This window comes from Ruditapes philippinarum, unplaced genomic scaffold (genome assembly GCF_026571515.1).
Source record: "Ruditapes philippinarum isolate M1 unplaced genomic scaffold, ASM2657151v2 ctg626_1_1_1_1, whole genome shotgun sequence".
Taxonomy (NCBI): domain Eukaryota; kingdom Metazoa; phylum Mollusca; class Bivalvia; order Venerida; family Veneridae; genus Ruditapes; species Ruditapes philippinarum.
This window is the reverse complement of record NW_026861189.1, coordinates 139,526-260,616: the sequence shown is the minus strand read 5'-3', so window position 1 is coordinate 260,616 and position 121,091 is coordinate 139,526. Positions and strand designations below refer to the sequence as shown.

The following is a 121,091-nucleotide window of genomic DNA, read 5'->3' as shown; positions in this document are numbered from 1 at the left end:
TGTAGTGTTTATTAGTACCTTTACAAAATTTTAAAATTACAAAAATTTCAAACGGGGTTTTTAGATGATTAAATTTTTGCGTTTACTAATTAAAGGGGAAAGTGTTATGATTCTTTAAAAAATGAAATTTTATTGCTAACTAAAAATCGGGCCTTTTTAATGTAAATTGTTAATTGGGAAAAAGTTAAAACCCCTTTTCATGCCCTGAAACCTTGGGTTCTATTACCAGTCCCCCAGATGGGACCAAAATCAAAAAAGGCCCCTCCCATACAAAACCCAAAAGGCTGTTTGGGAAAAATGAGTCTGGGCTTAATGAGAGAAACAACCAACCCCAAAGCCATCCTCCCCTGTAATTTATTTTACGACAGTATATGATTGTAAAAGCTCGACTGTGCTAAATATTTTAAATGTCGCAAATTCAAGCTGCTGTACTTCACCATCTTTCTTTTAAACTAGAATATGGAAAATGTTTCCGTTGCAGTATTTAATCTGGATGGAAAATTTCATTGTAAATCTAATAGGGGTTGCAAATTTCAAGATGGACAATGGATTCTTTTATAAATTGGTTTAGAAAAAAATATAATTAATTCTTTTGGAAGATGACCAATTTCCGTTAGTTGGGATAAGAGTTTTGTTTCTTCCGTTGTAATTTGTTAAGAATATTGCGGCCATCTTTTTCATCTGTTTCAAATGCATTGCCATTGGACGGGATCATACCGTTTCCTTTTGTTGAAAACATCCGGTGTCGAATGGAACTAAGGCTATTCATATTCATGTTGTTTATACTAGTACATGTATACCATTTGTATGGGAACAGTTTATGCTTTTGAAATATACAATATGTGCAAAAGGTTGTGTGTATACTAGTTCAAAATAATCAGAAAAAATGGGTATTATTCCCAAAAAAGGAGCATGGACATAATCAAAATTACAAAAAACAGTGATTGATATATTGCATCGTTTATAAGGGTATATTAAATTATACAAACCCATGCTGACAGAAAGTGGCTCACATAAACATACCAACAACAAAAGTCGTGACTTTCCCAAAAAAAGAAAAAATTTTAATAACGATAAAAATTATAAAAAATTTAAAAAACGTGCTAGTTCGCGGTATTTTATAGAAACCCTAAATGGGGGGGACCCGTTAAATGTTTCTAGTATCAATTTGCGCCTCATACCCCATATAATAAAAAGATCATTTCATCCCCATCAATAAAAAAATAAATTTCATTATAAAATTTATAAAAAAAAGCACTGAATTATAAAAACATGAAATAGTCCCCGAATGTCAAGATTATTGGAGTGAGTCTTATAAAAATTCGAATGATTTTAAGCCTTTTAAAACCACGGAAAGCCTGTCTGTCATGCCAATTGCTGAATGTAAAATGCCAATTGCTTAAGGATACATGCGAAATGACAATTGCTAAATGATACATGCGAAATGCCAATTGCTAAATGTTACATGGGAAATGTCAATTGCTAAATGTTACATGGGAAATGTCAATTGCTAAATGTTACATGCGAAATGCCAATTGCTAAAATGTTACATGCGAAATGCTAATTGCTAAATCAGGGCTGGGAATCAAAACTGCGTCGTATCCTACAAAATGTAAACAAACGCCGCCATCTTGGAACGAAAAACGTATGTTTTGGTTTATAACTTTTTTGTTGGAAATGACTGAAACCAAGATATATGTATTAACACGCTTCACTATTTTCCGCTTCGTTCGGTATATGTGTTGCTTGCACAACTATTTTGTAAAACAAAAGTTATAGCGAACTTGCAACTCGAAGCGGGGCAGAATTTTTTATGAAAATGTGTGGATACGACGCAGTTCATATTGCTTTATCTATCGTTTTTTCCTTCAAATCAAAAATATATTCGTTTTCAGAGTTCACCATAAACTTCAAAACATAATTTTGCATCATTTACTAAACCCTCACCAAAAAGAGATGTTTATTTTCCCAAGAAAATAATGCTTTTTACGAAATGATACGACGCAGTTTGAAAATAAAATATGATACGACGCAGTTGTATTTTCATTGCTGGCTGCATATTGGTTTAAACTATTTAAATTATGTGCTAGGTTATGCTAATAATGTCCAACAACATTTCTTGTTTACAACTTAAGTCAAAAGCAGAGGTCACTCATTTGGTTCCATAAAAGTGGAAATGTAATACAATTCTATTAAGGCTGCATTTTTCGGTCGCATTTTAGTACCTATCATAAGCATCTACAAATTCCGAAAAGCTGTATCAAATGCAATATATAATTGAAACACGTGATCGCACACCCATATGACAACGTGTTCCAGTGTTGCCTTAGCATGCTTCTAAAAGTGTTCCCGTGAGTTTCGAAATGGGAGTGATTAACTATTTTGATACAAAATTTCCAATATTCCAGTGTAAACCTCTCCTGGACCCTGTATTAATCAAGAAATGACCCTTTTTTTTTTAAAAAAAAAGGAGAGAGAAAAATTAACAGATTTTAGAAAAGGTCCCTTGCTATCGGAAGAGAGCTAAATGTAATGCGCAAAATTGCATGTCTACCTTTGTTACTTGTAATTAGCAATAATTTTCCGTCAATTCCGTTATTTACTTACGTCTTTTACGTAACGATTTTATTGTATTCATTTTCGTAAATAATCGGTGAGAAACAGATGAGCAACTGAAACTTTTTAAATTTTTTAAAATTATTATTATAAATGGTTAAGCTACAATATAGTTTTGCAAGTAGGTTATGCGTTCCGTTTTAGTCATTTTATTGTTCAGGCGCTGCTGAACTTTACCGCTGATTTTGTCGTATCGCCATTTCTTTATCGCCGATGAGGAAAGGTCTACGGAAATGTATTTTCTAATATTTGCACTGAATTAATTAAGTATAATTCTTCTCCATTAAAAAAACTTTAAATTTTCAAAATCGAGTTACATAAGATACAACTACAAATTATTTTGTAAAGAAGGTGTCCGTTTTGCAAAGGTATTTTACGCTGTGCACCGATAAATTTTGTGATACAGATATAGGCAGACATGATCTTTCAACAGTATTGAAGAAGTTTTCACAATATTGAACAGACAATTTAGGTTTCAGATTAGCGCATCGAATTTTCAACAGACCCTAGAGAAATGGCATATTAACATACCTTCATACTAAAGTGTGTATTTTTATTTGATAGTGAATTGCCTGAAAAACTTAACAAACCATCAGGGACTTTTATTCTTTTCGTGTGGAAAACCTATCAAGCTAGTTTTTAAAAAATGTCGATCGTTCTCTGCGTCCCTAGTAAAGCTAATGTGTAGAGACAAACCACAAAAAAGCAGTCATTACCCAGAACATGCAGAACCACAGTTAACTTAGAGCGTAGGTAGCCAAAATGAATTAAAGTTAATAGATTTCTACATTTTTTGCGAAAAAAATTAGGGATAATATTGAAACATATCACAAGAACTTATTTCAGATATTATGATCAATTAGGGTAACCTGTTCATGTTTTAACTGAAAAGTAGCTTCCGCAATGTAAACTTTCAAATTAAATGTTATATTGGACATGACACAATGTAATTCTAAATAATCAAAAGCAACATTGCTTTACACTGCAAATGATCTGGGTTTTTTTTTCTATCTATCGCAAGTGATTATTCCATAAAATAGAAATCTATTGCCAAAATTATACCTGTTGAAAAAGACTGCTAAAAATACAACTGCGTCGTATCATATTTTTTTTTCAAACTGCGTCGTATCATTTTGTAAAAATCATTATTTTCTTAGAAAATAAACATCTCTTTTAAATGAAATTTTAGTAAATGAGGCAAAATTAAATTTCGAAGTTTATGGTGAACTCTGAAACAAATATATATTTGATTTGAAGGAAAAAGGTAAATAAAGCAATATGAACTGCGTCGTATCCACACATTTTCATAAAAATTCTGCCCCCGCTTCGAGTTGCAAGTTCGCTATAACTTTTGTTTTAACAAAATAGTTGTGCAAGCAACATATACCGAACGAAGCGGAAAATAGTGTAGCGTGTTAATACATATATCTGGTTTTCAGTCATTTCCAACAAAAAAAGTTATAAACCAAAACATACGTTTTTCGTTCCAAGATGGCGGCGTTTGTTTACATTTTGTAGGATACGACGCAGTTTTGATTCCCAGCCCTGTAAATGATACAAGCGAAATGACAATTGCTAAATGTTACATGCGAAATGTCAATTGCTAAATGATACATGCGAAATGACAATTGCTAAATGATACATGCGAAATGACAATTGCTAAATGATACATGCGAAATGACAATTGCTAAATGATACATGCGAAATTTATATTACTGAATGATTGTAGCTGCACAAAGAAGAACCTTTGTTACTTAGTTCTAAATTTTAATTGCAAAATGTTTTTATAAATGTATAGTAAAACATTTCAAGGCGAATATTTATTTTCATTTACAATCGGAAAAGATTTTTGTGCTGTGTGTACAGTTATGTTAAAGAAGAAAAGTTGACTTATACAGTATACATGTGTGTGTTTGACTTTTATTACTTCAGATTAATATTTATCTTATATGATATTTATCTTATATGATATATTAATGGTCCAGTAATGGTGTCTTGACCTTCTTTTCATTAAAGGCCCATTGTGCCTCAGAAATACTTTTATTTTTATGTCTCAAAAGCTTCTCAATTTTATGTACTTTTAAAGGAGCCTAAATGTTACTTATTGGCCAGTAACCTTAATTAACCATCTTTTTCATTAGATGCTTTTTGGCAATACATACAGTTATAGTGAATTAATATGTTTACGGAAGTCAAACTTTGGTTACGTGTTGCTATTTTGATGGCAAATTATTTCACATTTATCGCTACTTTTTCCAGGTAACAAGCATCTGACATTCTCTAAAACCAATAATAAAAACATTAAAAAAATATGTTTGCCCTTTCTAAAGAAGTAAAAGGTGTGTTTATGGGTAAAATGGTGTTGTTACAAAATGGAAGCTGAATAAGTTCATTCAAGATATTCATCAGGTTAGTAATATATCACACTTATTCAATCTCCCACTCTTTAAAACCCTTAAACTGGTGGAACCAAACGTTATGTCTGCCTGGCCAGGCCCTACATTGTTGGTTGTTAAATTTTGCATGTTGATAAAGAATGATAAAGAAATTCTTTGAAGTGTATAAAGATATATGAGCCGCGCCATGACAAAACCAACATTAATGGGTTAGCGACCAGCATGGATCCAGACCAGTCTGATCAGGATCCATGCTGTTCGCTTACAGACCCTATAACAAGTAAAGAAACTGATACCGAACAGCATGGATCCTGATCAGACTGCGCGGACGCGCAGGCTGGTCTGGATCCATGCTGGTCGCAAACCCATTATGTTGGTTTTGTCATGACGCGGCTCATATGTTTACATATTTCCTTAAAGCCACATTATGCCTCATAAACGATTACATTTTTACTACTTTAAAAAGGGCAAACATGACTATTATAACGTTTAATTAATAATTTTAGACCATTTAGTTGCTTGTTACCTGAGGAAAGTACCTCTAATTATGAAATTATTTGTCATAAAAAAAAGGAAAATGTAAACAAGTATTACTTTGCCTTCAATCACTAAAACTGTACTAATTGCGAAAAAGCTATGGAAGAAACAAATTTTTCAAATTATTGGCCAATGAGTAACTATTTTGAAACTATAACTGTATACCGAAAATAAAAAGCTTTGAGAAGAAATAAAAGATAAAACATTTTTAGGCATAATGGGCCTAAGATTGCAGAAACAACACAATCTCATTGTTTATAAATTTTATTAGAAATATTTTATTAGATATAGCTTTATATGTACATTTTAAACTTTGAATTGACTGCTCCAAATTCAAAACGGACCAAATCCATGACTCAAAATGAACAGGTAAAAGGTAAAATGAACAGGTAAAAGGTAAAATGAACAGGTAAAAGGTAAAATGAACAGCTAAAAGGTTATCACGGACTCGGTTGAGTCGGTATAGAGTCGGTTGAGTCCGTATCTCGGGACATCTGTACTATCTAAAGTTATCATGTAAACTTTGATTAATTTATGTTATAATGATTATTTTTACATAATGATATGTTAACTCCTGGTTGAACTCCTGATTGCGAATTATCAGTCAGATAATTTATTTAATTACCACAGTAATTATCACAGATTTAAGTCTACTTGGTGTAATAAACAGATCGAAATATGTTATTATAGCAATAGTAAATATTTAGCAAGGTAGTGAATCACGTATGAATTCATTCACACTGATTAAAATTGAGTTCAAGGTCATGCAATACGCTTTTACAGCGTTTCAATTCATGTGCCGGGTAAAATTGGTTTTAAATATTTTTAAAATGTGTTGAGAAATAATTTCTAATATTTAAAGGATAACTCCTTTTGTCTTCACACGAAATGTTTCACAACTATGTCAACAATTCTTTATGGACGAATATAACAGTTGAATGCTATGACCAATGTTGCAAAATTGCTAATGGTAAAAAGTACTGTATAGATTACCGACCTGGAGCTATCTCGGCAGAGCCTCCGGTAAGAGGCGTTTTCTCGTCTATATGTTTGCTGACACCATTGCACTGTTTAACATCCGTATCTTTTCCTACAGACTCCTGAGAGATACTACCCCCGAGCAGTCTTTCACGGTCACTGCAGAATACAAAATATCAGGCAAATATTAAACATTTTGCTGCTATGCAACGGGTCAAACATCACAACCACCGCCCCCTTCCCTCACTCCACTGCATCTACTTCAAAATTAGGGCTATTCATTGCTTCACTATTATTAAAAAATAAAATTTCAAAATCTATATAAATTTAATTAAAGCAAATTTGCGATTTTACATGATCAAATTTTGTTGTCATTTCTATTAAGTGGTTTCTTTTTCCGGAAAGCTCGTGTAAAGTGTTGTTTAGATGCTATAAAAAGTTGTCTCGTACTTCATCAAAGTGCCGCTATTTGTTTCTGGGCATTTGGAATAATTAATCCAGTAACTTTTTGGTTTTTAAGAGTGGATACGTGCAAGGGGGCAAGTAATTAGAGTTGTTGCAAAAATCTGCTATTTTCATCTTTTACACAACCATTATCAATTAGCCGTTTATGTTAATTCGTTTTCCTGACACGCCCCTTACGTATCTAATTACCCAACTTTATGTTAATTTGTAGATGATTAAGTGAAAGTTCTTATAAAGATGTTAAGAAAATGCCATAAAAGAAATATACGAGTGAGAAAATAAATGTACTCACGACATGGTTATTACAGTGTCTTTACTTGTTCACATACTACTAATGATAGATAATTTTACTACTGTTTACTTTTATATATACCACATGTATATGTACCCAAGATAAACTTTTTAAAAGTTAAAATATCGTACACTTACCATGTTAACGTTACTCATAATTACAAGCGTTATCTAAAAAGGGTTCTTTAAATAAACAAAAAAGTCAGGCCAGGAACAATGGCATTCGCTTTTATACAATACTTTTTTTTTCAAACAGTGCTTATCTTTAAGGTAAACGCCGTAAAGCTGGTATTGCACGATCATGTGTATATTTTGACGTGACGTCTTTTACCTTATACAAACATAGCGATGGTAAAGGCACATGCTTTTTTATTGTTTTCATTCTTTAGAAAGGATAAGCAGGGGTTTAAAATATATATAATATATTAAATAGAGTAAAACGGAATAAACATCAATATTTAAAATGTTTTGGGCTCGATTGGATTGAACTTATTTATGGACAGTTGTGGTAAATGCCAGCTACCATTCACGCATCATTGACGATTTTTTTCATTTAGAAACTCCCGTGTATACTGTATGTGTTCGTATAGCTGTCGTTATGAAAATTTCAACAAGACACATTTGCGTTCGTGCAATTCCTCTAGAAGCGGCGTATGGTCTCTAAGTAAAAAAATGCGTGCGCCCTAACTTGGAACTAAATAAACTTGAATTTTGAAAGAAGTTAGAACTTATCGACAGGCAAGACGTCAAAAGACAAGTTGAAAGGGCAGGCATCATATATCCTTAAGGTGATTATACAATATTTTAGTAGGAACCACAACAACAAAAATGTCAAATAGAAGAAACTGAAATACCACAGGCATAAAGAAAAGTAATTTCGGGCAGAAAGATCTTCAAGGGTCGGAAATATAAATTTTACGGCTCCCAAAAAGGCGCAAACAACACAACAGTGACGGTAAAATTTAGAAAAACGAAGTCTCTAAAAATGGTCAAAACAGCAAAATTGAAAATCCTGCAGGCTCGGTTGGATTGATCCTGTTTATGGAAGGTAGTGGTTAGCGCAATCTACCATCCAGACATATGATTGGGTAAGATAGATCTTTACTAATTGTTACACCTTAATATATTTTGCAGCCTCGGTGGATTTTAGTTGTTTACCTTGTAAATTATAAGGGAATGCTACAGGATGTTTTTTTGCGGCTGATACTAAGGACTTCACATTTATCTGGGTTAAATTCCATGGACCAATCAGATCCCCAGTTTTCAAGACTGTTGAGATATTTTTGGAGGGTCTGTGCATCTTGGGTCGATTTGATTGTTAGGTATACTATTGTATCGTCTGCAAATAGTCTAACCTTGCCCTTAAAACTATCAGGGAGGTCATTTATGTAAGATAAAGAAATAGCAAGGTCCCATCCCAGGACAGAGCCTTGCGGGACACAAGAAAGAACTGGTAGGTTGTCAGAGTTTTGACCATCGACAACGACCTGTTGGTGCGACCATATAAAAATAACCTTGTCCTATTGATGACCTCTGAGCTAACACCTAGTCTGTGTAGTTTAAGGAGAAGCTTGTGATGGTCGACATTATCAATGCTTTCCTGAAGTCCATGACAATGACATCGGACTGTTGGCCTTGCTCTTAATTGTCATGAATTTCCTGGGTGAAACTGATAAGCTGGGTTTCACAGCTATGTTTTGACCTGAAACCATGTTGGAATTGCTGAAAATATCATGCTTATCGTAGAAAGACTTGATATTGGAGACAATTATATGCTCCATTAGTTTTGAGGCAATTAATGCAGGTTAATGATATAGGCCTATAGTTACTAGGCTTATATTTTAAACTGAGTGTGCATATTGTCCCGCGGGTAATGAAATGAAATGTAAAAAAAAGTATGACTAATGAGTAATAATGACAAAACTGAGTACTCTGTGAATAGTTTTCAATACATAAGAAGTAATGTTAACGAAGTGAATACTGGTAAAATGAGTAGTGCTTTGGACATGGTATGAATATCTATATATAGTGCTCAGTGGCCCTGGGTTATGCTCGCAGTTTGATCGTATATTGTTGACTTTGTTATGTCCATGGAATAAGTATTGATTATTTAAAGTATTACTAATGCTCAGTTAGTTATGCTCACAATATGAGTCTTGCCAGGTACGTATATTAACATATATATACCTGGTCTTGCTCAGTGAGTGATGTTCATATAGAACGAGTATACTGCTGAGTATATAAATGTTATGTCAAATTGTTTTCTTTTGATAAAGGCATCTCATAATTATGACACATTTATACATAACATATTGTAAATATACATGAATATTGCAATGTTTTTGTCTTTATTCAATTTCTTTCCAACCAGAAAGGCCATTTACGGAAAAAGGCTGCGGTACGGAATTTATTACTTCCAAAACAATAACAACAAAGATGGCGGTGGAAATCGAGTCGGCCGAGTAAATATCTTATTTATTCAAAAAATGCAATATATTAGCATTAATGTTTTAACAGAATTCTATAAGCTTGATCTATTAAGTTATTAGGTGTAAAGGATGTGGTTGTATTACATGTGTAAAGAGTACTGCAACCCGATAGCAAAATTGTAACATAATTTCGCGACATTCGCAAGTCTGTTATAAAATATAGTTTCTGAAATATTCTCTTCGTTTGCGATCTTTTAAACTGCAATCTGCTACTTTAATATGAAAAGTTTGGCTATATCCTGGAATAGACCCCGGGGTCTAAACCAGGAGTATATATAAGGTTCATTCCGTTTTCTTTAGTGTAATATGAAAAAGGCAAAGCCTCAAAGCGAGCTCGATGTACTTTTAACGTGAAATAGTATGAAATAACCGCTCATTTTTATTTCAAATGCAGTGACGAGTGCGTGTGACGTCACAAGTACTGTGTTAAATATGGCTCCGCCCCTGTCGTTAACAGGGCTCTAGCAACTGGGCGATTTGGGCGACTTAGTCGCCTAAAGTTTCATAACTTCGCCGAGTTTAAACATCAAAGCGAAAACGACTTCGCCGTGCTTTTTTTACTTACCACATGTACATATAAATATCATACAGCGCATGTTAATTAAGTTAATCATCGCCTCCAGGCATAAATCACACTGAATCAGTGACGCACAGTTACTGCCGATAATTGACATCAATTAACACATTTTCAAAGTGACATGATATGCAGATACATCGGACATTATAGCCATTTAATTCGCCGATGTAAACATCACATTTTTCAAGCATAATTTTACGACACCTGCCACTATTTTATCAGCGAGTGTGAAAAGATTACACCCGGAATTGCACAGTAATTACACGCAACCTCACACAGACCGTGTAAATTTACTTGCATATAAATTAAAACACACAGAAGCACAAGTAAATATTTTGATACCTATAAAAGAACTTAAAAAACATTGACCCACATTAGACCAATTTTTGACAAGTCAAATAAACAGTAGTAAACTTCGTCTTCAAAAAGATGCATCAGCATTGGAAAATTTTGCCGTAAATTACAAATTAAAACAAATGGTTTACAATGCCTGATACAATTGCAGATGAATAACAATCTAAAAATAATCATAAAATATTTAACTTGATATGATCAAAATCAACAACAACTAGAATTGCGAGTATTTCTGCAGGAAATAAACAAATTCTCAATTGTCACATATTTTTGCGATGCCGATTTTTACGATGAAAAAAAATAAAGTAACCAAAAGGAAAATTTGTTTTGATAAAAATGTGTCCAATAGTATTTTAAATGTAGTTTATTGATTAAAATTACTTAAGGTATTGTTTACATCAGTCTAGATTGAGGAATTTGCCAGTATGTGTTGTACAATGAATATTTTCTTAATGGAGGGGGGAGGGGTGTGGAGTGAATCAGGAAGAAAACAGTATATAATGGTCTGATGATACAAGGTTTTAGAAATTATATTTCAAATATCACTATCAATAAATAGGTAAAACTCCTTTTTATAGATCAAATCAATGTGCTAAGCACTTTTTCACTTCTCCTTATGTCGTCAAACTTCTCCCTGATAGGAGCTGAGGGAGAAGTCACTTCTCCCTAAAATTTTAGTCTAGCTAGAGCCCTGGTTAAATGAATAACGAGTTTTGAAAACGTTGATAAAACATGTTTATTTTATTTCACTCTATAATTTTTCAAGCGAAATAAAGATTATTTAAAGTGAAATAAATGTAAAACTTAAAACGTTTGCGACATTAAAATAGCATATATGATTTGTTTGTTTTGCACGTGCTGTTTGGCGCTACATGTGACGTCACGTAAACAATACTTTAAACGTCTGTACAGCATTAACGACTGAATAAAAGATATTGGTGTTCGGATTCATTTTCTTAGTTAGACCATTTTCTTTCATTCTAGATAGTTTTCACAACAAAATTCGACAAAAAATTTGTTTTATTTATCAGATTTCAAACAAAATGGCGCCTTCAATTTTCATTTTATCATTCGATATTTTATACACAGCTTCCGTTATTCTGGTTCCCTGTCCAATTATGGTTCCCATAGACGTGCGCGGGTGACCAGTCTACACATCCGTTTTCAGTCAGAATTCCTCAGTTTTTGTCGTTATCATTAAATTCGAAAGGTTGCGATGTGTCCAATTCGGTACTTCGGACGAAAGTTTTCAAAACCATCACTTAGCAGGTACTCGCGTTACCGTAAAGCTCGCTTTGCGAGCAGGCCCTTCGGGATAGCTCGTCGAGCTCGCTATCACAGTACAGATAACGAGGAATATGCAAAATCCTCGGAGGATCGAGGAATCCACTCGCAACTCCGCGAGAGTATTTGTCCATAAAAACGAGTGACTCTGCGTGAGAAACGTGTGATGAGAGTGACTCTGAGACGAAAATAAGAGCGCGTGACTCCGTGTCTCCATGTCGTGTCTAGCTGGTGTAAATAAATGCAAGTGCAATCTCATTTTACATTTCATTTTAGATTACGATTCGAAAATAAAGATGATTTTTACCGTTGTTGTTTTCAATTTACCATGAAACAGTTGAAAGGTACATTTGATTAGAAAAAACACTACCGTAAGCGTCATCAAGTTTATTTTTATCCCAATTAATTCGGTCAGTAGCAATAACCACAGGAACCTGAAATTCTATCAAAAACAAAAAACGATAAAAAAAACAAACATATAATAACGGCCCAACTTTTTTGTATACTTCTTTATGAAATAAGAATAATTCAGATTATATAAACTTCATTAATCTTTAAATGTCTCCAGTCCTATTAAATCACTGCGACAGTTCCTAAAGAAAACAAATGTTTTTGTCATTATGACACGGGAATTGCGGGAAATCATCGGTTATTCTTTCCTTTTGATATTAATGAATCAAGTTGTCTACTTTCGTTTTCACTTGTGATACTTTACATGAACGAAGAATATTTGACAACATTTTTGTGTCGCCTCTACGGAGTAGTGGCAACATATAGGGATCACTTCTCCGTCGTCTGTCTGTCTGTCTGTCTGCCCGTCCGTCCATCACAAAACTTGTCCGGACTACTGTTCATAAACTACTGGTGCAATTTCATCCAAACTTTACAGGAATGATCAGTACCAAGTCTAGTTTTGCATATTGTCAGCATTTTCCGGTTCAGTGATTTTTGTCAGAGTTATGGCCCTTTAATAATTTTTAATTTTAAAGTTTGTCCGGACTACTTCTCTTATACCACTAATGCAATTTCAATGAAACTTTACAGGATTGATCTGTAGCTCAAGTCCTTGCGCATATTGCACGGGTTTTCCGGTTGAATGATTTTTGGCCGAGTTATGGCCCTTTGACAAAAAGGTGTTTTTTTCTGTCGTTGCCAGATACACAAAAGCTTGTCCGGACTACTCCTCATAAACTACTGGTGCAATTTCATCCAAACTTTACAGGAATGATCAGTACCAAGTCTAGTTGTGCATATTGTCAGCATTTTCCGGTTCAATGATTTTTGTCAGAGTTATGGCCCTTTGATAATTTTTATTTTTAAAGTTTGTCCGGACTACTTCTCTTATACCACTAATGCAATTTCAATGAAACTTTACAGGATTGATCTGTAGCTCAAGTCCTTGCACATATTGCACGGGTTTTCCGGTTGAATGATTTTTGACCGAGTTATGGCCCTTTGATAAAAAGGTGTTTTTTTCTGTGTGTTGCCAGATACGCAAAAGCTTGTCCGGACTACTCCTCATAAACTACTGGTGCAATTTTATCCAAACTTTACAGGAATGATCAGTACCAAGTCTAGTTGTGCACTGTCCGTCTGTCTGTCTGTCTGTCACAAAATTTGTCCCAACATGAAATTGGCCATCATGAGGCGACACATGTGATTACTGAACGCTCTTGTTATTTTGAATGAATAATACATGCATTCAAGGATTTTAGTTTAGAGGTAAAGCATAAAAATATATTAATAAAATGAATAAATATAGCATACCATTACTCAGAGTCACTCTTTTTGGCTCGGAGATTCACGGAGTCCCGCGGACTTAATTGTCACTCGTTATCGACGCGGAGTCACTCTTTTGTGTACGAGAAATTTATAATCCACTCGGAGTCACGCTTTTTGAGATTACTTGATACTCGCAGAAATTTGCATATTCCTCGTTATCTGTACTGTATATACAAGTTTTACTTCTGAAATATACATAGGGGTCATTCCAGGAGATTGCCAAAAATTTAAATTTTGGGCAAAAATTATCTTGTTTGTGTGTACTAAATTACATAAGGCCTAAAAAAAAAATTGATGTGTTTCTGGTGGCGAGGCGAAAAAAAGTAGGGTCGGTAGGTCGGAAAATCGCCAGCAGTGACACTTCGGCTGCTTGTTGTGCCGCCATATTAGCCGGTGAGCGTTAATACGTAATTGGAACCCGAATCGTCTGTGCCTCACATCGTTGTTGACTCGCAATACTAAAACCCGTCTTCGGTACGGTCGGTACGGGCGCCATTTTTTTTTTTTGTACATCGATAAAAAACTTTGGGTCGGCGCTAAAAAATAGGGTCGGTCGGGCCACCAGAAACACAACATTTTTTTTGTTAGGCCTAAAAATTTAAGATTTGTAGAAATTTTGCTCTCAGTCTCATTCAAAATTTATCTGGTCCAGAAAATTTCTTTGTTTAACAGAGTTTTTTCAATATTTTTTAAACGTTGCTCAATATTAGCAAAGTCCTCCAGCTGCAAATCCTAATTTTTTCCTCCTTAAAGTCTAAAAATTCCCCCACATTTTGAAAATTTCTTTCCGAAAATTTTAAACCGATGTATCAGACTATCACAGATATATAAACAACGGATAGGAAACTCCAAAAATAGACAAGAGTCCGATTCAGACCCACAATCCTTGGCGCGCTTCGGTGATAATCGGGCATTCCCGCTAGTCTCCGATTTTCACGCTATCGTTAAACTTCGGCGATATCCGTGAATTATTGCTTCCATTGCCGACATGGATTTTCATCGGAGAAATATTTGTGTGGAAAAGTGTGTTTTGTATGTTTTAGAATAAATAACTATTGCTTCTTATATAAGTAAAAAATGTTTAGTCATTTTTGTTGATGTACATCCGGGAAGTCAATATGGCGTTTTTTTTGGCTACTTTTACCCAGGATGCATAAAATCTCGCGACATATAACAACTTGCGGGAACACAATGCCGCCGATACTGATTTTAACTGTGTGACGTCACAGTCTCTTCTCCATCTTAAATTTAGCTCCATGAGACTATGGATGCTGATTTTGAGATATTGTGATTGACGATATTAACCGAGTATAATTTACCCAATTTAAAGACATTGGCTGGTTCAAGAAAAGTTTTTTAAAAAATCGCTGTCACTATGTTTTATCCTATAAAAACAATGAAATATTACAATAAATTAGAAAAGAAAAGACTTCCTGATTGGTCTTGAGTTATGGTTTACCGCCAATCTTAGATCACTAAATGTCATGTGGCAAAGTGACAAATTAATATAAAATATTAATAATTCAGACTTTGTAATAGTATTACGATTATGTTTCAGTGTTGTGCGTTTGATTGAACAGTACCTGAAAGAAAACAATCTTCTAAAAACACTTACAGTGTTACAGGTAAACTTTCAAGTTTTCAATATTTAAACATGTGTCCTGTAAATGAAATTATCAATAACAGATAAAAAAAAATAAAGATAAAATATATATATTTTTAATATTTTTAAGATTTATTTTATAATAAGAAAATAGTGGGACAAAAAGGGATATTGTAGCTTGAAAAGATAATTGTATCATAACTAAATATTAAATCATGAAAATGTACTGTATATAGATACGTTTTTAATAAAATGACCCATTGATATCTACACATATCTTATATACTTATTTTGAAATAGTTGTTTTGTTTATTGTTCATCTCTGTAAGGAACTTGATACATTGTTATCAAATATTATTAATGGCAGGAATATAAGAAAGTGCAACTTTCCATTTGACATCATTTATTTATGTTATTGCTAAAAAGTGGACATAAATAAATAATGAGTTAAAAGTAAACATTAATAAAAGATGTAAACAAACATTCCATAAGTAACATAACTCATTTTTAAAACCGAATTTAATAATGTTGTGCTTGTTTTACTTGTAGGAAGAAAGTGGTATATCTCTCAACACAGTAGACTCTGTAGATGGATTTATCTCAGATATTACCAGTGGTCACTGGGACACTGTTCTTCAGGCCATTCAATCACTCAAACTGCCAGACCAGAAACTAATTGATCTTTATGAGCAGGTAAAAACAAATGTTAAATATAATTACAAAGTTCTGTCTGATTAGGCAATTTGATGGAAGCTAATTTTACCTACATGTAAGATTTTAACCTTCCATATTTGACTACTTGTCAGCATTGCTTTTAAAAGATTCCCTTCAATAAGGGGTTTTTAGATATTGAGCTACCAACAGTTTAGTATCTAGTCAAACTTTATGAAAGTGCACACAGGCGACGCTCTATATTTTGTCTAATACAAGTTCAAAAGGTTGATCACAGCCAGTTCAAGCAGGTTAAGTGTTTTATGTTGCAACATTTAACAGATTAGATTGATATTTAAAAGTTTATATACATTTTTATTTAGTCTATGTGCCTTCAGAAATATCAGAAATACTAGACTTGTTTTTGAGAATAGAAATTTAGATTTTGAGAAAAACAAACAGTATTCTTAAGTCAGGTGGCCTTTAAATACAGGTATATTTATTTACAATAATTGTGCAAAAAATGAAATGTTGGCATTTAGTGATGTTTTGTCATATTTTCTTTACTTTGACATGATTATTCAATCTTGACAAGTTTTTCAGCAGTATTTTGTTTTTAACTTGTAACTAAAATTTTGTAATTATAATAAATAATAATTACAGGGTTATATAATTATAATAATAATATAATCAAACATCATTGTTAAAGCTGTATATGTTTTACGATTAGTTATTGTAATCGTTTCATGGACTAAGTGACCACTTTGTTCAATATTGATGAAAATTTTGATAGAAGACTTTCTTGTGTTGCTATGTTGTTTACTTCTCTGTTCTTATTTTATTTAGAAAATTATGTATACTGCACATTGAATACATTTTGTATTATTTTCATCTTTATCTGATAGTGCTGGGGTAGGTAAACTAATTTATATTATTGAAACATTCACCTTTATTTGTTCCAGATTGTGTTAGAGTTGATAGAGCTTCGGGAACTGGGAGCGGCCAGGTCACTTTTACGTCAGACAGATCCAATGATTATGTTAAAACACAACCAGGCTGATAGATATATACATTTAGAGAACATGCTTGCCAGGTCCTACTTTGACCCCAGAGAGGTGAGGTTCTTTTGTTACCAACAAAGTACTAAAATAGTAATCAAGTTGCTAGTATAGAAAATTGATCACTGACTTGATCTATAATAATCTTAAAGGGATAGAGAAAATGTTTGTCATAATCTGCTACAAGTATAAAGTTGCTTGTATTCAGTATTTTTCATAATATGCAATGTAAATTTCTAACAGAGACCTTGTGTCTGTTCGATACTTGAAATACATTACGGTACCCTTCAGTACGCCATTTGCCACTCTGGAAATTTTTGACCACTTAGACCCAAATGGTTGGATAGCTTGATAGATAAGAGTTGGGGAATTGTATTTGAGAGGTTCATATATAAATAACAATATGACTGCAGATATCTCACTTTTTATACGCCCGTTTGAAAAACGGGACGTATTATGGGAACGCCCCTGGCGGGCGGGCGGGCGGGCGGCGTCCAATTTTGTCCGGAGCATATCTCCTACATGTATGGAGGGATTTTAATGAAACTTCATATAAATGTTCACCACTATGAGGAGCAGTGTCACGCACATGAACCAGGTCTCTAGGTCAAAGGTCAAGGTCACACTTAGAGCTCATTGAAAAATGCTTGTCCGGAGCAAAACTTCCACATGTATAGAGGGATTTCAATATTACTTGGCACAAATGTTCACCATTGTGAGGCGGAGTGTCGTGTGCAAGATTCAGGTCCTTGCGGCCAAGGTCAAGGTCACACATAGAGGTCAAAGTTCAGATAAAAATATGAAGATGTGTATATGGACCATTTTGTCATCATTTATTGAGGGATTGTAACACAAATGGTCATTATCAAGACTATGGCTGTGATACATATAATTTAGGTCAATATATACAAGGTCAAGGTCACTAAAGATGATGAAATATCCAGATTTTGTAAATAGAATTTAATCAAAGGGAGACAACAAAGTTATTACTTTGTTCATAAATGACTTACACAATTACTCCCCTTGATCTACTTTCACTTTCAATTCTAAAAATAGAATTTAATCAAAGGGCATAAAATAATCCTCTTTCTTGGACTTGAGTATGTTCTAAAGAATGTAACATTTATTTACACATGTTTCATTCATTGGTCAAGATTCTTAACTGTGATAACTATGGTGTTCTGTAGACTTGGTATTTGTTCATAAAGATCATACAGTAATTACCTTATCAAATGTAAATACTTTCTCATAGAAATTTAATTATATTTTAATTTTCAAGTAAATATCAGTTCAGCTCATTCAAAGATTAAGAATTGTAATGAAATGTATTTCCCTAGAATAAAATCTTAAATCAGAATTTTTTAGTTATTAAATTACATGTACTTTTTATACGCCCGTTTAAAAAAAGATAAAAATATGAAGATGTGTATAGGGACGATTTAATCATCATTTATTGAGGGATTGTAACACAAATGGTCATTATAATGACTACGGCTGTGACACATGTACTTTAGGTCAATATATGCAAGGTCAAGGTCACTAAAGATGGTGAAATATCCAGATTTTGTCTGGAGCATATCTCCTACATGTATGGAAGAATTTTTATAATACTTTATGGAAATGTTCACCACCATGATATGTATTGCTCCATGCATGATCCAGGTCTCCAGGTCAAAGGTCAAGGTTCCACTTAGAGCTCATTGAAAAACGCTTGTCCGGAGCAAAACTTCTACATTCATAGGGGGTTTTCAATATAACTTGGCACAAATGTTCACCATTGTGAGGCTGAGTGCCGTGCATAAAATTCAGGTCCCTGCGACCAAGGTCAAGGTCACACATTCTGTGCATATCTTCCCTATTGATTTGTTTTAAGGTTCATTTAACAACACAGTGCCAAGAATAAAAACTTGCTTGCTAGATAACACTTATCCATAATGCCCCCATCTCCAATTCAGATCCCTGCGACCAAAGTCAAGGCTACACATAGAGGTCAAAGTTCAGATAAAAATTTGAAGATGGTTATAGGGACCATTTAGTCATCATTTATTGATGGATTGTAGCACAAATGGTAACTATCATGACTACAGGTGTTACACATTTAATTTAGGTTAATATTTGCAAGGTCAAGGTCACTGGAGATGATTAAATATCCAGATGTTGTCCGGAGCATATTTTCTACATGCATGGAGGAATTTTAATGTTACTTTTATAGAATTGTTCACCACCATGAGACGTAGTGCCCTGCACATAAACCAAGTCTCTAGGTCAAAGGTGAAGGTCACAGTTAGAGCTCATAGAAAAACACTTGTCTGGAGCAAAACTTCTACATGCATAGAGGGATTTCAATATAATTTGGCACAAATGTTCATCATTGTGAGGCTGAGTGCCGTGCATAAAATTCAGGTCCCTGCGACCAAGGTCAAGGTCACACATTCTGTGCATATCTTCCCTATTGATTTGTTTTAAGGTTCATTTAACAACACAGTGCCAAGAATAAAAACTTGCTTGCTAGATAACACTTATCCATAATGCCCCCATCTCCATATAAAGCTTTTTCGTAAACGGGCGTATTTTGTGACTATGGCACCCTTGTTGAAAATGTTGGCCTGTGATGGAACTTAGGTCTGTGTCAGATCATGTTCATCTCAGACCTGTTTAGAAATTTTAGGACAAAAATTCATTAAGAGACTATGTCATGACAAAGAACTTACCAATTTAAATAGTAGGAGATAAGCAGGATGATTTAATAAATAGAGCTATGGAAAGGTTTTGTTAAGGTTACGGATCAGAGACCATATCAGGTTGTACATTTTTCTTGCCCTGTTGACATTTGCTTTTAATTTATCTACATGATCATTAAGTTTTTACAAAGATTAAAATTATTGTTGTAAATTGTTCTAGGCCTACCCTGAAGGACAGACAAAGGAGAAAAGACGAACAGCTATAGCTCTTGCCCTGTCAGGAGAGGTAAATGTTGTACCACCTTCCCGTTTGTTGGCCTTGCTAGGTCAGGCACTAAAGTGGCAACAACATCAAGGTCTCTTACCCCCAGGTAAGCTAAAAATTATAATAGATAATGCATAATATAATCAGACAAGACTTGCTGAACTATTCAAGAACAATTCAACAAACATTATTTGTAAGGACATTTAAATGGTCACTGTCATTGGAAAACATTTCCAGAATTTTATGTCATTGCTTTTGCCTACGTTTTATTTTGTCATGCCAGTTTTCTTTGTTATGCATAGATTTATTTTGTCATGTCTTATAATGCAGAGATGTTGTTTGTTTTGGTTTTTTTTGGGTTTTTTTTTTGTTTTGTTTTTTTAAATACACATCATACTTAAATAGTTAAAAGCAGGACATTGTTGATGTTTACATAGGCTGACCACTTTGCTCAGTAGGGAGAGCATTAGATTTGTAAACTAGGGTCGACAAGTTTGATCCTCAGGCATGGTGAAATTTGTTTGTGACAATATATATTGAATCTAATGGTGAGATTAATGATTTTATTACTGGTTAGTTATCATAGAAAACCGAATAGATGGATCAAATGCTGAGATAGAACCATTAATTGTGTAAAATTTTAACATAAAAAGAAAACAACATAAAATAACCAAACTACATGTAACTGCTTGCTTACGTGATAACACTTCAACACTTTCATAGACTCATTTATGAATGTAGGATATGATATTGAGTTCTTTTAAAGTCTAGTGATTTTTCTCACTTATTTTGGAAGATGCTTTAGCATCTTGATTTTGGGAAAAATTATTGCTAAAATTTTCAATTTGGGAAGAAAAAAGGTAGTGTAACTGCAGATTTTTGGAAAAACTGCATGATTTCAAAGAAAAATTATATTTTGAAGAGGCCATTCATAGCCCTTAATTTTATATTAAGGTGAAAAGTTCATGAAGTACTGTATTTTAACAGGAACAACTATTGATGTGTTCCGAGGAAAGGCAGCGGTCAAAGAACAAGAAGAAGAAAAATACCCTACACAGCTTAACAAAACTATTAAGGTGTGTTTCCAGTGTAATTTTTGGTCAAATGTTTCTCTCTTTTTTCAAGCATTAGTGAAACATAAAGTATTACAATGTTTGAGTAAATGGAGGCAGACAATGGCTAAGTTAATGTAGTTCTGTTTTATCCATCATGTTGTCTTTTATTATAATGTGACAAAGGAATATTTTCTGAATATAGTAAATAGCCTTTGAGATATTACTCCATTCTAAGGTTATTGTCCTCTATTTTTTTACTTTTTGAGAATAGATATTTAAATAGAATATTTTGTATTTTGAGAATGAATATTTCAATGGAATGTTTTCTATTTTGGCAATAAATATTACACTGTTGAAAAATTAATGATTTTTTTTTAAATGAATATTTCATCATTAAAAGATTATTGTCTATTTTGAAATATTGTCAGATTAAAAGATTATATTCATAATAATTGATATATACTATATTAGTATAAATTATATTATTAAAAGATAATTGTCAATTTTGAAATTTGACAATACATACATTTAATTCTTAGAAATATCTCTTGTATTTATTTATAGTTTGGTCAGAAAGCTCACATTGAGTGCGCCAAGTTCTCACCAGACGGTCAGTATCTGGTTACTGGCTCAGTTGATGGGTTCGTAGAGGTGTGGAATTTTACCACGGGAAAAATTAGAAAAGATTTACGGTACCAGGCACAGGTAAATTAGTTTTTGAGATTTTGTGCAGTGTAAATTTTAATTACTGGTAAAAAAAATAAAATCATTTCATCTTTAGAGTTTGTCTTTCAATCTATAAATGGGAACAAAAATTCTATGTCACTCAGTTTCAAACAAAGTGATATGGTTTTTATCTAACCAATATAGTTGAGTGTTTAATGCATCACAATAGTAATCTAAGTACCGTTGCCCGCAAGGGCTCAAACACCATCTGGGGCAAGCCATTGTTTCCCTGACCAAGAAACTTTACACTTATCTACTGGTACTGGTTGGTTTCAGGAACAGATTTTAGAATCTGTCAAAATGCTTATAGCTTTTTAGAGCTTTTTACACAATCAAACTTAAATAAATTATGTACAGACTAAATATTGTATCCAGTTCAAAAGCATAAGGTAAATTTGCTATATAAATTTGCGATTTTTTATTATACAGGATAATTTTATGATGATGGACGATGCTGTATTATGTATGTGTTTTAGCCGAGATTCTGAAATGTTAGCGACCGGGGACCAAGGCGGTAAAATTAAGGTAAGTTGAGAGGAGTAGATTTAGATTTATACAGGTATTTGATTTACTGTTTTACTCGGTTTAGTTTATAAGATAGTTGTATGTCAGGAGTAAGACGTATTTTTATAAAAATTGTACAGGGTATATGAATTTGTTTTGATGTAGACTTCACAAAAGATTTCAAAATGTCTGAAAAGTCTAATTGATGTAATCTGATCTGAAAATTTATCTTTTTTAATAGATTATTTTGCTTTGAAAAATTTAATTATTTTTTGAAGACAAAATTTTTTTTCAAAATGACACTTCATCCCATTCAGGAAATCAATTATTATTATAAACTTGTCTGAGATAATCAGCAGCAGCAGAAAATGTATACAATAAAAAACGAAGACAGGCCTTTTTGTAAAAGTCAATCCCATTTAATCTGGTAAAATCACTGTAGTACTGTATAAGTGGTTAAATTAACTACAAGTAAATATTGGCGAATTTTGCGACTTGACAAAAATCTTTAAATTTCCCTCTAGCTTAAACATCTATCAACCTGTCATTATTTTCTACCATTCACTTACAATATTATTTCCTCACACGAAATGACTGGAATTTCAAATTTGCAAACTTTTTGAGATGCGGAAATATCCATTTAAACAGTATTTGATTGCTCAAGAAAAGGAAATATTGTTGCAGAATTGTCTATGATATAGAGTAGATAGTAGTAGACTTTTATTCATATTATACATTTTAATGTTTTTCCTCGCGCAGGTTTGGAAGATATTGACTGGACAGTGTCTACGCAAGTTTGAAAGAGCTCATGCTAAAGGAGTTACATGTGCAAATTTCTCTAAAGATAATGGCCAACTTCTGAGTGCCTCATTTGACCAAACTATCAGGTAATTGCAGTTCTTAGAGCACTTTATACAACATTCAACCTTATCTTGCTGAAATCGTATCATGAACTTGTCCAAGATTTTTAAATCATTGTGTTTATAGGCCTTTTGATCTCAGTGAAGCTCCTTTCAGTTATGATATTATAATGGTACTGAAAATTTTAAGTGTTTTGTCATCCCATTTCTGCTGCTGTATTTTTCAATGTAAAGAACAGGCACATAAATGTAAAAAAATATATATTTTTGCTACAGATGTTGAGAATGTCCATATTTGGCATTTATTTGCAATGTTTTATTTTACAGAGTGCATGGCCTAAAGTCAGGAAAAACTTTAAAAGAGTTCACAGGTCATGGGTCTTTTGTAAATGACGCTGTGTTCACACAAGATGCACACCATGTGATCAGGTATGTCACTAATGTAAAATCATTGTTCGTGGGGCACTAATTTTCATGGTTGTCTTGGAAAGGTAAATTTTCATTGATCAATCCATGAATTTAATATCCAATGAAATTTTGTTTTGTCTGTTGTAAGGTTTATTTGCACCACATTATTAACATTTTACTGTTAGGAAAAATAAACAGTAGATGGATTTAAGTACCCACAAAAATGTTCTTTTGTGACATAACCACAAACATTTCATGTCCATGAAACTAAGCAAATTCACAGTATATGATGTTCTATCATTTAATTGTTGGAGAAATTCTGGTTTAGATTAACTGTTAGACTGCCCGATGACTACAGAATCTACCGATGTGACCAGTGCAAACCAAGCTGGCATAATTGTGCCATCTGATCATGGTCTGCACTGTTTCGTTTTTCAGTCAGTACATATTCTGAAATTTTCCCTAGAAATATAACTGTTTAGTTTAGTCTGGACAAGTACATTTAGGGTATTTAGCAAATAAGTAGGTTCAGGATTTTAGCAGCATGCCTCCAGATTCATGCTAATTTTCATCAAATAAAAACATATTTAAAGAAGAAATAGTATGAAGTGAACAAAAGAATATACTTTACACATTGCAAACCGCACTTTTAATACAAGTCATTTACCAAAAATGTGTCAAAATATGCAAACAATGTCCTTACTGCTTTAGTCAAAATCAGTCATTAATTGCACATAACATTTCACAATGTTTTCTTTTATACACTTATAGTGCCAGTTCAGATGGAACTATAAAAGTATGGAATTTCAAAACACAAGAATGCCAGTCAACATTTAAATCATTTGGTGGTCAGGCTGGCACAGATATTACAGTGAACAGTATACACCCACTACCTAGAAATGCTGAACAATTTGTGGTGTGTAACCGTAGTAACACGGTGGTTATCATCAATATGCAGGGCCAGGTATATTTTTATTATTTATGTAACTGAACTTAATATATAAAGGTGTTTTAAAGGAACTCCACCGAGGTTTGAAAAACTTAATATAAAATTTGATTTTTTTTACATAGATTAAATGGGACACTTAAAAAAGAAAAGTTTGTAAATGATAGTTAAGAAATATACTTAAGAATAAATTTAGAATTGTATTTTTATCCTATTCTAAGCCAATTTGACTTAAAAGTGTTGCATTTTCATTCATTTTTCACAAGTAAAATAATATTTGAGAAAAACTAGAAATGTGTCCATAGGACACGGGTGCCCCCACCGCGCCACTGTTCTGTCAATCTTTTTACTAAGTCAAGGGAAATAAATCTACAAATACTGGATAAATCCACAAGCAAAACCCCAGGTGCAAATCTAAAATATGCTGAGCAACCTGCCCATAAGGTTTAATAACTATGTCAAATCCTTTTTGAGAAACTAAGTGAAGGGCAATTACTCTAAAAATACTTAATAAATCCAAACGGAAATACCTGGTGCACAACTGCACATGCTGATCAATATTCCTGTAAAGTTTCATGACTCTAGGTCAAATACTTTTTGAGTTACGAGCGACACATGTTGAAAATTGCCAAATTTTACAAACTCAAGGGCAATAACTCTGGAAATACTAAAAATATCCAGACGAAAATACCCAGGTGCACAACTACACATGCTGATCAACATTCCTGTAAAGTTTCATGACTCTAGGTCAAATACTTTTTGAGTTACGTGCGACACAAAAGTGAACGGAAGGACGGACGGAAGGACGGACGGACAAGGGTAAATCTAAATGCCCGCCACTAACGTGGGGGCACAAAAAAAGTGGAAGCGAATGATTGAAAATTTTGCACACAAAATATTGGTTTAGACCTACATCAAATGGAATAAAAATTATTTCAAGTTTTGTCATGTCAAATAAAACCTCTGTGGACTGAGTGGAGTCCCTTTAATGTTTTGATGGTGAAATTTTTAAATGCCAGGCAGTAATTGACAACAAGGAAATCCTATATTATACTGGTGCATCTTATATCATGTTAAGTATTTTGATATTCTGATAAAACAGCAATGCACTGCAACACCTACAAAAATGTGAGTGACCTATGTTTATAATTGGAACGTTTTTGTCCAAAGTCCTAATATGGTAGCTTCCTTTTGAAAGGCTTTTTTATGAAAATCATCAATATTGTGAAGAATGTTATTAATATTAATAGTTTTGTGTTGAAGAATGAAAATATTGTTATTTACATGGCATTAGAATCAAACAGTGTAATTATACAAACATTATAAACTTACAAATTTTATTCTCATTTAAACACTAGAAGTTATAATGAATAGCCTATGCCATGAGTATAAAACTATGCACAAGTTGCCCTTCACCACTGTGGGTTCGAATTCCGACAGAGACTTTGAATTCTTTCATGTGAGGAAGCTATACAGCTTGCTGATGGAACATCGGTGGTTTTACTTGGGTACCCGTTTGTACTTGAAATAATGCACAGAAGGGTATCGGAGGTCTTCCTCCATCAGTAATGCTGGAAAGTCGACATTTGATCTATACCGTGTTGGTGGGAAGTATAACCCAATCAAAAAAAATATAATTAAGCTATGCCAATCTGAACTCAAGGATACATTGTGTGTATACTGTCAGCTGCTTAATTTACCACTGCCTTAATTCAGAATCCCTCCCATTGCAGGTCCTTTTTTAGTGAAGTTACTGAAAATGCATTATTATTATATAAAGTTGAAATTGTAAAATGTTGAATGAAAGAATAGTGCAAATTTGGGCAGTTAGGTTTTAGGACAAATATGTTATTATATGTACATTTGTATAATGTAGTCAGAAGGACTGGTAAATTTAGTATCATATTTGGAAATCAGTTTTATAAAACGTTAAATAGTTTCTTTGGCTTCCATTGCAGATTGTAAGAAGTTTCTCAAGTGGTAAGAGAGAAGGTGGAGATTTTATATGTTGTACAATATCACCGCGTGGAGAGTGGATCTATTGTGTGGGAGAAGATATGGTTTTATATTGCTTCAGTATTTCTACTGGTAAACTGGAGAGAACTCTCACTGTAAGTATATTATATGAGCCGCGTCATGACAAAACAAACATTATGGGTTTGCTACCAGCATGGATCCAGACCAGCCTGGGCATCTGCGCAGTCTGATCAGGATCCATGCTGTTCGCTTACAAATCCTATAACAAGTAGAGAAACTGATAGGGAACAGCATGGATCCTGATCAGACTGCATGGATGCGCAGGCTGGTCTGGATCCATGCTGGTGGCAAACCCACTTTGTTGGTTTTGTTGTGAAGCGGCTCTTATATGTTGGTTTAGTGTTTCCACTGTATTGCAGGAGAACACATGCTTTGTGCATAGAAAACAATGAATAATAAAAAAAAATTTGTAAAATTATGAAAATATATGCGGTTTACTTTAACGTAAATTCAATGAGGTTAACTGACCTAAATATACATGAGGACAACTTAAACCAAGAAATATATGAGGTTAACTTAAATCTAGAAAAAATATATGAGGTTTACTTTAACCAACATATATATGAGGTTAACTTAAACCTAGAAAATATAAGAGGTTAACTTAAATCTAGAAAATATAAATGAGGTTAACTTAAACCTAGAAAATATAAATGAGGTTAACTTAATCCTAGAAAACATTAATCAGGTTAACTTAAACCTAGAAAATTTAAATGAGGTTAACTTAAACCTAGAAAATATAAATGAGGTTAACTTAAACCTAGAAAATATAAATTGGGTTAACTTAAACCTAGCAAATAAATGAGGTTAACTTTAACATAGAATATGCATGAGATTAAATTAAACCAAGAAAATACTGGAGGTTAATTTAAAGCTAGAAAATATGTGAGGTTAACTTTGAATGTAGATAATTACTCCATGTCTTTATCTTAAATGCAAAGATGCTTGATATATACTATTACTTGTTTACTGGATTCAAATGATTAAGATCATTAGATGTTTTTAATACAACACTTTTTGTCTGTATTTTCAGGTTCACGAGAAAGATGTTATAGGTATAAGCCATCATCCACATCAAAATCTCCTGGCTACATACAGTGAGGATGGTTTACTGAAACTCTGGAAGCCCTGATTTATGTATCTGATCCTCACATGTACATCACAAGACATTCATAGACTTTTTCATTTCTTATAAACGTTCACGTTGATCATGTAAAATAGCAGCAACAGTTGTCTGTGTCAATTTTTAACCAGGTTTTCCGAAGTTAACCAGGTTTTCCGAAGGAAAAAACTGGTTATTAGATTGAGGTATGTCGGCGGGCGGGCGGGCGGGCGGGCGTAAACAATTTCTTCTGTGCGCAACTCCTCCTACATTTCTCAACGGATTTTGACCAAACTTTCACAGAAGCTTTGTCATCAAGTGCCCTGGCGCATATTGTCGGGGTTTTGCGATAAGATAATATTTGACCTAATTATGGCCCTTTGTTTTTTTTTTCCTTATATAAAATATATAGTGAACAATTTCTTCTGTGCGCAACTCCTCCTACATTTCTCAACGGATTTTGACCAAACTTTCTCAGAAGCTTTGTCATCAAGTGCCCTGACACATATTGCCAGGGTTTTGCAATTGGTATATATTTGACCTAATTATGGCCCTTTGTTTTTTTTCCTTATATAGAATATATAGTGAACAATTTCTTCTGTGCGCAACTCCTCCTACATTTCTCAACGGATTTTGACCAAAACTTTCTTAGAAGCTTTGTTATCAAGTGCCTGGCACATATTGTCGGGGTTTTGTGATTGGATAATATTTGACCGAATTATGGCCCTTTGTATATTTTTTCCTTATACAGAATATATAGAGAACAATTTCTTCTGTGCTCAACTCCTCCTACATTTCTCAACGGATTTTGACCAAACTTTCTTAGAAGCTTTGTTTTCAAGTGCCTGGCACATATTGTCGGGGTTTTGTGATTGGATAATATTTGACCGAATTATGGCCCTTTGTATATTTTTTCCTTATACAGAATATATAGTGAACAATTTCTACAGTGCGCAACTTCTCCTACATTTCTCAATGGATTTTGACCAAACTTTCACAAAAGCTTTGTCATCAAGTGCCCTGGCGCTCACTAAATTCCCATGTTTCTTCCAAGACATCATTCAAGTATTTTTTTAAAATTGTGAACATACTTTTCTTGATATCGCACAAAACACCACACGCCAATATTGTTGACAAAAGAAAATGACAAGAGACGCAAAAATGCAAAAATTAAGCAAAAATAAAGTACTGTTTACCTTTCTAAAACATTTGGGAAAAAAAGGCGAATAGACAACATAAAATTTCTCAATCATTTTTGTTTGAGGAATATTAAAAAAGCCATAATTTCTCCTAAAAGTTCAATTAAAAACAAATGCCCCTTCATGACAAAGCTTCTGTGAAATATTTTGCTGAAAACCTGGTTGCATCGCATTGCGATGTTCCTTGTTACTTTTTATTTTGCTTCCAGAAAATATTTCAGTGGAGTACATGTATATAGTTACATGTGTGTTCTTTCCTTTAAGTCCTTTGATCACATGTGCTTACTCTATGTAAGTTAAGAGTCATAAGAAAGATTTAATGATCATTTATTGACTAATATCTTGGATTTTTTGAAGTGTGTTGATCTGTAACTCTTTGAATTTGTCTCAGAGGCGATTCAGTCAATGTTACTGATGCAAATAACAGATATTTTTTTTAACTTTTCCAAATAAAAAGGCCATAGTTATCACTTTTTTATACCAACATCAGGGAGTCTTACATGGGTCTTACAGATATTTTTGTGCAACTTTAGAGATTTCAGTGACAAGTGGTGTAAAACTTGCTTCACTTAACACAGTCTATAGTGACCTACTTTTAGAAGACTTATTTTTAGCTCGACTATTTGAAGAATAGGGAGAGGTACTGTACTTGTCCTGACGTCACCTTCACAGTTTGGTATCTCCAAAACAATTGAAGGGAATGGGTTGAAACATCACACATTTGCTCTCTCTCTCTCTGTGATTATATAACATGTATCTACACAGGTCCTGTAAGTCTGAGTTAAAAGTTACACTTTTTACAGAGTTATGCCCCATTTCGTACTGTCAATCACTAAGAATAGCACTGTCCTAAGGACAGCTGTTGTTTAAGCCATTCTACAGCATAAAGAGAATAGTACAGCTTCATATTGAGTATACATGTATGGAGAAAACAACTAATTTTGTTGCAAAACATTGTAGTCGGATTTATGTTTATATGCAAATACTGTGACTTGGGGAAATTTATGTTGATGAAATACTTTTTGATTAAAAAAAATGAACTACAAATGTATTTTTATCTGTAACAATAGGTTTAGCTTGTTGTACTGATATAAACTTATATTCTCGAACTGTTAATGATCGTTTAATCATTGCTAAGCCATAATTACAAATTTATAACACTTCTAAAATGCTTACTTTGGTTAAAATTGAATACAAAATATATTGTCCACTTCAGCCATGTATATAACTGATATAAACATCATGACTATCCAATGAAAATCATGTTTACAAATGTGCATTGTAATAAATCTTTTAATATGTCATTACGGTCATTAAAGTGTTCATAAATTATTTGTTTGTTGCTTTAACATTCTTTACCATGAGGAGCACAGAATATATCATATGAAATATGATATATCATATGAAATATGATATATTTGACCAGTTATGTGACAAAACGATGGTTTATTGACAGATTAAAAAACCATTATTGTTGTTTAAAGGCCCATTTTGCCTTAGAGATGCGGTCATTTATAAAAATTTTTACAAACTGTTAATTTTTGGAAATTTGTTAGTTTAAAAAAATTACTCATTTGCCACATAGATTGGCTAATGTTTGTTTCTTTTGCTCTGTATGGAAGTCCTACTTTCTCCACATTTTGCTACCTTTACAACATACTATTGCACATTCAGTCTACTTCCTTCAGTTGTTAAATTTCTAGCCTGCTCTCATTCATTATTTAACACATGTTTGAGATTTCTAAAGCATTAAAAAAATGTGGTTTTTTTTCTGAGGCATAATGTGCCTTTAACACGTACGTATAGCCTATTACTTCAACTTATTGGTAATAAAGGACCCTCATTTGAATAATGATAGGGCATTGAGTGAATTGTATTTGCAGGAATGACAATTTCTAGTTTTTAAGATGATTGGGAATCAAAGTTTGAACCTATTTTGTAATGTTATTTAACGGTTTGCTATTGGGATTTAGCTGTGCAGTCTATAAAAACACTTATTCACTTGGTTAACGCATGCGCATGTGGAATTATTTTCTTCTCTGCTTTTGCAATTATAAATAAATGCAATATATTTTGGCATTGTATTTTACTATAATCTGTTCAATATAAAACAGACTCAAACTAAGCAGTGCAATCCAATCCATGATCTCCACATGGGTGTTTCTGGAAAAGGATACGAAAAAATTTATATGCAAGTATATTACAATGTAACTAAATGGTATAACGTGAAAAGATATTTAAGAAAAAAACTTCTTGTATTACATTTAAGGCAACAAAATGAAATTACACTCGAGTACTGGAGTAACAGTTTTATAAACCGAAACTCTGACTTTCAATTAGTACACAATAATCTGGTTACTCGTTGGGCGTCCCTATCTGACTGTATAATAAATCATAAACCTGCCTTGCTTAGAATATTTTTACATTATAAGAACTTCAACACCATGTGAGTGACAGGTAGGAAAGCCGAATACAATGTTCAGCAATTTGTTACATCTTTTCAAAGTAACATATCAAATAATCAAAATATGATGGCTAAAAAACAAATCTCAAATAGTTGCCATAATTTCTATTATGTACTATTGTACCGTATATTACTATTCAGTATTGCACCGTATATAAGATCTACTATTGTACCATATATTAGATCTACTATTGTACCGTATATTAGATCTACTACTGTACCGTATATTATATCTACTATTGTACCGTATAGTACTATTGTACCGTATAGTACTATTATACCGTGCTTTACTATTGTACCGTATGTTACATGCACTATTGTACAGAATATTACTATTGTACCGTATATTACTATTATATCGTATATTACTATTGTACCGTATATTACTATTGTACTGTATATTACTATTGTACCGTATATTACTATTGTACGGTATATTACACGTACTATTGTACAGAATATTACTATTGTACCGTATATTACTATTGTACCGTATATAACTATTATACCGTATATTACTATTTAACTTACCGCAAGGATAAATGCTCTGTATTCGTCAACGGAGATAAGGGTATCAGCTGAAAGTTGTTATTTGAAATAAGTTGATTTTTTTGTATTTTACATGCTGAAATAATTTTTTCCAATGTCATTGAAATCTTAATTGAATAATGACCATAATCATATTTTATTCATTCCATCTCGTTCATGTCGTTTGCAATGCAGGTTGCGATAAGTATCCTTATTGCAGAAGATAGCTTTATTTTAAAAGTAAAACAAGTTTGGTAGTAAAAACAGTAGCCAGCCCATCTGTACTTCAGTACTTTGATTCTTAAAGTCTGATATATGATCAATTTTAAAGGAAGGCAATGAACATAGTTTTGAGAAGCTGTAAAATGTATCTGTAGAATAGTATGCGATGCAAAATGCAAAACCTGAAAAATATTAAATGTGAATTTGCTCTTGAATATAATCGGAAAAGAGATGTTATTTTTTTATTTATCAAGCGAATCTTTGTAACCAAAATGATCATCTAAAAATGGCGCCGCCCCTGATGTCCATTTTAAATTGTCAGCAGAATAAAATGAATGAATGACGGACCTATAAAAATAATTATTCAGCGTTTTATAGGAACTGTTGATTTCTGACCAATTTGTCTTTACATTTTATTTGCATGCCATACTTTATCCAGCTTATTCCGTCCAATTATATTTGGCCACGGACGTCATTTCCTCCTATATCTAACCGAAAATTTAAAAAAAATGTCTTCCGTATCGAAATGCAAGGGATGTATTTTTTTCCGGTTAAACTTTTCAAAAACCAGCTTTAAGATCGTTTTCGTTTAGTTTGACTATTATTTATTCAAAGGCTCATTATGCCTAGGAAATGCTTTTATTTTTATTCCTCAAAGGCTTTTTAACTTTGGTGAACTTTATAGAATTTAAAAATTTTACGCATTGGCCAATAACCGGAACCATCTTTTTCATCTGTTGCTTTTTGGCAATAAGTATACTTTTAGTGAATAATTATGTATTTTGTATGGAAGTCAAAATACTACTTTGTTTAGATTTTGCTACATTAACGACGAAGTATTTCCATTTTATCGTTACTTTCTTCATGTAATAAGCATCCAACTTTCTCCAAAAACCATTATAAGAATTATAAACCTCATGCTTGTCCTTTCCAAAAAAGTAAAGAATGTTTAAGGCATAATGTGCCTTTAAAATCATTGAGTACATTATTTTCAAAATTAAGCGCTTACAAATGAAAATGATAGCCGTTAAGATATCATAACGACAACCCACCGTTTGTGTCAATAACTACCATGTTTCCCTCGATGTCAGCTGTATCAATCATGCCATTTCCATTTAAATCAATATTGTTAAAGAATTCTTCGGTGTGGTGGTGTTTATCCCCGTATCGTGTTGTCCAGCCATGAATAAACTCGTTCTTTACTATTATACCATCATTATCTGTATGAAATAATTCATTCACCACACAATGCCAAAAAAATCAATAAAAAGTATATTTTACAAGAAAGTGGCCCCTAGAAATCAAGTTCTCATTTTCATACAAATTATGAAATCATCTCAGTGTGTCCAAAATTTTACAACAACAAGTACAGGTGTTATCTATGGTGGCTGATAACCTTTATCGTTATCGCTTTTGCACCAAACGGCGCGTTGTCGCACTGATGTCTTGTCCTGTTCCTAGCGAGGCACGCCAAACGGCGCGTTGTCTACGGGGCGTTGTCGCAATATTGCCCTGTCGCCTGGCTAATATTTATACAAATACAATCCTTCGATTTTAGCGTAGCACCAATGTGACGTCGCGACGACACGCCGCATGGCAACGCGCACTTTGGCATGCATCGTTAGCGACAGGACAACAAGAATATAGTCGGACAACGCGCGGTTTTGCGGTATGTCGTGCTGTCGCTAGCGACAACACGACGCTCGAATGTTGTCCAAATCAACCGCCATAGTTAGTGACTCTTAACAAAACTTTCTTATGAGTCCATTAAGTACTTTATTTTGACCATTGACAAATGTTTACGCATTTTTTTGGACATACTGCATCAAATAAAAAGTTAATACATGGGTATAAAAACGCCTGTTTTTCTTGTTCTTGCATTTTTTACATATCTTAGAGTCTTTATCAATGTGTTTTCTAATTTTATTTTTCAAGTATGATCGCCATATTGATATTTCAAACAATGAAATCATAGCGGAAACACTCTGTACTAAAAGTAGGTGATTCAAATCTATCGAAAAAAGGTATTCCAAATTATTCAGCATATAAGATTGTTATGTTTTATTATTTTTTATTTTGCGCAAGCCCAATGTCAAAGACATGAGCAGCTTCGGGTTGAGTTTTACGTCACACCGACACACATGGCGACGTTCCAGCTTAACTGATGGAGGAAGACCTCAGGTGCATTATTTCAGGCATGAACGGGCACCTTAGTAAAACCACCGACGTTCCGTCAGCTAGCTGGATAGCTTCCTCACATGACAGAATCCAAAGTCCCTGTTGGGATTCGAACCCACAGCGATGGGGGGCAAGTGATAGCTTGGTTTAATAACAAAATTATAGTCTTTACCTATTTATTAACGAACATATAATCTTCAAGGACCGAGCAGAAAGCTCTACAAACGAAGGTGTCGAACACCGTACTTACTACTGTCAAATCTACCAAGGAATTCACTTTGTAGTTCTGCCTCCGATATAAAACCGTCCCGATCTACGTCCGTATCTACGATCACCATTTCGACGATTGTCGCCAAATCATTATGTGTTACTCTGAAAAATCAGAACAGTACGGCATAATTTTTTTAATATACTAAAGAAGCTGTGTAAGAACATGCAAAATTTTCAGGTTAACCTTGGAGATAAACAAATGTGGTATTTTTTTTAAAACCAACCAGCTAGTCCTTGATAAAGAATTCGGTCGGCTAATCCGCACAGAATTAAAGCTACACGTGCGCACATGATAGATATGCGAGTACTAGTATTAAAAAAAGTGGCTTGGTTTGCCGTGTTCATTTACAAATAAAGAACTTATTTGAAAGGTTACATAGTGATTGTTTTTCAAAAATAATTACTATGGAATTTTGGAAAGATTACATTAAATTTATCTTCATTTGGGTACTCGTATTTTACTTTTTTGATTACAGTCACTCACAGGATAATGCCTCTTAATTTATTTCACTTACCCGAAAACACAGGCAATCAAAGAAACGCAGAGTGCTAACGACTTCATGATTCTATAAACAAACAAAAACATGTCAATAAATGATTTATAAGGACGAACTACTTTTAGCTCGATAGAAAATATAATGAGGATCATCATATTCACTCCGGCGTGCAGACTTCTGATTTAAGATTTTGTGCAGTAATATTTTTATACTTAACTTCTTTATAGCTGCATGCCTCCAGATGAGCCAAAATATTTCAAGAAAATAAAACTTGAGAAAAACATACTAAAAATTTAAGAAAAGTAAATAGATTCATGATTTAAGTAATAATTTACATATTATGTGCAATTAGTGACTGATTTTGTTGTATACAATACCATATTTTTCTACAATGTTACTAAAATTTTTGCATATTTTGTTTTATAACAATTTGAAAATTTTCACGAAAATTAACACGAATCTAGAGGCATGCAGCTTTATTAAAGTATCTACTTCAAACTTTTATCACCCACGTCGTATATGATAAGGTTTGTAAAAAGTTTAGCACCCATATTTTCAGAAGGTTCCTTGGTGCTAAAGAATTTTCCTTGAAATGTTGTTTTACTCCTACTCCTGTATTTTTGTATATATTACATCGCGACTCATATCAAATGAGACAAGGTTCATAACTCTCGTAACAATTATTTCCATATTAATATCCCCTTGGAACTTATATTTTTTACTCTGTATTCCTGAAGTAATGTACATTAAACTCCAAATATATGTCCATTATCATCACCCACATCATATGTGACATGGTTCATAACTCTTGCACCAATATTTCCAAAATTATTTCCACTTTGAACTTTGAATGTTAGTAAATGTTGCTACATTTTGCTTCTTTATCTCTTAAGGCTTACCTTTACCTGATTGTAGATCTATTCTGATAATTACTTTATTCTTCAAACTTCAAATATAAGTTTTCCTATCAACACCCACAACATTTAGACTGAATTCAATTCAATTCGCTGTATTTTCATAAATAATTAAAGAAAAAACAATAATAAAAAATAGTAAAAATGAAATAAAATAAAAAAAAATAAAATAAAAAAATAGAATAATAAAAAATAAAAATAAAAAAAATTAAAAGAAAAGAGAACAAAAAGGCTTTATTGACTTTTGGAACAACTCAACAACATGAAGTGGCCTACCTGAAAAACTGTACACTGTGAAATAATGGAGAGCAAAGGAACACAACTTTATATAATCTGTCGCGTGCCCTTTTGTGTCAGCTAGGAGCACGCTTTGTAATCTATGTTTAAAACATCTGCTTATTTCCCAAAATAACCAAGATATTATGCGCAATCCTGATATTGCTTTATATAAGTAGGTGCATGACGAAGGTTGCAAGATTGACATTGAGAGTCCTGATATAGGTTATTCTTTACATAGAAGAGATCAATAAGTATGCACATCTTGCTTTTTGACCCATTTATGATTTGCCAAAAAGAGAGGGGACAGGAAAGAACATAGACTTTTTTTAAAAAAGATTAATTTCAATTATATTTAATCCTGCACCCATATTTCTTTCTAATATAATAAATCATCAGAATAAATGAATGTAAAGTAACGAGCCACTGCTATCAGTGTTGGTAATATGTCTATTAAAAGGCCAATAAGCCTTAAAATGGCAATGTTTTTATTTAAAAAGATTCATTTTGGTGTCTTTTTAAATACTGTAGTTAACATGGTTTTGAGGGGTAGGAGGGAGGGTGGGGGTAGGGTTTAGTGACCAATCAACGAGCCGAACACCTATGAACGTATTCGGCAGACAACCGTATGATAAATGTCCAATGGCCTTCCGTTATCCGGGGTTTAACCATCGTGACTGTAAAGTATACGAGCAAAAGACGTGCGATATAATATCGGTTGTCGAAGGCATGTTCTCCATCTTTCCTGCCGTTCTTTACCCCCTTCTTTTGCTGGGCCTTTTCCATGCTTTCTGGGTTTAGTTCTTGCCCATTTCCCCTCTGCCATGGTTTCTTTCTCCCCTTTCTTTGCTGGCTGTTTTGGAAGGCATATTACAGTTTGAAGTCAAAGGTTTCGACAAAGGATTGTAAATGAAAATAAAAAACTTTACGAACCGTTGACGTGTGTGAAAGCGCAGAACTCTGAATGAGGGTATGTGTCGGTTTGTGTTATTCAGTTTCTTTATTCTCGCAATCGGCTGTCCATGCAGACGAGTCCTACAGAGGAGGCAATTTCAGACATCGTAACCCCACCATAAACCTAGTCGGAGTGTAATGTGACGCAGGCTTTACGTCTTAACTAAAGTAACCGGGAAGAGCCGATATATTGCAAACGCTCATTGGTGAAAAAATATCAAAATAAACAGTTTCCAATTACGGAATTCCATAAACGACAGCCTACTGCTCACTGCCTACTGCTAACTGGACAGCCTGCTGCTCAATGCCTACTGCTAACTGCTTCTAAGTCTATGTATGGATCAAATAGAAGTATTCCGAATGTACACACATGTGCGCCCGCCATTTTGTTGAAAAAATCTGATGGGAAAACAATGGTAAGTAAATTAACAAGAGCTGTCGGTAGGACAGCATGCTCGACTATTCTTAGTGCTTGATAGTAAAAAAAATGCCTGATACAGTTACCTCCTCCTGTTTACAGGTTGGGGTCATGATGGTGAACAAGTGTGCAAAGTTTCAAAGCCATATGTCAATGGACTTTGAAAATATTTGAACTATTACAAAAACTTTAACGTAAATTCTAAGTCGAAAAAGGGGCATAATTCTGTCAAATTGCTTAATAGAGTTACCTCCTGCTGTCTACAGGTTGGGGTCATGATGTTGAACAAGTGTGCAAAGTTTCAAAGCCATATGTCTATGGACTTTGAAAATATTTGAACTATTACAAAAACTTTAACGTAAATTCTAAGTCGAAAAAAGGGGCCTAATTCTGTTAAAATGCTTAATAGAGTTACCTCCTGCTGTCTACAGGTTGGGGTCATGATGTTGAACAAGTGTGCAAAGTTTCAAAGCCATATGTCTATGGACTTTGAAAATATTTGAACTATTACAAAAACTTTAACGTAAATTCTAAGTCGAAAAAGGGGCATAATTCTGTCAAAATACTTGATAGAGTTACCTCCTCCTGTCTACAGGTTGGGGTCATGATGGTGAACAAGTGTGCAAAGTTTCAAAGCCATATGTCAATGGACTTTGAAAATATTTGAACTATTACAAAAACTTTAACGTAAATTCTAAGTCGAAAAAGGGGCATAATTCTGTCAAAATACTTGATAGAGTTACCTCCTGCTGTCTACAGGTTGGGGTCATGATGGTGAACAAGTGTGCAAAGTTTCAAAGCCATATGTCAATGGACTTTGAAAATATTTGAACTATTACAAAAACTTTAACATAAGTGGTTACGCCGACGCCGACGCCGACGCTCAAGTGACTGCAATAGCTCTACTTATTCTTATCGAATAGTCGAGCTAAAAAGGATTATTTTATGATTAAGCCTAATAATTTGTAATTTTGAATTCATTGCAATGACTTGTGTACGTCCCACCATTGCACACTGCTTTGATTATGTTATGAAATGGTTCCATGTGCCTCTTGCACAGGTGATTGATAAATTGTCAAATATAGGACTCATTTTAGGGAATCTGTGTTCAACAATCAACATGGACGGGCGTCAGCCTACTATTCCTCGGTTGGGAGGCGGAGATCTGGACCATTATGTCAACACTCCCTTATTTTATTTAGAATTTCATAGTTTATTAAACTTTCATTTGACAATGTAATCCATTTCTAGAAGAATATCTGTAATATACTGGTGCAATCACTGGTGAAATTTAGGCTAAACATTCTCTCATAATCAAAAATGTGTGAGTTCATTTACGAGATCATTTTGGTTCAGTTTTCATTGGCTGTTAGTTATAGCTTATAAATGTGTAATTCCTTATTAGATATTATGTTATGCATTTTTGTTAAGTTGATTGCACTCTTGATAAGATATGTGCTTTGAAGGTTAATTATAGACTTAATTTTATTCTAGTGCAGATGATGATAAATCTGACAGAAACATTTCAATGGAGGAACAGCTTATACTTTCATTGACATCACAGACAAGTAACAGAACCAATACAGCTGTATGAGAATATTGAAATTACAATGGAAGAGGAAAAGGACTACTCTGAAAGCATGAACAAAAACAAACTTGGCTGTTTATTGTTTCAAAAACGTTCAATATTTCAATGACATAAAGAGTGCAAACATGAAATTAAGTGATAAATTACAGTTTGGATCACCTTATTTTACTTTTATGAAAAGCCATCGTTATTCTCTTGTTGAAATTCAATTGTGCTATTGAAAAACTCTAAATAATAGATTCTTAACTATTTGAATTTACTTAAAAATTTCTAATAGACAAAATGATCATGATAATGATACAATATATTTTGACGTGTTTGTTTAAAATCCATCTTTTATATAATTTTTATAATCATCTTATTAACAAACACACTTAAAAGTGAACTTTTAGGTTGATTATTTTTTCTATTTCTTTTTGCAATTACATACCGCAAGTAAAGCCAATGAGCAAATCTGCCTTCGTATTTGCCAGAATCATCCAATGAAAGTCATTACTATTTGTATCAGGGTTCTAGAGGTTTGACAACTAAGGTAAACAGTTCTAAGACATCGTGATAGTGTAGAGCTTCTATGGTATAATATGAAGCATTTTTAAGTTACCTTTCTTACAACGTGTATATCACTTTATACTGCAGAGTATATTTAAATTAATATAATCTCATAACAATCATATAATTCATAACATAACTTTTAATTATAATTCTGCTTTTATATTAATTACTTACCCCGAAACTTTACAAATATTTTATATAGATTTTGATTTTTTACAAGCGTGTCATAATTTGTATTTTTTAATAACGGTGTATACAAGAAAATATTAGCTTACTGGTCTCATTATTGCGACAAAACATACTTTTTATGTGGTGTTATAATCAATAAGTGTATTTTGTTTTTCGTTTTAATTGTAAATAAGAAATTTCTTTCAAAATAGAATATCATAATTTTCTTGTAATTTTGTTTATGTTTAGCTCCCCGGAAAACAAAATTATGACAAAATAAATTAAAATTGGTTATATATATGTTAACCATAAAGCAAAGTTTGTTTGTTGAATGTTGTAACATGACCAAGTAGGAAAAAACAATTTTCAACATTGTCCACATTTAAATAGTGTCTTAGTCCATCAATTTTAAAAGCATGGGATCGCAAAACGTATGTATTAGGAAGATGAAAATTACGTTAAATTATAAGTTCCATAAGAAATACATCTGAAGCTCCAATATCTGGCAAGTTTACTGATTTTTTTTCTTCAAAAAAGTTAAACTAAACACTCTTATCTTAAAGGCAATGAAATAAAAAGACGGCCGTACAGCAATAAATTGGTTAATCTGTTTTTGGCCCGGTAGTTTTTATGCCTTTATCATAAATTATAAAAATCAGAAAGTAACACAGGCAACACTGCAAAAACTAAGAAATTACATGCGGAAAGCATTACATTGACTCCAATTTAGGATACCGCAGTTCATCATATCGTTAAACAAATACTAACATTCCTTTGTATTAAAAATAATGCCCACGTAACTCAAAGATCTTTCAATGATTTTATTATGCATCGACTTTCCAATTACAAATGAATAACACAATAATTGACATGTAAGTCAACATGCTTCTGTCGAATATTTTTTTAAAACCAACTAAAGTAACATTTTCTTGAGCTTTGTAGAATTTTCCAGTACCGTCCATGAACAGGCTCAATCAAACCGAGCCTGCAACATTTTCAATTTTGCCGTGTTGGGCTTTCTTTAGGGATTCTGTATTTATCTATTTTTAGGTATAATTGTACGGTCTACAATCACCAGAACAAGTATTACCTTTTTAGCTCACCTGTCACAAAGTGACAGGGTGAGCTTTTGTGATCACTTTTCGTCCGGCGTCCGTCGTCCGTCCGTCGTCCGTCCGTCCGTAAACTTTTACTTTAAATGACATCTCCTCATAAACCACAAGGCCAATTTCATCCAAACTTCACAGGAATGTTCCTTTGGTGGTCACCTTTAAAAATTGTTCAAAGAATTTAATTCCATGCAGAACTCTGGTTGCCATGGCAACCGAAAGAAAAAACTTTAAATATCTTCTTTTAAAAAACCATAAGAGCTAGAGCTTAGATATTTGGCATGAAACATCTTCTAGTGAGTGTCTACCAAGTTTGTTCAAATAAAAGCCCTGGGGTCAAAATTGGCCCGGCCCCGGGGGGTCATTGATTTTCCCTATATGCATATAGTGAAAACTTAAAAAATCTTCTTTTAAAGAACTCAAAGAGCTATGGCTAAGATATTGAGCATCAAACATGTTCTAATAGGTGTCTATCAAGTTTGTTCAAAGAAAAGCCCTGGGGTCAAAATTGGCCCCGCCCCAGGGGGTCATTGATTTTCCCTATATGCATATAGTAAAAACTTTAAAAATCTTCTTTTAAAGAACCAAAAGAGTTAGAGCTAAGATATTTAGCATGAAACATGTCCTAATAAGTGTCTACCAAGTTTGTTCAAATAAAAGCCCTGGGGTCAAAATTGACCCCGCCCGGGGGGGTCATTGATTTTTCCCTATATATGCATATAGTAAAAACTTAAAAATCTTCTTTTAAAGAACTCAAAGAGCTATGGTTAAGATATTTAGCATCAAACATGTTCTAATAGGTGTCTACCAAGTTTGTTCAAATAAAAGCCCTGGGGTCAAAATTGGCCCCGCCCCGGGGGTCATTGATTTTCCTTATATGTGTATAGCAAAAACTTAAAAAATCTTTTTTGAAAAAAACCCAAATAGCTAGAGTTAAGATATTAAGCATGAAACATCTTTTAGTGAGTGTCTACAAAGTTTGTTCAAATAAAAGACCTGGGGTCAAAATTGGCCCTGCCCCGGGGTCATTGATTTTCCTTATATGTGTATAGCAAAAACTTAAAATCTTCTTTGAAAAAACCCAAATAGCTAGAGTTTAGATATTAAGCATGAAACATAATATTATTCTAGTAAGTGTCTACAAAGTTTGTTCAAATAAAAACCCTGGGGTCATAACTGGCCCGGCCCCAGGCGTGTCATTGTTTTTAAACTATATGTGTATAGTAAAAACTTTAAAAAAATCATCTTTTAAATAGCCCAATGAGCTAGAGCTTAGATGTTTAGCATGAAACATTTTCTTATGGGTGTCTACCAAGTTTGTGCAAATAAAAGCCCTTTGGTTAAATTGGCCTAGCAATGTTTTGGGGGGGGGGGGGTTGGGGCGGCCTATATACAGGTGAGCGACCTCAGGGCCATTATGGCCCTCTTGTTTAGATAGAACTAAACGGTCCATGTATGGTTTGAACTATGAAGTGTGTATACTTTCACAGTACGTGAATAAACTACTGGTAATCTGAAACGTGACTGGTATATAATTATATTTTTGTCTGAAAATCTATATATCTATGTTTTGGGCACCATTATCTATATTATTTTTGAACAAAACATTATGGCATTATTTTCAAAATGCGAACATAAAACTGACCGTTGTAAAACAACGACGTTCATGACATTACAAAGCCTCCGTTTAAAATAAGGTAGGGTTAGTATCATTTAACGAACAAATATAATAATATACATGTTAAAAGGTAGATGTATCTAAATGACTGTGTTTTACAAGCTTGAACAAGGATATACATGTATAAATAATTAAGCAAGCAGTTATATTTGGTAAATCAAAATTACCGAACAAGATTTAATGACAGAAAAATCTTGAAATGTTTTGTTTGATAACATTTTTGTAATAGAAAGAGCATCGAAACGCGAGGCTATCTGATTTGTACGAGGGGGCGTAGCCCACGAGTATTAATCAGATTGCCGAGTGTTTCGATGCTCTTTCTCTTTTGTATCATAGTCAAACATTATATCACGTTCCCTGTTGTCACAATATGAAACCCCGGAAAAAAGTAACCAATGAACGAGCATCAGAATAACATATTCCTGTCGTTTTCCCTTTATCTGCCGTCACAATAAGTAAACCACAGAAAAAAATGAGCCAATCAAAGGACATGCTCTGGAGTGCGGATAACTAATACCTGCACTCCAGTTAACGCACTGTGCATGTATATGTATACGATTTAACTGTGACACATTTTCAACCTGAGTAGAACCACCGACGTACCGTAAGCTAGCTGGATAGCTTCCTCACATGAAAAAATCTAAAGTCCCTGTCGGGATTCTAACCCACAGCAGTGAGGGCAAGTGGTTTGAAGTCAACGACCTTAACCACTCGGCCACGGACGCCTCTACGGCCTCATCGCAACATATAAACACATTGGAAGAAGTACGTAAAAAGCCAACATTAATCGGGTATTTGACAGATGTAACAGTTGGCATTTATCAATGAACAGTAAGCAATAAACAGTTGCTGTAAGCATTAAGCAGCTGAAAGTAAGCAGTTGACAGTAGGCACTTGACAGTAAGCAGTTGATAGTAGGCAGTTGACAGTAAACAGTAGACTGTCGTTTATGGAATTCCGTATCCAATCGAAAGGTTACCGGTAGACAAAAGCCCCTCAATTGTATTAAAATGATTCTAAATATAAAAGTACCAAGGGTGAAATTTACAAGTATGATGGCTGAACTGACTCGAAGCGAAAGGTGAAAACACGAAAATACAACTAAGTGGTGACTTTGTCGTATTATCGCGTTTTCGCCCCGCAGATTGTACGACAAGGCTCAAATCAGCCACCATAAACAACGACCATTTTGTATGTTACTTTAAAATATGTATATTGACAAATGATTTCATATTTTGATAAAGTCAAACAAGTAAATTGCACATATTTCGAATATTTTTCCTCAGTAAGTGAATTTCCGCTGTATGTATGTATGTGAGTATGTATGTATGTATGTATGTATGTACCATATCGTTCCAGCTTTACTAGTGGAGGAAGACCTCAGGTGCCCCTCCGTGCATTATTCAGGCACAAACAGGCACCTGAGTAGAACCACCGACGTTCCGTAAGCTAGATGGATAGCTCCCTCACATGAAAGAATCCAAAGTTCCTGTCGGGATACGAACCCACAGCGGTGAGGGGCAAGTGGTTTAGAGTCAGCGACGTTAACCACTCGGCCACGGACGCCCGATTTTGAATTTAGTAAATCACTGTTTGATGCTAAATATGTATGCAAATCAATTTTGATTAAAAGTCACTACAACAGGCTTACCTTATAAAAAACCGTATAACCAATGAACATTCAGTGTTTGCAACACGTGATGTTCCTTTGAACCAGTACGTCTTATCGATTCAACCTCGTTTTCATTTAAAGAGTCCAAAACGGTTATATCAATTACATATCGTAACCAATATAGCCTCGTTTTTATTTCAAAAGTCCAAAAAGTTTAAAGCATATCATAACTAAAATATCCTCGATTTAATTCTCAGCTTCCAAAATAAATCTATATCAAATGCATAGCGTTCTCCATCTATCCTCGGTTTCAGTTTTGAGAATCCAATTATCCATATATAAAATCTTTGTACTTGAAGTTAAAAAATGTTTTGACAAAAAAGAAAAAATAATGATAAAAAATTGTGGTGTGAATAAATAGGATCATTATACATAGTTGGGAACAAAACTGTACTCAGCTGTAAAACCTATATCAGCTCGTTCAATATAATTTTAACATTAACTGTGTACTCGTCCAATAAAATCCAGTACTGTACTCAACACAATATAATAATTTTGCCGTTAGTTATCATGTGCATATGTTGACAGTTACATTAATTATAAAATGTTTCAAATACGGTCATAAATATTGTAATGTATAAAATTCAGTAAACTACATATTGAAACGATTCGCATGTGATTAAATTTTGATGTAGACTCATTTTCAAAGCTTTAAAGCGATTTTTGCCTAGCTGGTGTGTGCGTGCCTGCGTGTGTGTTTTGGTTCGTATTTCCCAAGTTCAATGTAACTATTAGACAGACATTCATTGAAGTGCGACATACTATATTAAATTTGCTATAATGAAAAAAGATAGAAAATTTAGAAAAGACCGAATAGAAATTTAGCAGTTGTTCGTTGTATTCCAATGTATGGGTGTAATTCAAACTGTATTTTATGGAATGCCGGTAGGAACATGCCACTTTGCTCATTCCATATAGTATTTCTTTTTTTTAATATTGGTAAAAATAGTTAAAATTTTATCTAAACAATAAGAGTCAAATGACCTACAACATTATTTCTTGACTTATGTAATGTAACACTGCGTTTCCTATATATTTACCATATAGGCAATGCTGTTATAAATATATTTACCCATTTTTTTGGATACAAGATATAGCTTTGTTACATATACTCTGGTGAAGTACATGTTGTTTTTTAAATACATATAAGAGCATTTATACTTGATTTTACCTTGATAGCCTTTGCTCCATTAGAATGGGGAATGTTTAATACGCTGATATACATTGTATTATGTAAATGGATATATCGGTAATAATATGAGAAAAATGCAATGGCTGAACTGTGCTCTGGTAAAGCCATAGTGGTTTTTACCCGTGTTCCGCCAAGTAAACTACATACACCCAACCACACAGAAAAATAAATAATAAACACGGGAGGGGACAAAAACAAATGCAATATAAGAAGACGTATTTTAATATAAAAAAAAACTCTTTTTTTTTGAATATTTTCGTTGAATATAACTCAAAGCATTTTGATGAGACTCCAACTAAGCTGTGCAATCCAATCCATGATCTCCACAAGGATGTTTCTGGAAAAACAAATATTTATACAGCATGGAAAAGAAATGCTTTAATTAAAAAGAGCTGGTCGCATAGATTTGACGTAAAAGCTGTTGTTTTTTTTTATTTTCAATAACGCGAATTCACGATTATGAAACGTCCCTAATGGTCTTTCGTAACTTAGATTTCAACTACTTAACAAGTTTAAGATATATACATTTGTATCTATTATATACTTATAAATGTAATATTGAGAAATATAGATGAAATAAAATGCGTAATTCGTTTTCCGTATATACACTGTAAAAATATTTGTACTACTATGAGGCATATTTTCCGTATTTTCACTGGTACGTGTATCTTGCCGGACTACTTTCTTCTAAATTAATTCATTACATAAAATTATAAGGACATTCTTTCAAATCATAAGATTAAAAAAGTAAAAAATATGTAATATACAGAAAATTCAAGATTTTTTCCATTAATACGGTTTTTCTTTTTATCTTGTGGTATGAAAATTATCATATTTCACTCGTTGCTACTGTCACTCATGAACTTTTTATTTTCATACCACTCGATGACAATAAACCCTGTATCAATACAAAAAAATAAATGAATATCCTTTATGTGTCATTACCGCCATGATAAATGCCTTGTATTCCTCAACAGAAACCATGCCATCAGCTGCAAGATGATATTTGAAAACAAGTTAAAATTATTTTAGATTTTACACGTTGCAATCAAGTTTCTGAGTCATTGATAACTTAATAAAAAATGACCTATTTTCCTTAATTCTTTTTTATTGGAGATAAAGCACACAGCCATAAAATTTCTATTCATATGATTAAATAATTTTTAATTTACCATGGGATATAAGCATCGTGTTCTACAGACAGACAGACAGACGGACGGACGGACGAACGGACAGACAGACAGAAAATTTTATTTACGTAAACAGTATAGTTTATATATACACACACATATACTTGTCAAGTGATCGAATAAATACACAGATAGACAGACGGACAGATAGATAAATAAATATTTCTTAGATAAGTGAAATAAATAAATAGATGGAAATTTTAAATAAATAAACATTTTTTAAAGAAATAAATAGTTTTCTAAATAAATTAAAACAGGGGTTTTCAAATATTTCTACTTGGTAGACCCTTATGAAAATTAAGTAAATTAATTAATTAATTAATAAATTAATTAATAAATATTTTTAAATTAATACACAAATTCAGTATATGATGAATCAACAACTTTCATTTTCTTGTTTAAAAGACACAAGTACAATTTACAGTAAAGATTTTCTTAACATAAATGTGTTATTTATGATTTTCGCAAGATTTAAGTTTATTCAAATTTATTATAGTTTGTCTGTGTTATTACCTATAAGCTTATTGAAACACTCTCGAATCCGTTCCTGGAACTAACCAGTGCTTAGCAAGGAGTGTAAAGTTTTTGCTAGAAGAAACAACGGCTTGCCCTTCGCTGACGGGGTTTGAACCCACGTGGTCAGCAATCCTTAATAGTCCGGGACATTAACGTACCATTCGGCCACACCGCCGCAACATTTCGCAACAATGTGTGGAACCACATTTCAAGAGTTATCTAAACTTGATTACATAGCAAAATATACATTGACATTACTTTACAAAATATACATTGACATTACGTTACAAAATATACATTGACATTACGTTACATAATATACATTGACATTAAGTTACAAAACATACATTGACATTACGTTACAAAATATACATTGACATTACGTTACATAATATACATTGACATTAAGTTACAAAACATACATTGACATTACGTTACAAAACATACATTGACATTACATTACAAAATATACTTTGACATTACGTTACAAAATATATACATTGAGATATTTCAACAGTCTTACCGTCTGTATCTGTAAGGACCTTATTTCCCTCGATGTCAGATAAATCAATCATGCCATTTCCGTTTAAATCGATATTGTCAAAAAAAATGTCGGTGTGGTGATGTTTATCACCGTATCTTGTTGTCCAGCCATGGATAAACTCGTTCTTAAGTATTATACCATCATTATCTGAAATTTAAAAAAAAAATCAGTAGAGTTGATAGATGCAAGATATCAAAATTCAACATTTTTACGAAAGCGTCCTCGCCCAAGGTAACAAAGTAAAGTGACCCACAGAAATGTATAAATCTTTTAAAGAATATTGACTCCCGGGTCTTAATTTTATGACCCCCCCCCCCCTCCACGGTCAAAGTATTATGATCCCCCGCACAAAAAAAGGTTATCCCTTCTATAAAAGGAAATCTTGAACATTTTCTTTTGAGATTCAATCATGGCTTGTTTTCAAGTCCAATATTTATCTTTATCTCGTATGCAGAATGATCTACCGACGAACTTTCATTTAGTTTGGACTGTAATGGTTGAATTAGCAATCAATATGATATACTTTGAAAAACAGTATATGATTACAAAAAATCCAAAATTCTGACAAAAAATACTAACTAGCGTCAAATCTATTTTGAAATTCATTAGCTAGTTCAGCCTCCGATATGAAACCGTCCATATCTACGTCGGTGTCTGCAATCACCATATTGACGATCGTAGCCAAATCATTGTGTGTCACTCTGAGGAACCAGAACAAAAGGTGCATGAAGATCTTACGTATATTAAGCTACCACTCATGAGCTTATTTGTGCCATGCCGTATTTTACTCCTTCAAACACGACACTTTGTCGTTATTTCGTTTTTTCGCCTTTCGCTCTGCAGGGCGCGAGACGAAATCACAAAAATAGAAAAAAGTCATCACTTTGTCGTACTTTCTTTTGTGCTTTTTCACTTTTTTTTCATTGCCTTTCCTTCCTCGGGGAACCAGTCAAAGACACGTAATTACGACTATGTAACCTCTTTGTCGCACTTTCGTTCTGCGGGTCGCCAGGCGAATTCATGTATTCTACACAAAATGTCGTATTTTTGTGTTTTGTTTTGTGGCCCGCGGAGCGAAAATACGACATGGCACAAATCAGCCAGCATATTAGCGAAATACCACGAGCCTGGTGTTTACAACATTTGAACTGTACATTTTTATCTAAATAGTAAAGCAGCATAATCATATGCATCCAGATTCATCTTACTTTTCATTATAATTTTGAAAATGTTTTCAAAAGTAAAATATTGTGAAGTGAACAAAGATAATAATTTACACATTGCAGATTACAAATCCGAATCATTAATTACTCGTATAGTGTATAGATTGTAAAAGTTATTTATATTTCTGATTCTTTATGATCTTAACATTATTTAGTTCACTTACCCGAACACACAGCCAACCAAAGATAAGCAGAGTGCTAACACCTTCATGATTCTATTTAACAAACAAATCAATTAACGAATTATTGCATGGACAAAATATTGTTGTTGTTGTTACCTTGCATGTAAAATAAGAGAAATCAAAGTTTGGTATAATGGTCTTCACCAGCTAGATTTGATTAAATGATAATGTTTCTTTCTGAAATATTTTAAAGAATATTGGAAATGTTATGGTCGCCATTTCCTAGATACACGTGTATTTTGAAGCAAATTATCCATTATAATGCTACTTGTAAAAATTTTTGAAGGGCGTTCGAGATATCAATTGTAAAAACTGCACGATATATACAGCTTTCATTTTCTATAAATTTTTAACAATCAGTACATGTATATACGTGACAGTTCTAGTTTTGGCACGAAGAAAAAAGTATACCAATGAATTTTCAGCATTTACACCACGTAATATTCTAATATAAATCATTACTGGATAAATTTAGCCTTGTTCTCGTGTCCTGAGTCCGAAAAAACCCATATCAAATCCATAACACACCCTATATAGCCTCGTTTTCATTTCCAAACCCAAAAACATTTTTATCAAATGCATATCATACATCATCTTGATTTGAGCCGCGTCACGACAAAACCAACATATTGGATTTGCGACCAGCATGGATACAGACCGGCCTGCGCATCCGTGCAGTCTGATCAGGATCCATGCTGTTCGCTTACAAACACTTTAACAAGTAGAGAAACTGAAAGCGAGCAGCACGTACGGATCCTGATCAGACTGCGCGAATGCGCAGGCTGGTCTGGATCCATGCTGGTCGCAAACCCATTATGTTGATTTTGCAGTGACGCAGCTCATTTAAAAATCCATATCAAATTCTTATTTTAAATGAAGTAAATTCTGTCAAAAAAATGCTCGTATGAAATAAAGAAGTCATTAAAACATGATTGAGAACACTACTGATTATATTGCACTCGTACATGACTGCAAAAACCTATATCAGACTCGACTAGCACCTCGTCCAATTTGTTTTGACAGTCCAATATGATTCATTATTGTACTGAACAATGTAAAATAACTTCATAAAAAATTACTTTACAATAAGTGCCATATATATTACCAGCAGATCTATTTATAGTACATATTAATAAAAAGCATAATTGCTGAATGAAATCATGCAGTCCTCTTATAGTTATATAAAAAAAAACAACAGGAAAAATATCTATCTAGTTTCTTTTATATACAAACAAATAATGTGTTTTTTTCTCCTCTTTTTTTGTATCATTATTTATAAGATTCAAGATTCAAAATATTTCCTTTGGTAACGTAAAATGACGTTTCTTGCTACAAAAATACATATATACAATGATACAATATAACACAATTTTATAGACAATTATGTTAACATAAAAATATTGTACATATATTGTCAAAAAAGAGAAAATGGATGCTAGAAAACAATGAAGAAATTGTATATTTATGACTTACTAAATCTAGAGTCTTTCAAATTAAAGACCCTGCTAAATCACTGCCAAAATAAGTACATGAAGTGACCTACCTGGAGCAGTTTGAATAGTGTCAAGACACAGATTGCTGAACGGAGTCTATATATATCAGACGGTGCCCTCCAGTGTCATCTAGGAACACGCTTTGTAATCTATGTAATTAGGTCTCGGTTAAAACATCTGCTGACTTCCCAAAATCAACAAAGATTTTATGCACAATCCTCATATTGTTTTATATAAGTTTAAACTTGAAGTTTAAGGGTGAAGGCTGACACTAGATTTCCGTTAAAGGTTATTCTTTCTATAGTAAAAATGAATAAGTACTTACAGCCGGCTGCCAGTGTTGTTTCTGACCCCTTTATAATTTGCAATAGATCAATCAATAAATTAACACAGTTGATTTCATAAAAGTAGCTCAGTTTCAATATAATTTGTTCTTGTATACGTTATTTTTTAAGAATTAACCAGAGTCACGGACTTTTAATTTAACATTCACAATTTTTGCTTTAAACTTATGACTTTGTCGCGGACACAAAATCAGTTTCTGCCAACTTACCTTCAATAACTTTTAAACTTCTATGATTTTGAGGAAAGACATGCAGGTCAGAGCCCCGCATCCTCCACTTTAATAGTCAATGACTGTTACACTTTTATAAAATATACTCTAACGTGTGTTAATTTAAGGTTGTTGACTTCAAACCCTTGCCCCTCACCTCTGTGGGTTCGAATCCCGACAGGGACTTTGGATTCTTTCATGTGAGGAAGCTATCCAGCTAGCTTACGGAACGTCGGTGGTTCTACTCAGGTACCCTTTCGTGCCTGAAATAATGCACGGAAGGGCACCTGAGGTCTTCCTCCATCAGTAAAACTGGAACGTCGCCATACGACCTATATACTGTATCGATGTGACGTAAACCCCAAAACAAACAAACAAACAAACTAACGTGTGTTTACAGTCTAAAATCCGCCATTATTCCGTATCGCACGATTTCACCTCGCTTTAAAAGTATCGCACCGCTATACGTTCAACCCCCTGATTAAAGTCTGTGTCGGAATACATAAAGTCTTAAACAGTAAAAAAAAAAGATATGATAGACGTACCCGGCGTTTAATGAATCGCACACATGCCAATTTATAATATATTCCCCTCATTCCTTTTTGTTTCTTGAAATAGTGCAGACTGTTAATTAAACCGATAGCATTGTTTTATAATAACTTACTAACATTAAAGTGAACTGGTCTCTTATAGGAAATTAGAAATACATCGTACAATAAATAATTACACATAACACCAAACAATGAAAGAATTATATGGATGTTGTTATGGTGTTAGAAATGTACCTGAGATACATCACGGATACATGTTCCAATAAATAAAACGATATCATATGATATATCAGTCAATAAAATCACGGATGTAATATAAATCCGTGATAAAATATTCAAGAGCAAAATATTAATATTCATCATAATAATGTTCATACTTTGTTTTTAATCAATATTTGAAATACTTATGGAAAAACATGTATTATATTATTGTGCCCAATGTAGACCGATTCACCTTGAATGAAGAGGTTTTTTTATTTGTTTATTGTTATTATTACTGTTAAACATTTAGCCGCCTTGAATAACTGCAAATGACGTCACCATGGTACGTCAAGTAACAGGATATGCACGAACATACAATATAAGTTTTGCGGAGTGGCAAAAGCGGCACGGGTTTTGTGATAAACTAATATTGAACACTAACATTTTTGTCCAGCTTGCTTTTTGCAATATAATTACAGTAAGTATGTAAATTGCACATTTACAGCTAGGGGTACGCTTAAACCTAAAAATGTTTACAGACACAAGCCAGGTAAAGTAGGACAACTATAATCACGAACTTGGCAGAATTAAATTGATAAAGCACCTAAATTTTGAACATCAAGGACATACGAGCTCCTACTTTAAAATGACTTAGATTTAACATTAAGATATGATTTTTTTTAGAGATATCAAAACAAAATAATTAGCTCTTTATAGTGCTATTAAAGTAAAGTTGCACATCTCACACTCAATATTTCCCCCCAACACACACATTATTTACAACAACGAGATACACGTATGGTAGAGACCAAAGAAAACATGAAAAATTCTGATCAAGAGATCAGGAGTTAGAATAGTTGGATGTTTTATAAGGTAATAATTATTTTCTTTAAATGACAGCTGACACACAAATGCAACATGTCTACATCAATCCACAGTATATAAACTCAATCACTGTACCCTTTCTTGCGAGCCTATACAATTCAATATGTACCCTGTCTTGCGAATATTCCGACCCAAAAAAATCCATGTTACAAGCGGTTTGACACAAAGGGACCCGACACAGTGTTATAGGATAGTGTAAAAAAGTAATTCTAGAGAAAAAAAAACTTTATATATTATATATACAATATATATATTTTTTGGCTTGCAGCCACGGCTGCAAGCCATTTCATCTGGAAAACTTGTTCCGGTTAGGTGGTTTCCTGCTTACATCTGTTGGTGCATGATTGAACAGGAAACCAGCTGCAATCGTGCCAATCGCAACTTTTCGGCCTTTTCCGCCAGTCTTCGGATTAATGATAATAGCCGTTTTAGTTCCGATTGCAATCGTGACAATTCGGGGGATTCCGTCATACTGCGGAGTAATATTACGGAAATCTAAGCTAATTTAGTTACTTTGGTAATCCCAGTTTGTGTATATAAATAGGATTTCTATTTTTACTTGGTTTATCGGTTTAAACCGTAATAAATTATAAACGAAATTGTTCCGTTTCATTTGTTTTTCAAGACGCAAAAGTTAGTTTCTTTTATAATTGTTTTTTGTCTGTATAGAGAATGGTGACTGTAGTATTATTCAGTCTTCAAAGGGTGGTCCTGCTTACCAAATCTCGCATGATCGAGTTATATTTAGATCTATTGAACGCAATTCAACTTCTTGGTGAGGTAATCTAAAATAGCCAATGCATATCATTAACCTTGCCACTATCATAGTTGATACATGCTTATTAATTGGTACCACGTAACGAAGTATTTTAGTGCATTTACTTGTCTATAAATCAAAGGAATGATTTCGCTGCGAAAAAGGGGAAATGAGATGTGCACACTTGTTTTCCTTCAGTATCACGTTAATATTTTTACGATTGATCATTTTCTTTATTAGTTTTATACAATAGAGAATAGATCTAAATCGTTTTGACAAAAACATATTCGGTTTTCAAAAAAAAAACCCAAAAAAACCAACTAAATAATCCCTTTATTACCCCTTTACATATGATATACAAATACCGTAATTCAAAAAAAAAAATGTGATAATAAATTGAACCCCCCCCCCCCCCCAAAAAAAAGAACAATTTTAAAGGGTTGGGATGAAGGCACAACTGTGCAAGCCTTTCCTTTTAAAAGGAAACTTTATTTAAAAATTACTTTTTTACACTATCCCAACACTGTGCTGGGTCCCTGTGGTTTGACATAAATAATAAATTTATATACTTGAAATAAATAAATAAATAAATAAATAAATAAATAAATAAATAAATAAATGAATTGACGAACGAACGAACGGACGAACGAACAAATGAATGAACCAACAAACAAACAAATACACAAATAAATTAATTAATAAATAAATAGATAAATTATATAATTTTTATTAAATATTATGGAAAGGAAGCGTATTTAGTACCTTTATGCCTTAAAATATAATGGTTCTGCCAGACCTTAATCTAATCTACATCGTGAGGATGCATGCATATGTTTAATCCATGCGTTCATTAACTCTGTTTAACATGTGAAATGACATTTTGCTGTTGACATTTACTGGTATTCAAGGTCTCTTTAAGTAGTCTAAACATTGAATTCCTCTTTTTCACAGATTTAACGATCCCAAAAGGAGTAGATTTTCAACCATGTCATCAAATGACAATATTGTAGTGAGTATAATACAGTTAATAGTAATATGCATGGACTGTTTATCAGGCTATCTGATTATTTTGTATTATAGATCTAAATTAACACAAATTTGATTTATAAATGAATGTTTATCTGATAAGGAAAGCTTGTTATTTGTCATAATTTAGAAATGTTCACTATTTGTTGTCCAACGGGGGACGTGATGGTATAAAGCTCAGAGTCAAATTCTACGTAATCCATTAAAAAATACAGGACAAATTTCAATATTGGGTGGTAGTACCTGTATGTCACAGATCAGAACTGTAGATTATTTAGATTAGGTAGTATATAAACGACAGGATAGCTCTGTCTGTAGAGCCATCATACAGTATCCTTGGGGTCCCAGGTTTGAGTCCCAGTCAGACTGGAGATTTTTCTCATGTTGTCATGATGTGACATTTGGTATCCAACTGGGGACCGTGATGGCAATCCAATTTCATATTGTTCTCTGTACCCATTAGAAATTCAAGGACAAATTTCAATATCTATCTATCTTCCATTCAAATTAATGTCAAACTACTCATGGGTACGGAGATATGACTCTAGACTAGTCACTTAAGTGGGATAGTATATCACAGATCAGAACTGTTCACTATTTAGGGGAGATAGTGTGTAAGCAGCAGGATAACTCTTGTCGCTAGAGCCGTGGTATGGTATTCCAAGGATCCCGGGACTGAGTCCCAGTCAGGCTGCACATTGTTTCTCACCGTGACATTTTCACCATCAGACACGAGCCAGGCTGTTCACAAATGACATATGCACTTGGTTTCTGATAAGCAGCCAGTAGTATAGAGCCAGTCTAGCCTGCATATCTGTGCAGCCTTACAAGACACTTTAAACTTTCATCTTGATATCAACAAAATTCATATGTACAGTTAAAACAAATCCATTAATTAGAAATTCAGCAGGTTAAGTGTTAAAAAGACAGCTTGCAAAAGTTATGTTAGACCCCAACTTGCTTATTGTAGCATAGTTTGGCACCCATGGCAAAAGTCACATCCCCCCAACAAGAAAATTCATCAAGTTTTTTCGTTCAGTTCATTTTACATAAAGTTTTGCCTTCCCCTTTTTCAAAATTACTGTGTTACACAGTAACTTCTCCAAATTTAAGAGAAAGACCCCTTTCCTACATTTGGATGAAACCCTGAGACCTTTTTTTTTTTATAAATATATGATAATTATATCGTTTCATATTCAGATAGATGACAATTATGATGGTTATAGACTGGAACTATTTTGTATTCCAAAACACTATGAGGAAGATTTAGAGAACATTCTTATACCATCTGGCCTCATTACAGACAGGTTGGTTAAAACATTGTACAATATTATATATATTTTATTTTCTTGCATATATGTGAAAGACTGGATTAAATGCTAGCCTTTCTAGAAGTGTAGGGTCCCAAAGTATATCTTAAAGTTAATATGATTATTGCATGGTTACATGTGTTGAAAAACATCTGCAAACAGATAAATAAATGTTTAAGCCAGCTATGTACATTCTTTTTTCAGCATTTTGGGAATGCTGCCAACACCCTTTGTGGTAGGAAACATAGTGTGGATAAAAAAATTCAGCTGATTTTTTAAAACGGAAATTGATAAATGTAGATCAGTTAAGATTATGATAGAAGCTAGCATATGCATCAAATTACAATATATCTGATTTTAGCTAAGTTTACTGTAGAACTTTATGTCTTGTTTTTATATATTTTTTATTTTATTTTATGTAAACAAGAATAGAGAGATTAGCACGTGATATCACACAAGAGTTCAATGATGAGGGATTAGTGGCTCTGTGTGTATTAAAGGGAGGCTACAAATTCTTCACAGATCTTTTAGACAGAATAAAAATGTTGAACAGAAATACAGAAAAATCCATACCACTTGCTGTAGACTTTATCAGATTGAAAAGTTATGTGGTGAGTAATTGCTGTTACATAATTATATTAGATTTATTTAAGAGGTTATTATAAGTTTCTGTATTTAAATGACTAATTTATTTCACCCATATTTATTATACCTTCTGGCTTCATCAAATGAACGAAGAGGGTATATGCTGGAATCACCTTGTGGCTTCAGTCAGTCTGATGACCTGTCTGTCACAAATGTTCTTAAAACTTGGCTCAAATATCAACCTAAACAAGGCAATGTACAATACCTATGTCACCAGGTCAAAGTTACACCTGAATGCCAGAGAGCCAATTTTACTGTGTCTTTTCTCTGAATCCAAAACTCGTTTGAGGATTTTTTTTTTTAACTTGGCTCAAGTGATCATATTAAACTCCACTGATGTCCAAAAGCCTAATGATTTTTTAAAAATTTCAATTCCTTACATAGATCAACTGGGTCACTTAAAACAGACTGATAAGCAAAAGGTAGTTCTAAAGAAATAACTCAGTATAAATTGAAAATCATATTTTGTGCTATTCTTAGCTCCATTTGAGTGAAAAGTGTTGCAAGACATTCAATATTTGGTCATTTATTCCAATTAGAATAATTATTCTGACCAAAAGTAGTGAGGGAATGATCTGAAATTTTGCACACATATTTTTGGTCTAAACTTACATCAAATGGAATATTATTCTCGAAAAATTATTTCCAGTCCCTTAATGGCAAAAAAAAAACACTTTAAGAGTTAATTTAATGTCACAATATATTTTCTCTGTTTTACAGGATGACAAGCAGTCAGGTAAAATTGAAGTTATAGGTGGAGACAACCTAGAGAATTTGAAAGGAAAGGTAATAAAAGCATTGTCTGTTTCAGTTATAGTAATACATAAAAATGAAACTAAACAAAATATATCTGAACTAATCAATTACAATTAAAGGAAAGCATACAGCTTTAAGATAAGTGTTGGTAGAAATATCGAATTCTTGCTGTAAATTTGTGAGAGAAATCATTGAAAACGACTATTGATCAAAGGAAAAAATGCACTTAATATTTTTAATTACCATAAAAATCCAATTAAACGCCCCTCCCCTAATAAAGGCCCCCCAGGCCTTTTGCTAAGAAAAACAATCTACTCATCAGTGCTGAACTCATGAGTAAATCCATAATTTCTTTCAAATCATTCAGAATCCATTTTATTTTATAGTATGAACTTTAAAATCTTAACACTTTTTACCAACACTTGCTAACACTAATGTATTTACAATGATTTTTGGATTTAGGAAAAACTGTGTTGTAGCCCCCCTTTTGGAAAATGTTTAGCCCCCGGGGTGTTTAATAGGAATTTTACGGTACATGTTATATACAACTGTACTCATATTTTAAACAAAAATGAATATAAATGATAATAAGTTATAACCTATAGGGTATTAGTCCATAAGTCATATCTTAACTTATTGAGGGTCGTCCATGGCAAAAAGGATTAAGGCAATGACTTCAAACTACTTGCCCCTTACAAGTTACTGCTGTTGGATTTTTTTTCTGTTAGTCTTGAACTAAGATTAGCTCCCCTTGGGGCTGAGGGGTTGCCTTTAAGGGCTGAGGCAGAATTGTAGCCACCATTAATCCTTGCATGAGGCGACTAAATGGGTTCTAAATAATGGAGTCTATGCATTTATTAGCTCCAGGTGAGGTGGTTTTAACCGCTGATGTTGCTTTAAATTTGTACACTAAAATCATGTTTTCTGTTTTGGGACTATATGACCTAAATTGTGTTGGTGTGCTGTAAAACCAAACAAACAAAGATAGCAGATATATTTCCTTCTGTTTGTGATTAATATTTAATTGATAACTAATTGGTATCTGTTATGTTTTTATCTACATGTATATAAATTTCAGAATGTGCTCATAGTTGAGGATATTATAGACACTGGTCGTACAATGATGAAATTGTTAGACATTCTAAAATCTGTTAAACCAAAGACTGTCAGGGTAGCCAGGTATTGTAGTGTACATAAATAGATTTTTGCAATTGAACATTCAAAGTATTTGTATTATGCAAAGTTTAAAATTTAATTGCAGGATTAATATTAAATTATTGGATAATTGATTTAATCAAGTACCAGTCAAATTTAGAGTAAACAATACCTTAGTGCTGCTATTAAATTTGAAAATAATTATTATATTTTTGCTAAATATATAATTTTAATGTTACATTGTATTGAATCTGTCAACTATTTGTCCACTAATGGATTATTCCTCCTTGAAATTTACAGTTTGCTTGTGAAGAGAACAGAGAGAAGCATTGGGTACAAACCAGATTGTAAGTTCCTATATATTTTGAGTTCATTTCTAGTAAAAAAAAATGTAAGGTGACGTAACATTTTTAGCTCACCTGTCACAAAGTGACAGGGTGAGCTTTTGTGATCGCTTTTCGTCCGTCCGTCCGTCGTCCGTCCGTCCGTAAACTTTTACTTTAAATGACATCTCCTCATAAACCACTAAGCCAATTTCATCCAAACTTCACAGGAATGTTCCTTTGGTGGTCACCTTTAAAAATTGTTCAAAGAATTTAATTCCATGCAGAACTCTGGTTGCCATGGCAACCGAAAGAAAAAACTTTAAATATCTTCTTTTAAAAAACCATAAGAGCTAGAGCTTAGATATTTGGCATGAATTATCTTCTAGTGAGTGTCTAACAAGTTTGTTCAAATAAAAGCCCTGGAGTCAAAATTGGCCCCGCCCCAGGGGGTCATTGATTTTCCCTATATGCATATAGTAAAAACTTAAAAAATCTTCTTTTAAAGAACCAAAAGAGCTAGAGCTAAGATATTTCGCATGAAACATGTTCTAATGGGTGTCTACCAAGTTTGTTCCAATAAAAGCCCTGGGGTCAAAATCTGCCCCACCCCGGGGGGTCATTGATTTTCTCTATATGCATATAGTAAAAACTTAAAAAATCTTCTTTTAAAGAACTCAAAGAGCTATGGCTAAGATATTGAGCATCAAACATGTTCTAATAGGTGTCTACCAAGTTTGTTCAAATAAAAGCCCTGGGGTCAAAATTGGCCCCGCCCCGGGGGGTCATTGATTTTCCCTATATGCATATAGTAAAAACTTAAAAAATCTTCTTTTAAAGAACCAAAAGAGCTAGAGCTAAGATATTTCGCATGAAACATGTTCTAATGGGTGTCTACCAAGTTTGTTCCAATAAAAGCCCTGGGGTCAAAATCTGCCCCACCCCGGGGGGTCATTGATTTTCTCTATATGCATATAGTAAAAACTTAAAAAATCTTCTTTTAAAGAACTCAAAGAGCTATGGCTAAGATATTGAGCATCAAACATGTTCTAATAGGTGTCTACCAAGTTTGTTCAAATAAAAGCCCTGGGGTCAAAATTGGCCCCGCCCCGGGGGTCATTGATTTTCCCTTTATGCATATAGTAAAAACTTAAAAATCTTCTTTTAAAGAACCAAAAGAGTTAGAGCTAAGATATTTAGCATGAAACATGTTCGAATAAGTGTCTACCAAGTTTGTTCAAATAAAAGCCCTGGGGTCAAAATTTGCCCCGCCCCAGGGGGTCATTGATTTTCCCTATATGCATATAGTAAAAACTTAAAAAATCTTCTTTTAAAGAACTCAAAGAGCTATGGCTAAGATATTTAGCATCAAACATGTTCTAATAGGTGTCTACCAAGTTTGTTAAAATAAAAGCCCTGGGGTCAAAATTGGCACCGCCCCGGGGGTCATTGATTTTCCTTATATGTGTATAGCAAAAACTTGAAAAACTTCTTTGAAAAAACCCAAATAGCTAGAGTTAAGATATTTAGCATGAAACATGTTCTTATGGGTGTCTACCAAGTTTGTTCAAATAAAAGCCCTGGGGTCAAAATTGGCCCCGCCCCAGGGGGTCATTGATTTTCCCTATATGCATATAGTAAAAACTTAAAAAAATCTTCTTTTAAAGAACTCAAAAATCTATGGCTAAGATATTGAGCATCAAACATGTTCTAATAGGTGTCTACCAAGTTTGTTCAAATAAAAGCCCTGGGGTCAAAATTGGCCCCGCCCCAGGGGGTCATTGATTTTCCCTATATGCATATAGTAAAAACTTAAAAAAATCTTCTTTTAAAGAACTCAAAAATCTATGGCTAAGATATTGAGCATCAAACATGTTCTAATAGGTGTCTACCAAGTTTGTTCAAATAAAAGCCCTGGGGTCAAAATTGGCCCCGCCCCAGGGGGTCATTGATTTTCCCTATATGCATATAGTAAAAACTTAAAAAATCTTCTTTTAAAGAACCAAAAGAGTTAGAGCTAAGATATTTAGCATGAAACATGTTCTAATAAGTGTCTACCAAGTTTGTTCAAATAAAAGCCCTGGGGTCAAAATTGGCCCCGCCCCGGGGGATCATTGATTTTCCCTATATGTGTATATTAAAAACTTAAAAAATCTTCTTTTAAAGAACTCAAAGAGCTATGGCTAAGATATTGAGCATCAAACATGTTCTAATAGGTGTCTACCAAGTTTGTTCAAATAAAAGCCCTGGGGTCAAAATTGGCCCGCCCCAGGGGGTCATTGATTTTCCCTATATGCATATAGTAAAAACTTAAAAAATCTTCTTTTAAAGAACCAAAAGAGTTAGAGCTAAGATATTTAGCATGAAACATGTTCTAATAAGTGTCTACCAAGTTTGTTCAAATAAAAGCCCTGGGGTCAAAATTGGCCCCGCCCCAGGGGTGTCATTGTTTTTAACTATATGTGTATAGTTAAAACTTTAAAAAAATCTTCTTTTAAAAAGCCCAATGAGCTAGAGCATGAAACATCTTCTTATGGGTGTCTACCAAAATGTGCAAATAAAAGCCCTTGGGTTAAATTGGCCCTGCAACGTTGGGGGGGGGGGGGGGGGGGCTATATACAGGTGAGCGACCTCAGGGCCATCATGGCCCTCTTGTTTTTTCTTCTCCTACTCTGGTTGTATTTAGATCCCAGCAACACTGTTACAACATATACATGTATCAGCTTTCTCTTACCTTGAGTGCTTGTCCTGGTAAAAATTTGAGGCACAGGTGGGCACCTAAGAAGAATCATCAAACATCCCTAAGCTATGCTAGCTGGGTTGCTTCTCTGTATGAAAAGTTTGAAACTTTAACAACAAGATTGAAACTTCTGGCAGAGTGGGGCAATTGATCTTAAATTTTCTTCTATTCATCTCAAAACTGCAACCTTTTAAAATTGTAAAATCTTTTATTTTTTCTAGTGATTTTCCATTTTGAACCAAACAAAAAGTAATGCCATGTTTTGATGATGTCTTAATGACGTCATTATTATAGTTAGCGCCAAAAACGTTACTCTAGTTTTGTATTTTCTGTTGGTTTAATTTCATTTCTATGCATTTAGAGGTTTTATATTTACAGGACTTTTTTCATTATATACTGAACATCCCTCATAAAAAAGATTTTTGTTTATTTACAGATGCAGGGTTTGAAATTCCTGATTTGTTTGTTGTTGGGTATGCACTGGATTACAATGAATATTTCCGAGATTTAAATGTAAGTAACACTGTCATTATGCTCCTTTCAGATCAGATCTGATAGTTCCCGATTGTTACAATATTTACCTCCCTTGCCAAAAGTGGCAGCCATTATGGGGGTTAATATTCTATATGATATAATTGACAAAATGTAAAAAAAACAATAAGAACAGCTAACTTTTGTGATTTTCAAATTCTTTTATACATATGCAGCAGAATATTATAATAATATGTAAACAATTTTTATCTATTTTGTTGAAGATAATAGAATTATAAAAGATTTATATCTTACCTTAATCGTGTGATATATTTGGAATGACCCCCATAATGGTGGCCAGGGGAGGTAATAATTGGTATGTGAAAGCATAATAAAAGAATTTTGTTATTTGCATATCATCAGGTTAATCCTGACACTAATAAATATCAGAAATTGACATTTCTTTCGTGGACATAACCATTCATCTGTTTTAGAGAGTTTCAAAATAAGTTCTGACTGGATAGCAATCAGTGCAGATCATGATCAGACAACACAATTTTAATAAAAAAGTTTTTTTAAAACAATAGCAAACAAAGCTGTATGCATAAATACTGGTTGAAGGTGCAAGAAAAAATATTTGTTCATTATTTTTATTTTCAGCATATCTGTGTCATAAACGAGCATGGAAAGAAAAAGTATTCCAGTTAACATAGAGCTTTCTAGTAGAACAACTATATGGGCATCAACAAAAAACAATTTTAGAGGGACTGTATATAAATGTTGGCAAAAGGTTCGACTACATATAACCATTGGAGACTACATTATTCTGCTGGACATATCATAAAGGGTTTCAAGCTATAATGGACTGTCGTGTATCAATAAAGTGTTTATTTGATAGTAGCTCCATAAAAATCAAAACTAAATCTCACAATTGAAAGAGGGTTTAATAATTTCTATTAAAGTGGGTGTCGCATGCTCAAAATCATTGCATTACGTCCGAGATATAGCAGTCCAACTGTTTGCTTAATTAAAAGTTATAAAAATGTTATCAAAAAAATTATTACAGGTACATAGCTTTTGTCTCCTGTTTAAAGAAGCATGCCTCCAGATTCATGCTAATTTTCATGAAAGTTTTAAACATGTATTTAAAAGAAAAAATATTGTGAAGTGAAGAAAGAAAGTAATTTACATTTTGCTAATTACATTTACAATCATTGTCTTTTACGAAAAAAGAGATAAAAATATGCAAAATTCACCCTTTCTGCATTATTCATACAGTAGAAATTTAAGTGATAAATACAAAATCAGTCATTGATTGCACATAACATGAGAATCATAACTTAAAATCTTTTTACTTTTATGTAAATCATAATTTAAATCTTTATATTTTTCTTAAAATCTTAAGTTTGATTTTCTTGAAATATTTTGGCTTATCTTGAGGCATGCAGCTTTATAGTAACAGAGTCACCTTTTGCTAAAGGTCACAATGCAAAACTGGGTAAAGATGTGACCTTAATAATTTTAATATTTATGTGATTATAATACAGATATTTGAAAAACATTTTTTTTTCTTTTTTGCTAGTTTTAAGCTTCACAATGTTTGATACTAGGTGTGAGAGATTATGAACAAATTACATGTATACAATGTGAATCAGAATGAAAAATTAATTATTTATCCCATTGTGTTCTAAAAGGGTAAAAGGGCAACGTCCAAAAAAATACTTACTGATATTGTTTGTTATACTGTGTTAATTTATGAAAATGTTCATTAAATAAGTAATATAGATTTAAATAAACATTTCTGTTTTTGCAATTAACTTTTTTTCAGTCTCGAGAACGTGAAAATATATAAAAATACACATGTACATGTATATACAAAAGTTGACCTTGACTATGCATGCATGAAAATAAATTCTTGTATTTGTTACAAATTTGGGAGTTTGTTGTTGGTTGTTTTTGTTAGTACAGACTGGTTAATGACAGTACAATGGAAATTTTGCTTTTGATATATATACATGTATATATACATGGGGACATTTTAAAGTTTAAGAATAACTTTCCATACCATTGTCTTTACCTTCTTTTAGAAAGATATTCTTTTGGAAGATTTTATAAAAACACTTGCGTTATTGTATTCAGTGGTTTATTAAAATAATTATATGAAATTGTTTCATTAAAATTGAACAAAACCAAAGTAGGAGAAAAAAAACACATTTTATGATGATATGTTTTTATATTTAAATTTTCCGGACTATATCTTTGAATTTTTATATAATATATTATACCTTCAAAGTAGAAAATAGTTTTACAATTTTTTTTGCACATAACAAACTAGGTTAAGACTGGGTATAATGATTAATTGTACAGTCAAATTTGCATTCACTAAAGTCGATACAAATAAAAGTATCAATTTCATATACATAAAATTATATCATGTATTATAATTGGAATTGAAACTTTTCCCATTTGTAAAACTTTTTTTAAAATACTCTTTAGTCTTCCTTGTTGACTTGTGTTTTATTTTGTATGATATATTTTTCTTTCTAAACAATTTATTAACATATGCAAAATTATCAAATTATCGTGTTTCGATGCTTTTTTAATATTATACATGTACATCACAGTTCACATACTGCCTATGTTTAATTTGTAAGTGCAATTTGTTTATGAACATCCCATCGAAAGTTATTTTGGTCATTCTATTAAATTATCAAATCAGTTTGGTAAATAGTCGTTTTCTGAATAGTATTGTACAACTTGGGGTCTTTTAGTTGATACATCACCAATGTCTAAAAAGTAACATTAAACTTTTATCATTGTAATATTAATAATACTATCTCGGCATTTTCATTATAACCCTGTTATTAGCAATATCCAAATGCCAAAGACTTACTTAACAATCTTCTTTTGTACTACAATTTTTTTTTAATTTTGGCATGACAATGAAGACAGATACATTGTTTCTTTGTTGAGCATGATGAAAACCAGTGGCCATTGTGTATTACATTGTATTCCATGATGTAAGATATTGACTTGTGACATCCATTAATTTCTTAAATCTTTTATACAGAAATCCTTTATATTTATAGCTTTTTGTTTTTAATCTTTCAAAACAAAAATGTGCTACAGTGTTAGTATTACTTTTGTCAGGTGTATATGGGTTTTCAATGTTTTAGAATTTAGAAACTACTCAGTACAATCTACACTAATAGGATTTAAGGATACTGAAGTCTTACTTACTTTTTGGGATAATGGTCTGTTTTGTATTTTATCTTTGAATACTGCTATCTAGTGCTATTTGCAAGTGAAAACTACAATTGTAGCTTTAATTACAAAGCCGTGCTGCAATCTAGTGCTTTTTTGTCAATGTATAGTGATTTCTAGGACATTTGAAAATTAGAAAAATTTTACTAGTTTTCTTGTCTATTGATAATACTCATTCTATTGTTAAATATCTAATGTTTAATATTTTCAGTTGTTCAGTATAGACATTAAAGCCACATGCCAACAAATTCATGCTAATTTTCATAAATATTTATCACCATGTATTTAAAAATAAAATATTGTCAAATTAACAAAGAAAGTAATTTAAACATTTCACACTCTACTCAATGCTGCACAACCAGGCTCTGTTCTGTTGACTGTTTAATTTGAGCCGCGTCATGACAAAACCTGAACATAATGGGTTTGTGACCAGCATGGATCCAGACTAGCCTGCGCATTCGCGCAGTCTGATCAGGATCCATGCTGTTCACTTACAAATCCTATAGCAAGTAGAGAAACTGATAGCGAACAGCACGGATCCTGATCAGACTGCGCGGATGCGCATGCTGGTCTGGATCCATGCTGGTCGCAAATGCACTATCTATGTTGGTTTTGTCATTATCTATGTTGGTTTTGTCATGACGTGGTTCATTTGCCAAATTTAACATGGTGATATCCCTGAAATTGATACTGGGAGTGTATTTAAATGGAAATTGAACATGTTTATTAGGTATTTCAGAAGATTAAAGGTTACCACAAGTTATTGTGAATTTCAAGATTGTTCACTTTGAAAGTGTAAGTTCTAAGTTAACAATGCTAATAACAAAAATATAAAAAAAAATTAAAATTAATGAATTTTTGTAAATAGTTGGGAAAATGAAATTGCTATTTTGAGGCTTCACATTTACTAAGAAGTTCATTTTTCTTTTTGCAAATATCTGCTTTTTAACCAGGTTTTCCGAAGGAAAAAACTGGTTATTAGATTGAGGTATGTCGGCGGGTGGGCGGACGGGCGGTCGTAAACAATTTCTTCTGTGCGCAACTCCTCCTACATTTCTCAACGGATTTTGACCAAACTTTCACAGAATGTTTGTCATCAAGTGCCCTGGCGCATATTGTCGGGGTTTTGTGATTGGATAAAATTTGAACTAATTATGGCCCTTTGTTTTTTTTCCTTATATAGAATATATAGTGAACAATTTCTTCTGTGCGCAACTCCTCCTACATTTCTCAACGGATTTTGACAAAACTTTCACAGAAGCTGTGTCATTAAGTGCCCTGGCACATATTGTCGGGCTTTTGTGATTGGATAATTTTTGACTTAATTATGGCCCTTTGTTTTTTTCCTTTATATAGAATATATAGTGAACAGCTCCTTCTGTGTGCAACTCCTCCTACATTTCTCAACGGATTTTGACCAAACTTTCACAGACGCTTTGTTATCAAGTGCCCTGGCGCATATTGTCGGGGTTTTGTGATTGGATAATATTTGATCTAATTATGGCCCTTTGTGTTTTTTTTCCTTATACAGAATATATAGTGAACAATTTCTTCTGTGCGCAACTCCTCCTACATTTTTCAACGGATTTTGACCAAACTTTCACAGAAGCTTTGTCATCAAGTGCCCCGGCGCACATTGTCGGGGTTTTGTGATTGTATAATATTTGACCTAATTATGGCTCTTTGTTTTTTTCCTTATACAGAATATATAGTGAACAATTTCTTCTGTGCGGAAATTACCTCCTACATTATTCATGATTTACATTGCACATAGTAACATTGTTTGTTGCTTGTATTTGTATTTTAACTACAACATATTTATCTACAATGGTGATAATTGAAAACCTGGTTTCGTGGCATTGCCATGTTTCTTTTTTTCTTTTTAAACATTTTGATCTTGCAACATCTTGTTGTGGTAACATTTTACTGTTTAATTAAACTCAGGCAGTTTGGGGTCCAGGGCATTGTACATTTTGTTAGTTACAGGCATCAAATTTTTTATATTAATGTAAATGTTTTGTATGTCATATGTGTAAACTATGCTGTTTTAAGTGACATTTAAACATATAGCTGTTTTCGAAGAAAAAAATGAGATATTGTTACAGTCATGCTGTGTTGTTGTTACTGTCTTAAAACTTGGATGTTGGTCATTATAAAAAACATTAATTTCTCAATGGTTTTCCTTCATACTTGGGCACAGCAAGCCTTGGGACAAGCCTCTCAAGTTGATCACACTGAACTTGACCTGCTGTCATAAATAACCTTGACCTTGAAGGTCAAATGTTTCAATTTTGCTTGATTTTTGCTATAATATGTTCAAGGAGTACTTTGTACTGTGTTTGACTTTAGAAGAAAAGGTTGAGTGTGGCTACCTCTTGGCAGGGGCTCTTGTTGTCCAGTTTATCTTTTTATTGCTAACAGTTAAGATATATTGAATTAATGATAGATTATTATGATTTAATTTTATTTTTATACAATAAAGTTTAAGATTTAAACAGCTCAGAAATGTAAAAAGTTATAAATTTCAGCTATTTATTTAATGTAAATGATAAAATGTTATGAGGTTTAATTTCATAATGTAACAGAAAAGCATTTTTTTTTCTGTACAGCTTTTCAGTGTAAGTTTGAAAAATAGTTATCATCATTTGGAACTATTATGAAGGACTAAAATCTAGACCTATGGTTAATAAATTATATGTAGAACTTTTATTTAAAACTTGTTGATTAGATATCAATACTATTATCTTAAATTCTAGACCTAAGGTTAATAATTTTTATGTAAAACTTGCTGATTAAATATCGTCAGCTTTTATCGTGTCTTATTGAAATCCCATAATAATCAGGGAAAATATGCACAAAATATGCTAATAGTTTATGTGTTGACTGGACATTCCACAGTGTAACGTTCTCTTCCATATGTTTGTACATGTATAAGAACAAATTTGTGTATTAATAAAAGAACTGTATATTATATGTCACTTGTTTTTATTTATCCGTCTTGTCAGTTGTAGGTTTACTCTTAAAAAAACTTTTGTTATGCATTTTTAACTAAGTGCATGTATTACTAGAACATCTCACAGACTGTCTAAAAACAGTGCAAAAGGAGCTCCCTTACTTAGGAAATAGATATCAATTTTGAGTGCATTGTTTAAAAATAATGCATGGTTCAGGCAGATAGGCCCAAGGGATTAAGTGCAAAGCATATGAACTATAAACAGTGCATTGTTATACTATAATGCAAGAAAAATTAATATCTCTGATAATTAAAAGGCGAAATGATAAAAATATTTTGAACTACATTGAGCCTGGGAGTAATTTTCTTGACATCATTAGGTTTGTTGATGTCATATGACATATGCATTCGTTTTTTAAAGTCATGCATATTTTGTATAATAATGCACTTGACTGCCCTTTCTGTTTGATCGGGAAATAGTGTTAGAATGAAAGATATAAGAAAAGTTCTCATGATAATGTTTACAATCATTGGGATGTTAGTTTCAACTTCAGCAAAAGAAAAGACAAAATAGAAGATGGTACTTAAACTAATATGTTTACTTTGAAAATTTAGGATTTCTTTCATTACATCTTTTTCTAAGATGCTCAACACTATTCCCTTATTGAACAAACAGGGCAGTCAAGTGCACTTACATGATATACATAAGTATTTAAAAGGATTAATTACACATCTTATAATGTTTGAACGATATGACATAAATAATTCAAATGCCATGAAAAATACATTTCCCTCAATGTAGTTCAACATATTTATCAGTTCTCTTTATATAGCCTAGCAAACAAAGTCTGAAAGGGTTAAACTGGAGTCAACTTGTCTCCTTGTCATTTTCAAGTTAAATTTGGTTGAGTGCCAATGTTCTGACTTCTTGTACAAATGATCTGATTTCTGTAAACACATCACAATTACAGTAACAACTATAGATATAGTGTATATGAAATAAGCAGATCTATTTATAAAATGCCCAATCATCTCCTCAACTTGACTCTCTGTGTTGTATGCAGGGTCAAGTGGTCATGTGATCAATGTATTACCACATTATTGTATCTAGTCACTCATAGTATGAATAACAGCTCCAGTGTTAAGTACAAACTTCCAATTTGTAATCAAAGGGCTGCAAGCTCTGTGGTATTTTCTGATCTTTCCAATCTAAATCATACTGACTATCTGTATGTATTTTCCTATATAAGTTTTTTTTTATATACTATAATTCATCTTACGCAGCGACTGCGTTAAGATTTTTTTTCTGTAACAGTTTGAGATTGATACATATGGAATTTTGCATGACTAGAGTTGCATCAAAAATCATTTTTTATGACAGCCACACTTTATCCTTGCATATCGTGGCTACTTCCTTAAAAAAGACACTTAAAAAAAAAGTTGCCTCGACTAGGATTTGAACCTTTGGCCTCTCACACCCTAAACGAGCGCAATACGGGCGCGATACTCCTGCACCACGGTGAAGTAATACGTAATATGTAGCCTGAATAAAAACAAATACATTGTAATTCTAAATTGAGAATTTCCATTTCGTGTTTGTAATCCTTATCAATTTCGAGGTATTTTGTTCACGATAAACCTGTTTAACACTGATAAAAATAATTTAGCGAAAATCTTCTCGCCAAAACAGTCCGACATGTATATATTCCACGATTTATTTGTGTACTACGCCCTGGAGTATTCAGTAATTGACATAGCTAAAAATAGCATTTTCATTGATTAAAATGATATTCATCCGCGAAACTTGTGATTGTAACCTCATATTTCTATTGACTAATCTGAACTTTCAATGCACTGTAATTCGTTAAATGCCTACATTAAAAATTATTCTGTCTTTTAAATTGCTGGTTTTTAAGCAGTTTTGAGTGAGAACTACTTTGCGTTGTTAGGTCTGTTAGGAAATTTTGTGTTAGACCGTGGATGTTAGCTATGTATTTACTGATCTTGCGATCAGAAAATACAAAAATCCTAAACTAAATTATAAAGACAATGGCTTCTTTAAAAGTGCAAGTAAAAGACACAAGGAATCTTTATTTTTCATACATTTTTATTTGCCCAAACTACAGATAAATTCCATATATTTTCAATCTTAACAATGATTCCGTTTTATTCTTTGTTAAAATAACAATCGCCCTATTATCATTGTAAACCAATATAAAAACACCATAATCACATCCAAAATTTGCAATAAAACTATTTGATAAAATAGAAAATGCAGGTTTTTATTCCATTTTGTATTATCATATCAAAGACAATAGTGTAAATTTCTGTGCACAAGTATTGCCATTTTTTGAAATCAAAAACTTGCATTCTATTCTAAATGCGTAGATAATTTCAAGCACACATAGTTTCAAATGTGGCAATGTTTACCCGAAATCTATATAGATAGTGTACATATTTAAACTCATATCATTCAAATAAACAAAGAAAAAGAAGACCTACATATCACATTCATGTAATATATAATCAATTTTGTAAATATATTAAGTAAAATAAATGTTCTGCTCTCTTTCACACAATTAGACCAAAAAATTCATGTATGTTCCAGTACAAATCTCCAAAGAATATGGTCAGTCCTTTGATGCTGTTGGTAGTTTTCACTCAGAATCACAGCAGTAAGCCACATTTAATTTACCGGAGCACAGTTCAGCCACTGCATCTTTCCTGGGTAGGCTTGTCAAGCAATTAACCAGAACTTGTTGCCTTCATTTGGGCAAGGAACTGAAACTTCTGTACATGACAGAGCAGAGGTAAAGTACAAATGACCATAGAAAAGATTTCATAATCGCAACGAAAGTGACCTGTGACCTTTGGAAATTTAACTCGATTGCTCAATTCACAGTCCAACGCTCTATCTATTGAGATAACCAGACAGTGCTTCCATTTTTCTGTTTATTTTAGGGAAAAAATACAGGCAAAATACTATTGTAATACTTGTATGTTTTTACATGTTGCATAACAACAATAAAATTTGGAGAAAGGAAAGAAAAGAATAAGAAACAGACATTGATTTTTTGGCCTTTTGATTTATAAAGATTTTGTATAAATCTAAAGAGATAAAAAAATAAGTAATGACTGAAGTGGTCTATTCACATCTATCAGGAGTTGCCCACTGGTCAAGTGCTGATCCAACTTTTGTCTTCACAGCTTCTGTGGCATCTGTCAACTGCTTGACAAGATCCTAAATAAAGAAATAATATGAAAACTTCATCTAACAGTGGCACTGATTTTATTTTATAAGAAACACTAAAGATATTTAGTATTTAACATGCATGCATTGTCTATCTATTCATCAGTCTGTCTTTATAATTTTGACCTTTAACTTGATCTAAACTTTTCATAAATGTGACAGCATTCGCTATCATGAGAAAATGTGTCACTTGCAAGATCCTTGGCGTCTATATTTATGTTCTTATTCCTACATGAAAATACTGTCTCACTGTGATATGAAATAACAAGGTACCAATATGGATGGTGTATAGTTTTACTCTTGCATAGCTCGAATTTCATTATATGACCTTAACGATTATGGCCAACTTAAAACCAAATTGGCAAAAAAAATCAATAACGAAGTTGATGATGAATTGTTATACTTACATCAGATATTTTAACGACATTGAAGTTATCGACAACCTGTTCGGGTGTTCTACACCCGACAATAACGACAGATTTACTCTCCTTCTGCATGATCCATGATATAGCTGCCTTCGCCATTGGTACACCTGCCTTCCCACAAATATCCTTCATAGATCGTAGAGACTGAAAATAATTCACATACATGTATATGTAATTTTATTATACTGCACGTTTGAAACATCGTTTTTTAATGGATAATGGTGACGATTTTAATTTGTGCAGAAACTTAATTTTGTCTGTAAAAAAAGGAAGTTTGCCCTATTATGAATTTGTTATAAAGATTCATGACAGGTTTATATGGCCGTATTATAAACTGTTATTTGCAATATATGCAAACAAGTTTTGGGTATATAATCTAACAGGAACAACTGTTATATTGTACCATATAATCTGTCTAAAATCTTATATGATTAATGAGTTATAAATATAAATGAGACTGCAATTAAATATCACCAAAAAAACCAACAAAAAAAACACAAACATTTAAAACATCTAAATTGACATAAGTCAAAACTGACACTTGGACTATACATAAAATGCTTCAGGAGTAATTTGTGACATATTCTACATCAACATTTTGTATTGTGAACTTAAAAGTAGCTAGAAATGTGTCCATAATACACAGATCCCCTCACATTCCACTGTTTAATCTGTGTACAGATGAAGTGACTAGGGCATATACATGTATATATGCTGAACACTAGAATTTTTCAACAAAAAAAATTCAGTGTTAAAAATCATTCTTTTTACCTCAAAAAGTTCCTTCTCACATCCAGGAGTTCCATGTCGACCAGAACTGCAACTGTAATGAAACACACACAAAAATATACAATCACAAACCTCAGGAGAAAACAATGTTATAATAAAAATGTTATGATATTACATCTTTAGACGAAGCAAAATATCACATTACATGTAAGGAGAAAAAACAACAATATTCAATATATCATATGTACGTACAACACAATTACATTACCTGTCAGGTGAGAATAATTTTCCTCTCCTCCTGCCCATAGGTACATCATCTACCGTCATATAGTTACCACTGAGGAGACCTTGTTGTAGAGGGCTATACGCCAGTACTGCTATATCCTTCTCTCGGCAGATTGGTAGAATACCATCTTCTGCTGATCTCCATAGTAAATTGTAACATATCTGAAAATGACCATGGTCAATATTTATCAATCTATCTGCCAATAATGTCAAACCCCATATAGGGATGTAGACATGCTATGTATCAAAATTTTGCTAAAATCCTTTGCTGTTAGGGCTGTTATAGCATACTAACCATCGATTACCATAGACATTTCTATAAATTGTAGGAATTCACTATAAAAGACTCTTAATTTATTTTTCACTTTATGTATACAACACCCATACTCATGACAATGAAAATGTTTTCACAAACCTCAAACCAAATCTAAAAATAATTAATATGAAAAGATGGCATAAAGAGTTTTTGAAGAAACATTTAAGAAACAAATGTAATGAAATACATTTAAATAATATCTATTCAGTTTTTCGACATCTATTCAGTTTTTCGACAGAATAAAAAGTTAACATTTTCACTTTACAGCATGCCCTCTGTTAATCTTCAAGGAGCCAATGAAAATATCAGAGAGATTTTTTTGCAGCACTTCACTCTTCAGTGATTTAAAAGCTTTTTTTTATCTATGATTGTTTGGCTAATTAGTAAGCATATTTAGCAGAGCAGCGCTCAATTTTAGTTTATACAAATTTATTTTAGTTTGATTGTGTTAAATGGAAGCTATAAACTTATTGAAACTATATCAATTCCGTTCCTGGAACCAACCAGTACTAAGCAATGAATGTAAAGTTTCTTGCTGAAGGAAACAACGGCTTGCCCCTGATAGGGTCTGAACCCATGTGACTAGCGATCATTAGTCTAGATTACTAGTCTGACACGTTCACCATTCTACCACGCTGGTCAATTTAGAAGTAGACAGAGATTTTCTTGGCCACAAGGGTTTACATGGAACACTGCTACACAGCCTAAATCTCTTACAAAAAATAACTAACGCAAGTTTCCTTACTTGATTAGAAACTGGAATGTATCCTGAATCTATCAATGACTTTAAGTTCTTTGGTCCAAAATTACACACACCAAAGCTCTTGATTCTTCCCAGGGAAACTTGTCTCTTCAATTCAGTAATAGCTTCCTCTGTATTCTCAATAAAACTTGGGAAATGAGCCTGAAATAATACAAATTCAACATAGTAATTTGGATAAACTTGGGAAATGAGTCTGAAATAATACAAATTCAACATAGTAATTTGGATAAACTTGGGAAATGAGCCTGAAATAATACAAATTCAACATAGTAATTTGGATAAACTTGGGAAATGAGTCTGAAATAATATAAATTTAAACAAACAAAGCAGTTGGATAAAACTTGGAAAATGAGCCTGAAATAAGACAAATTTAAACCAACATAGTAATTAGATAAAATTTAGGAAATATACCTGAAATTATCTTAAATGGAACTAAAATGTAATTCAGTAAATCTTTGGAAATGTACCACTCAATAAAATAGATTAAACTGAATAAAACTAAGGACATTATTAATGCTTGAAAATAACATATTATTATTTCTATTTCAGAAAGCTACAGCCCTTATAAACAAAACTACATAAATTGATTATGCTATGCTGTATAAACCTGAAGCAAATCTATATAATTTGTCTGCATTTTTCGTAGACCTTTGGTGATAGACTCATCGATTTGTTGGGCGGTGTATGCTGGCGTGGACGGTCCATCTCGGAAACCAAACTTGCTTGCAATGACAGCATCTTGTCGTCGACCTTGTAGACATTTCCCTAACACTTCCTCCGATCCTGCATAACCCTAAAATCATACTTTTCTTATAAAAGATATATATCCTTTTTGTTTTACATAAATTACTTTAAATCTTAGCAAGATCTGCCCGCCCACTGGCAGACTTGACTAAAGTTAAAGAGCTGGATAATGAAACAATTTCTAATGCATAAAGACCTATAACTATGTTCAACAATCCATGCCTTACAGGTTTTGAACAATTATCATTGCAATTATGTGTGAATTTTCAAGCAAATGCCATTACAGGTTAATAAAGTTGCACTGAGACAAAACTGAGAAAACTTATGATATCAATTTTTCCATAGTTGGGAGATTTTATGTCGACAAAATATTATGCAAGATGCTGACACGCACACAAGTAAAATAGCCTAACTAATCAGTGACTTATCAAGCTTATAAATATAAAATGCCACAAATAAATATATATTTTATCTGAAAATAAAATTATAATAATGTTCAATGATTTTGCCAAACAGACTCTTCTTTTTGCATAGCTTCTACCTTTTTAAGATATGAGTCCGTTATTAGTCATATAAGGATTTTAAACAAATATTTGACCTTTAGTCAGTGAGAACTACTGGAAATTTTAAGGTATCTAACAAGGTCAAAAACTGTAATCTCTGCAGATAATCCTCTAGGTCAAGAAGATAAAAGACGAGGTTTTATCCGGGTCAAGAAGATAAACCAGTCTGACATTATCTATTTCTGTCATATTTCAATGCCTTTCCTGTCCACATAAAATCTCCCAACTATGGAAAAATTTATACCATAAGTTATAAAAATATTGCAATATACTTCAATTTAACTGTTTTATTTCCTGACTTGCATATTGCTGTTAATTGACTTTTGTAAGTGCATTTTCCAACTGTCACTATACATGTATATCATTTAATAACATCATTTGCCTCTTACTTCTACTTCAAAAATGATGTGGAATTAGTAGTGGGTCACTTCAGAAGAAATTGGTAATTACATGTACTGGTTAGTTATTGACAGGAAAGCTGGTTAGGTTTATTTGCTGTCAAGATATGACTAAAAATGTCTTAAAATCAGTTTTATAGAACCAAACTAACACAAAGAGTAAACCATGGACATTCAGTCATCTTTTGCATCAACGAGAAATTATGAATATGATTGAGGCAATATCTATACACTTTTTTAACTGGTAAAATATTTTCCTGCACTATTTATACACTTTTTAAAACTCATGTATTTTTCTGATGCTTGTTTTATGAGAATTGTGATGAGTGCCAATAACAATAAAGTAATCATATAACTGATAACTTAAATGAAAAATTAAGCCATCACAATTATAACACAATTTACAGTCCTACTATCTATGCCCTATATTTAAATTGTGACATGTGTCTGCATTAATTATCTACTTTTACCACTGTTCAGTTTAAACCAAGCGACATGTGTGAAATTCAAATTATAGCTCATATGCACCACATGTTTTTATACACATGTACCATCATGTATTCCCAAACATAACATTTCTTTCACATATTTCATATACAAAATTTTTTAAAAACAAAATTTACATAAATATGAATATGAAATTCATACAATGTCACTCTATCATTAATATATATCATTGCCTTGAAATGATCTATTTGAAACTACTGATTTAATATTCCCAAACAGTCCTTATAAATTATTTTTGCATGTTAGATGAAACAGAACCACCTTCTTTGTCAATAAATGACAAAATTACTCGCCATATCTTGTACTAATAGTAATATTTTACACACTGGGAAAAGACTTCAATAAGCATTAGGTTGCTTCCAGGGAAATCCTTTTTGTGTTGCTTGTAAATATCATGTGTAGGTATCATGTTCTTATGCGCCAGATAAAATATATGTAAACCAAACAGTCATTAGCATGCATATTGCATAATGTTATATCAGCATAAATTATAATTACAGACTGTTGAAAGATTAAATATTAATTAGGCTTACCTCAGCTGTATCAAAAAAGTTGATTCCCAGCTCCAGGCATTTATCTACACAGGCCTTTGATGTCTGGAAAACAACAACAATGATATGCATTACTTATACATTGTATAATATAAAATATATTATAATAAAGCAAATAAATTCTCAAATTCTAATTAGCTTAAACACTATGTATACATTCTATGCCATATATACTATGAAAAATTGATGCAAACACAAATGTCAATGCCTTTCTACATCGCAGACAGCTAACTACCTGTTTGAATAATTTTTTTTTCATAGGGTTTTGTTCTTTATTGCAAATTTCTTGATTCAAATGTCTTTACTTAAATAATTTGATACTTAAAAATACTTTTAGCATAGCCCTTGATTACATGCCTATTTTTCCCACCCTTCTTTGAAAACAATCTTAAATTACTGGGATTTCTCATGAACTTGTCGTAATGAACAATATGCGTTATTAAAAATTTGTTATTAAGGTACTGAAGGGATATATGGAAGAACAAAGGCTACATAGCCTTGCACCTTGGGTTATTTTGATCTCATTTAGGCTGTATTCACCCATATATATCTTGTCAGCAACTTGTATAACTAATAATTATTTCATGAAGTATTGCAAGAAGACTCAATATCTAACACTGCATGTTCTTTAAATAATAAAAGGTCTTAAATAAAATATTGTTTGTTTCTGTTATCCTACCCAATTTGGCATGGTTCACAGGAGGGGAAACAAAGGTAACTTTAGGACTGGCCTTAACTGCTGAATTTCTTAAATGGACTTGTCCAGCTATCATTTTTGAAACTCTCCATTATCTATTTAGTTGATTTCAAGATGAAAGTTTTAAGTTACAAATGGCCAGTATAGAGCCCGGTCAGGTTGTATGGATGTGCAGGCTGGCCTGGCTCTATACTGGTGGCATTGGGTCTATTCTGGTTCCAGCAGTGAAAAAGTAAATCATAAGACAATTTAACCGATTTTTTGTGCCCCCACTATAAGGGGGGCATTTAAATTTACCCTTGTCTGTCCGTTCTCGTGATGTGTAGCACATAGCTCAAAATGTATTTGACCTAGAGTCATGAAACTTTACAGGAATGTTAGCCAGCATGTGTAGCTGTGCAGTGAGTGTGCACCTGAGAATTTGCATTTGGATTTATATATTTGTAGAGTTATTGCCCTTGAATTAAAAAAAAAAATTGCAATTTTCAACTTGTGTCGCACGTACCTCAAAAAGTATTTGTCCTAGACTCAAGAAATTTTACAGGAACGTTGTTCAGCATGTGAAGTTTTTCACCTGAGGTTTTGCTTGCGGTGTTAGAGTTAATGCCCTTGGCTTAGTAAAAATTTTCATTTTTCAAATTGGGTTATGTGTCTCTCACAAATATTTAGAGTCATGAAACTTATTTAGAGTCATGAAACTTAACAGGAATGTTGGTCAGCATGTGTAGTTGTGACCCTGGGTTTTGTTTGTCAATTTTTCCGGTATTTCTAGAGTTATTGCCATTGAACTAGTAAAAATTTGCAATTTCCAAGTATGGTCGTGTGTAGCTCAAAAAGTATTTGACCTTAAGTCATGCAACTTTACAGAAATGTTGGTTGGCATGTGTAGTTTTGCACCTGGGGATTGATTGTGGATTCATTCAGTATTTGAAGAGTAATTGCCAAAAACTGTTCCATTATGTTGTGTTATGTGTTCCTTGAATATTGATCAACATTACTGTGAAGCTGGGTATCTGCTGGTTTGCTTGTGAATTTTTTTTTCAGTTTTGTTAGAGTTATTGCCCTTGGCTTCATATAAATTTGCATTTTTCAACTTGTTCATGCACAGCTCAAAAAGTATTTGACCTGTAAGCCTGAACGTTTACAGGAATGTTGGTCAGCATTTGTACTTTTGCACCTTGGGGTTTGCTTTTGGATTTATTATGTATTTGTAAAGTTCTTGCCCTTGACTTAGTAAAAGATTTTTAGTTTTCAACTTGTGTCATGTGTAGCCCAAATAATATTCAACTTACAAAAATAAGATTAATAAAACAGTGGTGTGTGGCCCAGGCACCTGTGTCCTATGGACACATTTCTAGTTTTTATAAACAACCTTGTGAAATCATAAGACAATTATAGTGAATACATGTATATAAATAAACTTAAATACATGAAAGTATCAAATAACTCTTTAAATACAGTCAACCCGGTTCCAAATCAATGCAGTCACCAAATTGGTCAATCCAGTCTTAAAATTGAATAATTAGGTTTGGTTCATTTGGCTCTAAAATGGACTTTCAATATATTTCTTGTTTGATATTTTGCAATAAAATGAAACTTTACTAATTGACATCTTTTTATGTCCAAGCCCATTACTTAAAAGACATTAATTGACTTTCAGTGACTTATTCAATCGCACCAAATAAGGCTTTAATATGCTCTAGTGATAATGAATAATTGTATAATTGTATAAACATAAATTCTTATTGAAAAATATAATTGTGGTAGACTTTAAAGGAAAATAAAAACAACAATAAATTCTGTGATCTGTTTTTAATCTGAATGATAGTATTTAAAAATGGTTTACCTCGTAAGTTTGAGCTTCCCATGAGGCATTTGCCTTGTTGTCATTCATTTGCCAACATCCTAAACAAATTCGAGACACTTTGATGTCAGTTTGTGGGAGTGTTATGTATTCCATCTTTGCAGCTAATGTGAACCTTTGGCTTCGATTTGAGTGATTTTTATACCTCCGAAATAGAAGAGCGCGCACCGGTATATTACTTCCGCTTGGAAACAAGAACGAACGAGAACGCTAAAACGTTGATAGCTTGTCCATTAAAGTCCACTTACATATAGATAAAAGGTACTCAGATAAGCACGAAAAAATAATGATTTTAAAAAATGTAACTTTTATAATTGCTTCAAATCCTTAACTTTTTCCCAAATGGTTAACCTCTGGGTTTTACTTTCATTTTCGACTTTCAGCATAATTCATGACTTTCAGGGTTTATTCACAGACACTGTTACTCCTGCGATAGCTAAACCACTATTTGATAGTTGAAAGAACTACTTCGAATTTGAGTGACCTTACTGATAATTGAGTAATAAAAATGACTTCTTACAAGTTGAATATAGAGATTATTCATAATTTAAAGTTTATTTGTCAGTTTGTACACATTTACATCATATTCATATGTCTCAGTTAATTGTGTCTTTTTACGGGCTTCAGGTTTCATATAACTGTTAAATTTCAATGTTAGAAAAACTTAAGAACAAATTTCATATTCAAATATGATTTTATGGAAATTAACTGCCAGCTAATATTTTTATTCTTAGATATAGAATAATAGTGTAACTTGGGTGTGGATGCTCAGAATGTTTCTATGGTAACCAACAACTCTCAATAATCTATTTATGTATGACTCTGAGGATGAATGACAATGTTCTTTTGATAGAATTTTTTTAAACGCAAAGTATGCATTATTGAATTTTTTTAAACGCTAAAAGTATGCATTATTGAATGTCACAGATAATAAATTTAATATCATTTAGTTTGGTAAATATAATGTTGAAAATACTATAGATTAATATTCTCCCTATAAGAATCAGCGACAAAATTACTGTCCATTAAAGTATTAAAATAATATGTATTCAATATTTTGTTTAAGATTAACATTCATTTCAACATTTATACATTTCATTAACTGAAAATTGAGGGATATTAATGTACTGTTACTGTAAGATGTTATGTCATAAAATAAGGAAATGGTTCCAATGGCTGAGTGGTTAACACTGCTTACTTGGTATTACTTGCACATCAGTGCTGTGGGTTCAGAGATGGAAAGTTGCTGATGATCTTTCATTGTTGATCATGATGTAACTTATACCCAACCAATAGTAAAGAAATAAATTGTTCCTGAAAATGTTAATTTAGATTTTTTTTAAAAAGTTAACTGTTTTTATCTAATCTTGTATTCATAAGGCATTATTAGCTCGACTATTCGATAAGAATAAGTAGAGCTATTGCAGTCACCCGAGCGTCGGCGTAACCACTTATGTTAAAGTTTTTGTAATAGTTCAAATATTTTCAAAGTCCATAGACATATGGCTTTGAAACTTTGCACACTTGTTCACCATCATGACCCCAACCTGTAAATAGGAGGAGGTAACTCTATCAAGCATTTTTACAGAATTATGCCCCTTTTTCGACTTAGAATTTACATTAAAGTTTTTGTAATAGTTCAAATATTTCAGTCTTCGAAATTAGTGCCAGTCCGAGGCCCGAGGCCACTAAATTTAGCATCGGTCCGGTGATTATTACAAAGTTGGTGGTCCGACGGACCAGTAGATTTTTTGTCATGAAAAAAATATTATAAGAAAAATTCATCAAAATAATGAAGTAGGGTTCTCTAAAAGATTGATCTTTTTGCCTTTTTTGCAAATGAAACCCACCAATTCTGTCCTAGATGTTCAAAACACAGCAAGAGATGTTTAAATTGTATTGAGTAATGGAGGCCGCCATTTTTTTTCTTGGATATCTTCTGTACCGCACTGTACAGTTACGGAAATTAAACCATTGTTTATTATGGTCATTATATAGCTTTGATTTTGTGATTATTGAGTTAAGTAAATATTTTGTGTGAAAGTGATTCGTTTGACGCAAATTGCATTGTTCATGTTCAATTGTAGTCAATCTTGCCTAAACATTTGGTCCTTAAAGATTTTTCAAAGCTGTCAACATATGGCCCAGAATACAAGACGTATTATGCTTCTTTCAAAATTATCAAGGGAAGCATGATAAAGTGTTTTCCTGTTCCCATCAATTTATTACCTATCTATGTATTTGGTCCGGCTAAAAATCACCAGGTCCAGTAAGATTTGATATTTTACTGGCCCGAATGTCCTGTGCCTTTAAAAGTTTTTCGTGAAGACTGTATTTTCAAAGTCCATTGACATATGGCTTTGAAACTTTGCACACTTGTTCAACATCATGACCCCAACCTGTAAACAGGAGGAGGTAACTCTATCAAGCATTTTGACAGAATTATGCCCCTTTTTCGACTTAGAATTTACGTTAAAGTTTTTGTAATAGTTCAAATATTTTCAAAGTCCATTGACATATGGCTTTGAAACTTTACACACTTGTTCACCATCATGACCCCAACCTGGAAACAGGAGGAGGTAACTCTATCAAGCATTTTGACAGAATTATGCCCCTTTTTCGACTTAGAATTTACATTAAAGTTTTTGTAATAGTTTAAATATTTTCAAAGTCCATTGACATATGGCTTTGAAACTTTGCACACTTGTTCACCATCATGACCCCAACCTGGAAACAGGAGGAGGTAACTCTATCAAGCATTTTGACAGAATTATGCCCCTTTTTCGACTTGGAATTTACGTTAAAGTTTTTGTAATAGTTCAAATATTTTCAAAGTCCATTGACATATGGCTTTGAAACTTTGCACACTTGTTCACCATCATGACCCCAACCTGTGAATAGGAGGAGGTAACTCTATCAAGCATTTTGACAGAATTATGCCCCTTTTTCGACTTAGAATTTACGTTAAAGTTTTTGTAATAGTTCAAATATTTTCAAAGTCCATTGACATATATCTTTGAAACTTTGCACACTTGTTCACCATCATGACCTCAACCTGTAAATAGGAGGAGGTAACTCTATCAAGAATTTTTTTTTACTAACAAGCACTGAGAATAGTCGAGCGTTGCTGTCCTACCGACAGCTCTTGTTTTTTAATCCAAAACAACTGATGTTGCAACAAGTGCAATATACATTTACTTTATCCATCAAATTTACTATTCCATAAATATATAATTAAGATTTCCTCTTTTATCACAGTATGGAGGCAGCCCAGCTTTTCCATGGTAATACAAAAAAGCATGACATTCCACTGGACCACCTAGACTTCGGTTACATTCAGGGATGTAGTGATGTAAAACATATAGAAAAAATTCTTCGAGTTCTAAGGTAAGTACTCGTGTAGACATTTTTCTGAAGCATTATTAGCCCAAAAGACAAAAAGCATTGAGATCCTTACTGTAAGAACCTTTAAAGTTTGCTTAGAAAGAGGTAAAATAAGTTTTGAATGTTAAATATATATCATTTATTTTAACACAAAAAACTGTAGTGTTTACACAAACTATTTTAGAGCTAGCAGCAATATCAAGTGAGAATTTCAATTCAAACCAGGTCAAGAATCTAAAATGGTTTAATGGTTATGTTTTGACAAAAATAGAGGTATCATGGCTTGTGGTCTTCTTTATTTACATTAGGTCCATGTGAAAATGACATAAGTCACACAACTATTCATCTTATCATCTGGTAACCTGTAGAATTTTCCCTGCCTTGAATTTGGAACAGTCCATTCAAAGGGATTTCAGTATCAAAATATATCAAGTTGAACTGCCATCAGTATAGAGTTTGGTCAGACTTATGGATGTTCAAGCTGACCTGGCCCTGTGCTGCTACTGGTGTCAAAGGCTCATCACATTTGGTTTCAGCAGAATATGAGTGAAACGTCGTTGACTTAAATGTTGGAAAGCATCAACTACCTAAAAGTTATACAAGAAATTTTCAGGTTGTAAGTGTTTGCTTATTTTAGAAATTGACTGGATAAGTGATTCTTGTGTGACTAATGTTAATTAATTAATTGTATACTGAATTATTCTGACTTACATATTTAGATTGTTACCATTTTTGTTGTAGATCAAAAGAGGAAGGTTTTTATCCTCAGCTTGAGAAATGCTGTGAAGGAAGATTAGAGGAGCTTCACCCAAATAGGTAAAGTTATAATAAGAATTGGTTTGAAATCATGATAACTAAAAGCTCTTTACATTTAGTGTGTAACATGCAAACTGAATTGTTTCATAGATGCAGTGAAAAATTGGGCAAGTGAAGTCTTTGATGTCCAAAGAGATAAGTATTAGGATCAATATACAGAAATTGATTAGACAAAACTAATATGAACTATATGTCCAGAATATGACCGAGTGGTTAACAAGTTGACTAGTAATCTAAAGATCACTAGCCATATTGGTTCAATCCCGTCAGGGGGAAATCATTGTTTCCTCGAGAAAGAAACTTTACACTCATTGCTCAGGACTGGTTGGTTCCAAGAACAGATTGGAAAGTGTGTATAAGCGTAAAGCTTCCAACATAATCAAACTAAAATAAAGTCTGTATAAACCAATGTCGGAAAATTAACCAATGTTTTTAGCTTTTTCTAGGTAGACCTGGTAAACAGACCAAATTTGCAATTGCTGATAATTTTTATTTTTCCCAAAATGATTATTTTACATTCACAATATGCTTGTTGTTGTGACTTATTTTTCCTTATTTGACAAAAATTTCCCCAGTTGGTAGACCTTGAAATAATGCATGAAGGGGCAACTGAAGTTATCCAACACCAGAAAAGCTGGAAAGATGTCATATGACCAACAACAAAAGACCAACAAAAACGGAGAAAAAAAATTGGCATACATAACCCATAGCTGAAGAAAAAAATGACTGTTTTTTTGTAAAACATTGAGAAATATGTCTTCAGATATTTCATTTTAGTTCTTTTAAATTTCAGCCGACTATTAAGGAAGGAGAATCCACTTTATTCTAAAGGAGATTTAGATAGAATGGAGAGGGAAGAACTTGATCAGGATCTCCAGGTGAAATAATTATTATTAATAAAATAATTTACTCTTGCAAAGTTGAATTAAAATATGTTTATAATTATTCATCAGTGATAAAATAAAAGATTTCAATGTTATGTATATATACATGTACCAAATAATTTTCCAAGATTTTGAATTTTAGGAGTATTGAACACTATATGCTGTTCAAAGTTGCGTAGTTATTATATTCTGTATATTCTAAATTTGTTATTTAGGTAAGCCATACCATAACATGATTAATTTGTTTACTTGAATCTTTCATGCTTTGAATTTGAAGTTGTTTCTTTTTAAAAAGGTGTGAAGGTATATCTTGTAAAATATACTACACAAATTTCAAAAAGACTGTATAATCCACAAGTTTTAAAAAGTGTTTCTGTTATTTAACACACATGAATTGTATAAGGAAACAAAAGGTCAGTAATGATATCATCATTTCAGTTAAGGTAATTTGATATCCTTTTGTCATGATACATACAAATATTTTATTTTTAGTAGGAACACCCAAATGTACCTTAATGACTTAGCAGCTCAAGTCATTGTTACATGATTTTAAATTTGGGCATCCCAGGATGCTACTTAAAAACAGCAGAGCTTACTTCAATAATGGCCTGTGTTGTCATTATAAAAACATATATCTGTCAAATAGTAGCACACTAGTATTTAAAAACTATTACAAAACTGATTTCTCTATACGAAAATAAGTAAATGCGAAATCATTGACTGAGATATAAACTTGAATGTTTGAATGGCGCTGATGCACCAGGGGTCACTGGTTTGATCCTCCGATGAGCCGAAATTTCTCCATTACAACATTGAGTCGAATGGTCATCTGTCTCCCACTGCTGATTCAGAAATCATATGAGATTAGTTGAGTCACTTGCTGAAAAATTGTTAATTACTGGTTAGTTATCCAGGAGAGCAGTAAGGATGATCAACTGTTGAGATATAAACAAAGATGTGTTAAAATTGGCTTAAAACTAGATAAACAAACTGAGGGCTTATGATTACTGTTATTTTCATTGTAGAGCTGGGCTACTAATATGAAGAATATTGAGAGTAACTTTGAGGAACAATCTGAATTTATGGACAATGATGAGGACGATTTGCCACCTATTCGATCAGGAAATATAACACTCACTGCAGACGGAGTAAGCGTTTTTCTTGCTATAATTTGTGCAAACTTTTGATTGTTGAAAATCTTAAATAGGGCTAATAATGTCAGTCTGATTTGTTATATATCTGATGTAAATGATAAAAACTTTTTTTCACAATTGTAAAAAGTTGAAGATTTTTCAAGTGATTGTTGCTAATGAAAGATATGATAAATATTTTTAGTCCCCTACCGGTTTAACCGGAGGGGACTTTAGGTTTACCCTCCGTCCGTCTGTCCGTCTGTCCGTCTGTCTGTCTGTCTGTCAGTCTGTCAGTCCGTCAGTCCGTCCGTCCACAAAACTGGATCCCGCGATAACGTAAAAAGTACTGAAAATATTTTTATGAAACTTGATATATGGATAGATGGCAGTCTGGAGATTATGCAATTTTTTTTTTTCTTCTTATGTTGAAAATTCTGGTTGCTATGGCAACAAATAGTCTGAAAATATGGCAAATTTAACACATAAACTGGATCCAGTGATAACTCAAAAAGTACTGAAAATATTTTTATGAAACTTAAAATATGGGTAGATGGCAGTCTGGAGATTATGCACATCTTTTTCTTTTCTTCCTATGTTGAAAATTCTGGTTGCTATGGCAACAAATAGCCTGAATTTCAAGATTTCTGATTTAAATTTTTCAGCTTTTTCACTATATATTCTTTATCTCTTAAGGTGTTTACTTCAAACTTTAAATATAAGTTTCTGGTCATCAACCACATCATATGTGACAAGGTTTATAACTCTAGCACAAAAAATATCAGTATTACCTCCCTTGAACTTAGATTTTTTAGGGGAAAAAATGTTGTCTTTTTTTAAATAACTTCTTTATTTCCTAATGTATCTACTTCAAACTTCATATATATGTTTCTTATTATCACTCGACATTTTTGAGAAGGTTTAATACTCTAGCAAGACTATTTCCAGAATTATGTCCCCCTTGAACTTAGATTTTTTTCGAGAAACTGGTATTTTCACTCCAACTTCTTCATTCCTTATAGGATTTACTTTAAAATCCCACATCGTAATAATATGACAAGGTTGTATAAACATAATTTCCTTACTAAGCATGGAAACTTAACACATTACTGTGATATAGACAAACTTATTTTATTATGTTTTGTGGTCGATATTTTCAAATACAGACTTCATCCTCAAATTCATTATAAATGGCAATACACAGGAGTGTATGACAATTAAAGAACTTTTTGAGGGACCGGTAGGGGACTACTGTATTGCCTGCAATACTATCAAATGCTTGTTTCAAATAGTTAAGAATTAACTGATACTTTACTTTGCTATATCAATCCAATTTATTACTGTCAGGCAAAGTCAGTAAAGCAGCAAACAACAAATTCCAAGAAGAAACCCATGCCTAGAGAGTACAGGGACTGGGATAAGTATGTTTTTTCACAGATCTTTTATATAAAACAACACCATTAAACCATCTTATTGAATCCCAAAACCAACTGTATCTAATTAACATTTGCCACAAGTATAGAGCTGGTTAAGCGTGTAATTCCATGCAGTCTTGACCAGGCTTTATACTTGTAAGTAGCTCAATTTTTGTATATTTTGATATCAAAATCCCTTAAACTTTAAATGGACTGTTCCAAATTTAACTCTTGGCAAAGTCATAACAATTTGTCAGGGAAAGGATTAACAGAATATGTAAATTGAACAGTTTAGCTCTAACCATCCATAAAAATTGAACTAAAATGTCAGAATAAGTTTGTACAAAACTCTTATTGTTAGAATAATTCTTGCATTTTGTCTGGGAGATCTAATTATAAAAACATGTAATTAATTTTGCAGAATTGATGTTGAAAAGGAGCTGGAGAAAATAGACGAGCCTAATAAGAAAACTAAAGAGAAAACGGTCATAGGTAATAGAGAGGTGACAAACATTCCAGATAAGATTGATGCTAAAGGTAACATTGTTTACTAATGATGGTTGAAAATAGTTCAGGAATAGTGAAAAGATTTTGTTGTTGTTGTTGGGGGGAAGGGGGCATTGGTTAAAGTTGCTGACTTTGAACCGTTTGCCTCTTATCTCTGTAGGTTTAAGTTTTGAGAGATACTAGGATTCTATCATATAAGGAAGTCTGGTTTTTACATCAATTAAACATGTTTTTGGTTCTATCATCTTGTTGATCAGTCCCCTAACCAGCATTCCTTGATAACTAACCAGTAACTGAAGGGAAAAAAATTGAGTAAAATTGCAATTTTATTCTGTTACAGGTCTCTCAGACAGTGAGAAACTGTTGAAAGCAAATCGAGAAAAAGATAAAGGCAATGAGGTATGTATGTTAGCTTACCAAACAGGTAAATGATAATCTATGAACAATTGAACATAAGATATACCTAAACCTATGTACCAATTGAGTGAATACTTTATTTTACTTTATTTCAGCAAATATGAAATTTCTTAATTCAGAGTTTTGGATATCAAACTACTGATTCTTCTTGTCTTTATGCATTTGAACGTTGATTTATCCTTGTCAATGAAAAACTCAAAGGTCAAATCATTTCATAAACTAATGCACATACCTGACATTCAGGATTCTCCAGGATGTTGACCTTGCTTGTAGGTGTCCAGAAAAAGACTTTTCAAACTTAATATTCAGTTAAAATAAACTTTTCCACGACACTTTTACCAGATGCAAGCCCCAGTGCTCTTAGCAATACACAGGAGTCAATTGGTATATGGTATCCTTGCTATTTATTAATACATTAATTCCTGGCAATTATTGATTAAATGATCAATTTCTGATCAAAGAATCGAGATTCTCTGGCCTGAAATAAAATATTGTTTGTTTCCAAAAAAGATTAAATGCCAAATCAAAAAAAGGGTCTGTTGATAAGAATCTTTTTATCAATGTCATGTTTTTGAATTGTAAGTATACAAACTGGGATACATCTTAAATAAAAAATTTGAAACTTTGGCTCTAAACTTCAAAAAGATGCTAAGCATTCACAATTTGTTTTAAAAATCAATGTAACTTTAGATAGAAAAAAATTCTTTTGGATAAAAAATATTTTACCTAGCTAGCTGCCCACCATAGTGGCATACCCAAACCAGCATGGGTCGCAGGAGGGAAAAGAAAGATAATTTTAAGGCTGGCCTCAGGGACTTTGCGAGACTGGATCACAATTGGTGCTTCATCATCTGTGCAAGCCTTATCCACACCCAACACAGAGCAAGATGTTTTAATAATAACCATATCATACATGTTTGTGATTTCAGGCATTCAGGTCCAATGATTTTAAAGAGGCTATTACCTACTACTCTAGAAGTATATCACTCCAGCCCACTGCAGCCTCCTATAACAATAGAGCTCTTGCTTGTAAGTGTTTTCATATCTGTATAGCATTGATAAATGATTTCAATATACAGTTAGTTAAAATGGTTACATCATAAAACTTACAGAAAATGTAAGAAAAAAATATCTTTGAATTTAAATGAACTTGAAAAAAAACCATTAGATATCAAGGGTTGCACTCAAAAAATATGTTTAAGTGAATTTGTCTATAATGGAAGGTTTGTAATACCATAAATTATAATGTTGATAGTATTTAGTATCATACATTGACAATAAACCCTGAAAGAATTATACAAATGTACATGTATATGGATGTTTTTGGTGTGAGATACATAATGGTCTGTATATAGCAGATAATGAATTGTTCTAGAACAAGATATTATTATTCATCATATAAAGGGTCACACTAAATCACAAAGAACTTTTATCAATATTTCATTTTTTCAAGAAAATATTTTATATGAATATCCAAATGATACATTTCTATTGTATTTAGCGTAGTTATCAATATTTGAAATTCTGAAAATGTACCCATTGTAGACAAATCCATTTTAAAATTAAACATTTAATTTAATTGTGCTCCTTGGAATATAGTACTGCTTATCACTAGTAAGACAGTTGATCACAGAAAATATGAGTATAGTTTAATGATATTAATATAATATTCTGCTGTGCCTCTCACAGCTGTAGGTTAGAGCAGTGCAAGCATTGTCAGGTTATACATGTGAGGAAGCTATCCATCTTGCTTATGGAACATACTCAGATGCATGTTAGTGCTTGAAGTAGTGTATAGAGGGTCACCCTAGGTCTTCCTCCACCAGTAAAAGCAGGAAAGTCACCATATGACCTATACTGTGTTGGTGAGATGTGAAACCTAACATAAAAAAAAACAACGAAAAAACCTTTAATGAAGTACAATTATTAGTCAAAAATTGAAAAAGCATATATAATAACATTATTTTCTGTGTATTTTTGGTAGATTTAAAGACTTCTGATTGGCAGAAAGCAATAAATGATACAGACACTGTTCTAAAGCTGGAACCAGGCAATGTGAAAGGTACGGTCTTGTTCAGTCAGATGGGTATATCATTTTCTAACTTTCCTTCATAAAGATTTCATTTTATCTATGGCTTTCCCAAAAAATAGCTAAAGCAGAGATCTGCCGAGGACGCGATTTTGCGCCATTGGCGCTAAAAAAATGAGAATGGTGCAGGAAAATCAGCAGCAAAGGGGCATGGGCGCATCTAAGAAAACAAAACTGTCTGCTGGGTTATTTAGTCATCCAGTCAAAACTGGTACCAACAGCAACATGTTACCCATGCTCCTGTAATTACGCATATTCTTGAGTTTATCCATTCCCCTATAGCTTTTGTCCATGTTATCTACTTACCGCATTTCTTCTCATAATCCCTTTCCCACACAGATACTCATTTCTACTACTGTAAATTTAATCCAATAAAACAAACAAACAAATTATACAACTACTGAATATTTAAAATGATTATCGGTTACTGAAAAAAAAGTGTTGCTATTTTAAGAAATGCTGTAAGTTACAGTATAATCTGACAGGTGTTCAACTTGATCAACCCTAAGGTCACTGAAGTTCACGCAAGTTTTGGCTGATGAAGAGTAAAAAAAGATGTATATTTCGTCATCAGAATATTTGACAGGGTGATTAACCAATCAGAGAAACATTGTGCATGACTTTTTTCATGATCAAAAGGTCTGTCGGCAAATGTCTTTGATGTATGCTGTCTACACAGAGGCATACAAGGGGCAATAAAATTCGTCAATATACAGTGGTTAGGGACATTTGGTGCAAAGTATGAACAATTAAATGGATAATGCACAATATAAGACATTACAAGTAAGAACCAGCAATTATGTGAATAAATTTGCATATCAAATTTTTGAGCAGCCATTTAAAAAATATTTTGCCTGCAATTAATATTAGTTAAAAAGTTACCATGTAAGCATAATTTTTAATTATTGGTTAAGTACTGAATTATAAGTGAACCACTTGTCATAAAATATGATTTAAGTTTTATTACCAGGGAAATTCAATTATCTACTAACTTTTTAACAGTTATTTTGGTCAATGTTTACTTATTTTCCCAAGGCCCATACTTTGGTAAAAATGGCCCATCATTTTCAGACCAAGTGGGCCCAGGGCCCAGTACTTTCAAATTCTTGGCAGATCTCTGGCTAAAGGTTATGGCAATCTTCTTTCAGTAGAGTTATTTAATGTCCATCATGATCATTTGGTTGCTTTTGTCCAAACAAAGTAAGAAACAATTATGGCAGAGATGTAGAAAAACTGAACAGATGTAAGTTAAACTGGTCTAAAGTTCTTAAAATCATAACTTAAGATGATGTTTGTGCGTTTTTCTTTCAGCTTTGTTGAGAAGAGGAACAGCATATAAAGGGCTGAAAAAATTACAGAAAGCTAAAACGGACATTGAAAATGTGTTAGAGATTGAACCAAATAATAAAAAAGCTCAGGTAACTTTAAAATGTATTATAACCGGGAACAAAGTGTTTAATAGCTATGGATTTATACAAATGATTTACTTTTTGTATACTAAATTCAGATAGAGAATTTTGAAGTCTGATAAAGTTAAAAAGTAAGATTTGGTGTTCAAAATTGGAAAGTTTATCCTGTTTAAGTTTGTATAACACACATATGTCCATTTTATAACCCTGACAAATAAATGAAATGTATCTTTATATACAAGATTAAGATTACCATCATTCCAGAATTAGGCTGGCGAGGTTCTGCTCATGATCATTAAAATGTAGATGTGAAAATACTTTGAGTTATTATTTTTTTTATGATAAATTTTGTAACTATTTCATCACAGGAACTGTTACAAGATATAGAGAAAGATACTATAGAGAAGAAGAAGTCCGGGAGGAGAATGGTAATAGAGGAAGTGGAGGGCGAGGAAGAAGCTGAAACTGGTGACACAACTGAGAACTCTAATGTGTCATCACAGGGAGATAACTCTAAATTAGAATCTGTGAATAAAGAAAGTAATGAATCAAAAGAGAATGGCACTGTTAATAATAGTGATGATAAAGTTGATGAAAAACCAAAGAGAAGAATGCAGATTGTAGAAGTTGATAGTGAAAGTGATGATGATGAAGAGGAAGGTGAAGTGTTACTGAATGGAAATGCATCAGATGATGATGTAAACATTCCTGAAGTGAATAATGGACCAGTAAAAGATGAGCAGATAGCGAACAAGGATGAAGATATAATAGAAAGTAATATCCAATCTGAAGTGAAGGAAGAAATGGAAGAAGCTACAGCTGAAGATAAAGTTAGTGAAGAGACTGTTGAAGATATAGTAAATGAAGTAAAGAAAGATGATGATGCGGATGAAGGTAGAAGCTCACCAGTAGCTGCAGCTGAAGTTAAATCAGACACTGATAGTGCTGATGAAGATGAAAATACTGCCCAGTCTTCACCGTCAGAAGAAGACAAGAGTGTACCTATACATGACATAAAGAGACCAGTATTCTACATGAAAGAATTGCCACAGAAGATAGCTGTGATTAAAGAGGAGGCAACTACATTATTTAAAAGTGGACAATATGGCGAAGCTTGTCTTAAATACAATAAATTGATCAGTTCACTTGAAAATGGTAAATATTTTAACTTTTTTATTGCTTTGTGTCATGGGTAACTCCTACTTGGATTTGTAACTTGCTATTGGTCCTTTAACAGATTTCAGTATGAAAAACTTGTATGATTATATAAGCAGCCCACAGTATGTAGTCTGGTATATAATGAGTAAATAACTGGAACTAACTAAATAAATTAGTTAAAAACAATAAATTTTAAGTTATTAGATCTAGTTGCATTTTATGTCTACATCAATTATAAACAATGTAATATTAACATGCGTGCAAGTGTTCAGGCATATGCCTGAAGCTCAGGTTTTTGGTGACAATTTTCATCATGTTTTACTATAAGATTATGTAGGAAAATGATTATGAATTAAGTCAGTTTTCAATAGCGTGATTTTTTACTTATCATTATTTAAGTATTATAATATTCACATTAAGTCTTGCACCAGTTTATGTAGTTAAGCAAACTTTTCCATATTTGGCATAACATTGTAATAGTCAGATTTGTATATTAAGGTATTTCACATTTACAATAAATCATTCATCAACTGTTAATCCTTTGTGGCTATTACTAATTGAATAATCACTTTATTTCCGCAATTTTTTGCAAATTTTTGTGGCTATAAGAATCATATTCTATGGTAATTTTCTTAAAAAATTGGAAGAATAAAAACCTTACGAATATTAGCGAAATTCTGAGATTTCTTGCACCTCTAAGTTTTGATATTGGATCTTTTTATAGATGAGACTCAGACTGTAAACCTGTCATTGATGTACAGTAATCGTGCTGCCTGTCACTTGAAGACAGGAGATCTTCCAGGAGCTGTAAAAGATTGTAACTCTTCCCTAGAACTTATACCACATAGTGTTAAACCATTGCTAAGGAGAGCAATGGCATATGAACATTTAGAAAGGTTTGACAATTATGTTATTTGTGTATTATCTCTTAAGACCACTTTATTTGTAACTTATTATAATCAAAAGTCCCTGGCAGGACTCAGACCCACAGCTGTGTTAGTAATGCATTGTCCTTAAAGTGAATTGGTCTATAGCAGAAGAACTACAATATCATAAATATTTATGTTGATAGTATTCAGTATCTCATGTTAAAACAAACCAGGAAAGAATTACATATGCATGTTGGTAAGTGTTGGATACATGATCTGATATGACATAAATATATAGCAGATAATGAAGTGTTCTAGAACAAAATATTATTAAATACAGGATATTTGTTTGTTTTGCATGTAAGATTGAAATATAATTTCACTGAGTGAACACCAGATGCTATATGTTCACAAGTGGTGTAGCCACGAGTGAAAATATAATAGCTGGTGTTCACGAATGAAATATATTTCAATCTTATATGTAAAACCAATAAATTTTCTTTTTATTTCATGCTTTTAAGTGATTTTAAGTACTTTTTACTGATTTTGCCGCGTAACATCGCGCATGATGTATGGTGACATGGACTTTCTTTTCCTAAAGAAGCAAAATTTACATATGACGGCATTTATTTCTGCCTGTTATTCCATTTAGTTATGATTTTCTTTTCATCCGCATTCAGATATAGTTCGGCTTCAGTGAAAATTATATTTTATAAATTTCACTAGTGGTTTATCAGAATATAATTATCTGATATATTACAATAAAACACTGGAAAGCATGAAATAAATATTCATACCAAATCACTTTAGAATCAAGATACTGTTTTCCAGCAATATTTCATAAGATTACCCATATGATAAATTTCTGTTGTTTTTATGAATATTTGAAATATAAAGGAAAAATATGTTGATTATAGACCAATCTACTTCATATAATAATACCTTAATATATATATTTTACAGGTTCCGCCCAGCTTATATTGACTACAGACATGTTCTACTGTTGGATTCTAAAATGGATCATGCTCATTTAGGGACAAAAAGGTAAATGATTAAAAACTTTTACGAGTTTTCATGCCACTGAAGAGATGTGAATAAGTGGGCTTTTTTGACCTACCTCTTCCATTTTATCTACAGCAAAACTAACAAGAATGCTCTATATGATGCTTTGGACAGTTTAGCAAGGCCCATCAATTTGTTTCTAAGTTCTTACCTAATCAAGAACACTAGCATTGAAAGTGTAAACACTGCTTTAAGCAGCACACCTCCAGATATGTTTATTTTTATGAAAAGTTTCTTTTTAATGAGTATAATGTGTACAAGACAAGTGAGTTTACCCATTTTGAGGCACTTACTTTTTACAAACATTTCAAATTTTGTCATACTTTGCAGAATACATACTGAAAGATTTACCTGGAATGTAAAATTTTTATACATATCTTAAAAACTTGAAAACATTACCAGCAACTGTCATGATATATCCATTCTGAGTTCTATTGTATGAGTGGAATTCTAGTTTGGAATATTAAAATTTATTAATAGTGGTAATTTTTACTTGATTTATTCTATTATAATTTATCTATAACAGATGTCAGGAAATGTTGTTGCAGAAAGATGGACCTAGATGGCGAGAAAAAGTTCATCTAACTAAATTTTCACCATTCGAGGTACCAGACATCATTGGTCTTGATGGGAAATCAACATCTCAGCCAATGTATGCTCAACTACAAGCAGGCAGCCAATCACAGCCCACCTGTATAAATATGAACCAATCACAATCAACCTGTACCAGCCAATCAAAAGAGAGTTCATCTAGTCCATCTAAGAAAACTGAAATTAACATACCTATAACTAAACAAGAGAGTAAAAAAGTTCCAGAGTCAAAGAAATTAACACCACAGGAGCAATTTGATGCATTTAAGTTAGAAGGGAATGAGAAAGTAAAACAGGTAAATTGTTGGATCAATAAGTAACAGCTGCGAGTGATCAAAATTGCATCTTGTATTTAAACTGCATACTTCATATGTATTACAGTAACTCCAATGAGGTATAAAATCCTAAAAACTTAAAATTTGAATTTCTTATATATAGATTAACTGGGACACTTAAAATGGACCAATATGAAAAGGATAGACAAGAAATACAAAATTGAAAATTATAGTTTTGTGCAATTATTAGCCTGATTAAACACTTTTTTGGGGTCATTTAAAAAAAAATCTTTTGAACAACAAATATGACTATGAGCAATGTTATTTGCATATTTGATATATTGTTATATCATCAATATGTGGCTTTTGATATGTCAATACAAATTTTTTATAAATGACAGCCCTGTAAACATAATAAATGTCTATATCTTTTTAGCCTTGTATTGTAATGTTGTCAAATATGATAATGATATTGTATTTGTTGTATTAAAGATTTTTCTACTATACACATAAGTCCAACTAAGTGCTCTTGTCAAAGAGATATTGAGATAATTCTGGATTGGAATGTTTGTTAGATTGGTCAAACCATTCATACTTTACTTGGCTTAAATTTGTTCTTTGAATAAAAAGATATGTATATATGTTTATCTTTTGGTGTTTTTATTTTTACAGAGTAAATTTAAGGAGGCAATAGAATGTTATAATAAATGTGAGGATGTAATGCCAGGTCAGGTTGCTGTCTATACTAACCGAGCTTTGTGTTTTATTAGAACCAATCAGGTAAACTGCTGTTATAATTACTTTAACAAATTGATTTGTAATTTTTAAAAATACCTACTGCTATAGTATATGTCTTGGTAATTCCTTGATGAATTGGCAAGTGCTTTTTGTACTTTCTGCATCATTGCTGTAAAACAACTATAATTGCTAAATTTCGAGAGAGAAGAGAATATAACAAGCATACATTTCTTTGATAAAAAAAAAGAACAGAAGCTTTCATTGTCTTTTTGTTTTATGTCAATAGAATCTTTAAATGAACCTAAGTCTATATAGATGTATTAGAGCAATGGTAAGTACAAAACAACAGATATGCAGTTAATGCTTCAACTGTCAGCTTCTATGTACAATATATTGCAGTCACTTAGTCTGTACTAATTAAATTGAATTTAAAAAAATGATTTGAACTAATGTTTTCTTTAGACAAGTATATTATTATTATAAAGCACTTATTGGCTAGAAACTAATTTTTTGACAATTATATAACTTAAACTGAGAAAGTAAACATTTAATATACAGGGAAAGAAGGCTGAGGAAGATTGCAGTAAGGCACTGGGGATAGAGAAAGATAATGTGAAGGCTTTGTTTAGGAGGGCTCAGGCTAGAAAGGTATAAATACAATCATATGAATTCTTTCAGCATTCCAGTTACAATTTTAAAGCAGCATGTCTCAAGATACATGCTTATTTTCATGAAAAATTTTTATACAAAAAGTGAAATATTGTCAAGTGAAAAAGAAAGAATGCAAACAAATGAATTTTACCATATAGTAATTGCATTTTATAGTCTAAGTTTCATGCTTACGCACGTTCACCGACTTTACAGCTATTACCCCTGGTCATCGGGCTACTGGTATCTATCTATCAATCTCCCTGGGGAGTCTTTTAACTCCGCTTAGTGCAGCCGACACTTTGGCGCAACGGATTTATACCACCCTCGCAGGTACCCATTTACACCTGGGTGAAGTGAATCAATCGCAGGTAAATTTCTTGCTCAAGGAAATTAGCAGTGCCCCTAGTGGGGTTCGAACCCGGGACCTCTCGATCCCTAAGCGCGCGTCCTAGCACTGGACTACTGCTCCTACAAATATAAACTTAGATGAAACTTGTCTTAAGAAATGTAATAAAAGATTGCGACAGGTAGGTATCACCGTATGGCTTCCACCGATGAAAATACCTTAACATATATTTTTATTGCAGATGTTAAAACAGTATAGGGAAGGCATCGAGGACCTTAAACATTTACTTCAAGTTGATCCCAAAAATACGGCAGCAAAGAAGGAAATGGAACTTCTGAAAAACTACTGGAGAGAGGTTAATTTATACTTTAATATAATTTTTATACTTCCATAAATAGTTCAGAACATTAAACCTAAATGCTGAGTTTCTTAAATAGACTTGTCCAGCCCTGTCCATTATCAATTTTTGGGATATAGTATAATAAGATGAAAATATTGTCTAAATTGGTCAGCCAACAGTATAAAGCCTAGTCAGACTTCACAGGAATGAAAGCTGGCCTGGCTCACAATGGCGGCAAAAGTAAAACACTTTTAATTCTAGCAAAATAAGGGTTAATCTACTTCCATCAATACATGTTATTCTGAATATGAATTTATACATATAAAACAATAGTAAACAGGGATTTTTTGGGGTTTATTTTATAGCCGATATTCTGTCATATTCCCAATTGAAAATAGTATATTATTTTCCCAATCCACAGGAAAAAATTCACAATTGAAAGTTACAAAGTAAAAAATATTGAATAACTAATTCTAATATCTTTGAAAATAAGGGTTTCTTCGCTGTTATGGTGCTTAAATGTTTGAAGATGCCATCCTAGACAGTAATTCTTTCCATTTACTTAATCACTGCAAAAGTTAAGTCATGCTTTTTTTCCATTTTGTAACAAAACCGCTTAAATTACCAATTCCATGGGAATGGTCATGTTCCCGAAATTCTGGAAAAAAAACCCGGGTAAAGATAGAATTTAGATCTAGCGTTCAGAATAGTAGCCTTATGTTGGATTATGATAAGCTATCCAATGTCAGGTTCTTAAACATTTTTAACTGTTTATATAGGTAGTTTGTATGTTTGTTATCATTATCAACTCTGAAAGACAGTTTACATTTTTCATTGAATATTTTTGATGATTACATTAAATTAAATGTCTTAATTACAGTTGTCTACATGAGGTAATGGGAATATATTTCATTTAAATTGTGACAGACATTGATTTCTAGTATAAAAAATGATACCTATTCCTACACCAAACTCATTCATAATTACAGGAATTGGAGAACATGAAGAAAAACATTGGCAATTTAAAAAAGCACAAAGAAGAATTGACCGACCATGTTACTGGTGCCTGCTCTAGTAAACCTGAGACTAGTTCCCAGTCTAGTAAAGCAAAGCCTAGATCCCAGTCTGGTAAATCAAAACCTGGTTCTCAGTCTGGTAAAGGAAAGACTGATTCACAAAGTACTACAGCAAAGACCAGTTCATCAGCAGATAAAGGAAAGACTGGAAAAGAAAGAAAGCGTATGGTAATACAGGAAGTTGATAGTGAAGAGGAAAGTATTCCAGGTAATTCAGTGTAATCTGTATGTGTTTATATAAGATTTTGAAATAAATAAGCTTATGTCATTTAGATATCTGTGTCATGTACACAGCCTAATTTTATTTTAGCTACTATCCTTTATTTTTTAGTCTTGTTGAAATTCTTAAACATACTTTTCCAGTTTTCTCTTTTTATACTGTTTGTTATCATTTTGAAAATACAAAGTTGGGAAGTCATCAGAAGAGCTACACTCTTTACTAATGGCAAAGGTTAATGTGTTTCAGTTTGGAATTATTAGAATAAAATTGATTTACTTAATGTGATCCAAAAGGTTTCAACTTTAGTTGATAACATTTTCCTGCAAAACACTTTTACAAAAAATAATTCCCTAGCACTATTCCAAAAACTTTGAGGACAGTTCGTGTATATGACATTTTATTTGTATATTGAAATGGAGTCTGTGTTGACACATGTCATGTCTGTGGCAGTCACTTTATATTTCTGTACAATTGGATAAGCAGTATAACAAAAATCATAGAACAATTAAAGTGCAAGGTTATATTGTTACAATCACTAGAAAGGTATATATTTTATTTGTAGCCATGAGTTTTTATCATATGAAAAAAAAAGTAAACAAAACTTTCAGACTTTTAATTTTGCCATACATTAATTTTGCATCTGGGGAAATGTGCAGTGATATTAAAATGAATATTTATAGTTGACATAGTTATTATACCCCCAAAAACGAAGTTTGGGGGGGTATATAGGAGTCACCCGGTGGTCAGTCGGTTGGTCGGTCGGTCCAGCGGTCGGTCGGTCCAGCGGTCCGTTGCATTTTCCTTGTCCGGAGCATAACTTGAAGACTAATGGTTGGAATTCAATATAACTTCATACAATGGTCAAGCACATTGAGAGGAAGTGCAGTGCACAAGAACCATAACTCCATCTTTGTTACTTTTCCTTGTACGGAGCATAACTTGAAAAATACTGGTTGAAACTCGAAACAACTTCATACAATTGTCAAGCACAATAAGGGGAAGTGCAGTGCACAAGAACCATAACTCTATCTAAAGTAATTACAGAGTTATTGCCCTTTGTTATTTTTCCATTGCTTTCTTTTGTCCGGACTCAAACTTGAAGACTAATTGTTGGAATTCAATATAACTTCATACAATGGTCAAGCACATTGAGAGGAAGTGCAGTGCATGAGAACCATAACTCCATTTTGACTAATTACAGAGTTACTGCCCTTTGTTACTTTTCCTTGTCTGGAGCATAACTTGAAAACTACTGGTTGGAATTCAATACAACAGTGATATTAAAATGAATATTTATAGTTGACATAGTTATTATACCCCCAAAAACGAAGTTTGGGGGGGTATATAGGAGTCACCCGGTGGTCGGTCGGTTGGTCGGTCGGTCGGTCGGTTGGTCGGTCGGTCCAGCGGTCCGTTGCATTTTCCTTGTCCGGAGCATAACTTGAAGACTAATGGTTGGAATTCAATATAACTTCATACAATGGTCAAGCACATTGAGAGGAAGTGCAGTGCATGAGAACCATAACTCCATCTTGACTAATGACAGAGTTATTGCCCTTTGTTACTTTTCCTTGTCTGGAGCATAACTTGAAAACTACTGGTTGGAATTCAATACAACTTCATGCAGTTGTCAAGCACATTAAGAGGAAATGCAGTGCACAAGAATTATAACTCCATTTTGACAAATTACAGAGTTATTGCCCTTTGATACTTTTCCTTGTCTGGAGCATAACTTAAAACATACTGGTTGGAATTTAAAACAACTTCATACAATGGTCAAGCACAATAAGAGAAAGTGCAGTGCACAAGAACCATAACTCCATTTTGACTAATTACAGAGTTACTGCCCTTTGTTACTTTTCCTTGTCCAGAGCATAACTTGAAAACTACTAGTTGGAATTCAAAATTATTTCATACTATGGTCAAGTATATTGAATGGAAGCGCAGTGCACAGAAAGCATAACTCTTTTTTGACTAATTTAAAAGTTTTTGCCCTTGTTACTTTTTATTGTCCAGTGCATAACTTGAAAATTAATGGTTGGAATTCAATGAAACTTTATACAATGGTCAAGGGCAGTGAGATGAAGTGCAGTGCACAAGAACAATAACTCTATTTGGACTTATTACAGTTATTGCTTTTGTTACTTTTTTGTCCAGTGCATAACTTGAAAACTAGTAGTTGGAATTCAATACAACTTCATACAATGGTCAAGCGCAATGAGAGGAAGTGCAGTGTACAATAGCCATAACTCAATCTTCAGTATTTATAGAGTTATTGCCCTTTGTTCCTTTTCCTTGTCTTTCTGGACTTCTTACAGAGTAATTCAATAAAACTTCATCAATGGCCAACCACATTGAAAGGAAATGCAACATACAAGAACCACAACTATCTTTAATTGCCCACAACCAACTCTGTTTCAATTCTTTATAAGGTATTCTGTTACTAGTAACATCCTCATTTCCGAAGCAGTCTTGCGGGGGGTATTAATCACATTTAGTGATAGTTCTAGTTTTTATTTAATTATCTAAAAAATATTTCTTTTTTCATATAATGGATATGTTAATTCAAGTGCTTTTATTATAACATTAACAGAGATATCAAGCAAAAGTTCAGAGTCCAAGCCCAGTGTTAAAGGACAAGACTCTAAACCTAAAGTTGAAGTTATAAACTCTGAAACAAATGAAGCAAAATCAAAACCAGTCAAAAAACAAAAAGACAGTAGTAAACCAGTCAATTCTCAGTCTGGTTCTAGCAAAAAAGATACAAAATCCAGTCAAAAGAAGTCAACAATAAAGGAAACCAGTCAAGGTTTACCTAGTGTACCACAGACAGCACCTAAACTAGACAAAGCCACGCCATATGAGTTTATATCAGCTTGGAATGCCCTAAAGAAAGCAGAGAATGTGAAGCCATATTATGATCTACTGAAACAAATTAAACCTAGTGATATTAAAACTGGTAAGTGTGATCTACAGTATTTATCAAATTTATAATTGTATTGTAGTGTTACAGTCTCTCAGTAATGTCATTTTACTTCAAGGTTGATTTTATTTTTAAAAAAGTTTTATTTAAACCATTTGAATATCTAGATTTGCTTGAGGAGAAAAACTCTTTCTGAAAATCATTTCCAAGTCTTTTAGGCAAGCATGAACCACAGATTTCAGGTAGGCTAGCCCGATGTAGCTTCCACACTTGAAAAGGTTCAAATAACCTTATTTGATTTGGTGAACCCCTTTAATTTCGATGGCTTGAAATAACATAGTAATAGTAATAATAATAACAATCAGTTATTTTGTCATGGAGGATTCATTCATTTTAATGCTCCCACTTAGGGTGACAGTATATAGACCCTTGAATGGCAATCATTCTTTTGGACCATATACTGACAAAACAGTGGAATGTGGGTGCATTCATGTCCTATGGGCACATTTCTAGTGTATTCTCAGTCCATGTTGTGTGTGAAATGTTACAATGTTTTGTTGTTATTTTTTTTTAGTGATATCAAACAAACTAGATGGGAATATGCTCAATACAATAACAAGATGTGTGTCGGAACACTATTTGCCAAATGGTAAGTTAAACCCATTTATCCTTGTGTTTAAACATATTTCTTTAAGCTTGGTTGTGAAACAAGTTCTTGCAACTTATATTAATCACTTTCGAGTCTTCTTCCTGGAACCAATCAGTACTGGTGTCATATAAGAAACATAGTCGTAAACGATTAGGGCTCAAACCCATGATCCATTGTTTGAGAGGCAGACACCTTAACCACTAGGCCACCGCTCCCCTTGATCCTGCTATATTTGTGTTATATTCGTGTATTGATTTAGTTGAGGGGAGCCTGCTTTCAAAATTATAGTAATGACAGTATAGAGGCTAGTCAGATTGAATGGATGTGCAAAATGGCCAGGGATTATAGATATGGACAAAAAAAAATTGATATCTGCTAGCTCTTGAGAAATTAATAAACATTAAAATCTTTTTGGTTACACCTTAGCTTTGAAATGGCAACTTAATTTTTATCCATGTGATCAGTGCAGATTAAGATTATCTATCAGGCAAATTTATGCCTTTTCATCATGGTCTGCACGTTTCGCTAATCAGTCAGTACATATTTTGAACATTTCTATAAAATTATGAAAGGTAGGGTTCAGATTGAAAGATGGACAAGTCGCCTGGTGGTATGGGCAGAATTAGTTGTTGATTTAATTTTAGTTTTTTTTTAGTTTGATTTAATTTTTAAGTTTTAATTGTTTAGATATGGTATATCATGCTTCCACAGAACTTGCTAATGTATTAACTTTCATGATATTATTATCTTTGTTGTTCACATTATGTTTTTATCATGAGGTTTCATTTATTTACAGGAGAGGTAGATACTAGCTATGAATTGCTGAAAAATCTTTCCACTGTGCCCAGATTTGGAACTGTGTCAATGTTTATGTCACAGAAAGAAAAGAACGGTATGTGTTACAGATATTTTACCCTTTCTTGTGACAATAGGCTGTTCCTACTTTGGTTTTGGATTTATGTTTGTTCAAATAAACTTTATGTTTTAGATCAACTTCTTTTTTCTACATAAGGCTGGTTAAATGGTTACTCTTCTGCTCCTCATAGTTATACTGGAATCACTTTGTCCTGTCAGTTCATTTGGTCAGTCAATCACTACCCTGTCTGCTCTGTAAACCTATATTAAATCCTGTGTCAGGGGTGATTGAGTTATTGGTCAGTTCTGTGACAGCTCAAGTTAATTAAGCTTTGTTAAAGCAATGACAGGGAGCATCTATGATCATCTGAGATAATGATATCCTTCTTTGTTTATAAAGCTAATGGATAGTTTGACCATAATTAAAGATCCTGTATGTTGTATTCAAACTAAATAAAATTATATGTATGTACATAATTATGCAAATAAAACAATTTTTTTCAAACATCGAAAAATATGTACTGCAAATATCTGTGCATATTATATGTTATCATTAAAATACATGTATATGCATTTATTTCTTATTGTAAAATTTGACTTAAACTTAAGTTTATAGAAAAAAAAATTTTATTACCTCCCTTTATTTACATGAAATGTTAAGTTTGGTAATATCTTTATAAATAATGCTTTTTGGAACCTATAATATTGATAAATTTTAATTTGAGCATCATATTAATGATTTAAAACCATAAAAAAATTGTGTTACAGAATTTAAAATATAGGATATAATAACTTAGTAAAAATATATTTTATATTTAAATAACATTTTCATTCTTATCTTTTTACAGATGTTAAATCAGTTATGACAGAACTGGAATCTCATCCGTCCAAGACATACAGCCAAGAGGACATAAATAAGCTTAAAAAAGAATACAGTGTCTAACAAATTAACCTTGAAGAATTTATAACCTGTTACAAGTATGGAGTGCTGATGTACTCAGATAATAGGACTTTTTAGCAGAAGATAATGAACCAAAGTATTAGAGAATCAGTATTTTTTCTCAGTAAATTACATTTGTATCAGGTTATTTCACAGTGTACCAACAACCCCACTCGGACACGACAGATGTCCGGATCTAAACCATTATAGACAAGTATCCAGAGTATAGTTTGATACGGTTTTTCAGTTTGGGTACAAGCCCAATGGTACAAATCCAAATATGTCTTGCACTGTACAGAATTCTGTTCAAAGACCATTTAATTCTAAATCTGATTTACATTTTTTTCAGTACTTTTTGCATACATATGCACATAAATATTGGTCTTTATTTGTGTGACTTTTGTGATGAAATAGGCATACATTTAGGGGGAAAATGACATTAAGGTTTTAGATTGTACTTGTAGACATAATGAACCTTTGATTTTAGAAGTTCCACCTTTATACGGTTCCTCTATATCTAATAAGTAATACTGTATCTAAATTCTCTAATGTTTTTGTTAAACATATGCCTCCATGTTAATTGATAGACATATTGAAACATAACCTTGACTGCCTGTTATGACTTTAATGTTCAAAATAATATTTAAGTAAGGAAATTTTACTGTTACTAATTTATATTTGTATTTATTAAGAGTAGGAATGGGGAAAAAATTGTGTTTTAGAACAAATTTGTCGACTGCCTTGGTTTTCATTAAAGTATTTGTACTGTAAATGATGTTATTTAAACCAGATATTGATGTATTCTCGTGCTATTCTTTATGCAGAAACTACTGTTCACCTGATTATTGTTCATGTTTTTCTGGAGATGATATACAGTAAACTTTGTTTTGTTTTCTTTCATGAATTCTTTATGTTTATGCCAAAACACTTTTGTATTTTAAATGAAAATTAAACTGTAGATTTAAGGTTTGTTATACTTTCTTTTTGACTATTTATGATTGTTTAAGATGAATCCTAATGTGTTTCTTGTTATTTATTGTGGTTGTGTTCATGAGGTATTGATAGCCTGTGCAGTTCTCTTACTCTGTAAAAAATGATATGGCACACATATGCATATTTATTGAGTTTACTTCACATTTATTACCGGTATACAAACATAGCATAATGTCATGTTAAAGGTTAGCATTAAAGTACATGTTTAAGCGTGTCAGTTACAGAGTGGTTCTTTATAAACTGTTATTATTTTGGTCACATGATAAATAGAATATAATGTTTGTTTAAGTTGATGACTACATTTATTGAATTGAGCCATAGACTCGCATATATCATTACAATGTATTTAACTCGTTAAATAAATTCAGTATAGAACCTATACTTGTTACATATCCTGTATGTCTCACAGTCTGGAACATAATGTTACTTCAGAGTCCCATGATGTACAATTTAATTAGAAGCTCTCTGGTGGGTTATTATATATAACTTGTAAAAACTAGAACATCTCTTGTAGCTTTGTATTCAATTATTTGCCTGCTGGAGGCAACAGTTTCCTCCCATGTGACAAGTGCAGACCAATATTGGTTAGCATGGATTATTCAGTCTGTATTCAATTTTAGACTTTCCTAAAAAATGATAAAAGGATTCACTCCAGTATGAATAATGGAGAAGTCCATTTGAAATATTAGCATGACACAGGTTATCTCCTCAATCTTGAAAAAATATACAATCTTCATATACTTGTTTTCTATGGAGTGGACTTTTTAAACTGATGTAGGGAATATGTTATGACACTGAGGTAGAAATATCTTTCTCAAAACCAAGGGTACACTTTATTGATATTGAAATGATTAACATGAACTTCAGAGATTTTGAGATTTCATTGAATAATTTATCACTTTTTTGATACTCCTTATACTTTGATTGATTTATACTTGCATTTGGGGTTTTAATTTTTAAACATAAAGCATAATACATGAATCGAGTGTTATATTTAAGTGATATACATATATGGTGATGATATGAGGTTATTATAATATTGAATTCTACTGGACAAGACATAAGTCGAGTCTGATACAGTTTTGTAGCTGTGAACAAGTCCATGTATACATGGTTGTATTTGATAAGGTGTGATATAAAAGTAGATCTGAAAACAGTTGAAAGGTGCTTATACAGTTCTTAGCTTGATTATTTAGAGAATGGTGAAACTATCCTCGCACATTGCAAGCATTACACTTGGTTCCAGTTTTGCATTCAACTTCATATTTTATAAACCACTGAAGGTTTTTATTTGAAACCTTGAATATGTCTTTTAGTGCCTAATAGTAAGTCACTCTCAAAGACCTGTAGCTCTTGCATTGATTTTGACTGGATTATGCCCTTTGTGATAAATCCTGTATTGATAATTTCACTTGCTTTACAATCATACACAGAGAATGGTTGAGCTTTGATATCAGTCAGGCAGCACTTATTATAATGGGTAAATATTTTGTATGATTTATAAAATATTGGATTGTTAAAAATCTTGTGTTTTTTTTCCTTCAAGCTGTATCTTATAAATTATGATAACTTGATTTTGTTTATTGTGACAGTACATTAAATGTATCCAAGGAGATCATTAAAATTAAGCTTTTCTGAACAAAATTTTGATGTCTTAGTGTTTATAAAATCTGATTAATTATTTGCATAATATTTTTTTTCTGTTTGTTTAACGCTTTGTTTTTCTTTTATTGTTATAATTTCTATATAAGACTTGTAGATACAAAGAAAAAATATATATAATTGCTCTTAAAGTTTTTGTTATTGAGTTTTTGATTTATGAATTTTATGTTTAAGTTTAAAGTGTTCTTGTAGATTAAAATGGTTGTGTTGACTGCATAATTTTATGGAGCAAATTTAACTTATATGATATGTTTTATGGGAAGATGAATAAAAACAGGAATGAGTGAGTTCTTGTAATGTAAATTTTATTGTTGTAAATGGATGTATTGAATTGTTTGATTTTTGCTGCAACATTGTTTTATTAATCCAGGATAGATCTTATGTCAGTAAGTCACTTGACAAAGTGAAGCAATAAAAATGTCTTGCAAATACATTGAAATTGTTGTTTTTAGCTCCACTGTTCAAAGAATAGGGCTTTCCTACTTTCCTAAAAGTCAACATAACACTGTGGTTTAAGTTTTTGTACAAGCAACTTCTTCTTTGACATTATATAATCAACCACTGATGATATTTGCTTGTTACTTCACACACTTATTTGAGATCACTATAGGAGGTCACCAAGGCCAATAACTCTAGCAATGATTTTGAGAGAATTATGGCCCTTTGTGAACTTAAAAGTTCCTAGTTTTCATTTGAAACTCAATACATGTCTCAGTTGTTTAGGGATAGAAGTTTTTCTACTTGCTCAGATTTTCACTTGTCAGGCATAGGATTTCCACACCTCTGAATGATGAATGCATACTTTTTCAGTTGGAAATATTCTGACTCTTGCCAAATTGAGTTTACATCAATATGGCTAATGGACTGACACACAATTACCATAGTATATAATACAACTAAAGTTACCTTTGGGCATGTAAAAATCTAGGAAGATAATTTTTCACAATGATTTATTTACTTTGAAATGAAAGAAATCAAGAGTTTCACTTAACAAACTAGTTACTAGTAATCATTGTTTCAGGCAGAATTTCCCTGTTTGAAATAATTAACAACAAACTCATATTCTTATTATAATTGATCACAATTTTTATTGTTTGCATCTTGGAACTAAAAAGAGCAGTAACAAAACATAACAAAAACATGAAATTCACAAGACATAGCTATATAAAACTTTAAATATTTATCACATATAATATTACATACTATGTAATAAGAAATAAGCAAATACTTGCAACTCTCTAACAATAACACTTTATTTATGTTGGCATCAACTAATTCAACTAAGTAAAATATCATATACTGATGTACTGCTGACTTTTTGTCATTACTTAAAGCAACACATCTCTAGATTTGGGCTAATTTTATGACAGCTAAAACTGATCCTAATGTGTAAAACATTAGTCAATTGTTAAATAATTTAAAAACAGTATTTTTCTTAAGTTTGATTCATGAAGATTTATTTCACTTATTTAATAACATGTTGCTTTGGAAATTTTGACAATTATCACTTTTATCCAAAAATCACAAACTGTCTGTAATTTAATGTAAAAATTCCTTCTTGTTTTTAATCTATGAGCATAAAATATAAAAACATATTATTTCATGCCTATTAAACTTGAATACATTTTAGTAGGATAATTAGTAGATCAAAATATTTGTCATTAATTAAGTGAACACATATTTGAAAGACCATGTCATGCAAGACAATTAGTTCTCACAGAAAAAAGGACAGTGTCAATTTTAGTTTGCAACAACAAATAAAATTTCATGCCTGTTCATGAATTAAGATATATTTTACAAATTTTTGTCATGCTACTTATTGCACTCTCCATGATATTACAATTTTCACAGTGAAATATATTCTATATTTACAGTAAACAAATACACTGTAGATATAGTACAAATTATCCTCATATTGCAGTGTTTATAAAAACAATTTCTATTAATCTTATATAGCCATTCTTATTATGTTATTTTCATCATTAACATTTATTGCACACCAACACATCACAGTAGTTACTTCCCATCTCCTACTTCACAACCAACTAGTACATTAGTAACATCCACAATAAACTCCTTATGTGACTTTCAAAAAATTAAAACATGATCTTAATGCACTGTGGTAATGGTTATTTTTAGCCTATGTGACCTTGACCATAATCAAGTTGACCTGAAATCCCACTAAGCGCCTGATTAAAGTTAAAAATATGTTCTAAATGTCCTATAAAAGTTATTTTTTTAGCCACAATGACCTTATTCATTGTCTATCTAAGATACCAAAACATCATTTATCTATGGTATCAGTTAATAAATTATGGCACTATAAGTAACAGTACGACTTAACAAGACAGAAAGAACAACAAACATGCAAATAACATGTTCTACCAAAAAATTTCAAAAAGCATTGTGTTTGAACTTTTTACAAAACTCTTATTAACAGTCTTAAACATTTTAAAGATAAAGATTTATTCATGTTAACATATATTTTCTATAATTATATAAACAACTTATTATAATAGAATTCAGTTTAAAACACTCCATCAGCACTTTCAGACACATTTATTGCAGACACAAGGCATGTCATTAGACTGATTAGTTATACATTTAAATACAAGCAGAAGTGTAGAGAAGTCACCTCTTCACCATTTCTATCATTTTTTTTTATCAGTAGCCTAAAAGCACAAAATATTCACTAAACAAGAGGGCCATGATGGCCCTAAGGTCGCTCACCTGTATGTAGGCCCCCGGAGCGGGGCCAGTTTAAACCCCAGGGCTTTTATTTGAACAAACTTGAAAGACACCTATAAGAAGACGTTTCATGATGTACACACTTATAATGAAAAACAATGATGTGCCCTCCTCTACCCCCGTCAGGGCCAATTTTAACCAAGGCCTTTTATTTGAACAAACTTGGTAGACACCCATAAGAAGACGTTTCATGCTAAACATCTAAGCTGTAGCTCATTGTGTTTTTTTAAAGAAGATTTTTTAAGTTTTTACTATACACATATAGTTAAAAACAATGACACCCCTGGGGCGGGGCCAGTTTTGACCCCAGGGCTTTTATTTGAACAAACTTTGTAGACACTTACTAGAACATGTTTCATGCTTAATATCTAAACTCTAGCTATTTGGGTTTTTTCAAAAATGTTTTTTTAAGTTTTTCCTATACACATATAAGGAAAATCAATGACCCCCAGGGCAGGGCCAATTTTGACCCCAGGGCTTTTATTTGAACAAACTTTGTAGACACTCACTAGAAGATGTTTCATGCTTAATATCTTAACTCTAGCTATTTAGGTTTTTTCAAAGAATACTTTTTAAGTTTTTGATATACACATATATATATATAAGGAAAATCAATGACCCCCGGGGTGGGCCAATTTTGACCCCAGGGCTCTTATTTGAACAAACTTGGTAGACACCCATTAGAACATGTTTCATGCTAAATATCTTAGCTCTAGCTCTTTGAGTTCTTTAAAAGAAGATTTTTTAAGTTTTTACTATATACATGTACATATAGGGAAAATCAATGACCCCCTGGGACGGGGCCAATTTTGACCCCAAGGCTTTTATTTGAACAAACTTGGTAGACACCCATTAGAACATGTTTCATGCTAAATATCTTAGCTCTAGCTCTTTGAGTTCTTTAAAAGAAGATTTTTTAGGTTTTTACTATATACATATAGGGAAAATCAATGACCCCCTAGGGCGGGGCCAATTTTGACCCCAGGTCTTTTATTTGAACAAACTTGGTAGACACCCATTAGAACATGTTTCATGCTAAATATCTTAGCTCTAGCTCTTTGAGTTCTTTAAAAGAAGATTTTTTAAGTTTTTACTATATACATATAGGGAAAATCAATGACCCCCTGGGGCGGAGCCAATTTTGACCACAGGGCTTTTATTTGAACAAACTTGGTAGACACCCATTAGAAGATGTTTCATGCTAAATATCTTAGCTCTAGCTATTTTGGTTCTTTAAAAGAAGATTTTTTAAGTTTTTGCTATATACATATAGGGAAAATCAATGACCCCCTGGGGCGGGGCAATTTTGACCCTAGGGCTTTTATTTGAACAAACTTGGTAGACAACCATTAGAACATGTTTCATGCTAAATATCTTAGCTCTAGCTCGATGAGTTCTTTAAAAGAAGATTTTTAAATTTTTACTATATGCATACAGGGAAAATCAATGACACCCTGGGGCGAGGCCAATTTTGATCCCAGGGCTTTTATTTGAACAAACTTGGTAGACACTCATTAGAAAATGTTTCATGCTAAATATCTTAGCTCTAGCTCTTTGGGTTCTTTAAAAAAAGATTTTTTAAGTTTTTACTATATGCATATAGGGAAAATCAATGACACCCTGGGGCGGGGCCAATTTTGACCCCAGGGCTTTTATTTGAACAATCTTGGTAGACACTCAGTAGAAGATGATTCATGCCAAATATCTAAGCTCTAGCCTTTCGGGTTCTTTAAAAGGAGATTTTTTAAGTTTTTACTATATGCATATAGGGAAAATCAATGACCCCCTGGGGCGGGGCCAATTTTGACCCCAGGGCTTTTATTTGAACAAACTTGGTAGACACCCATTAGAACATGTTTCATGCTAAATATCTTAGCTCTAGCTCTTTGAGTTCTTTAGAAGAAGATTTTTTAAGTTTTTACTATATATACATATAGGGAAAATCAATGACCCCCTGGGGCGGGGCCAATTTTGACCCCAGGGCTTTTATTTGAACAATCTTGGTAGACACTCACTAGAAGATGTTTCATGCCAAATATCTTAGCTCTAGCTCTTTCGGTTTTTTAAAAGAAGATATTTAAAGTTTTTTCTTTTGGTTGCCATGGCAACCAGAGTTCTGCATGGAATTAAATTCTTTGAACAATTTTTAAAGGTGACCACCAAAGGAACATTCCTGTGAAGTTTGGATGAAATTGGCTTTGTGGTTTATGAGGAGATGTCATTTAAAGTAAAAGTTTACGGACGGACGGACGGACGGACGGACGGACGACGGACGGACGCCGGACGAAAAGCGATCACAAAAGCTCACCCTGTCACTTTGTGACAGGTGAGCTAAAAATGGTAGCATTAAATATTACACAAATATAATATCACTGACTCAAAGCAATGCTCTAGCATTATCTCAGTAAATCTACTTATATCTATATATACCATGCAAGATAATACACTTAACAAATCTTATAAGTGTGCACCTTTTATGTCCTTGTAACTTTTTCGTTTATCAATATATTTTTACAAAATTTTGTGTTCTGACTATTGGCTGCATTTCCACACATTTCATGTGCTCAAGCATGTCAATTTTAATTATGAGATGCGTTCAACCATGAACGAACGATATTTACACAATGCACGAAAAAATTGTGAGAATGGGTGGAATAAGATTGCACATGATATCTCGGATACGATAGAGATCGACATATCAGAAAAACACCACATGGGTAGATTATCTATACAACATCGTGGCATAACCCTAAGATTGGTCAACGCTGGTGTACACCAAACACAGGTTGGTTACAAAATGTATTTCTTTAAATAATTATTTTAATTCCTTTGCATTGTAAAAGCCGAAAATCATTTAAATAAGACAAACATAAAATGCATATTTTTATTTAGTAATTAATTGTCTGTATCATTTGTAGGTTGCGCCTGGCATGAGTGTACACCAAACTACCTAAGAAGGCTAGTCATTAAGTACAGAGCAACTTCTTTGGTAACCTTCCTCACCAACCCCAAAATTATCTACAACGGTATGTTAGATCGATGTGACGACGATGCCAGGCTGTAATAGTCAGGGTGGGCACACACAGGACATCATATTGCAACATCGACTTTCAACCCGCATTCACATTTTTTAAAAATTTAATCTTAAATTTGTATCTTGAATGAAAGTACTTAATAACAAGAGGGCCATGATGGCCCTGAGGTCGCTCACCTGTATATAGGCCCCCGGAGCGGGGCCAGTTTAAACCCCAGGGCTTTCATTTGAACAAACTTGGAAGACACTCATTAGAAGATGTTTCACAATGTTAAGTTTTTACTACACACATGTAATGAAAAACAATGATCTCACCCCGCCCCCTTCCCCCCCCCCCCCCCCCCCCCCCGGGCCAATTTTCACCCAAGGGCTTTTATTTGAACAAACTTGGTAGACATCCATAAGAAGATATTTCATGCTAAACATCTAAGCTCTAGCTCATTGGGTTTTTTAAAAGAAGATTTTTAATTTTTTTACTACACACATATAGTTAAAAACAATGACACCCCTGGGGCGGGGCCAGTTTTTACCCCAGGGCTTTTATTTGAACAAACTTTGTAGAGGTTTACTAGAAGATGTTTCATGCTTAATATCTAAACTCTAGCTATTTGGGTTTTTTCAAAGAAGATTTTTAAGATTTTGCTATACACATATAAGGAAAATCAATAAGACCGGGGCGGGGCCAATTTTTACCCACGGGCTATTATTTGAATAAACTTTGTAGACACTCACTAGAAGATGTTTCATGCCAAATATCTAAACTCTAGCTATTTGGGTTTTTTCAAAGAAGATTATTTAAGTTTTTGCTATACACATATAAGGAAAATCAATGACCCCCGGGGCGGGGCCAATTTTGACCCCAGGGCTTTTATTTGAACAAACTTGGTACACACTCATTAGAAGATGTTTCATGCTGAATATCTTAGCTCTAGCTCTTTGGGTTCTTTAAAAGAAGATTTTTTAAGTTTTTACTATATGCATATAGGGAAAATCAATGACCCCCTGGGGCGGGGCCAATTTTGACCCCAGGGATTTTATTTGAACAAACTTGGTAGACACTCACTAGAAGATGTTTCATGCCAAATATCTAAGCTCTAGCTCTTAGGGTTTTTTAAAAGAAGATATTTAAAGTTTTTTCTTTCGGTTGCCATGGCAACCAGAGTTCTGCATGGAATTAAATTCTTTGAACAATTTTTAAAGGTGACCACCAAAGGAACATTCCTGTGAAGTTTGGATGAAATTGGCTTAGTGGTTTATGAAGAGATGTCATTTAAAGTAAAAGTTTACGGACGGACGATGGACGGACGCCGGACGAAAAGCGATCACAAAAGCTCACCCTGCCACTTTGTGACAGGTGAGCTAAAAATGATAACATGTCTCTTTTTTGTATTTATTGAAAATTTCAGCATGATCGGGTAAATATTGATACACCTATAAAACCATTTATACATGCACACTTATAAGATTTGTTAAGTAGATAAAAAAAGTACATTGTTTTACAACCTATATATTTTCTTTACAGTAATTTTGAAAACATCTTCAATATACACCTCTCCCTCCCCACAATGTATGCCCTGTGTGAGTGTAATCATTTAGTTTGTGGGTATTGGGTAATTAGAAGATCAGTTTATTTCTATTTTTGATAACCTTTTGCTCTTATAGTTATACTGAGAAATATGTATTTTACAATAATGTCTTAGAACAGTATTCATCAATATTTTTTGGAGGAGGGAGGGTTGTAGGAGTGTTACATATATACACATTTTGATTACACAAACAAAACATATAACAGCATAAATAGTAAGAATTCCTTTAAGTTTTGAATAAATAAAATACTGTTATAAAATGACTAAATAAAATCAGTCTGATAACAAATGCTTTTAATTTCTAGAATTCTTCCATAATTGCAAAAGATCCTTCAAAGTATTTCTTTTATCCACCTTAAATGAAATTCAAGTGTTCATATGTTACTAAAAAGGTGATCTGAGGTGATTTGATTTTGCATATTAAATACACTTCATCAGACTGTCAACTAGTTTGTGCTATAACTGGTAAATGTTTGTAAAATGCATTTATTATAAAAGTAGATAAAATCTATAAAAAAACATAATAAATTTGCATATATCTAAAAATATCCTTCAAGCTTCAAGATCATAAAAAAAAAAGAAGAAAAAAAACACAACTATTAAATGCAAGGTTTTGTGAGGACCTTACTATTTTTAACTAAATTAGCAAATTGGTGGGAATTTATCTAAGTAATTAAAACTCAAGCAGCTGTTAAATGTCACGCTATTTACTATTATGATTTTCTGTAAGAAAACACCCCAGCTAAACACATGCAGCTATATAAAGCTGTACACATGACATTTTCCACATTAGCACCATTATCTGCTATACATATTGCAAACTGTACCAGTCCGATCATTAAAAACACGAAAACAAGCACCAAAAAACAACCAGTCAAAGAAATCCTTCCTGAAACCAGTCTTCTTAAACCTTTCATTTCCTTCTCTCTGGTAAGAAATACATGTTCATTCTCAGTGTTATTTAATGCACTTCTACTTATCCATACATTACCCAGTTTGTTAGTAATTTTACCAGGACTGAAAGTAAAGCTATTCTGTTTTATTTTTCTGTTTGCTACAGAACTTTGGGTAGATTCTATGACACTTTTGTATTTTTGGAATGCTGTAAGCAATTCCAGGCACATATCTTCATCTTGTAGGTCACCAAGAAATGACGAACCCCTATGAAGCTGTTCTAAGAAGACGGACAGATCTTTCTCGTAATCATGAATTTCTTTCAAGTGTGTTCCTCTTCTAGATTTAATCACATCTATCTTCTCGTCAGACAATTTTTGTATACAGTTTACAATATCTTGTGTATAATCCTTGATCTGAGAAATGGCATCATCAGCTGACTTGTCCCCCTCCTTTTCAATATCATGCAACTTTGTAAGGGTGCTTTTTACCTCTTTCTCCTTTAATATCAGTTGATCATAGCTGGATTGTAGATTTTTACGAGAAACTTGTAGTTTCTTGACCAGTGTCATTGTGTTGTGTTTTCTGTGTTTATCACAAACACAGGACACACAGATAGCAACATCACACGTCTCGCAATACATCTGTAGCGATTCTTCTTTATGATCAATACATGACCTGTCTGAGGTCAAGCTCATTCCCAAGTTACCTGTTTCAATCTTAATGATACTAGGCTGGCGTCTGGTAATGTGTTTAAAGAGTCTGTGATCGTGGATACAGAATTTGCAAATGTCAAGGTCACAGTCAATACATCGGTACTGCGACATCAACCAGTCCTTCTCACAGACATCACAAATACCAAAATATGGCCGGGAGCCAATCTCGTCTTGGATGCAGTTGATGTAGAAATTTGGCGGGAAATCTTTCACTCCCCCTCGTGGAACACACACATCAGCCCTACACTGGGGGCATCTGAAAAGAAATTAAGTTTGCATAGTAAAGATAAGTGTTTTCTGAAGTAAATGAATTTTGACAAAAAGTTAAATATCATTATATTGAATAACACAATGAGTGATTAAAGTAAGATATTATTGAACTACCATAACCTGTATAACAGCAAATGTAATTAAAACAAGAGGCACAGTGACTATTCTACCTTAATCGGGAAGAAGCCTTAGCCTCTTCATTTTGGGAAAAAACTATCATTAAAGTTTCCAATTTGGGAAGTAAAAAAAGCTGATGTAAGTTTCAATTAAGGAGAGATCTTTTATAGGCCTCAGTTATATAAGGTGACCACATATCTGAAAATCCAATGTCTGATGAACTTTTTCATTAAGTATAAAATTTCCAAACACCAGAATCCCATGAGACTGAAAGGTTAACGAGATCAATATTTCTGTTGAAAAAGTTGAGGGGGGCAAAGAATTTCATAGGGTCAGTTTAACTGTCATTGTGTAGAGCAGATGAATCATGCCAAAGAAACCCAGTGCTGATCAATCATTATTCTTTTCAAATGTACTATATCTGACATACTGGTCCTGGCTCGATATAAACAAAATGGGTGAAATGCAATTACTACATATCTGCACCCTTTGTGTTTAAAAATCACCCTATTTTTTAAAGTGAATGGGAAATTTCTTCCCTATTTATGAATTTCTGAATTCATTTAGCAGAGTAAGGCTTCAGGAAACTTGTACAAACTGTCAGTCATACATCTCAGATGCTTTTCTCTTGTTGTTTAGAAAAAAAGTTGACAAAAGTGGTGCTTTTTAAAATTTCTTATAATAGTTTATCTTATTTAATTACATTAAAGTGAGAAAACTGCCCAATGATCTTAGAGTATGGAAAGAATCAGTATCATTCATGTTTTTCATGTCATGAATTGACATTTCTTGTAAAATGAATTTCTTGTTATTATGTGACTATTAATACATATGTCACAGGGTGAGAAAAATGTGCAGCCTGACCGGGACTCGAACCCGGGACCCTCGGAATACCGTAACGAGGCTCTACCGACTGAGCTATCCGATCTCTTTCACATCATCTCCCCTAAATAGAGAACAGTTCTGAACCGTGACATACTCCCCTGCTATATTGAAATTCGTCCTCAAATTTCACAGAGTTACAGTTGCAGAGCAATGTGAATTAACTCTAAGCTATATATAGTCACGGTCCCCGTTGGGCGCCAAATGTCACAGGGTGAGAAAAATGTGCAGCCTGACCGGGACTCGAACCGGGACCCTCGGAATACCGTACCGCGGCTCTACCGACTGAGCTATCCGGCCGCTTACACATCTTCTCCCCTAAATAGTGAACAGTTCTGAACCGTGACACATAGATTCTTATAGCAAATAACGTAGAACTAAACATGCCAAAATGTCACAGACTCTCAAACTGTTTATAATATGATCAAGATCATACTTAAACAAACCTGAACATTCTGCCAGAAGATGATGAAGCATGGATATAGTCAAGAAGACAACTAAGACAGACAGTATGATGGCAGGTAAGTATACGAGGGTCTTTGTACTCATCCATACATATTGGACATTGTAACATACGGTCCCGTAATCTCTCTATCTTATCATGCTCCATCTTTAACGAGCCACTAGCCATTTTTTTTATATCAAATCTGAAATAAAATTAAAGTCATGATTAGATATGCCTTAAATTAAATGTAGAAAAATAGGAATCCATTTTGGGAAACCACAACAAGTACATACAGAATCAAAGTATGAGGTAACTCTCAGGTGACAAAGAAATAACACACATATATGCAAATACAGGATATATTCTAAATCTAAAGTAACTGATTATTTTCAGTAAAGTGTGATTAATATATAACTGAAGCGCCAAATTCTGGACAACTTGTCATTCAAGCTTTTGTTGTCTAGCTATCAATTCTAAAAACAAATTTCAATAATGTATAGGATATTTAATTTTATGTTATGTATAAATCAATGTAAAAATTATCAATAATTATCAATGATTAATTTATTTCATTATCAACTTATATTGACATAATCATATGTCATGAATTGTTTCGTTATGGAAGGTATTATAAAAAAAAACATTTTTTACAGCAAAGCAACTTATAGTGGAGATGAGTTAAGAAAAATATTTATACTGGAGATGAGTTAAGAAAAATACAATTCAAATTTCAAAACTTATTTTGACGAAATATGCGTTTCCATCAGTACGAAATGTTACAAGTACGAATAACTTAAAAATAATAAATTCTAATTTTAGATAGAATGATAATAAAATTAGAGATAAGATTTTATGAATACCTTACTGATAAATAAAAGAGGTGTATCAAACATCACTTTATACATTCAAATTGGTTCCAAAGCGACCATTTTTCAAATTAACTTTGAACTTTGAACTTTTATTTTCAAATTCTAGGCCTCTGAGAGGCATCAGAACACAACATATTAAACTGATAAACATGAACAAATGACGTAATACAAATTTGCTATATAACATGAACAAATGACATGATACAAATTTGCTATGACTAGATAAACAGAAAATTATCATATCAGACTAAATTTGAGAAATATCAGACAAAATTTGAGCAATATCAGACACTGAGCCATTTCTAACACATAGGAAAATTTGCTATATAACATGAACAAATGACCTGATACAAATTTGCTATGACTAGATAAACAGAAAATTTTCATATCAGACTAAATTTGAGCAATATCAGACAAAATTTGAGCAATATCAGACACTGAGCCATTTCTAACACATAGGTGATAAAAATACATGTTAGCCTTAAGAAACATAATATTATACTACACAATACTATTTACTATCAAAATGTATACATATATTACACAACCTCGTTTATCATTTGAAAACATGCATTACTTTCCTGCAATAAACAGCAAGTTTAACAAGCTCGTTTTTGTCTGTACTATTCATTAGCAATGAATATTTCAAAGTATTAGGATTACTAGTATATCTTACTGAAATATATTTACGACGCTCCTGCTTAAAAAAGTCACACACAAACAGGTAATGAAATTCATCCCCTAAAGAGTTTGTATTACATAAATGACATGTTCTTTCATCTCTCGGGATACCAAAGAATCTCCCCTTTTCTATAGGTAATCTATGGTTCGTACATCTGAACTTTAAAATAGCATTAGACAAATGGTAAGGCAAAGTATCTAGATAATTTTCAAAAACAAAGGAATCTTTGTACATTCTGTAATTAAGGCTTTTACTGGACTCAGCCACAAAACTATGCCATTGTTGTAAATATTGATCTCTCAATCTAGTTTTAACAATGTTCTTGAACAATTGCTGTGAAGAAGGTATATTATACATCCAGTAATTTGACATGCCCAGAGAGTCCAATAAATTGTGTACATAATTGATCCAAGGTAGTTTTACATTGTTATCATCACTATACAACTTATAAGAAACATTATACAATATATGACATATTTTCTCAGGTTTAGCATTTAAAATTCTATTCCAGTAACATAAAATATGAGCCTTAACATGAATAGACAAAGGTAGCACCCCTAGTTCACCATATAGCATACAATTAGGAGTGCTTTGTTTTAACCGAAGAATAAGTTTATAGAATTTTAACTGAAATTGATCTATCAAGTCTAAATTTTCAATTCCCCACACTTCACTTCCATATAACAAAATGGGTGCTACCATTGTATCAAACAAATGTATTTGCATACTAATAGGCAGGTTCAGCCTTCTAGACTTTACTATTACAGAGAACATTGCTTTTCTAGCTTGTTGTAACAAGTATTCTTTTGTTTTAGTAAATTTACCATTATACGAAAACTTTACGCCAAGATATGAAAAAGAGTCGACTACTTCTAACATATTACCTTCAAAAATGAAATTAGGAGCATTATGAATACCACGTACATTTTTACAAAATACAACAATTTTAGTTTTTGCAGGATTAACTTGGAGACTCCACATATTACAGTAACTACTCATTGCATCAAGTGCCTTTTGCAATTCATCTGCAGTTTCAGCAAAAATTACAGTGTCATCAGCATAAAGTAGTATGTACAATTTAAAATAAACCTCAACATCGAAGTTACTCAGAGTATCATTTACTACTGAAGATAATGAAACTAGACCATTATAATGTTGTGACAAAAACTGGTTTAAATCATTCAAAAACAAAGAAAATAGAACAGGCGAAAGATTTTCACCTTGCCTAACACCTGTATGACTTGTGAAAAAATCTGACATTTTACTAAAGGAGTTCACCTGAACACAAGATTTAGCTTTTTTATACATATCATATATTATTTTTATACATTTACCATCAACATTATTACTTAACAATTTTTGCCAGAATGCAGTTCTATTAATGCTATCAAAGGCTTTCCTGTAGTCAATAAATGAACAATACAGTTTTTTACCTTTAGACAAATACAGATCAATTAACATTTTTAAGGAAAAGATGTGATCTGTTGTACTATAATTCTTTCTGAATCCAGCTTGCTCTTCACACAATATATTATTATTCTCTAAAAAATTATTGAGTCTAGTATTAAGAACATTCGTAAAAAGTTTACCAAAACAGCTCAAAATTGTAATACCACGATAATTGTCTGGATCAGAAACATCACCTTTATTCTTATATATTGGCAAAATAATACCCTTACTCCATACTTCAGGAAATATTCCCGAGTCTAAAAATTAAACTGTAGCAAAAATTAAATTTGATCAAATCATCTGTGTCACGGAGAAGCTTTCTGCACCGGAAGCGGAACTCATTTACCTACAAATGACGTAATTTTATTAAAGGGAAATAAGTTTGCATAAACACTTGATGCAGACGCCACTAATTTAAACTGGACTAAAAAATGATATCAAAAATTGATTTAAAGACCTCTCTAAATATTTTCGTAGGTCTCCAATTGATTGAACATGAAATCGAGATATTCAATGCGCTCAAATGAGTTTAGAGGGGTCTTTAATTGAATACAAGACCTCTATCAATTAATTTGTAGCGCTAAAAACAATTGCCGAGGTCATAATATCAATTAGAGACGACAGAGCTC

At 32.7% G+C, this 121,091-nt stretch overlaps 7 protein-coding genes across 9 annotated transcripts; 3 read left to right on the top strand and 4 right to left on the bottom strand.

Moving 5' to 3' along the window:
- Nucleotides 1–9,697: 9,697 nt before the first annotated feature.
- LOC132714788 (WD40 repeat-containing protein SMU1) lies at nucleotides 9,698–30,193 on the top strand. The gene is made up of 13 exons (XM_060697712.1): nucleotides 9,698–9,745; nucleotides 15,328–15,394; nucleotides 15,922–16,065; nucleotides 16,986–17,138; nucleotides 19,983–20,133; nucleotides 21,015–21,103; nucleotides 21,647–21,787; nucleotides 22,238–22,333; nucleotides 23,072–23,199; nucleotides 23,500–23,601; nucleotides 24,352–24,544; nucleotides 26,485–26,637; nucleotides 27,594–30,193. Exons 1-13 carry the CDS (start codon nucleotides 9,720–9,722, stop codon nucleotides 27,690–27,692), a joined length of 1,542 nt encoding a protein of 513 aa, XP_060553695.1. The 5' UTR covers nucleotides 9,698–9,719; the 3' UTR covers nucleotides 27,693–30,193.
- A 737-nt stretch (nucleotides 30,194–30,930) lies between these two features.
- LOC132714787 (uncharacterized) lies at nucleotides 30,931–36,234 on the bottom strand. Its single transcript, XM_060697711.1, has 6 exons — nucleotides 36,211–36,234; nucleotides 35,039–35,089; nucleotides 34,504–34,625; nucleotides 33,128–33,295; nucleotides 31,857–31,903; nucleotides 30,931–31,024 (listed from the first exon to the last, which is right to left on the bottom strand). The coding sequence occupies exons 2-6, from the start codon at nucleotides 35,083–35,085 to the stop codon at nucleotides 30,983–30,985; spliced, it is 426 nt and encodes a 141-aa protein (XP_060553694.1). The 5' UTR covers nucleotides 35,086–35,089; nucleotides 36,211–36,234; the 3' UTR covers nucleotides 30,931–30,982.
- A 9,513-nt stretch (nucleotides 36,235–45,747) lies between these two features.
- On the bottom strand, nucleotides 45,748–50,829 carry LOC132714797 (uncharacterized). 2 transcript variants are annotated; one of them, XM_060697722.1, is made up of 6 exons: nucleotides 50,740–50,829; nucleotides 49,179–49,229; nucleotides 48,371–48,492; nucleotides 47,771–47,938; nucleotides 46,487–46,533; nucleotides 45,748–45,878 (listed from the first exon to the last, which is right to left on the bottom strand). In XM_060697722.1, the coding sequence occupies exons 2-6, from the start codon at nucleotides 49,223–49,225 to the stop codon at nucleotides 45,837–45,839; spliced, it is 426 nt and encodes a 141-aa protein (XP_060553705.1). In that variant the 5' UTR covers nucleotides 49,226–49,229; nucleotides 50,740–50,829; the 3' UTR covers nucleotides 45,748–45,836. The 2 variants fall into 2 exon arrangements, with proteins under 2 accessions (XP_060553705.1, XP_060553706.1); XM_060697723.1 differs by lacking the exon at nucleotides 50,740–50,829 and adding an exon at nucleotides 50,670–50,692.
- Nucleotides 50,830–54,473: 3,644 nt separating this feature from the next.
- On the top strand, nucleotides 54,474–68,299 carry LOC132714786 (hypoxanthine-guanine phosphoribosyltransferase-like). The gene is made up of 8 exons (XM_060697710.1): nucleotides 54,474–54,645; nucleotides 55,863–55,969; nucleotides 56,400–56,583; nucleotides 57,338–57,403; nucleotides 58,452–58,552; nucleotides 58,829–58,875; nucleotides 62,028–62,104; nucleotides 62,723–68,299. Exons 1-8 carry the CDS (start codon nucleotides 54,622–54,624, stop codon nucleotides 62,768–62,770), a joined length of 654 nt encoding a protein of 217 aa, XP_060553693.1. The 5' UTR covers nucleotides 54,474–54,621; the 3' UTR covers nucleotides 62,771–68,299.
- A 2,069-nt stretch (nucleotides 68,300–70,368) lies between these two features.
- Nucleotides 70,369–79,525, bottom strand: LOC132714785 (1-deoxyxylulose-5-phosphate synthase YajO-like). Its single transcript, XM_060697709.1, has 8 exons — nucleotides 79,354–79,525; nucleotides 76,793–76,855; nucleotides 74,655–74,840; nucleotides 74,030–74,188; nucleotides 72,952–73,130; nucleotides 72,726–72,777; nucleotides 71,937–72,098; nucleotides 70,369–71,520 (listed from the first exon to the last, which is right to left on the bottom strand). The coding sequence occupies exons 1-8, from the start codon at nucleotides 79,465–79,467 to the stop codon at nucleotides 71,425–71,427; spliced, it is 1,011 nt and encodes a 336-aa protein (XP_060553692.1). The 5' UTR covers nucleotides 79,468–79,525; the 3' UTR covers nucleotides 70,369–71,424.
- On the top strand, nucleotides 79,496–107,201 carry LOC132714775 (sperm-associated antigen 1-like). The gene is made up of 23 exons (XM_060697692.1): nucleotides 79,496–79,632; nucleotides 82,630–82,758; nucleotides 83,497–83,571; nucleotides 84,365–84,449; nucleotides 85,481–85,603; nucleotides 86,933–87,006; nucleotides 87,422–87,537; nucleotides 87,848–87,906; nucleotides 88,854–88,953; nucleotides 89,909–89,986; nucleotides 91,325–91,431; nucleotides 91,791–92,577; nucleotides 93,305–93,476; nucleotides 94,413–94,493; nucleotides 95,038–95,398; nucleotides 96,050–96,157; nucleotides 96,674–96,763; nucleotides 97,354–97,467; nucleotides 98,442–98,736; nucleotides 101,279–101,707; nucleotides 102,246–102,320; nucleotides 103,117–103,212; nucleotides 104,024–107,201. Exons 2-23 carry the CDS (start codon nucleotides 82,631–82,633, stop codon nucleotides 104,116–104,118), a joined length of 3,648 nt encoding a protein of 1,215 aa, XP_060553675.1. The 5' UTR covers nucleotides 79,496–79,632; nucleotide 82,630; the 3' UTR covers nucleotides 104,119–107,201.
- Nucleotides 107,202–112,874: 5,673 nt separating this feature from the next.
- On the bottom strand, nucleotides 112,875–120,801 carry LOC132714784 (E3 ubiquitin-protein ligase TRIM56-like). 2 transcript variants are annotated; one of them, XM_060697707.1, is made up of 4 exons: nucleotides 120,731–120,801; nucleotides 118,328–118,403; nucleotides 117,464–117,664; nucleotides 112,875–116,004 (listed from the first exon to the last, which is right to left on the bottom strand). In XM_060697707.1, exons 3-4 carry the CDS (start codon nucleotides 117,646–117,648, stop codon nucleotides 114,852–114,854), a joined length of 1,338 nt encoding a protein of 445 aa, XP_060553690.1. In that variant the 5' UTR covers nucleotides 117,649–117,664; nucleotides 118,328–118,403; nucleotides 120,731–120,801; the 3' UTR covers nucleotides 112,875–114,851. The 2 variants fall into 2 exon arrangements, with proteins under 2 accessions (XP_060553690.1, XP_060553691.1); XM_060697708.1 differs by having other exon boundaries at nucleotides 118,323–118,403; nucleotides 120,731–120,787.
- Nucleotides 120,802–121,091: the final 290 nt, after the last annotated feature.

Bases quoted from the DNA above. Each gene is read 5' to 3' on its own strand.
- LOC132714786 (XM_060697710.1), top strand. From the start codon at position 54,622: ATGTCATCAAATGACAATATTGTA. The intron at 55,970-56,399 runs GTTGGTTAAAAC...TATGTAAACAAG, and splicing joins TCTGGCCTCATTACAGACAG to AATAGAGAGATTAGCACGTG. The intron at 62,105-62,722 runs GTAAGTAACACT...TTTTATTTTCAG, and splicing joins AATATTTCCGAGATTTAAAT to CATATCTGTGTCATAAACGA.
- LOC132714788 (XM_060697712.1), top strand. From the start codon at position 9,720: ATGGCGGTGGAAATCGAGTCGGCCGA. The intron at 20,134-21,014 runs GTAAGCTAAAAA...GTATTTTAACAG, and splicing joins TCAAGGTCTCTTACCCCCAG to GAACAACTATTGATGTGTTC. The intron at 22,334-23,071 runs GTAAGTTGAGAG...TTCCTCGCGCAG, and splicing joins ACCAAGGCGGTAAAATTAAG to GTTTGGAAGATATTGACTGG.
- LOC132714775 (XM_060697692.1), top strand. From the start codon at position 82,631: ATGGAGGCAGCCCAGCTTTTCCATGGTAATACAAAAAAGCATGACATT. The intron at 91,432-91,790 runs GTAACTTTAAAA...ATTTCATCACAG, and splicing joins CAAATAATAAAAAAGCTCAG to GAACTGTTACAAGATATAGA. The intron at 101,708-102,245 runs GTAAGTGTGATC...ATTTTTTTTTAG, and splicing joins ACCTAGTGATATTAAAACTG to TGATATCAAACAAACTAGAT.
- LOC132714787 (XM_060697711.1), bottom strand. From the start codon at position 35,085: ATGAAGTCGTTAGCACTCTGCGTTTCTTTGATTGCCTGTGTTTTCGG. The intron at 33,296-34,503 runs GTAAGTACGGTG...TATTTCATACAG, and splicing joins CCTTGGTAGATTTGACAGTA to ATAATGATGGTATAATAGTA. The intron at 31,025-31,856 runs GTAAGTTAAATA...ATCCTTTTCCAG, and splicing joins ACAGAGCATTTATCCTTGCG to AAACACCCATGTGGAGATCA.
- LOC132714784 (XM_060697707.1), bottom strand. From the start codon at position 117,648: ATGGCTAGTGGCTCGTTAAAGATGGAGCATGATAAGATAGAGAGATTA. The intron at 116,005-117,463 runs GTTTGTTTAAGT...ATTTCTTTTCAG, and splicing joins TCTTCTGGCAGAATGTTCAG to ATGCCCCCAGTGTAGGGCTG.
- LOC132714785 (XM_060697709.1), bottom strand. From the start codon at position 79,467: ATGGAATACATAACACTCCCACAAACTGACATCAAAGTGTCTCGAATT. The intron at 76,856-79,353 runs GTAAACCATTTT...GTTGTTTTCCAG, and splicing joins GGGAAGCTCAAACTTACGAG to ACATCAAAGGCCTGTGTAGA. The intron at 73,131-74,029 runs GTAAGGAAACTT...GGTCATTTTCAG, and splicing joins ACATTCCAGTTTCTAATCAA to ATATGTTACAATTTACTATG.
- LOC132714797 (XM_060697722.1), bottom strand. From the start codon at position 49,225: ATGAAGGTGTTAGCACTCTGCTTATCTTTGGTTGGCTGTGTGTTCGG. The intron at 46,534-47,770 runs GTAAGACTGTTG...ATCATCTTGCAG, and splicing joins GGTCCTTACAGATACAGACG to CTGATGGCATGGTTTCTGTT. The intron at 45,879-46,486 runs GTAATGACACAT...TTGTTTTTCCAG, and splicing joins ACAAGGCATTTATCATGGCG to AAACATCCTTGTGGAGATCA.